Source organism: Lucilia cuprina, chromosome 3 (assembly GCF_022045245.1).
Source record: "Lucilia cuprina isolate Lc7/37 chromosome 3, ASM2204524v1, whole genome shotgun sequence".
Lineage (NCBI taxonomy): Eukaryota > Metazoa > Arthropoda > Insecta > Diptera > Calliphoridae > Lucilia > Lucilia cuprina.
The window spans coordinates 58,186,301-58,296,158 of record NC_060951.1 but is presented as its reverse complement, the minus strand read 5'-3'; the positions used below and the strand labels follow the sequence as shown (position 1 = coordinate 58,296,158).

General features: G+C 28.7%; 8 protein-coding genes across 31 annotated transcripts; 6 read left to right on the top strand and 2 right to left on the bottom strand.

Moving 5' to 3' along the window:
- Positions 1-15,731: 15,731 nt before the first annotated feature.
- LOC111677379 lies at positions 15,732-17,866 on the top strand. Its single transcript, XM_046946979.1, has 3 exons — positions 15,732-17,118; positions 17,264-17,455; positions 17,527-17,866. The coding sequence occupies exons 1-3, from the start codon at positions 15,864-15,866 to the stop codon at positions 17,715-17,717; spliced, it is 1,638 nt and encodes a 545-aa protein (XP_046802935.1). The 5' UTR covers positions 15,732-15,863; the 3' UTR covers positions 17,718-17,866.
- A 2,574-nt stretch (positions 17,867-20,440) lies between these two features.
- LOC111677403 (monocarboxylate transporter 7) lies at positions 20,441-23,583 on the top strand. The gene is made up of 5 exons (XM_023438512.2): positions 20,441-20,951; positions 21,018-22,046; positions 22,105-22,249; positions 23,063-23,183; positions 23,266-23,583. The coding sequence occupies exons 1-5, from the start codon at positions 20,739-20,741 to the stop codon at positions 23,483-23,485; spliced, it is 1,728 nt and encodes a 575-aa protein (XP_023294280.2). The 5' UTR covers positions 20,441-20,738; the 3' UTR covers positions 23,486-23,583.
- Positions 23,584-25,718: 2,135 nt separating this feature from the next.
- LOC111677405 lies at positions 25,719-26,898 on the top strand. The gene is made up of 4 exons (XM_023438515.2): positions 25,719-25,981; positions 26,041-26,172; positions 26,243-26,356; positions 26,414-26,898. The coding sequence occupies exons 1-4, from the start codon at positions 25,817-25,819 to the stop codon at positions 26,603-26,605; spliced, it is 603 nt and encodes a 200-aa protein (XP_023294283.2). The 5' UTR covers positions 25,719-25,816; the 3' UTR covers positions 26,606-26,898.
- An 816-nt stretch (positions 26,899-27,714) lies between these two features.
- Positions 27,715-30,877, top strand: LOC111677378. Its single transcript, XM_023438479.2, has one exon. It carries the CDS (start codon positions 28,894-28,896, stop codon positions 29,983-29,985), a length of 1,092 nt encoding a protein of 363 aa, XP_023294247.2. The 5' UTR covers positions 27,715-28,893; the 3' UTR covers positions 29,986-30,877.
- A 476-nt stretch (positions 30,878-31,353) lies between these two features.
- LOC111677382 (plastin-3) lies at positions 31,354-68,621 on the bottom strand. Of its 2 annotated transcripts, none has more exons than XM_046946215.1 (5): positions 68,101-68,621; positions 35,411-36,521; positions 35,065-35,343; positions 34,742-34,995; positions 31,354-31,798 (listed from the first exon to the last, which is right to left on the bottom strand). In XM_046946215.1, exons 1-5 carry the CDS (start codon positions 68,170-68,172, stop codon positions 31,604-31,606), a joined length of 1,911 nt encoding a protein of 636 aa, XP_046802171.1. In that variant the 5' UTR covers positions 68,173-68,621; the 3' UTR covers positions 31,354-31,603. The 2 variants fall into 2 exon arrangements, with proteins under 2 accessions (XP_046802171.1, XP_023294253.1); XM_023438485.2 differs by lacking the exon at positions 68,101-68,621 and adding an exon at positions 41,277-41,523.
- Positions 68,622-69,537: 916 nt separating this feature from the next.
- Positions 69,538-71,223, top strand: LOC111678105 (exosome complex component RRP45). Of its 3 annotated transcripts, none has more exons than XM_046946218.1 (4): positions 69,538-69,696; positions 69,761-70,754; positions 70,816-71,028; positions 71,104-71,223. In XM_046946218.1, the coding sequence occupies exons 1-4, from the start codon at positions 69,631-69,633 to the stop codon at positions 71,148-71,150; spliced, it is 1,320 nt and encodes a 439-aa protein (XP_046802174.1). In that variant the 5' UTR covers positions 69,538-69,630; the 3' UTR covers positions 71,151-71,223. The 3 variants fall into 3 exon arrangements, with proteins under 3 accessions (XP_046802174.1, XP_046802173.1, XP_046802172.1); XM_046946217.1 differs by having other exon boundaries at positions 70,813-71,028; positions 71,107-71,223; XM_046946216.1 differs by having other exon boundaries at positions 70,813-71,028.
- Positions 71,224-71,476: 253 nt separating this feature from the next.
- LOC111678111 (histone deacetylase complex subunit SAP30 homolog) lies at positions 71,477-73,679 on the bottom strand. Its single transcript, XM_023439366.2, has 2 exons — positions 72,896-73,679; positions 71,477-72,103 (listed from the first exon to the last, which is right to left on the bottom strand). Exons 1-2 carry the CDS (start codon positions 73,289-73,291, stop codon positions 71,975-71,977), a joined length of 525 nt encoding a protein of 174 aa, XP_023295134.1. The 5' UTR covers positions 73,292-73,679; the 3' UTR covers positions 71,477-71,974.
- Positions 73,680-88,350: 14,671 nt separating this feature from the next.
- On the top strand, positions 88,351-102,936 carry LOC111678109 (troponin T, skeletal muscle). 21 transcript variants are annotated; one of them, XM_023439352.2, is made up of 9 exons: positions 88,351-88,494; positions 93,037-93,084; positions 94,008-94,055; positions 95,340-95,363; positions 98,582-98,951; positions 99,394-99,612; positions 99,683-99,856; positions 100,868-100,946; positions 101,193-102,936. In XM_023439352.2, exons 2-9 carry the CDS (start codon positions 93,062-93,064, stop codon positions 101,453-101,455), a joined length of 1,200 nt encoding a protein of 399 aa, XP_023295120.1. In that variant the 5' UTR covers positions 88,351-88,494; positions 93,037-93,061; the 3' UTR covers positions 101,456-102,936. The 21 variants fall into 21 exon arrangements, with proteins under 21 accessions (XP_023295120.1, XP_023295115.1, XP_023295118.1 ...); XM_023439347.2 differs by having other exon boundaries at positions 94,005-94,055; XM_023439350.2 differs by lacking the exon at positions 100,868-100,946 and adding an exon at positions 100,013-100,091 and having other exon boundaries at positions 94,005-94,055.
- The last annotated feature ends 6,922 nt before the right edge of the window (positions 102,937-109,858 follow it).

Genomic DNA, 109,858 nt, shown 5'->3' with positions numbered 1-109,858 from the left:
TCTAGTTTAGTTCTAGTTTAGTTCTAGTTTAGTTCTAGTTTAGTTCTAGTTTAGTTCTAGTTTAGTTCTAGTTTAGTTCTAGTTCAGTTCTAGTTTAGTTCTAGTTTAGTTCTAGTTCAGTTTTAGTTCAGTTCTAGTTTAGTTCTAGTTTTGTTCTAGTTCAATTCTAGTTCAGTTCATGTTCAGTTCCTGGAACCTTTGAGAACTAATTTAAAATGTCTGTATGATTAGATAATTTACACGTTGTATTCCCTGCTTCTTTTTGTGACTGAGCGCATTTGTGACATCATTAAAAACTGTATTTTGTTAATCTTAGTTAAGTCAATATTTAAAGTTTTGTTTGTGTTTGTTTTTTGTTTTCGTTGTAAAATTAAATAAACAATATTTGGGTGATATTTTGTCATTAAAGCAAAATTTTGAATAAGTTCAAAATAAATACAAATAACAATGTTGAATTGTGGAATCAGGTTACTCATGGAGAATGATTAATTTACCTGTAAATAGCACTTGAAAAACTGTGCAAAAACGCCCAAGATTTCGTAAATCCCAACAGAAGTGTGATTTGAATTGAATAAATATATTAACAATTTCTCTTGAATTAAATAAAATTCTTTAGAAAATAAACAATAAATAATTCCCTTAAATACGAATGAACTTTGAAAATTTTAATTTTATATATAATTTTTTAAATGATTTTTTTTTTTCATTAATCTTATTAAATAATTAATTAAATTAATTTAGATAAATATTGAACACCGAAAATATTCCCAAAGCTTTTAATTAAAACGTTAATATAATAGTCAGGTTTCACTTTTTTAATCATAATAATAATTTATAATAGTAAAGTGTATAATTATAAAACAATTGTTATTTTAATGTACATATACATATCTCCTCTATATCCATATGGAGGAAAATTTAATTATAGTTTGTTATTTTTTATTACTGTTATTGTTATTTAATTTTGCTATATTTTTATCTGCACAATTGAATTTCTATTAAACAAAGCAAGCAACAATGATGCGTCACGTGATTTGTTTAAAACAATATAAATATATTTTTTTTATTTTAATTGTTAAGAATAAAATACAAAACGAGCGGCAGCAAATAAAATTATAAAAATTTATTTAAAAGAAAAAGTAATAATAACAAAAATGTACTGATAAGAAAGCGATATGTGCAAATATATTTATTTATTTTTTTATTTTCAGTTTCGTAATAACAGTTTCATTATAATTGAGTTTATTGTTATTTTCAGATTTGTTTTATTTGTTTTCTGTTCCAATAAATATAATCACTGGAGGAACAATAATAATAGTAAAACAAATTATTAGACATTTGAAAAAATAATCACTGCAAGGTGATTTAAATAAAACAAATGCCGGACATGATAGTAATATTTTTTTTATATAAATTAAAAAATATATATTTATATATAAACTTTAGACAACAAATAAAATATAAAAAAACACGTGCATCAGTTGATATTTATTGTTTGTTTAATTAAAGATTTTTTTCTTTCAATTGTCATTCAAGGAATATCTATCTGTTTTTGCTCATTGAGATTTGTCGGCATTTTATATAAAAAATTTATATTTTACAATTGAATTGTTTAATAAATACTTGATTTGTCGTCAATTGGTAAAAGATAATTTTCCCAGAACTTTAAGCCGATAATATAATTATTTGGGATTTGCGTAATTGATATAATTGATAAAAGATGGATGTCAAAATATATTAATTATTTCCGCAGTTTTATTTTATATAATCTGTGGTACCATGTGGTATCTCACAGGGCAGAGTTTCGAATTATGTCCTGTCCCGGTTATTATAGATATCCCTTCGGGGTGTGGTTGAATTTCAAACTCATTGTAAGAAAATGTACGTTATACTTATTATAGGTACTTTGTTATTAAGTTAAGTTACATATTCACCCCTATTGCCAATCTTCATTTCACGTGAAATATTTCACTTTTTTCGTTCACTAAATTTTTTGTCGTGAAAAAAAATCACCACTTGTGAAATTTGTTGCTGGAATTTCGAAAACATTGAACAGCTGTTCTATACAAAATCAACTATTGTGAATGAATTGTTTGCAACAAGTTCAGGATAGCAGTTTTCTCTTCAAGGGAAATGCAAATTTCAAGCGAACTAAATATTCACTTCTATTGGCGATAGGGGCGATTGTTGCCGAAAAATTGATAATTTTAAATGTAGCTTCGGTCTTTTCTTAGAATTATTTGTGCTGTAGTCGAACCAGAGAGGCACGATAGCAATTTTCTCTTCGAGGGAAATGCAATTTGGCGACAGGGGCGATTGTTGCCGAAAAATTTATAAATTTAACTGTAGCTTGGGTCTTTTCTTAGAATGATTTGAGCTGTGGTCGAACCAGAGAGGCATATGATCTAATATGTCGGAAATCGATGGCCTACAGGACATAATTTCGAACATTGTTTTGTACCGGGTTTTAGAAAGGTCCAATCGGGGTACATGATAATAGTATAGACTCTCATATTCCTAGAGTAAATGTGTCGGATGTTTTTCTTTATGAATTTGTCGTATAAATGAAAAGTTTTCGTGATTGAATGGTGATGGATGTAAGTTCATAATAGACTTATTACAGTTTGTTTTCTATGAATGAGACTGTGTCTTGGACTACCAATGAAATCTGTAGATGATGTTGCCGCTTATACAGAGACCATCCAATCTGTATGGTTGTAAACGGAATGACAGATTTTCCATCTCTGAAGTTAAGTAACGGGCCAGCAATGGTCAGAGATTATATAGCTCGAGTTCCATGATAATATATAATGGTTGTAAAAGTATCACAGTGAAATAAGGTCATAATGATAGGTAAACGAATGTTTAACCTGAAACCCAAAATATACATTTGTAAAAGATTGAGCTACTCTGAATTCTATTGAAGAAACACATTTCACGCCATATTCGTGACGTTAGTACAGAGTGACATCAGTATTATTTATTATAGTTTACGGTTCTATCTATCGGTTTCACAAACCTGTATTATATCTCTTCGTAAATCTGCTTAAATCAATGACTTTGAAAAGTATGCTTCAGTTTAGATTTAAATTTTTAGTTATTTAAAATTTTAAGTCAAGATATCAAATAAGGAAAGATATATAGCAGACGTTAAACCTTTATTTTAATGTCGACAGATAGGTCTTTCAAATGTCATAACAAATTTTATAAATATAGTTGTTACAACCTTTTAAACATTGCTAAAAACTGAGCTTTTCACAGTTGAATAAGTACTAAGTCTTGAATCAGAATTGCTTAATCCTTTAGAAAATTATATTTTGATCTGTGGGTTTCTTTTGTTGGCCTGTGTTACTATTGTTTTAAAATCAAAATAAGACTTTAAAAAGATAACAAATATGTTACTGCAGTTTTTGAAAATAAAATGAACCAATATTTTTAATATCCACTTTGCCATCCCTGTTTTGTAACTTTTGGTCTTAAGCCTAAAAAGCCTATTGTATATAATGGTTTTTCATTAGGAAATGATTCATTTAACATACTTTTTTTGAAATGCGATTAAAATTTTATAAATCACTAAAACTTCATAATTTAAAAAAAATAGTTTGTTTATTATTCTTATGACGACTTAAGAACTAAAAATCTGTAAATTTTTCAACATAATAAACATATAAATAATTCATTAATATTTTTTGAATAATTATACAGAAAAAAACGTTATAACTTCACATGTAAACATATTTATTTATATTTTTTTGTTTTTGGCAATTTAAAGCTTTAAATGTCATAAATATAAAATAAACCTCAATATTAACAAAATTAAAATTCAGGTTTCGTTTTTGGCAAAGTTGTTTTGATTATTATTTTTTACCAATATCTCTTTTCTTCACCTTAAAAAAAACAACGTGCAAATTATAAACAATATATATTGACAAAAAAAGCGGTTACTTTTGTTTAAAATTTGGTTTTCTTTGCTTCAATAACAAAGTGAACTTCAAAATTGTATACATTTGAATTTTATTTGAATGTCATGAAATTTAATAGTTTCAAGTTAAGTACTTGTAGAGAAATCATAAAAATTCGAATTGAATTAAATTTTAATAAATTATTCCCAAGTCTGGCTTAAAACAATCGTAACGTTTTAATTCCCACCAACTGTTGTTGTTTGAGGAAAAAATATACAAAAAGATTATTTCATTTCAAACATCAAATGTTTCAATGTGAATGTATGTTTGTATATATTGAACATGTGACAAACGCGTGCTCACTTTTTTGAGGAAAGGCTTTAAAGATACGCTCGTTAAAAAAATGTTGGTAAAAAACATATTAATTAATTTTTAAATTTGCTTTTAAAACATGATTGTTTATGTATTGTCTGACATATTTTGTTAAAATACCGTTAAAATTTATTGTTTTACATATACGGAAATAATGTTTTGTAATAAATTTTATCAATTATTTTTATACCCTACATCACTTTAGTTGGGTTGTGCTGATGTTTGTAACGCACAATTATATTGGTCGTATACCCACCTTAAAGTATATCAATCGGCTCAGAATCATTTTCGGAGTCGATTTAGCTATTTCCGTCCGTCCATGTAAACCTTTTAATCAAACTACAGGTCGCAATTTTTAAGACTTTTTTCGACTATTTTCGACTTTTTCTGATTTTTTTCGACTTCTTTCAACTTTTTCCGACTTTTCGACTTTTTTTGACTTTTTCCGACTTTTCGACTTTTCGACTTTTCGACTATTTTCGACTTTTTCCGACTTTCGACTATATTCGACTTTTTCCGACTTTTCGACTTTTTTCGACTTATTCCGATTTTTTTCGACTTCTTTCGATTTTTTCCGACTTTGGTCGACTTTTTCCGACTTTTCGACTTTTTCCCAATTTTCGACTATTTCCGACTTTTCGACTTTTTTGATTTTTCGACTTTTTTCGACTCTTTCCGACTTTTTTCGACATTTCGACTTTTATTTACAAAGTCGACTTTTCGACTTTTTTCATAGACGATAGTCGAGTTATCGACTTTTTTAGAACAAAATAGTCGACTTCGACTTTTTTCGACAAAAAGTTTCGACAAATGTTCGATTATTCGAAAGTCGATATATAGAACCCTACTTATTTGGTTCACTTTACCAAAGTGTAGTACTATACATCTCTGTTATTTCAAACAACAGTGTGTGGTTGGTTTACATTATGATTGAAAAAGCCAATGTAACGTTCATGCTTACAAGTTTTGTTAATTGTTTTTGTTGTTACTTTGCTGTGTACTTGTTATAATGTTATTTTGCACACATTTCTTATTAAACTGGTTTTTTATCTTTTGCTGTTTGGGTTTTTGTTTTTTTTTTTTTCTCTCTTCATATACTTGTAATCAATGTGGCTTTTATTTTCATTTCTGTTGACATTTTAAAGTTCAAGAACCGACTAAAGCAAACTACAACAATCGGGTCTGTTGCTGTGCAGTTTTGTTGTCGGCGGATAACAAAAAAAAAATAAATGTGCTTTTTCCAATACATGTTGTTTGTATTTGTTGTTAGATTATGTTGACTAACTGACTGAATGACTTACTAAAACTTAGGAGTTTGAGTTTAACTCAACTAGTTGATCTTCTATGAATACCCAGCAAAAAATAGATGACGAAGAAGTTTGTTTCACTTAAACGAACTTCTGTGAATTGATTTAAGTGATTAATCAATATGTATTGCTGTACCCTTCACCTCCCTCCCGGGGCATGTTTCCTTGATCCCATCTTGGTGTATTGCAATCGGGGAGTATAGAGATACTACCAGTATCTTTAGCCTGCTGGGACTATAAACTGATGATGTCACTTCACTCCTCGGTTTGTCCTTGGTATGGTTTGACATGGAGTCTAACCAGAGAACCACACACGTAGAACTATGTCCTGGCTGGTCAGTGGGTTGAGGTTCCTTCAGGATCCACATAGTGGCTGTGGCTTAAACCCAAATTCGTGTAAAAGTACCACCGTTAAATAGGGCTACGCGTCAGGTACACACGTAAAGCACTTCGACTTCATGTACCCTTTACCTCCCCCGACCCCTTACAGATAGAGGAGTCGATTTAGCCATGTACGTCTATCTGTTCTATAAAATATGAATTGGGATTGATTTTTATGTTTACATATATATGTATGTATATACAAGTCATTCCCAGCAGTTCGACAAAGAGTCAATGAAAAAGACAGTAATTTTCACTAATAGTTAACCACCTGGATGATCGTAATACGTATGCTCTGGGTCATTCGTCGCGAATGTACCCTTTGTAATCGAGAATGAAGACAGTCGTCACTTTAGTGTCCTCTTTGCAAGCGGGAGCGGAGACAGTCGTCTCTTTACTGTCCTCAAGTAACCTAGAGATTATACTCTTGAAAGTAGTTTTTTTAGTATTTCCGAAAGTAGGTATTTTACATCTTTTGGAGAAATGATTATTACTTTCTACTAATATGACACCATCTGATTTACTCAAATTTATATCTTTCGGGTCAATCGTCACATTATTGTCCCATAGTATTCTAGAGAGTAGACACTTGAAACTTTTAAATTTTAGTTACATTAATATCTTACCACCTGACTGACTCCAATTCGTATGTTATTGGTCTTTCGTCACAAATAAACTCTTTGTAAACTAGAATAAAGACAGTCATCACTTTTGTGTCCCCTTTGTAAGCGAGAGCGGAGGCAATTATCTCTTTACTGTCTCTTTGTAGGGTGTAGAGTGACGATTGACTTCCTCGTACGACAAGCCCATGTTAAAGGTGGCTAGGAGCCACCACAAGTGGTAGGTTAAGTGGTCAGTTCGGGACTGTCCCGTCGAACTGCTGCTATTTTGCTTATTATGAATCGGTCCATTAATTGCTTACTATTAAGCTTACAAAATTATAAATGTAAATTTTACTTCTAGTTCCTATCATATAGTCAAACGTTATCATCCTGACTTTTTTAATGGTTCAAAAATAACAAATCATAAACTTTAATTTATTAACTACAAATTTATTTGACATTTCAAATTTTATTTTATTGCGAATTCATAATAATATCATTAACTATAAACTATTAGCACATAATTTTGCTGGGTAATTGTGGTTTTAGAAGACAAGTAAAACTTTAATCACGTGATGAAAACAAAATAAATTTTATGCAACAAATACTTACAACAATGTGGCAATAATTTTATAGAATATAAATGATAAAGTATATTTATTTAAAATCAGTCCAACCTAATAAAATGAAGATTGAATCATTATAAGATCTAGCGTCCATATTATAAACTTCTTTCAAATTGTGACTAAGTCACATTTTCCATTGCTTATTATTTAAAGTATTTTCTTTTAGATCAATTTATTGTATTTATGACTGCATGATTAAATGTTTTTCTTTATTTATACTTCAGATAAATCACATGATGATCACGCGCTTGCAAACTGTTGGCTTCAATTGACACGATTCGAATATTGAACTTTGAGTTTTATAGTCTGTCCGTTTTTCTTCTCATCGGCTTGAAACGAATGAAAAAAAAATGCACAACATCATAAAATAAATATTTATATTAGAATACATTTTAATCGAAATTAATTAAAAAATGTCACAATTTTTTAACTTGATGATAAACAAACCATTGAGCCTACACTTACATTGTTGTAAAAAAACTACATGCGATCTTTTGTGATCGGGTACTATTCGAGGGGTCCTGTTATATGGGGCTATGTAAAATATAAATAATTCACACGTAACAGTTCACTGTTACGTGTGAACGTAACAAATATTTCACTATAAAGGTGTTATAAAGCGATATCTTTAAAGATGTGTTATGTTGGTGGAAATAAATATATATCTAAAGGAAACCCAAAGTCTACTTTTTCGAAAAATATTTAATAGTTGTGAATGTAACAAAAATCCATAAAACTATTTTACTTAGTATTTTTAAAAAACCTTTTCTCTAATCAAATTATAAAAAATCGATTGAATCAGTTTTTTCTTTCATTCACTTTAAATAAATATTTACAATATGTTTAGTTTAGTTTTGAGAATATTTGTTTTATCTATTAATACTTAGTAGTTTTGTCATTTTTTATAATAAATATTTTATTTCCTTTTACTGTCTAGACTTTATTGTGTAAATATGGGATTTAATTAGTTAACACAAATGCAGATAGATATTTGGTTTATATTCTATCGAAAAGAAATATTAGTTGACAACTGTCAAATTTTTCGGTATTAGGAAAATTACTCAATATTGACAGTTATGATGTTAATACAACTTTAACTAAACACCTTAAATGTCTCCGTTTTTTTTTTTAATGAACTGTGCTATCAGTTTTTAAAATTCCCACAACTAATAGATTTAATTTCCTTTTTCGGCATTTTTTTATCATAAAAGAAATTGATTTTTTTCCGAGCTTTAGCAAAGTACTAAATAGGTGCTACTATTTATAGTATTAAATTTAAATTTTGCAATTGTATTCATATGAAACTATTTACATACATTTGCTTTCAATTTATTTTTTATTAAACAAATAAATAAATTCATATAAATTATTAAGTAAATAAATCATATTAGTGTTAATTTAAATAAATACCCCAAACGTTGTATACCTTTTTGGTTATGTAGGTTGGTAAAGAATAAATTTAGCAAATTATATTAGCATGACTTTTGGGTTTTCTTTAGCTAATATTGTAAGTGTGATATTGTTGAGATTTAAGACACGTTTAGGAAAATGGTTATATGGGCAATTCCACTTAAAATCTTTCATTTTGCTAAACCGAAACAAAAAGACATGTGCATTCTAATTCTAGATAGATAGATAGATAGATAGATAGATAGATAGATAGATAGATAGATAGATAGATAGATAGATAGATAGATAGATAGATAGATAGATAGATAGATAGATAGATAGATAGATAGATAGATAGATAGATAGATAGATAGATAGATAGATAGATAGATAGATAGATAGATAGATAGATAGATAGATAGATAGATAGATAGATAGATAGATAGATAGATAGATAGATAGATAGATAGATAGATAGATAGATAGATAGATAGATAGATAGATAGATAGATAGATAGATAGATAGATAGATAGATAGATAGATAGATAGATAGATAGATAGATAGATAGATAGATAGATAGATAGATAGATAGATAGATAGATAGATAGATAGATAGATAAATAAATAGATAGATAGATAGATAGATAGATAGATAGATAGATAGATAGATAGATAGATAGATAGATAGATAGATAGATAGATAGATAGATAGATAGATAGATAGATAGATAGATAGATAGATAGATAGATAGATAGATAGATAGATAGATAGATAGATAGATAGATAGATAGATAGATAGATAGATAGATAGATAGATAGATAGATAGATAGATAGATAGATAGATAGATAGATAGATAGATAGATAGATAGATAGATAGATAGATAGATAGATAGATAGATAGATAGATAGATAGATAGATAGATAGATAGATAGATAGATAGATAGATAGATAGATAGATAGATAGATAGATAGATAGATAGATAGATAGATAGATAGATAGATAGATAGATAGATAGATAGATAGATAGATAGATAGATAGATAGATAGATAGATAGATAGATAGATAGATAGATAGATAGATAGATAGATAGATAGATAGATAGATAGATAGATAGATAGATAGATAGATAGATAGATAGATAGATAGATAAATAGATAGATAAATAGATAGATAGATAGATAGATAGATAGATAGATAGATAGATAGATAGATAGATAGATAGATAGATAGATAGATAGATAGATAGATAGATAGATAGATAGATAGATAGATAGATAGATAGATAGATAGATAGAGATAGATAGATAGATAGATAGATAGATAGATAGATAGATAGATAGATAGATAGATAGATAGATAGATAGATAGATAGATAGATAGATAGATAGATAGATAGATAGATAGATAGATATATAGATAGATAGATATAGATAGATAGATAGATAGATAGATAGATAGATAGATAGATAGATAGATAGATAGATAGATAAATAGATAATAGATAAATAGATAAATAGATAAATAGATAAATAGATAATAGATAAATAGATAAATAGATAGATAAATAGATAGATAGATAGATAGATAGATAGATAGATAGATAGATAGATAGATAGATAGATAGATAGATAGATAGATAGATAGATAGATAGATAGATTGATAGATAGATAGATAGATAGATAGATAGATAGATAGATAGATAGATAGATAGATAGATAGATAGATAGATAGATAGATAGATAGATAGATAGATAGATAGATAGATAGATAGATAGATAGATAGATAGATAGATAGATAGATAGATAGATAGATAGATAGATAGATAGATAGATAGATAGATAGATAGATAGATAGATAGATAGATAGATAGATAGATAGATAGATAGATAGATAGATAGATAGATAGATAGATAGATAGATAGATAGATAGATAGATAGATAGATAGATAGATAGATAGATAGATAGATAGATAGATAGATAGATAGATAGATAGATAGATAGATAGATAGATAGATAGATAGATAGATAGATAGATAGATAGATAGATTGATTGATTGATTATCAGTTAGTTGGTTGGTTCGTTGGTTACTTAGTTAGTTTGTTAGGTAATCACTTAGTTAGTTAGTTAGTTAGTTAGTTAGTTAGTTAGTTAGTTAGTTGGTTAGTTATTAGTTAGTTAGTTAGTTAGTTCGTTTGTTAGTTAGTTAGTTAGTTAGTTAGTTAGTTAGTTAGTTAGTTAGTTAGTTAGTTAGTTAGTTAGTTAGTTAGTTAGTTAGTTGGTTAGTTAGTTAGTTAGTTAGTTAGTTAGTTAGTTAGTTAGTTAGTTAGTTAGTTAGTTAGTTAGTTAGTTAGTTAGTAAGTTAGTTAGTTAGTTAGTTAGTTAGTTAGTTAGTTAGTTAGTTTGTTTATTTGTTTGTTATTTTGTTAGTTCATTATTTTATTTTTTTATTTTCATTTTCTACGTTTAATGGGTTAATAATAAAAACCCATAAATCAAATTGTTTACAAATTGACAGCTTTACACGTGTTATATTTAATTTGAAAATAAATACAAATTTATATTTCGCACTTCTTTGTTATCAACTAATAATACCATGACATTAAATTTTAATCAATTACTAAGTCAAATAGTTATCGAATAATTATTAATATCTAATATTATTTATAGAATTTAAGTAAAAACTGTTTACAGTATTTTGCAAAATTTAGAAATTTTTAAAAATATTTTTTGAATGTATTTACATTATCTACTTTATTAGTTAGGCAGTTCGCTCTTAAGTTTTGTTTGGAAGGATTTATTTAAACTAGAGATAAAGTAATAAATTAAATAATGATTTGACTATATTTAAAAAAATAATAATAAAAATTTTCTTTTTTAAGAGATAAAGAGTTATAAAATATGCGAATAATTTATTTGTTTGCAATTATGTTGCTATCAGGTTTTAAAATTGATACTTTTTATTTTAACTTCCCATTATAATTATTGAGAAATATTTCGTTAAACTCATTTCTTATCTAAACACAAAACACTTTATTAACCTTTAAATCGATTATAAAAAAAATAAAATTTTAAACAATACAAAAATCTACCTTTTAAGGTGATAATCAAAGTTTCAATTAACATCAATAAAAATTTTTAACAATTTAGTTGATTTATTGACTAAAAAAGATAATTATAATTGTTATGAACTAAAATCAACTAAAAATCATTGTCAAAAGCATATAATTTATCAACAAAACGCTTTACAATTTTTAACATTTTATATGATTTTAGCAATAAACATTTTGTGTGTTTTTTTTTTTTTTTTTCTTTAATAATAAATATTTTTGCCATATCAAACAATTTTGTTTATTTTGTGTATACTAAAGTATACATAGTACCTAAATGGCAGCAAATCTGATAATAGTAAATAAATAAAACATTATTTAAACATGATACATATTGTGATAAATAAACAAAAATATAAAAAAAAACCTCAAGAAAACAGATTTACTAGAAAACAACCTGGTAACAGTTAAATTGTTAAAAATTGTGTTAAAATTTCAAAACAAATATTGTGCATTGTTAGTTGGGTTGTTATTTTTACACTCGAAAAAATAATATTGACTTTTGCCAGCAAAATCATGTTGTTATGATCCTCTTAATTTCTTAAACAAATAAATAATATTTTTGTTTTCAAAATTCGAAACGTTATGTCAATAGTTTTCAATAAAAATTAGCAAAATATACACGAAAAAAAGAAGGCAAAGAAAAATACATATGTACATATAGAAATAATATTTATATTTACTGTCATAATTGACAATATTGATTTTTGTCTAACATTGTATGATTTTTTTGTTAAATAAGTTATACAAATCCCTCATGTTAATTAGGCAAGTTTAGATTTCAATACAAAAATTTTTTGAAATTGCTAAAATATGCATAATTTTTCACAACTATTTTCATTATATTTTTTAAGGTGTATTGTTTGTCCTAATAGACTAGGAGTAAAAATAAATATGGTTCTCAGTAATTAGCGATTAGTTAAGAATTATTTAAAATCTTTTCTTTCTTATATTTAAGTGAAAATAAATAAACAAATTCTATTAACTTTCAATTAATCAGTTGAGATTTTAGCACAATTTGGTGTTAAATTACTGTCACGCGATGTTTTCACAATGATTTAGAATATTTTTAAATTAAAATTAAATAATAATAATAAACTTTGTTTGTACAGTGTAGTGTAAAAGTAAATTCATTGTTTAGGTTTTCATTGAAATTATCAACTTTAAAAAAAAGAACAATCATTTCTTAAAATCAATCAATCATAATTCACTATTTATATATCTAGTCAAAGTTCCTATATAGATCGGCTCAGAGGAATCTGTATTACCATATACTAACACAATTCAAAATATGTTTACCTCTGAGACATGGTGAGAATAAAATACACCAAACATCTACTTAATTTGATAAACTATTTCAAAAGCCTTTATTCCTATTCTCAATAAAATAAAAATCACTTAGCAAATTATTAAACTCTCAAAATTGTGTAATTATTTTTTCTTTGTCAATATAATAATCAATCAATTTAAAATGTCAACAATTGTGCAGTCAGTCAATCAAGTCAGTCGATTGGTTTCAAATTCGAACTCAGTCATAAAATTTAGCACGTAATCCACAAAAATTAAACAAAAAACAAAAATTTCTTACCTTATTATTTACTAATACTCCCTCATTTGCACACTTAATATTTCGTACAAAAGTGTTGTTGATAAGAATTGTCAACTTCACGTACTTACGACTATGATATATACTATACATATGTATTACTACATACATACATATGCTTATACCCGAAAAAATAGGGAAAATATTGTTGATTACTTTTTGTCAAAACAAATTTGTTGTATTTATCAGTATTTAAAAACATGAATGAAAGTAAGAATTTCGATGTTTCTTTCTAGCTTCCCACATTTGTTTGTGTTAAACAAATTTGTAAACCTCATAACAATATATCATGTACTGCTACATACGTAGCTGGAAATACGTCATTGATCTTTTGAAAACAGTGGTTCCCAACTTTTTTTCTTGTAATCTTTAACCTTAGGATGTTGTCTCTATACTATAGAATCTATATTTCAAACCGGAAGTGTTGGCTTCGATTTCCATCAGACAAAGAAGCAAACAACCATATTTATAGTGGGCTAACTATCTATCTATCCATCTATCTATCTATCTATCTATCTATCTATCTATCTATCTATCTATCTATCTATCTATCTATCTATCCATCTATCTATCTATCTATCTATCTATCTATCTATCTATCTATCTATCTATCTATCTATCTATCTATCTATCTATCTATCTATCTATCTATCTATCTATCTATCTATCTATCTATCTATCTATCTATCTATCTATCTATCTATCTATCTATCTATCTATCTATCTATCTATCTATCTATCTATCTATTTATCTATCTATCTATCTATCTATCTATTTCTATCTATCTATCTATCTATCTATCTATCTATCTATCTATCTATCTATCTATCTATCTATCTATCTATCTATCTATCTATCTATCTATCTATCTATCTATCTATCTATCTATCTATCTATCTATCTATCTATCTATCTATCTATCTATCTATCTATCTATCTATCTATCTATCTATCTATCTATCTATCCATCTATATACTATCTATATATCTATCTATCTATCTATCTATCTATCTATTTATCTATCTATCTATCTATCTATCTATCTATCTATCTATCTATCTATCTATCTATCTATCTATCTATCTATCTATCTATCTATCTATCTATCTATCTATCTATCTATCTATCTATCTATCTATCTATCTATCTATCTATCTATCTATCTATCTATCATCTATCTATCTATCTATCTATCTATCTATCTATCTATCTATCTATCTATCTATCTATCTATCCATCCATCTATATACCTATCAATATATCCATCCATCTATCTATCTATCCATCTATCTATTTATTTATCTATCTATCTATCTATCTATCTATCTATCTATCTATCTATCTATCTATCTATCTATCTATCTATCTATCTATCTATCTATCTATTTATCTATCTATCTATCTATCTATCTATCTATCTATCTATCTATCTATCTATCGGTATAATTCAGAATCTATTAGTTCCCGTGTAAACATTTGTTGTGAGACGCTGCTTTAGACGATGGACAATATAATTTCACTTCAATTCGACAATAAAGCAAATAAATAATTTATTAAAATTTTTAAAAATGCGGGCATACAATATGATAAATTATGATAAATTTGTATACGTACAAACATTTTTTAATTGTTAATAATTTACAGTCATACACTTAAAGAAATTACAGTATAATAAAACATTATTATTTTCATTACTCGTACTTATCAGATCAATTTCTCGGAGTTCGTTTTTTACAGTTTTGTTAAGGACAGAAAAATGAAAACACAATATTTTTATCGTTTCAACGATAATTCATAGATGCAACTAATTTTTATTTTAGTTTTTTTTTTAATTTTAACTAAAATTTTTTACTGTTCTAAAAAATTTTGATAAGTGTAGTAAGAACAGACTTTGAAAATGGTTCAAAGAAATCATTAATTTTAACTTAAAAATGGCAGTTTATTGACATAATCGATAATAGGTATTTAATTGATCAGTTTTATATAGAAACAAACCAGTTATTTAAACACAGAGAAATATTGAATTCGTTCAGACAGACTTTAAAATAATATAATTTTTTTTTTTTTTTTTTTTGTATTTTACTTTTTTATTAATTTTTGATTAAGTTGGAATACGATATATACGAATTTTATCACTACCAATCACGGTTTATCATTTATTATCAATAGTTATTAAAATTTTACAGATTATAATAATATTTTATAATCGGTGACTATATGTACATTCATTAAAATCAAACACATATAAGAACCTTTATAATGTTGACCATAAATTTAATAAAAATTTTACAATTTTAAATAATATTTTCTAATCTGGGGTTATATATCGATACTGTACTACCACTAAAATCTATTACACATAAAAAACTTTATAAAGTTAACTATTAATATTATTAAAATTTATCCAAACCCACTAACAAATATTTTATTTATTTTTTTTCAGTTGGCCACACGTTCAATAGAACCTTCGTTTGGTCTGTTGTTCGGTGATTTATTACGTGATCTCAATGTGGGTACCACTGGTGCGGCTGTGATTATTAGTACCTTAGATGTATGTATGAATTTTTCGGGCCTTTTTGTGGGGCCCTTACTAAAGGAGTTCTCCTATCGCAAAGTAGCCATTGCCGGTTCACTGCTCTGCGCTTTGGGTTTGGCGTGTACAAGCCCGGCGGCGAGTATGGCCCATATAATAGGAACATATGGTGTTTTAAATGGCATTGGCGTGGGTTTAGCAACTTCTGCGGCGTTTGTGGCATTAAATCATTATTTCAAATATAAACGTGGTCAGGCTGTGGGATTATCGATGGCCGGTACCGCGTTGGGTATGTTGATTATGCCCCAGCTGGTAAGAGTTCTATTGGAAGCTTTTGGTTTTCGTGGAGCTGTTTTATTATTAGCTGGCGTGGCCTTAAATGCCACCGTCGGTTCAGTATTACTACAACCGGCCAAGTGGCATATGAAAGATGAAAAAATCGATGAAGAAATGATAGTCATCGCAGCTACAGCCCCACCAGAATTTAAGGTTATCCAAGAGGACGGCACCGAAGAAGATGCTCTACCCGAAATGAATACTTTGCTCTTCCACAAACACAATCATCAGCAGCAGCAAATGCGAAAGAATTTCTCCGAAATGAATATGAACACTATGGTGGGCTCCAGATTGGGTCTGCCCAAGAGACCAACATTTCCCCGCATTATGTCTTTGGCTGGTGTACAAACGGCTGCTAATGGTTATCCCTCAAATAGTGATGTTAATATGACTTTAAGAAATCGCAAACAATCGGTTACTTCCAATTTGTCTTATATGGATTTTACTGGTTCCATTTTACAAGTACACATGAATGTCGGCGATGATGAGTTCGAAGAAAATGATCGTGAACTGAAGAGAGTTAGCACAGCGACGGGTGCGTTTGGTAATGCCCACCGTGATTCTTTTATTAAAATGAAACCCACCGAATTGGAAAAAGCTACCGAAATTGCTGCTGCTGAAAAACAGGCTGAAAAGAAACCTGGTTTTTGGACAAGATTTGCTGATATTATGGATGTGGATTTGCTAAAAGATAAAATGTTCCTAAATATACTTTTCGGCTTATCGATATTTTATGTAGCCGAAATGAATTTTAAAATGGTGACACCTTTCTTTTTTGCCAATTTGGGTTATAATAAAGCCGATGTAGCCTATTGTTTGTCCATTACCGCTATTACTGATATTGCTGCTCGTATTGTTTTACCGCCTATATTCGATCGTACGAATATTAAAAAACGTACCGTTTTCTTGGTATCCATTATATTTGTAGCCATTACCAGATCAAGTAAGTTATTTGTGGAATATTAACAAACATAAAGTCTTAAAGTTTTCAAAAACCCTTTAGTTTTTTTAATAATGTAAAGATTTTTGGACTCTATGTTTTAAATAATGCATTTCCTGTGTTTTAATGAATTTTTTATTCTTTCAAGTTATGGCCGAACAAACAGAATGGAGTCAACTAATGATTTGGCTGTCAATTTGTGGTTTCTTCAGAGGTTCAGCACTCAGTAATTTCACGCTAACAGTTTCTGAGTACTGTTCTCTGGAGAAACTACCTTCAGCCTTTGGTTGGCATTTAGTAGGTAAAGCTGTATTTGTTATATGTTTTGGTCCCCTCATCGGTAAGTAGTCATCTCATAAGTCTCCATTTAATAAAACAACTTATTTGTTATTTTCTGTTATAATCTATTAGGACTCATACGTGATATTACCAATAGTTATCCCATTTGTATTCATGCTCAAAGTGTTTGTATTCTCTTGTGTGGTGTGGCCTGGACCATTGAATATTTCATTGAATACATGCAACTGCGAAAGTCGAAAAAAGCAGCAGCAGCTGAAGCTGCAACAGATAATAATGCTCCCGATATAAGTTATAAACAATAGTTGCTTTCGTTATCAAATGAAAACCTTATATTTTTTTTGATAAATAATAAAGTATATTAGACCAATTTCTAATTTTTATACAAATATTTATAACTATATACATATGTACATTTAAATACAATAATACATTTACAATACATACATGTAATTTATATATACATATACATAATGTATCTATAATATGTAACAAAAAAAATATATTGAAACAAATGACAAATACTTAAATTTTTAAAAGGCATATATATTTATTTTCGATATCTTTAAAATTAAATTACATTATATACACTTGTATTTGTATTTATGTTTTGTACTTTTATGTTAAATAAGAAAATATCATAAGTATATATAGTTAGTTACTAAAAAATTTACAAAAAAAAGAAAACAAATTAAAACGAACTTGTATGTGATAGTTCAAAATTTTAATTAAATTTAAGTTTAGTGAATATAAATATTTATACAACATTTACAACAAAAAACACCCAACTTTATATAAATGTATATTTAAAATAACTGTAAAATGTTTTTATTATGATATTAGGTAAAATTAAAATGTTTACTTATTATTAACATAAATGTCACTAGAAAACTGTGACCAGCCTAAATACATATTTATGTTAATGTTACTTTAACATTCACATATAATAACGATAGAAATACTAAATTTTTCGATATTTTATTATTTTCTTTATATTAATTAATTATTATTTAATTTAATTTAAAAAAAACATTTGCCAGTACTTGTACTTATATAAAAAAACTTACTTTAGTATTTTGGAACTATATCCTTATATTTAGTTTTTGACTTAACATTATAAGCTAGAATTTAATATTTTTTTTAAGGACTTACTAGGCTAAAACTTAATAAATGTAAAAAAAAATAAAATGAAATTATGGCCGGTTTATTTTAATATAAAACTAATACCATTTATTGAAAATTTTGCAAATTTTACGACAATACTTGTTATTACAAAAGGCCTTAAATCGACAAATATATTAAACATATAAAAAAGTGTCTTACATAATTTCAATGTACAATTGTTACTACAACTATTAGTTTTAACTAAAAGTAGAGTATAATTTAACAAAACTAAAAATGTAAAAAAAAAATAAATACAAAAAACAATTATAAACAATCTTATGCATAATTTAAAATAGGGAAATATGTTTAAAAATATCCAACACAAACTTTAATTTTGAAGTCCCAATGTGAGAACAATTTATCATTAAATAATAGCCTAAAGGGTATTTTTGTCGATAATCAAGCGCACTTCTCTCACTAAATTCTTATAATACTACTTCCCTATTAGTCTGGCAATGCAAGAAGAATCTGTCAAGCCTGGGTCACCTGTCTGATATTTCCCTTGTTTGGGTCCCTGTGCAAAGGGACTATTATGGAAATGAACAGGCAGATGATCTTGCCAGAACGGGATTTGCTCCGCCGTTTCAGTAGCAACTCCGCTAGGTTTTATCAAGACCAGTATCTACAGAATCTTCAGAAGTCTGAAATAGTTAGAATTATTATGGCCCTGTTTCAATGAAAAACGTACAAGACACCTTATTAACCGGAGCAGACTGGATATTTCGAGTTTGACAGCTGTTATAACAGGACAATGGGTGCTTGAAGTGAATACTGTTGCAAAGATAGAGAAAATTATAAAACGGTCTTCCATCTGCTCTACGAATGCCCTGGTTTAGCTGTTTTGAGAAAACGCTTTCTTCGCAGATACTTTATATCTAACCATGGTGAGATATCATGTTTCAAGCTTAATGAGATCCTGAGATTTCTCACGGCTATTAGACTGGATCTTATATAAAATAATGTATGTGGTACCTGTAGAATGTGTTTAGTTAGTTGGTTAGGTAGTTAGTTAGTCAGTTAGGTAATAAGTGAGTTAGTTAGCTAGTCAGTTTATTAGTTATTTATTTATTTAGTTAGTTATTTAGTTAGTTAGTTAGTTAGTTAGTTAGTTAGTTAGTTAGTTAGTTAGTTAGTTAGTTAGTTAGTTAGTTAGTTAGTTAGTAAGTTAGTTAGTTAGTTAGTTAGTTAGTTATTTAATTAGTTCAATATAATGAAGATTTATAGCAACATTGATTATTCGGAAAAATCGTGACAATCGGTCAATTACTGGACTGTGACCTATAGTTCCTAGTATCGGGCAGGTTCAATATCTTTTAAAAATTGAGTGTGGGATTCTTTTTTCATAAGTTACATAGTTATAAAAAAACTATATATACCCCCTACAGTAACAATACAAGCCTCCACAGATAAACAGCAACACAAATACTATATGCTTATCTAACACAAATAATAACATTTGTTATTCAAAACAGCTAAAGCCCGATATTATTTTAATTACATCCTTTACTTAAAATTATAATAAGTTAAAAAATATAAATATGTATGTATATTATATACACCTTTAAATATACCCAGCAGTCCTGAACTGACCACTTAATCTACCACTTGTGGTGGCCCCTAGCCACCTGACTATCCAGGTGATCGACCATTTTAACATGGGCTTGTTCTACGAGGAAGTCAATCGTCACTCTACACCCTACAAAGAGGCAGTAAAGAGACGATTGCCTCCGCTCTAGCTTACAAATGGGACACTAAAGTGACGACTGTCTTCATTTTCGATTACAAAGGGTACATTCGTGACGAATGACCCAAAACATACGATCATCCTGGTGGTTAAGTATTTGTGGAAATTACTGTCTTTTTCGTATGCATTGACTCTTTGTCATCACAATATTACATGAAATAAGTTTTTTCCATAAAGTAAGACTAGATTTGCACCAGTCGTAGTAAATTAGTTGAAACTAGTATTTTTTAATCACTCCTAATAGATAATAAAACAAACTAATTTGACTAACATCTCACAATTTCCTGCGACTGATTAAACTGACGATATCAAATCAGTTGTACTACAATAAATGTGTCTACATGTAGATCAGTCTATATCAGGTGTAATATAACCCTTATCTTTGTTATCTTTTGGCACCCAGTTAACAAATAATAAGATGCTGCTACCACCTAACACTATCATCTATTTAAAACTAAAATTGGTCCAATTAAAAAGAAACATTAAAATCTTCAACATCATTTGCTATTTGAAAGTTGTTGGAGAAACATTGCATTTAAAATTAAAGAAAGAAATGAAAACAAAAACTCGTTTGGAACCACCGGATGGAGGCTGGGGTATTTTGGTGTGCATAGGCATGGCCATGCCATTTGTATGTACATATTTAAATTTTATAAATTTCGAAAATAGTGTTCATTTTTTTAATATTAATTTACAGATTAGCGGTTTAGCGGCTTTGCCTTCATTCGGTTTAGTTTTTGGAGATTTTCTGAAAAGTATCGGAGCCGAGACAAGTGCAATTGGTTTTATAACTAGTGCTTTCTTTTGTGCATTTAGTTTTGCCGGTCTGTTTTCGGGATCATTATTTAATCGTTTTGGTTTACGGACGGTGGGTTTATTAGGTGGCACCCTGTATTTTGTAGGCTCTCTACTGCAGATATTCGTGACTTCTACTATAACCCTGCTATTAGCTTTCAGTCTTATACAAGGCACAGGCTTTGGACTAATGGTACCCACTTCTTATACCACTTTTAATAATTATTTTGTTAAGAAACGTATTATGTGGATGAGTTTTGCTCAATCGTTGATTGGTGTTGGTTCCATGTTTTATCCGGTATTAATGCAAAAACTTTTAGAAGCCTATGGTTTTAGAGGTTGTCTAATGGTTTTGGCTGCCATTAATTCGCATGCGGTTTTGGGTATGTTGTTAATGCAACCAGTGGAATGGCATATGCGTAAAGTGCTGGTGGAAGATGAAGAAATTCAAGAAATTGATAATACTTTAGAGCTGACAAGAGTTACTCCAAAAGAAGATGTAGAACAAACATCGAATACTGATAACTGTCCTGAAGAAGATTCAAATCATCTTTCACCACTCATGTACAATCGTAAAAGTTCTCAAAAATTATCACGTGAAATGTTGGAGAAAATTTCTAGCCGTTGTTCGAGTATAACAAGTTTAGGCAACTGGACTGGTCCCATAGTGGTCTCGGATGCTTCACCAGAAATGTCAAATATTTTGGGCTCACGCAGACCTTCCACCATAGTTTCTGCTGTTGCCTCTCAATCGTGTGTTAATGAAGAGAAACGCTCAATATGCCAAATTATAGTAGACTTTTTAGATTTGACCCTTTTAAAGAAACCCATTTATGTTAATATAGTTTTGGGTATATCTTTTGCTTTATATTCAGATATAGCATTCTTTACTTTGCAACCTTTGTATATGTTCGAATTGGGTTTTAATAAGGTGAGTGTAATATCTTCAATTGTTTGGATAACTTGAAGACTTGTTTATTTTTTTCTAGCCCGATACTGCCAGTGTTATAGCAATTGGTGCTGCAGCCGATTTAGGTTCTCGTATATTTTTAGCCTTTTTAGCGGTCTTTGTGCAAATGCCTTCCAGATACATTTATTTGGCTGGTTCATTTTTTACTGTTATATCCAGATTCGGTAAGTTTTTATGAAATTAATTAAAATCTTAATTTGTTTAATTAACAAATAAAAAAAAAATTATCAAAAATTAAATTATTTATCTCATTGTCCACAGTCCGTCCGTCCATGTAAACCTTGTAATCAAACTACAGGTCGCAAATTTTGAAGATAATTCAATGATTCAATCTCTTATTGTCCAAGGAATGAAACCTTTTGAAAATGGTTAAGATCGGTTTATTATTGTGCTTGTAAACCTTGTAATCAAACTACAGGTCGCAATTTTGGAGAAAATTCAATGAAATTTGACACATGATCTTTTATGGTATCGAAGCCTATTGAAAATAGTTAACATCGGTCCATTATTTCATATAGACCCCATACAATTTAACCTGGCGAATAGTTTTAAGTTTATAATTATGTTTAATGTACTCGTATACTAGCCTTGATGACCCTCATGAACTCTTTAATTATGGAGCCTCATTTGACCTTAGCCGCCCTTTAAAAAGATCCCATTTTTTAAGAAAATCTATAAAACTGAAATTTTAAACCTTGAATTGTTTTACAATTAAACTAGTAAAAATATTTTCAAATATTTTGTAATTCTGATATCTAAATAACACCATCATAAAAACTAATCGTTGCTATAAAAACAATTCTAAGAGATTTTAGTCATTCATCTCATTATCTACTAAATTAAAAATGTAAGTTTATTTCTTTCAGTTCAAACAAATATACATATAAATCATAACAAATATTCCTTTTAAATCATTACTAACTACTACTGTGTTGTTTTTGGACTTAATACATTATTTTGCAAAAAATTTTTTCTAGTTTTTCTAAATGCTTTCGATTTCAAAAGTATGTCAATTATAACGGCCGTTATGGGATTTTTACGTACTTGGATACATGTACCGTTACCTCTCATTTTTGCTGAATATTTGCCAAAAGAAAGGTAAATAAATAAATGTTTCTAAACTATTTTCGTGAACGGTAAAGTATTCTTTAATATTAATTTATATTTTGTTTCATTTTAGATTTGCCAGTGGCTATGGTCTTTTTATGTTTCTACAGGGTAATATTATGTTTGCCATTGGTCCTGTGGTAGGTTATTTACGTGATAAAACCCAGGATTATATATTAACATTTCATTGTCTGAACTTTTTTATGGGCTTGTGTGCATTTCCCTGGATTTTAGAAATTATTTATGTTAAATTTCGCAGACGTACTAAAATTAATGCCAACAATTTAAATTAAGAAAGAAAAATACTTAATAATAAATAAATATTTTTGTAATAAACTTTTTAATAAATGGTTACCTAGTACTCGTTTAAAGCAAGTAAAAGACCAACCCTAATAGAGTGTAATAATATAGTTGGTCATGTGAGTATATGGAATACACATTTTATTATACCCTACACCACTATAGTGTGGAGGGTATTATGCATTTGTGCAGAAGTTTGTAACCCCCAAAAATATTAAAGTATACCAATCCGCTCAGAATCACTGAGTCGATTTAGCTATGTCCGTCTGTCCGTCCGTCTGTCTGTGTGTCCATGTAAACCTTGTGCGCACGCTACAGGTCGCAATTTTCAAGATAATTTGATGAAATTTGGCACATACTCATTTTTTGATTCAAGGACGAACGCTATTGAAAATGGTTGAAATCGGTCCATTATTTCTCCTAGCCCCCATAAAACCGTACCCCCCGAATCGGGCCTTTAGGCCCACAATTACGTTATATGTTTTATAATGTCAACAGAAATCAGCAAAAATTAGTTTTATAGAACAATAAATGACAATACTAATTTTTGTAGTGATCGGGCCTCATTTGGCCCTAGCCCCCCCCCCATACAAACTCCCCTTCAGAAAATGACTTGAAGGTCAAAATTATCTTATAATTACTAATAAAACGATCAAAATCTGCATAAATGACTTTGATGTAGACGTAAATTCATATACCAAAATTTATAAGGATAGGCCCATATTTACGCCTTCTCCCCTATGAGCCCTTTTGTAGAAAAGCTCTCTTTTTGTCAACAATAAGTAAAAAATTTCACAATAAAACAAATTATATGCTTTATATAAAAAAAATTCACAATTTTAATATACTGACTGGTGTAGGGTATCATATGGTCGGCAATGTCCGACTATAAATTCATACTTGTTTGAGAAATTTGAGTTTGTTTTAAATTTATTTATACAGAATTTCAAGTGAATTCTTGACCTTTAAAGCATTTCCTGAACGGGTCGAATGGGGTCATTACGAAAGTCTGCAGTATCTTTTGAACTTATATAAAACTAAGTCGTGCCAATTTTAGTAAAGATACAATAATATTTAACATAGTTATAAACCCCTATTATTGTTGTTGTAACAGGTTGGCTGTAACTGGATATTCTTTACTGAGGAGAAAACTTCCGGTTGATACAGCTGTTGCTGAGTTGACAATCTTTGGCCGATTGAGAATCGACTCGTTCTCGAGCGGAGATTCAATTGTCGTGGGAACATGAACCCCTATTCGGATGGTTCGGTTGTATAGGGGTTCTGAGAATAATGAACCATTTCCAATAACTCCTATGTCAAGCTGTGTAGTTGTTGTTGCGAAGGTCCTCCCAGTCAAGGAACATAATGTCATGCTGACTAAACAGTTCCTCCTGGGATATCACCGGAGGAGTCATCCCAACTTTAACATCACATAGTTGGATGCTCCCCCGAGGTATGTCAGGAAGGACCTTCGTGTATACGAAGAGAGCATACGAAGTTATGTTCAGGATCCCTTAGATCGGACTTCGTATACAGCAGCTTTGAACGACATTCATAGAGACGCCATCAATACCACGGTTTCAGGTTACCGCATGAATGTCGTTCTTGGAGGTCGCCCAAAACTGAGATCGGGATGGAGCAACTGGCTCAACGCCTACTGGTCTCGCATAGACCATGCCGTCCCCAATATATGCCCAGCTTGTGGACAGGGTCCCCAAGATACCCACCACAGATACAACTGTCCAGCCCATCCTACTTCACTTAGCCCAATTTATGGACTAAACCTATTGAAGTAGCCCAATTTCTTGGCTTGGACCTAAACACAGAACCCCCGGATTAACGGAGGAACAACAGCTCCTATGTCAAAGGAAGACTCAATCTGTAAATTCGTTAAGCGTACTGTCGTTTTATTTTATAGGTGAAAAGCATTGCCGAATATAGCACTCTAACTTCTTTTATATACGCTTTGAAGCGAATTTCCAGATGAGATATATCAACTAAATATGCTCGTAAGTAATATATGTACATAGAATTGTGCAACGAACATAACAAAATTTGTTGGGTTCAGTAAAATTCAATTTAAATTCAAAGCAGCAAAGACAATTTGAAAAGGTAGTATATATAATAGTTAACTTTTATATACTTACTACCTTTTTATACTACTCTGATTTGTTTTCATTTTTCACCGCAACTGTTATACACAAATAAAAAAAAAACGTTTTGACAGCTAAACGAAAAATTATACAAATGTCAACAAATCAATTTTTTATTGCTGAAAATTAGTGAAAATATTAGCCGTTTTAATTTAATTCCACAAAAACTAAATGGTTTTTCAACAAATAAAAGTGCTCATATTGAGCATAGTTGGTTTGTTGCGTCGAGCATTGTGTTGTTTTTCTCGCAAACGTAAGCCAAGTTATTCGGAACCCATGACCAATGTTGTAGTACAATCGAATTTGTCGTCGTCGCCAAGAATCACAAAATCAATGGTAAGAATATAAAGGAAATATAATAATGTATGCACATATTTAAATATATTTATAATTAGGCCACTGAAAGAGACTGGAATTCTTGGGATGATAGTCCACGAACAGTTGAAGAACATATTGAACAATATCGTCAGCAAATTGCCAAACCTCCTACACCGCAAACTGAGGAACAAGAACCAGATTTTTTCAAAGTATGTTATTGCCATTATGGACTAATTTTCTGTAGATGAAACTAAATTGTTGTTATTTATTAAAATCTAGGAATTAACCCCCGTTATAAAACCTCAACTAAAGTATTACTTGGGGGATGATACCCAAACAAATACAAATTTCTCTCGTCTGGAGGCCAAAACCGATGTACCCATTACGCTAAATGTAATTTATATAAATGTTATATTTTGTTAAATATTTTAAGAAACTTTTCCATTATAGGCTGAATTAGAGGACTGGGATGATGAGAATTCCGGTGATTGGGAGGAAATGGATACGGAACAGGCCAAACAGTTAATACGTGAAAAACGTCGTGAAATGCGTAATATGCGCCAAAAAGCTTCTAGCAAATCACCTCAAATGACAAATCATTTACAGACCAGTGGTTTTTATAATAACGAAGTTACCTCCTAGTATTGGTATAATTTTTAAGTTAAGTCTTATTGTTTTTTTATATATGCATTTTTTGCTTATTTTTTATTATTATTATAATATTACATATTATATTTGTTTTGCGGCAATGTGCTAAAGTTTATAAAGTACGTTTGTATGTATTTTGATTTCTTTTCTTTATACAATTTTATAATTTTGTTATTTTATGTACAGAAAATTAAGGAATTTAATTAATTTAATTATTAGCAAAATGTGGATTTGATGTAAGTTCCAAAATAAATTATGTATTATAAACAACCTTTCAACCTTATAAACAACCTTTACATGTAATTTGTGAGAAAGGGCGTGGCAGTAATTGTATTCGTTTTATTGATGATCTTCTAAGCCAAAGACTAGTTTCCAATCTGGCCTTAGAATTTCTCTATCACATCAGTTTTTCAAAACTAAAAATCAAAATACTTCTTTTTGACTTTATTCGAATTGATATAACAGCGAGAATACGCTATTTAATAAATAAGTTATAACATCTAAGAGCCAGTCTTTAGGTGGAGGATTAGGGATTAAATTAAAATTAATCTTCGAAAGTTGTTTTTGAATAGTATATGTTTTGAATTTTTTAATGTAAACAGTATCGTTACGTTATTGGCCAATTAAACTTAAGTTATAAGTAAGAAAACATAATTAACAAAAACAATAAAACAATGATTTCAGATGAACAAAAACTTAATACCTTAAGGGCGGGTTTCTTACTCCTCAGTTAAACTAGGCTTAACTTGCTGTTAGATTAAACTCGAAACAAATTTAGGCGGACTTTAACCGATGATTGTGTTTTTCAGTTTTAGATTTAAGCTCAGTTATCTTTGTTAGTATTGCCAACTTTCCACTCAAAAACATAAACAATGAACAGCTGTTTTTTGCAAACAAAACTTTTGTAAAATGGAAAATTTTGGAAAAATGTTAAATAAACATTTAAAACAATAATAAATAAAACAAAACAAATCAGAAAATTGCAATTTACTTAAAATATTAAGTTTATGTTCTTCCGAAATAATTGTTTTATTGTTTTTGTAAATTGTGTTTTCTCAGTTATAACTTTAGTTTAATTGGCCAATTACACTCAGTTAAACTAAGATAATATGTAACTTTACTGATAACTGTAAAACACGAAACATATATTAAACCAGGTTTAACCAAAGAATGAAGATTATTTTTATCAGAAAAACTCGCCCTAAGTAAATTGCAAAAGCAGCTGTTCGGTTAAAGTCCGCCTAAATTTGTCCCGCGTTTAAACTAACAGCAAATTAAATCTAGTTTAACTGAGTAGTAAGAAACCCTCCCTCAATCAGCTAATTTTGTTTGCTAGTTTAAGCGCCCGATTGAGGTGGTTGCAATTATTGCAAAAGTGTAAACAGCTGATGCAAAAAAAATTAATACAATTTTATTAAAATAAACATAAAAATGTTTGATTTATCGATTAGTATATATTATGGGGACTTCACAAAAACTCGCTCCAAAAGTCCAATCGATGGACTTTAAAACAACGGTTTTATCTCTGTTAATATATTCCAAAATATGTATTTTTATATAATTTAAAACTGATTTAAACTTTTAGGTTAAGATATATGAAGAAGGAACAAAGGTTTAAAACATATTTAAGTCGACGACACATTGGACACATACCTATGTCATCTGAAATGTGACAAATTTGTACATATATAGAGATCACAAGGCTGATGTAACGTTTCAAATATTACTAAAAGCAGGTTTTCACAGTTTTTATGAATCGATATCACATAAAATCTATTGTGATAAATAAATTCTGAGTTCAGATTCCACTTTGTTGTAGTTCCACTTTTCCAAACTTTGTTAGACTGTGTACCAAAATCAACTTACGTACTTAATCTTTAAAGAGCACAGAATTCTTTCGTAACTTTGAAACGAACTTGGCAAATTGTTTATTTCTTGCAGCTTCTAAAGATCTCCAAATATTAGCTTTTAAGGAAATTGTTACATTATATTAAAATAACTTTTTTCTAGTTTATTTGTTTACATAAAATATTGGTCACTAATGTTAATGACCAAATCAATCATCATTCACTTTACATTATGTTTAAAATTTAAATTTCCGCTTACAATATAATTTTTACCTATTATCTATTCATAACTGCTAATACGAAATCTGTGGTTAAACAAAATTATAACAATGACAAATTTTAATGCTTCACTTAACAGTGGAATAAGTTGTTAACGCTATAAATGCATTGGAATCTTTGAATGAGTTTAGTAGTTAAGAAATACATTTAACAACGATGACAACAAAAGGATTTATATTATTAACAGTGCTTTGTTATATAAATTTATCTTATGCAAGGCCACAACAACAAGAGCAAACGTTGAAAAGTTTTTGGAATACAGCTAGACCAGGAGAGCTCTTAAGATCCTTGGATACTATAACTTCAGCCACACAATATTTTACACAACCTGTGGAGGTAAAACGTGAAATAAATGAAGACCAAGCTGAAAAACCACAAAAAGTGCAATTGTTAAGAAAAAGTGATGAGTTAGCGGATAATTTAAAGGATATCGAAGAGAATATAAAACTTAACTCCAATAAAGCAGTATTACAAAGAAGAATTGGCGACGGATCAGAAGAGAGCTTAGAGGAGAAATCTCCCTATGATTACGATAAAGCTTATGAGGAATTTGTAAAGAAATATTTTGATGATTCTGTAACAGATGCCCTCTCAGCTAGTGATAGTACGGAAAATTCTCATAACGAACAACATGATGCTGAGGCCTATAGTGGTGAAGAGGAGCTAGAATCTAGTGAGGCCCTCGAACCTGTTATTGAAGCCAGTAGGAAATCATCTAAAACAGAAAAATGTAAAAAAATTGTACGTGGCCAAGAAAATTGTTTAATTTGTAAAAATCTACGCAATGGAGAGAATTCCGAAAGCTGTTCGTACAATAAAGAAACTAAACCGCTAAGTTATGGTTTTGAGAAACAAAAAAATTTTCGCAAATATAGAGCCACACCAAAAAGTAGTGAAAAGGAAGAGTTAAATTCTAATGAAAAGATTGCAAGAACAGATAACAACAATGCCAATGTAACATCCTCCTGTAGTATAAACAAAATTAAAAATAAAATATGTTACCATTGTGAAACAGTTAAAGGTAAAAAAACAACAAAATGTTATGTAGAAGAGACACCCATTGAACGTACTAGAGATAATAAGAAAAATATACAAAAATCTCAACAAAGAATCTTTAAAAGAACACTTTCCTATAGCTATGAAAATACTCCTTACACAAAGGGTATGAAAAATAATACACAAATTTTGGATAAACCTTTAATACAGAAACATTTTCTACTTAAAAATTTAAATAAAAATGAAAGATAAATTCCCCCTTGTTTTTTGCCTCGAAAATGTTTTATGCATTTTTTTATTAATCATAATGTTTTATATATTTTATACACAATTAAATTTGTTTTAAACTTATTCAAAAAAAAAAAAAAATAAAATAAAATAATCATTAAAACTTAAATTAGTTTTACACAATCTAAAAAAAATTGTTAAATCCTCAACTTTTTTTTTCTCTGTCACGGCTAAGCTTAAAAGTATGATTATAAAAATAAAATTCGTTAATGATATTTAAAGGTATTTTTATTATTTATTTTCCTTCTGGTATTTATTTTTTTTTAGTTTTTAATTATTATTGCACATTACACTTTTTGCGTATTTCTTTAAAACGCTTACATTTCCTATTAACGCTTTTATCATAATATAAAAAATAAAAACAATTTCAATGGCACTATGGCTTTTTAGCAGAAGTATTAAGTTTTAAGTGGAAATCATTTTGTCTATTCAACAAAATGAAGCTTGAATAAAATTAGAAAATCTTTATTTAAGCAAATTATAGAATTTTTTTTGCTTTATTTTAAAAACGAAAATTGTAAAATTTTTTAAGAATAATTGTAGTGTTGTTTGTTTAACTAGTAATGTGCGTAAAAAATAATACAAAAAATTTTTTAATTTGTTAATGATTTGTGCTAATTTTTTCCTTTTTTTCTCCCTTTCAGCAACTCTCACTCTATAGTGCAAACTTTTTCTCATTTACTCACTCGTTTTAATATGAATTCTCAAAAAGTGGAGAAGGAACTGTTCCCATATGTATTTAATCATACCCTATTATAAAACTTTCTTTTTAATGCCAATTTTCTTTTATGTTATTTTGTTTATTATTTTGTTTTTAATTTTAATTAAATGTATGTTTGTATGTATGTAAGTAAAATGTTTATTTTTTAATAAAAATATATATTTTTTTATATTTTCATTTTATGTAAATGCAGTTAACTTTATACTTTTTGTTTTCATCATCAATTATCAAACATTTTTCATAATTATAGTATAGTACATATGTTTTAAAATTTAATGTTTCCATAAGCTTAACCTTTATTTATAAAATAAGGTTCTTTTTTTGTTTTTCTTTTCTCTTTTACGTTTGTGTATTTTCTTTATAAAAAAAGCATAAAATTACAATTCAACAAAATAGTTACTTTAAAATATATTAAAAAATTAAATTAAATTAAAAAAAATCAAGTCAATTAAAAAAAAACATGATTACAAAGTTACGTTAAATTATCACCTTAAAGCTTTAATTTAACATTATTAAAACATTTGTATAAATTACAAGCTTCTAAAAAAAATAAAAATTATATAAATACATAATTACTTAATTGGCGTTGTTTGTTTTTGTTGTTGTTACAATATATATGTATATTTATTTGTAAGCAAATAAACCATTGATTTGTTTTAATAAAAAAATAAGAATAAACAATCTTTATTACTTCATGCCGTTTTATTTTTTCCGGGAATTTTTGTTTTTTGCTTATCAATTCATTTCCATTCAATCATATTTTTATGACTGTTTATCTTTTCTTTTTTCTTCTTTTGTAGTAGTGGTGGTAGTTATTAAGATTATTTGTCGTTGTTGTTATTGTTTTTTATATTTGGCATATTAGTTGCTGTTGTTAATATTATTTTGATTTTCTACACTATCCATATTGGGTATGTAATCCAAGGCCATCATACAGGCGAATACAGTCATGACCATCTTGGGTTTCACTTCTGTAATATCCTCGGGTAAAGCATAAACACGTGCACCAATCTTACGGGCCATGGAAATGGCATATTTAGCATTTGCCAAATTGTCCTAGAAAGAAATATTGAAAGTTTTGTTATTACTTATCATGTTACAACCGTGAGAGTTGGGGGTTATTCCTAAAAATACGAATTTTAATGATTTTTTGAAAGGTCGATATCTAGACAAACTCATTGCACAGAATATAGAATTGTGTTAATTTTTAAATAGAAGAAGTCATGTAGAATATAAAGGGGAAACATTGCTGTCAAGGATATAAGTCTGTTGTTAAAAACTTAAGTTATCTGAATGTAGAAGTAAATAGAGTTCTATAAATCGACTTTCGAACAATCGACTTTTTGTCGAAAAAAGTCGAAAAGTCGAAGTCGACTATTTTGTTCCAAAAAAGTCGATAACTCGACTATCGTCTGTGAAAAAAGTCGAAAACTCGACTTTGTTAATAAAAGTCGTAAAAAGTCAAAGAAGTCGGAAATTGTCGAAAAAAGTCGAAAATAGTCGAAAAAAAGTCAAAAAAAAGTTGAAAAGTCAAAAAAAGTCGAAAAATCGGAAAAAGTTAAAAAAAAATCGATAAGTCGGAAAAAGTCGAAAAAAATCGAAAAAGGTCGGAAAAAGTCAAAAAAGGTAAAAAAATCAAAAAGAAATTGGAAAAAGTCGAAAGTCGACTATTTTTAAAATACATATAGTCGAAAAGTCGGAAAAAGTCGAAAATAGTCGAAAAGTCGGAGGAAGTCGAAAATAGTCAGAAAAAGTCGAAAATAGTCGAAAAGTCAAAAAAAAGTTGAAAAGTCGAAAAATCGGAAAATGTCGAAAAATTCAAAAAGTCGAGAAAATTCGGAAAAAATCGAAAAAGGTCGGAAAAAATCAAAAAAAAAAAAGTCGGAAAAATCGATTATTTTTAAAATACATATAGTCGAAAAGTCGAAAAATCGACTCTTCATATAATGCAAAAAGTCGAAAAGTCGACTTTTAACTAAATGCAAAAAGTCGGAAAGTCACTTTTAACTAAATGCAAAAAGTCGAAAAGTCACTTTTAACTAAATGCAAAAAGTCGAAAAGTCGACAAATACAAAAATTTCAACTATAGAACCCTAGTAGTAAATTAATTTATAGAAGTATGAGTATATTTCCCCATAGATGAAATAACCCGACAAACTCAAAACTTATGATTTAGCATATTTCTTCGCTTTACGTGAACCCCCGTTAGTGTCAGGGATTATTCCCAAAAATACGATTTTTAATTGTTTTGTTGAAAGGTCGATATCTAGACAAACTTATTGCACAGGTCACTTCGAGATGCACTGAGGTCGAAGTGCTTTATTCGAAAAATTGGTGAATTTGCCTTATTTCACAACCCACAGGTTGCACCTGCATTTTCCGTCTCCATATAGAGGCATCAGTAGACCAAAATATGAATCCTTTAAATTAATTAAACTCATTGTTCTTACTTATAGAGAACGTCACTCCTCCACAGGGTATATGATGACTCGTCCGTTCGTTACTTATGCCGAATAATTGACTTTATCATGATTCAGACTTTTAACCAACATTCCCTTCACGTGCAGTCGGAAAACTCAATTGTCGTTAGCCTGCAAACACAGAGGGTTCACATAAAGTCGAGAAACATGGTAAATCATAAGTTTTGAGTTTCTTGGGTTCTTTCATTTATGGGGAATACACTAATACTTCAATAAGTTAATTTACTACTACATTTAGACGACTTAGGTTTTTGACAACAGACTTAGGTCCATGACAGCAAAGTTTTCGCTCTATAAACTCTACGATTTCTACTACTTAGGGCGAGTTTTTCTAATAAAGATAATCTTCATTCTTTGGTTAAACCTTGTTTAATATATGTTTCGTGTTTTTCAGTTATCAGTAAAGTTACTTATTATCTTAGTTTAACTTAGTGTAATTGGCCAATTAAACTCAAGTTATAAGTGAGAAAATACAATTAACAAAAACAATAAAATAATAATTTCGGAAGAACAAAAACATAATATTTTAGGTAAATTGCAATTTTCTGACTTGTTTTGTTGCATTAATTATTGTTTTAAATGTTTATTTAATATTTTTCCAAAAATTCTCCATTTTAAAAAACTATTGTTTGCAAAAAACAGCTGTTCATTGTTTATGTTTTTGAGTGAAAACTTGGCAATACTAACAAAGTTAACTGAGCTTAAATCTAAAACTGAAAAACACAATTATCGGTTAAAGTCCGCTTAAATTTGTTCCGAGTTTAATCTAACAGCAAGTTAAGACTAGTTTAACTAATGAGTAAGAAACCCGGCCTTAGGGGGGTTTCTTACTACTCAGTTAAACTAGGTTTAATTTGCTGTTAGGTTAAACTCGGAACAAATTTAGGCGGACTTTAACCGATGATTGTGTTTTTCAGTTATGGATCTAGGATCGATTAACTTAGTTAGTATTGCCAACTTTTCAATCAAAAACATAAACAATGAACAGCTGTTTTTTGCAAATATAACTTTTGTAAAATGTAAAATTTTAGAAAAAATATAAATAAACATTTAAAACAGTAATAATTTTGATAAAAGAAATCAGAGAATTACTATTTACATGAAATATTAAGTTTTTCTTCTTCTGAATTCATTATTTTATTGTTTTTTTTGATTGTGTGTTCTCACTTATAACCACTTTTAATCGAAACTCTACACCACTATAGTGGGGAGGTTACTATGCGTTTGAGCAGACCAAAAAATAATGGCCCCAACACCTTAAAGTATACAGATCAGGTCAGAATCACTTTCTAAGTAGATTTAGATATGTCTGTTCACCTCTTTCTATGTAAACTATATGCGAATGCTACATGCCACAAAGAAAAATATAATGTATAATAAATATACATGTAAGAAAACTAAATACCCTAGACTTTAAATGTTTTGAATAGATATTCATACAAACTTTTTCCTATATAATTCATAATTGCATGAGTTATCGCTTCCATTTTAATTTTCAAATTAAAAACAAAAACCTTACCTCCTCAGTGCCACTTGTTCTCACTAATTCATAATTAATGCTGCCAGCCTTAAGAGCATCCACTAAATCAATAACAATTTTAGCATCAGCAATAGCAGGATCATTGAAATTCTTCAAAGTTGATTGTTTGCCAGCTTCGGATAATTTATTGTTAACCCATTGTACAATTTCCTTTTCGACTATGGGATTGCCAGAATTGGCCAAACGTGAGAGAATGGACAAAGTATAGGCACGCATCAATTGCCAAATTAAAGCTAAAAACAAACAGACAAAAAACAACAAAAATTATAAACCAATATAAAAACCATAAACAAACAACTTACCCAAAGTTAAAGTAGCATTGCCATCATTTAAATCTTGACCAGCAATACCCACCAAAGAGAATTTCAATTGTTTACCCAATTCTACAGCATAATTACAATTTTCCAATTTTTCCATAAATTTACGCAAGGGAGTAAAACGTTTGTGTACACGATTCCAATTAACAATGCCCGGTCTAATGATATCGAATAATTGGAAAATAACTAAACCATCAGCTAAATCGGAATACAACCAATTTACATGGGGGCTAACACCCATAGAGTTCATCCAGTTGCGGTAAGCTAAAGAAATGCAAATCCATTAATAAACTACTTTTAATAGAAATAACACAAGTTTAAGAACACTTACTTTTCTCTTCACGTGTCTCCTCGATGGCCTCTAGACCTTCTACTTGTTCGGGTTTATCCAAACCGGGATGATTGTTGAACAGATTAGCAACAAAGGCCAAATTTAACTTGTAGACTCCATTGACTACGTCCTGTGGTGTCAAGAAGCTGCGACAGTTCAATTTGGCTGCTTGTTGCAACATAATTTCGGCTCTAGATGTTAAATCGGTCTCACGTAAGGCGTCCAAATTAACATCCGCATCATTGCCAGCAATTTGTTTCAACAAATGTGAATAGATTTCCGAATCCACAATATCGGATTGGAAATTGGTGCAGCGACGTTGAATGCCAGCACGTTCCAAATGATGATTAACCCAACGCAACAATATGGCTTCAGGAGACAATTTCATCAAATCCTCTAGACGTTCGTCATCGAACAAGAGACCAGCCAAACCAGGACAACTATCCAAGGTAATGTGACTGAAGAGACCAATACGAATGATTTGCCACAACAAACCCAATACTAAATGTGGTTTGCCTTTAGCCAAATCGTGAGCATCAATATTAACAATGTTACAGCCAATAGCTTGTGATGAAACTAAAGCCAAAGTCAAATTTTCAAATTCACGATAAACCGTAAGATTCTTTTTATTGATGGCTCTTTCGTCAATTGTATCGGGGCAGGAATGATTAATGATTTTACACAATAAAATACCATCCTTAATGGATTGATACAGGCGTTTGCCCTCATTATCAATGGGCAGCAAATGTTTTAAATCTTGATCATGACCCAAATTGGAATTAATCCAATCGGAAAAGGCCAATTGTTCTTCGAGACGCACGGAATGTGTGGTACCCTCCGAAGAGATGCTAGACATACCGCCCAACGTTTCGAGATTTTCTTTTTTAGACACCACTGTTTTAAAGGTACTGGCCACATCTTTTGATTTCAGGTCTAAGCAAAGATTTTCAAATTCCTCCAAATTCAATTTACCCTGATGAGAGGTACGTTGTTTGTTTTGGAATTCATCGATCATCTCACGCACCTGATAGCCGGGCAATTTAAAGCCGACCTGATCAAGAGCTTCTTTAAGTTCACTAAGGTCAATGAAACCATCTTTGTTGGCATCAATCTGTAAATATAAAAGAAGAGAAGAAATTAACAAACAAAAGTCGTATTGTAACGGATTTTTTTGTTTTAAATTTATACAACTATTATTCATAACATTCATTTTTATATAGGAATAAATTAAATATTGATCAATTTAGCTGACTAAATTACAAAAAATCCCAACAACAAAATTTAGTTGAGTGACTCATAAGTACTTCATGTTCATTCATACTTATTTGTAAACAAAACAGATAAAATATTTAAAGTGCTGAGGAATATTTGCAAGTATATTTTAAAATATTTTAAATGTTTAATCAGGGTTTTGAAAGAATTATTTTTTTTTTTTTTGGAAATTATAAGACACACAAAAACTTTTCATTTACTTTCTGCTTTATAAACCAAAAAATATGTTTTTTTATGAAACTGTTTGTGTTTTTAAGCGGGTGACAGGCAATAGTTTCTACAGTTAATCATCATTATAGTAAAAATATATTTAAACCTGTTTTCAATATTTGTTTGCAAATAAAAACAACCTACATATTGTCTAAGCAATTTTAGTGTTTAGTCATTAAACCAAACACATTTGCGGTGTTAAAATAGTAAACAGTCATTGGAAATGTATAAAATAGAGCCGATATTGTTTTTTTTTTGGTCAAAAGATCTCAACAAATACACAGCTGTGTGTAAAATATAAGTGTTTTCTTTTTCATTTCTTAAAATAATTATAGAATTAAGCGCCAATATTTACTTTAGTAAATTGACTTTAAATAAAAGGTTTTTATTTTTTGGTTTTATTGTTAACAAAACACTTGCTTAATTTATTAAAATATATCTGCTTTAATTGCTTTATTTTATCTTTATACCCTTTACCTTCGTGAGAAGAGTATATATATGTTTGTCATTCCGTTTGTAATTTCTATAATATAATTTTCCGACCCTATAAAGTATATATATTCTGGATCCTTATAGATAGCGGAGTCGATTAAGCCATGTCCGTCTGTCTGTCTGTTGAAATCAGTTTTTAGAGGTCCCCAAATATCGGCGAGATCCGAATCTTCAATAATTCAGTTAGACATGCTTTCGAGAAGATCGCTATTTAAAATCAGCAAAATCGGTCTATAAATAACGGAGATATGGGCAAAATCCGAGACAACCTCTGAAAATTTTATCAAAAAAGCCACATTTTTTTCATGCTTTGTTAAAAAAGCAACAACAACACTGTGAATTGGATAAAGATGTACATGTGCGTGTGGAGATGTATTTGGTTTAATTCAGCTGTGTATTTTTTGTATGTTTGCATGCTGTTCTGTTCTCACGAAGGTAAGTGGGTATGACAAGTACAAGGAGATAAAGCAGTAATATGTTGGTAATACAGCTCATATTTGTTTGAGGGTGGTAATACAGTTTGACGGTGGTATTACAGTACAACGGTTAATATTTCTTTCTGCTACAATTTATATTTGTTTGTGTGTATGTTATGTGTGACATGTGTGCAGAGATACAAAATAAATAAAAACTGTTTTTTAAAACATACTTGGTGAAGGGTATATAAGATTCGTCACAGCCGAATATAGAAATATTACTTGTTTTTAATAAAATAAGGAAGCAATTTTTTGTTGAGAAAACAGTTTTAATAGACTTATATAGATCTTTATAATAATTAATAAGTGTCTTTTAAGTTTTTGAAACAAATGTAAATATTTACAAAAAAATCTTATAGCAAGTAAATAAAAACTTACTGTCATATGTAGCAGATACAAAGATTGTTTTGCGTATTTATTTAGATAATTAAAATATTCCTATTAATGCTTTTGTCTATATTTGTTTAAATAATTAAAAAAAATACAAATGATAAATGGCAAAGTATTTCGGTTATAAGAAATAGCTTTTATGTAGATTTTAATTTATGTTATTTGACATTGAAATTAGAAAAAAGTATGAATTCAAAAATGTAAGATTTATAAATTGTAAGTTTTACATTTGAAGAGATTTCGATAGAATTTTTAAATCACTAGGGTTTATTCCGAAACTCGTTTCTAAAAAAGTTTTTAAAGAAGAAATTAACAAGCAAAATTTTAATATTTTTTATTTTGGATCTTGTTCTATTTTAAATTGTTTGCATTCCTGGTCTCATCTTCTATGTTTCATTTTATTTCAGTTTTTAACGTTACATTTTAGCACGGTATACTTAACAGGGTACCAGCACTTGAGAGCAACCGCACGATTGTGAAATATTTTTTATATGGAGTTTGACAAACGTGCGGTTTAAGCCTGTATACAAGTCTATCTATGTATAAAAATTTGTAAACAATGATCAGCTGGGCTAGTGATGTCACCTTATATTTAGTACACCATGCATATTAGCTAAGAGCACTTCACACGATCACACTTTACGTACGTAAAGTCTAATGAAAAGCGACCTGTTTGTTTTTTTTTTTAATAATTTCAAAAAATAAAGAGAGCGACTGTCAAATTTTCTATCCGTTTTCTCTCTTAATGTGTGATGATTTCCTTACATATTACGTTTAGACGATCCTATCCGTACTCTTCTACACAAAATTTTGACAGATCATATTACTTGTGTGATCGCGTAAAGCCGCCTTAAGTTTGTATGAGTTACAACTCAATGTTGAACTGGATTCCGAAGTATGAATAATCTACAATTTAAGATCACTTTACACGATCACAGTTTACGTACGTAAAGTCTAAATAAATCCCTGATCTAATGTGACCTGCTCGTTTTTTGAATCATTTAAAAAAAAACGAAGGGAGCCATATAACTGTCAAATTTTCCATCCGTATTCTCTCTCAATGTGTGATCGTTTAGACGATCCCATCCGTACTCTTCTACGCAAAATTTTGACAGATCATATTACTTGTGTGATCGTATAAAGCCGGCTTTAGCATTTATATATACATTCGTTCTATCTATGTTTAACTTCTTCCTCTCTAAACTCACCCAAAACTCCAGAAGTTGTCGAACCATTACGTCGATGAGCGGAATCGTTGATAAGCTATGTGATCGAGTAAATTGTAATCCCGGAAAAAGTCACAATTCCTTAACTGAACGTAACCTGAAACTACTTCGTCATACGTAACGAACTATGCGATAGGTTTATTCTATTTCTTACACAGACGAACGAAGAATTAATTGGGGAAAATTGTTTTAAGACCAATTCCAGTTGCCCGAATTTTCTGAAATTTGGCGGTTATGAGTACAGCTAACAATATTATACAGCAATACAATATTATGTTCGAATATTCGAAATTATATTCGAAAATTCGAAGTTATGTTCGAAAATTTTTTATGCTCCTTAAATAATCTCTGGGTCACAAAAACTAAAAATAAAATTTTCGAAAATTCGAACTTAAGTTCGAAAAATTTTTAAAGCTATTAAAACCAGTTCTAGTTGCCCGAATTGCCTGAAATTTGGCAATTTGGAGTACACTTGATGACACTACAATGCTATGTTGAAATATTTAAAATTAAGTTCGAAAATTCGAAGTAATGTTCGAAAAAATTTTGAAGCCGTTAAAAAATCTTAAAATTGAGGATATTCACAAAAATATAATTTTAGTTCTTTTCGAGGCCAATTTCTTACATTTTCTAATTTCGAAATAATGTTCGAATAAATTTTAAAGCTGTTAAAATTATCTGAAAATCGTTGAGATTCATAAAAATATAATTTTTGTTCCTTTTTCTTACTTTTTCAAATTTCGAACAAATTTTAAAACGAATTCGCACTACAAATAATTTTATTGTGTTCCATTCGACGAATTTACGCAACGAATTGTTGTCGACTAGTTCGTCGTTCGTTCCAATTGTGCGTATACCATCAATCTAAAATTTTTAGAATAATGGAAGGGTGTAAATTTTTATACATAAAAATAAAAATCAAATATTATTAAAAAAAAAAATTGTGTTTAAGGTATAAATTTCATAACAATAAACTTATATATTTTCAAAATATGTCGCCCATAAAAATAATCTATTATTTTGTTAAAGTCTGTATTAAATAGTAGCAATTCACTGGGAAAAGCAAGTTTTTATAGATGAGGTAAATACAACCTCATAGGCCTATTTATTGCTAGTTTTTTAGTTGAAAATATACAATCGACAAAATTTTAATTTGGCACACACTTTTAATATACATAATAATATTTTATAAAACCTATTTCATTAAAAAAAAATCTGTCTTGTATAATTTCCAATCATTTCATATCAATAATAATGTTTAAGTTTTAAAATATTTCTTGTCACAATTCTTTATTTTAAGATAAGATAACAATTGTGAATATTTCAAATAAATCATGACTTCAAAAAATTTCATATTTTTTGAAAGAACATGAACATTTACATACATACTAAAAGAAAAAATTCGCACTAAAAATTTTTGCCAAAAAGTACTACATGCAATATTAGAAAACTTTTTGAAATTATCATTTTTAGTTATTTACACTAAAAGTTTTAATTAAATATGGGTTTGGTTAAAGTTACTGTTTGAAATTCGAAAATATTAAAAAAGTCATGAGAAATACTTGTTGTTCTAAATTATATTATTACTCCAACAAACATGGGTTGGGTTTTAATGAAATATTCATATTTAATAAAAAAATATTATTTCATTCTCATATATAAATTGTAATCTTAAAATATTTTATATACATTTAAAAATACCCATATCTAATCAATTATTAAAATAAAAATAATAAACAGATAAAGAAACTGGAAAGAATATCACTTTTATATGAATATAAAATATATTTCAACACCTACAACTGGTATTAATTCATCTAGAGTTTGCTTATACTCTTCCATATATTTATGATGTTCCAAATCCATAATATCAGCCATTTTTTATAATAAAATAAATTTATTTATGCAAAAATAAAAAACGTTTTGAAAGAATATTTAAAATGACGTCACTAAGTTTAGGCACTTGTAAGTAACACTGTTATAGAATGTTCTAACTAACTAACCCACGAAATTTAAATAGCCGGTTAACGGTACTAAAGGCAAAACTCGACTGATCGACCCTTGGAATACAATACATTGGAAAGGTATATAGAAAATGTATGGTGAATTCTGTCAGATATGTTTTATCAAAACCAAGTGAACGATATGGAATTTCTTATCTACCAATACCAATACTATTCAACGAAATACATCAATACTTCAAATGTGATTCAAACAAAACTATAAAAAAATAGTAATACCAATTGCTATTTACTAATTATTACTCATCATAAGAAGAAAAAATTATTTTAATTTTTTCTATTACACAAATGATAATAATCCAAGGAATTATTAACTGTTTATGTTTTCAGATTTGAAACATTAATAACAAATTGTTTATTTTTTTCTTATTAGAATATGTGTAAAGGGGAAAAACATACATAATGAGTATGGTATACAAAAAATCAATCTTATTAATATTTTTGAGCCCTACGATTTATTATAAATTTTGTATAATAAATGTTTGCCAAAGCATTTGTAACAATTATACATAATTAATTGATTAATTTAAAACTTACTTATAATAAATCTCAATGTCTTATCAAAATAAACTAGAACTGAACTTGGTATGAACAAAACTTAAACTGAGCTAAAACTAAACTAGAACTGAACTAGAACTGAACTAGAACTGAACTAGAACTGAACTAGAACTGAACCAGAACTGAACTAGAACTGAACTAGAACTGAACTAGAACTGAACTAGAACTGAACTAGAACTGAACTAGAACTGAACTAGAACTGAACTAGAACTGAACTAGAACTGAACTAGAACTGAACTAGAACTGAACTAGAAGTGAACTAGAACTGAACTAGAACTGAACAAGAACTGAACTAGAACTAAACTAGAACTGAACTAGACATAAATATTTTTTTAAAGTGTATCACTTTATGTCTAACACTACTTTTATCACAATATAATTATAGTCATAAGACATATTGTAGTACTAGCAAACCAATACAAAACCACAATTAGTTATATTTTTGATAAGACATAAAGTCTAGCGCCTATTTTTTCCAATGACATCAAAAATAACAATAAAAAAACGCTGTGATCGACTCTAATAGTTGTGTAGTGGTAGAATAATAACTTTAGTCGAAATAAATTGACGTTCGCCTTAAATTGTTCTTAATGTCGTTTTAACTCGTTGCCTACCAATTGGATTATATCTAACAATACCATATTAATTTGTTTTAACTTTTGTGGTGTGTTCAACAAGTAATTTGCAATATACAAATGAACATACAAACATATACATTTAACAAAACACAAAATGTTTTATGGAATGTTGATGTCGATCCATGTTTAATATCTATGAATTTATGTATGTGGGTAAATATTTAAAAGAATGAATGAATGAATTACTAAAGAAAGAAGCCTTTTAACAATAATGTACAAACAACTGTCTAACAATAACACACATATTAATATTAAGTTAAAGTTACCACAAAGCGAGTAAAGTTTTCATAATGATCAATATACGAACATCATTATGAATATTACTAATATAATCAAAATTTTAACTCTATTGTAGAAAAAAATTTACATAAGTCACCGACCACCACTAGTTTAAGAAAAACGGTTTTCTAGTTTCTATTTTAAGAGTGCTTAAGTTAAACAACAAAAAAATATTGGTCATTTTTGGATTTTGCTGAATTTTATTATTGTTTAAGATAAACATATACGGAAACTCTTTAATAATAATAACAACAACAACAGCAACAACATTAAAAACCAACTGTAAAACATGATGGAACGAATACTCTACGAATCCACCAACAATAATATGCAAAGCAATAAATACCAACTAAAATAATCAAACAAATTGTTGTTAGAAAGTTGACGAAATAATTTTCTTTTGCATATACACACATTGTCTATTGTCGTTTCTGGGGTGGAAGTAATGTTTAAACGACATTATTACCAAAGAGTTGTTAACAAAAAAAAAGCTTTATTAATATTTTTAACAAATTGTTTAATTGATATTTATTGGTCAGGGACTTATAGCTATAAAAGACCGACTATTATTACATATATTGTTTGATTTTGCCCCGGATAGGTGTTAAAAAATAACGTTATAAATGCATGTTATTGTTTATATCAGTTCATTTACTTTTCAAAATAGAAATTGCAGTCAAATGACATAAGTTTTATTGTATGTATATTTTATATTTAAACGCAACTTATTTATATCCTACACCACTTTTGTGGGGAGGTTTTATTGGGTATGTGCTGATGTTTGTAACGCGCAATAATATTGGTCTTACAACCACCTTAAAGTATAAAAATCGGCCCAGAATCATTTTCTGAGCGAATTAGCTATGTCCGTCCGACCGTCCATGTAAACCTTGTAAGACCTGGTTCACACTAGCAAACTTTTTTTAGGAAACTTTTGATTTTTGCATGTGAGAGAAAGAGAAAGAAATATTAACCATATCTTTCTCTCACACACAAAATCAAAAGTTTCTGAACAAAAGTTTCCCAGTGTGAAACAGGTCTAATTAAACTACAGGTCGCAATTTTGAAGACAATTCAATGAAATTTGGTATATGATCTTCTATTGTCCCAGGGAAGAAGCCTATTGTTAACATCGGTCCATTATTTTACCTAGCCCTCATATAACTGAAACCCCGAATAGGGCTTGTAAAGTTTTGAATCAAACTACAGGTCGCAACTTTGAAGATAATTCTATGAAATTTGGCACATGCTCTTCTCCTAGCCCCAACTGATATAATTAAATGAAATTTGACACATAATCTTCTATGATACCGTAGACGAAGCCTGTTGACATTGGTTTACATAGGCCCATTATTTGACCTAGCCCTCATACAACTGAATCCGCCAAATAGGGCTTTTAAGTTCATAATTATACTCGTAACTCGACAAACTTAGTTTTATAAGTTCTGTACTAGACTTGACGACCCTCACGAATTCTATTATAATAGGTCCTCATATGACCCCAACGCCTATGAAAAGCCCCCATCAAAATTTCACTTAAATGTATGCATAAATGTTTTATTATGACAACTAAATCATATTTTATTTTTGTAAATTATTTTGAATTTTGCCTATATCTCCACTATTTATGAACCGATTTCACTGATTTTCAATAGAACATTTCTCGAAAGCATGTATAACTTTTATACATATACACTAGTGAAGGGTATAAACATAACTTAAATACATATATTCCTTATATATGTACTTTATTTCTATACATTACTGTATTTTTGATAAGATATTGCATATACACAGAAACATTTTAATTATCATCTACTTGACGCCAGCAACAGCAGGAGAGGGAAGTAAACCAAGTTAACATATTGCCAATAAAAAAAGATTATACAAACAAAAATAGAAATAACAATAATAATAAAATGTTGTCATCATTATGATCAAATTGATGACTATTTTTCTTTTTTCTCATACTTTTTCTAGTGTTTTGCTAGTAGATCATTTATGAAGTTGAAGTTACTTTCACAGCAAAAGTAGAAAAAGGTAATAAGAAAACAAACGAAAAAAATAAATACTGAACGATAATCATAAATTATAAAGAAAAGAAATCGTTTATGAACTTCCTCAAAACCACAATAATTTAAACGCTTTTCATTGAAAAATCTTAAGAAAACAAAATAAATTTAAACCAGAAATGCTGCCAACAGTGACAATTTTGCAATTGCCACGAATGACAAAAACAAAAAGAAAAGAGAAGATGAAAATAAAACTATATACAGGGCCATGAATCTATCTCATGGTTTCGAAAAGAAAGTAAAAGTCAAAAACCATAACAACAATGTTTTTTTTTATTTTTTTACTATTATTTGCTTTTTTATTCAGTTTTACAATTAAATAAAAAAAATCCAAATAATAAAAAATATAATGATGATGATCTTACTCATCAAGAGTTTGTGTGTGTATATATTTTTTTAATTATTCATATTGATATGTTTTATTTACTCTGTGACCTTTAACTAGAAACTATTTTATGCTAATTGAAAAATAAAAAAAAAAATTGTAAATATCTTTGATATTAACAAGATTTTATGAAAAATAAATATTTTATTTAATTTTCTCATAATATAACGGTGTACTGTAAAACATTGTACATTAATCATATGATTTTTTTAGATTATTGTAATTAAAAAACGTTAATATTGCATTTTGTTGTAATAAATATTGTATTAAGTGGTTAATACTCATTTAAAAGATGTAAATGCGTATTCATACTAGCAAAAACTTTGATTGAAAACTAATTTCATTTGTCATTAGCTATTTTAATCATTACATAATACTCTCGCTTACAAATAACTACTTAAATAAGTACTTACAAATGGAGAGTTCAAGTTTTTTTATTTTAGGCTTAAAAACCTCACACAGAATATGAACCGAGGCCTTTTGTTTGTAACTCACAACACCACTGCTTAGTAATTTCATTGAGCATCAAGAACTTATGTCTTTTCGTGTGAGTAAAAAGAGAGTTGCTAGCACATATACATATTAGCAAATAAGAGGAAGTTTTTGAATTAGCGATCAAATGCCAATTGAAATTTAGATTAGTTAGGGCGGGTTTCTTACTTCTCAGTTAAACTAAGCTTAACTTGCTGTTAGATTAAACTCGGAACAAATTTAGGCCGACTTTAACTGATGACTGTGTTTTTCAGGTTTAAGTTCAGTTAACTTTGTTAGTATTGCCAACTTTTTACTCAAAAACATAAACAGCAGTGGCAATTTTGGAAAATTTTTAAATAAACTTTTAAAACAATAATAAATAAAACAAAACAAATCAGAAAATTGTAATTTACTTAAAATATTAAGTTCATTGTTTTATTATTTTTGTTAATTGTGTTTTCTCACTTATAGCTTGAGTTTAATTGGCCAATTACACTCAGTTAAACTAAGATAATAAGTAACTTTACTGATAACTGAAAAACACGAAACATATATTAAACCAGATTTAACCAAAGAATGAAGATTATCTTTATTAGAAAAACTCGCCCCTAATCTACAAATAAATGAATCTGATGTTAATCACCTTATTTTTGAAAACAAGATTAAACTTCGCAGAGTTGCCATACAAAACAACACAAAACGTCACTGTTTGTTATCAAAACAATGCATGTTTTATACAAAAGAAGAAGACTATTGCAAATGTATTATGAAAATTAAAGAAAAAAAAAGAAAAATATGAAATCTATATTAATGTTTTTGCATCAGTTGTTTGCATTTTCGTCTTAAATTTAAACCACCAACTGAGTACTCAAAAACAACATTCGAGAATTAATTTTAATTTAATTGCAAATCTTACACCTAAAGATTGGACCTAAAACGTTAAAACTCAAAATTAAGTACTTATGAATCTGATTATATGTATGTCATTATAAAAGCACCTGAAAAGTAAGTATTTTTGTTAGTACATGTTATTACCAAGATTTTGCTTGGATTGAATAATAGTTTTTGCTATGGTTGAGTAATAGAAGAGAATAAAAAATTTATTTAATTTTATCTTAGAATTGTCTGGCATTTTGTTGATTGACATATACATACATAGAAACATATGTATGTATATAGTATATAAGTAAGTACCCATCTAAGATTTTTTGAAATTTTTGATCACATTCGAGTCTTTTATGACTCTTTTGCACGATTAAAATGCTCATATATGCATTATTTTCTGATCATAAATGATGCATTCGTCGGGAGAAAATGGTACGCTACTCGCGACTCCTCTAAACGAGTGGTTTATGAGCCCCACTTTTGATCAGTTCTGACTCATTTTTTGATTCAATAATGAGTCAAATTACTGGTCGTTTTAGAGTTATTTTCGAATCATATTATAGTCTTTTTTGAGTCTTTACTGAGTGATTTTTATGTTTGTTACAACAGAACTGCTTTTTTAATCAGATTCGACTAAATTTTTAATTGTTTTCGTGTAATTTTTAGGTGAAAGTGTTGCTGGTTAATTATAAACAAAAACATTTATATGAGAATCCATTTTTGATCTTCCAACTGCTTAAAATATGATCACAAAATAAGTTTTTAAAACTATCATATATTAAACACCAGTATGATCATTTTGTTATTGTTTTTTTGAATAATTAGTTTTCAATCATATATCGGGATCAAATTATTAATCACTTTTAGGTCATCAAAAGCAGTCGAAAATTACTCAGTTTACTAAATAATCATCCGACAATCTACCAAATGCTAGCTAGGTAGACGTGTTGATGTACATTTAAATTACAACTAATCGGAGTAGATGTTCCAATCGCGTATTGAAATTGGTTTAATTTTTTGTTCTAATAAAACTCTTTCAAAATTTATTAACTTGAATTCGATCAAAATCTTAATAACATATTGGAGATCAAATTTTCAAATTCTTAAATTTTAGCAAGGGTGTTGTTTTGGAATAACTCTAGTGTAATGCATAGTTGGATTATCGGGTCCTCGTCTAGCACATCACAAAAAAGAGTATGTTTTTTTGGATTTGGACTCGTTTTAGTCTAGTTAAAACCTTTGAGGTAAACTTTTTGCACACGTTTGCAGTGTTTTTTTCTCGATACTATAATGATCATTTTGTGAATTCAAGTAAAAGTTCAAAGTTCAATAATTCGTTCAAAATTCGAAAATTTCTAATATATTTTAAATCAAAGAGAAAAAATATCTTCATATGGCTTTAATTACCATATTAATGTGTACAGAAGAAAATATTCTTCTTTTTCGCCAAAAGAAATCATACAACAGTTGATTACGTTTTCAATTGAAAACATATGCATGCAATGGTACACTCAACGTCGTTGAACAATTTCAAAACGCAAACAACAACAGCAACAAAAAAATTATATAATGCAATTTAATTGATAATTCAAAACACATACAACACACTATACTACCTGAGCCAAATGATACGCAACTAAAATAGTTTGTTTTTTTTCATTTACTAGTATGATTCGTTTGTTTTGTTGTACTCTATTTCAACCAAATGATTGTGCCATAATAATGAACTGAGAAGACTACCAAGTAGTTTATAGACGTTTAACAAAGTATGTCTGGGTTAATAAATGCGAAAACGAACAAAAAAAACAACTTGCAAAACAAACCACTATGAAATGAAAATGAAATCTTACAAAAAACAAGGATTTAGAAAAAAAGAGTACAATTTAAAATTGCAAACGTTGAAAAAAACCCAACCTACACACTAAATTTACATACCAACATTCATATGTATGTACATACATACATATATATGTACATATGTACGCAGTGTTAAATATTAGTTTATTAGTGATTTCTTTTTATTATTGTAACATTGCAATTTAGGTTTTCTTTTAAAATTTTGAATCATATATTGCAACAAGCATTTGTAAAAGAGGCATTTGAAGCATGACACATAGTTTTAATTTGTAGTTTTTTTTTTTTTTTTAATTTTTTAAAGTTGACATAATATCCCAAAGAAGATATGACTAGTTTATGTAAATGTATAATTTACAATTAGTGATAATACAAAAATTGTTTCAATTTATGACTCAGCCAATGGTCAAGATATAAGTTAAAAGGAAATGTAAATCCCTATAATACAAATATGAAGAATTAAAAAAAGAAAACAAATAGTGTGACATTAATATTTTTATACCCTACACAACTTTTGTGGGGAGGTTTTATTTGGTATGTGCTAATGTTTGTTACATACAAAAATATTCGTCCTATACCAATATTAAAGTATATCAATCGGCTTAGAATCGTTCTTTGAGTCGATTAAGTTATGTCCGTCTGTCTGGCTTGCTGGCTCTCCATGTAAACCTTGTGCGCAAGGTACATGACTGTCGAGAGTTTTTAACGTGAGCACCTGCCTTGACGGCCTTATCTCACGGTGGTCTTTTTCATCCACTGGGTAGACTTGAGAATGGTCTACCATCGCCCCTTTGTTCTTCAATGAAGAACTCAGGTGGCAATTTTTGTACATTGGCTTTGACCGGTCCATGCACAAGTAATTTGTTGGAGTACTCGAGCTATCTAATCTCTGACCATTGGATGGCCTCTATTGATTCAGCAACAAAACCTAGAGACGTAACCGGTGGACCGAAGTACGATCCATCAATAAGCCGTAGACATTATTCTTACTCACAGGGACACACTTTGGTAATTCTAATATGAACAGAGTATACTGTGAACATGTCTGGACAAGGAAGGAAAATTCAATGGTATCATATTTATATGATACTTTTCATCATCATTCAACATTCAACCCAGCACACATCTCATTTATAAGAGAAAAACATACGACACATTCATTAGGTAGACGGGTGGGGTAAGGCCCGCCGAACTTCACATTCATCCCGTACCATATACAACTATTACCAACTCATTTCCAACGCTTAGTCACTCCTCTGTGGGGTATCTGTTGTTTTCGGCAACATCACCGAACTTATCCCGAAATATTGACTTTATCATGCATCAGTCTTTTAACCGCCACTTACTCTTTGGGTTTAAATCACAGCCACTACGTGGACTGTAACCAATTTTCAGTTCCGGCCAGACTGGAGGTATTGGTTACCTCTATATACCTCGTAATTGCAATAACACCAAAACGGAGATCTCGCCAAGGTAACATTCCCCGGGGTATGCGCAAGGTACAGGCCGCAATTTTCAAGATAATTGGATGAAATTTGGCATAAACTCTTTTTTTGGCCAAGGACGAAGCTTAATGAAATGATTAGAGCTTTTGCGCTCAAAAATAAATTAAATGTTTCATTATGTCAACAAAAGTCGGCGAAACTTTGAATTTTTAATGACATTACCGATTTTTGTAATGATCGGGCCTCATTTGACCCTAGCCCCCATACAAACTCCCTTCAGAAAATGACTTAAAAGTCAAAATTCTCTTATAAACAATAATAATACTTTTAAATTCTACATAAATAACTTTAAAGTAAAAAAAGTTAAATCCTCTACCAACTTTTACCAACATATTTCCGTCTGCTCCCCTTTGAGCCCTCTTATAAAAAATCTGTTTTTTTTGCCAAAAATAAGTAAAAATATTCCGGAATAAAGTTAAAAAACAAATGAAATGCTTTTTATTTTTTAGATAATCCCCATTTTTAACATATTGACTGATGTAGGGTATCATATGGTTCGCTATGCCTGGCCATATGATACTTGTTTGTTACTTTGTTTGTTTTCTTTCGACTTTCCATTAGAGCTTTAAACTATGCTGACCCCAGGTGGACGTACGTACATATAGCATAGCGTTAATGTGCGAAAAGGTGTGTCACGCTTGAATAAGGTAATGTTGTAGTACAAGTTTGTAATTTAGTATAGGAATTAAGAGAACAAACTTTAATCAGTAAAACATAGTAAAAAAGACAAATAAAAAGTTTGTTATAGAAAATAGTAACGTTATATTGTTTTAAATCTATCTGAATAATAAATTTTATACAGTAATTTTAGAAAAATTACAAAAAAACAATTGAAAGTAATTAACTCAAATCGACTTTGATTTTTTTTCTATTGCAGAATTGTCTTTGAATTACAGCGATTTATAGAACTTACTCTTTAATTAGTTTCAAAAGTTAAAAACTTTCAAAAACCATTATTTTAATTTAAATTCAAAATGAATTACAATAATAATACTCTTCTATAACATTTAATAACTTAAAATACTTATGAAATTTTTTTATAATTATAAAACATTTTATTCATAATTTTCTCTTAATTAAAGTAACAAGAAATTAAAAGTTTTCTCATTAATTAAGGAAATTTAAACTAAATTATCATCCCTTTCTCATTCACTCATTAAAAAAACTTTAACTGCTAAATACTTCAAAATAAAGGTGTTTTTCAAAGTTTTTATGCTACCTGTGGCCATAGTAAGTAATAAAAAAAGTATGTACGAATGGTGTACGGCACGCGACCACACAAACGGGTTCCCTTAATTGTTCCAAAAAACATGAAGGAAGTAAGGTTCACTTTTGTCTGTAGTATGTTAAATATTATTATAAACGTTAAGTAATACTAAACAAAAAACTAGACCTTATGCACACACAACAAACAACTAAAAACAATTAAAATAATGTTAGCAACATTTAATGGGAATTAAATTGTACTTAGATCTTTTGTTTTATTATTATTAAAAAAAAACCTTAAATGTTATAATTTTAGTTTTATTTTCATTACTAAGTATACTGATGAAATAACAAAAAACTAAAACATTCAAGAGCTAAATACAAATTTCAAGTTAATTCATTTATTTACTATTTGTTTACATTAACATTAATAAAGAAAAAAACTAAAAAAAAAACAGATGATTCATAGTATAAGTTGCATGACTATTAAGTGATAAGAAGATTTTCTAGGAATCTATTGGCTACTGAATCAATGAACACCTGCGTTAGAAAAAAAATATAAAGAAAGAAACTATTGTTGATCAAGCTTTATAATACATAAAGTAGTTTTTTGTAGTTGAACAAGTTTAATCATCTCACAAATCCTGATTTGTGCTAAATTCCGATTCCTATAAGGACATCTATAATTGATTAAGGGCCGATTTTTCAGATAAAGATAATCTTCATTCTTTAGTTATACCTAGTTTAACATATGTTTTGTGTGTTTTCAGTAAACAGTAACGTTACTTATTATCTTAGTTTAACTGATTGTAAATCAATTTTCTGATTTGTTTTGTTTTATTTATTATTGTTTTAAATGTTAATTTAACATTTTTCCAAAATATTCCATTTTACAAATGTAATGTTTGCAAAAAACAGCTGTTCATTGTTTATGTTTTTGAGTGAAAAGTTGACAATACTAACAAAGTTAACTGAGCTTAAATCTCAATCATCGGTTAAAGTCCGCCTAAATTTGTTTCGAGTTTAATCTAACAGCAAATTAAGCCTAGTTTAACTGAGGAGTAAGAAACCCGACCTTAAATGGCTTAAATTGTTGTTCATGGAAAATTTTACCACTATTCTAGAAAATTTTTTTTAAATTTAAAAAAATTTCAAAAGTTTAAGGCCACGGGGTCAATTATAACAAATTTTGGAAAAAGTTATAGTAATTAAGTCAATCAACTTTAGTAAGATGGCTTTCTATGAAGGCCACGCACACAATGCACCCATTCTTGGCTGTTTAAATACAAATTTTATTTTGTAAATATCAAGTTTGAATAAAATTTATGAAGAAATATTAGATTTATGTAGTACCAATATTTTCCGCATATAATACTATAGGAAATTGTATATGTATGATCTATTTGAGAAGAAAAAGTTATTTAACAAATCAACATCACATAAATGTCAGTTTTTTTTTTTTTAAATTCCTAAGTATTATTACAATTTATTATAATTTTTGCAAATTTTATTATGTTGTTCTCATTGTTTGCATAAAGACATTATGACATCACTTTGATCAGATGCATTCAATCAAGACAGCGGCAACGGCAGCATCAATAAAAAAAGCAACATTCATTGCATTCGTTTAATCATAAAGCAGTGTCAAGTTAATTATAATAAAAAAAAGATCACTTTATAAATATCATTTTATATTCATAACAATGAGTGCGCAAATTCATTTGCGTAAATTTACAATGGACAAAAAAACTTTTAAACAAAATACTGTTAAAAACGTTTAAGAATGTTTTTAAATTTAAATCAGTTTAATATTTTTCCTTTAGAAGAATAATTAACTAATATGTTCTAGATTTTTCATAAAATAGGTTTTCACTTAGAGTACAAGGACTATTAATATTAAAACTTAAAACATTAACCATTTTTAGGACAGGTTTTTCTGATAAAGATAATCTTCTTTCTTTGGTTAAACCTGGTTTAATATATGTTTCGTGATTTTCAGTATTCGGTAAAGTTACTTATTATCTTAGTTTATCTTAGTGCGATTGGCCAATTAAACTTAAATTATAAGTGAGAACACACAATCAACAAAAAACAATAAAATAATGAATTCGAAAGAAGAAAAACTTAATATTTTAAGTAAATAGTCATTTTCTGATTTATTTTATCAATATTATTACTGTTTTAAATGTTTATTTATATTTTTTCTAAAATTTTACATCTTACAAATGTGATATTTGCAAAAAACAGCTGTTCACTGTTTATATTTTTGACTGCCAGTCGTAATTCAGGTCTGAGTTGGGGAACAACTCTCGCGTCATCGCGATTATTTCTTAAACGCGTTCAGGCTTGTGTTTGTTGCCTGGCTTTCGACAGTTTTGCGTCTCGCTCGCACTGGTGTAATGTATTACTTCATATAACTGTTCAAAGTTATATGTTGTCTACATTAACCTCGTGCTTTCGTTTTACCTCAAGAGAGGTTATGTTGTATTGGTGGAGACCATAAAATACTCAAACGTTTATACCCTGGTGGAGACCATTAAAACTCAACTGTTTAAACCCTGGTGGAGACCATTAAACCTCAATTGTTTATACCCTGGTGGAGACCATTAAAACTCTTGAAACTTACTGGTTGAGTACCATTCACAACTCAAATTTAACTTAAGTGTTTAAAGGTTTCCAGCTTCTTATATGAAGATATAGGTCGACTTGGAGGATTTCCTTTAAACCGACGTGGGATACCCTGGCATTTTGCTTATGAGCTCGGCCAACAATTCAAATAATCCAAAAAAAAAAAAAAATATTTTTGACTGAAAAGTTGGTAATACTATTTAGATTAACTGATCTTAGATCAATAACTGAAAAACACAATCATTGGTTATAGTCCGCCTAAATTTGTTCCGAGTTTAATGTAACAGCAAGTTAAACCTAGCTTAACTGAGTAGTAAGAAACCCTCCCTTAGAAATGCAATTTTTTTGCAAATTTAAAAGAACACTTTAAGCGAAAAAGACTATAAATGTATAAAAATTATGTTAAACAATAATTTCTTTCAATATATAACACATATTTATTTAAGAAAGTTTTTTTTTATTGTAAAACACATACAACAAGATGCACTACAAGCAATTATGATGAAGTTATAGAAAAAATATAAATAAATGTCTTTCAAGTGGTAAATGAGCACTCTTATGGACAATTGTATACTTCATTCAGAAGCCAAACAATCTGATAAAGAACATTGGAATGTTTATGTGTGTGTGTGTGTAGGGATTGTAGGCATGTTTCTTATCTTTACATTCTCTTTTTGACATTAAGACAAAAACAGCATGTATTCTTTAATATTATTAATTCTATAAATACATGCATTTCTTTAATAAATTGATAATATTTGGGGTATTACTGAAACACCCTATATTAAGTTAAATTATGCTTTATTGTTGATATTAATTAGTACAATTTTTATACATTCATAAATGAGTCATTTGTAGTTAATTGATTATACCTATTATTTATACAGAATTTGTTCTTTGGACGAGTTAATAATATAATACAGATTTTGTATAATTATTATAATCTTGTATCAAAAACCTATATTGTACACTTTTCTAGTCTTTCAAATTTTCTTAAAAAAGTTAAACAAATTGAGATTTTTTTTATAAATACGAATTTTGCCGCATTAATTACAAACTTAAAAAAAATTAAATAAACAATGAAAAATCGTCTAATATAAAAATCCCAATTGAAAAAATTATGTACATAAATAATAAAAGAAATAACCCCCGCTAACACTACGAGCACACACAATATTTAAAATGTTTCAAGTCTTCATTAAACACAATTTTTCCACAAATCATCAACACAATATAAAAAACAAGTAGGAAAGTATAGTCGGGCATGGCCGACCATATAATACCCTACACCATGAGTATATTTTTAAAATGTTTTCTTTTAATAAAAGGTTTATTTTTAATAAAGAAAGTTTTATGTTGAATATTACCAATAATTCCAAAATATTTAAGCAATTTATTGATAAAAAACTAAAATTTCTAAATGAGGCTTTATATAGGTCAAATATGGACCGATCCTCGGTTAATTTGGGAAAAGGATACATTTCTAAATAACAGTTAGTTTTGTTGAGTTTCATTGCGATACAAATGGTTACAAGTCAATTTTAGACTTTTAAGTCATTTTTTGAAGGGGGTTTGTATGGGGGCTAGGGTCAAATATAGGCCGATCCTTACGAAAATCTGCAGTGTCATTTATACTTATATAAAACTTATTTATAGGTGTGAAGTTAAATTTCAAATTTAAACCCTAGACACAAACCTGTTAGTTAACAGAGCTATGTTAAGTTAACAGAACTCTGTTAACCCTAGACACAAACCATTTCTGTTAACTTAACAGAGTTCTGTTCTGTAAGTTTACAGAACTGGCTTTAAATGTTAATAATGTCATGTTAATGTTATTTTAACATAATTTTATTTAACAGGGTTATGTTTAAACTTAACAGAATGTTTGCTAACGCTGGAAATGGCTAAAATTACTACCAGTAATACATGTACTCGGGATTGGACGGAAAAAAATTAATAGAATTTACTCGCAGCCAGATCCGAAGGAATACTTAATGGTCAATAGTGTTAACAGTGGGCCTTTTATGTTATTTTTGTTCAATTTTCAAAAATTTACTTACAAAAGGATACAAGTCCTTTTAGGACTTAAAATTGGGAGTGGGCGAAAAAACACTATAAGATATCCTTCCTAGTAGAAACTGAAGGAACGCCTAATGGTCAAAAGTGTTAACAGTGGGCCTTTTATGTTATTTTTCTTCAATTTTCAAAAATTTACTTAAAAAAGGATTTAAGTCCTTTTAGGACTTAAAATTGGGAGTGGGCGAAAAAACAATATTGGATATCATTCCTAGTAGAAACTGAAGGAACGCCTAATGGTCAAAAGTGTTAACAGTGGGCCTTTTATGTAATTTTTGTTATATTTTCAAAAATTTACTTAAAAAAGGATTTAAGTCCTTTTAGGACTTAAAATTGGGAGTGGGCGAAAAAACAATATTGGATATCATTCCTAGTAGAAACTGAAGGAACGCCTAATGGTCAAAAGTGTTAACAGTGGGCCTTTTATGTTATTTTTCTTCAATTTTCAAAAATTTATTAAAAAAAGGATTTAAGTCCTTTTAGGACTTAAAATTGGGAGTGGGCGAAAAAACAATATTGGATATCATTCCTAGTGGGAACTGAAGGAACACCTAATGGTCAAAAGTGTTAACAGTGGGCCTTTTATGTTATTTTTCTTCAATTTTCAAAAATTTACTTAAAAAAGGATTTAAGTCCTTTTAAGACTTAAAATTGGGAGTGGGCGGAAAAACAATATTGGATATCATTCCTAGTAGGAACTGAAGGAACACCTAATGGCCAAAAGTGTTAACAGTGGGCCTTTTATGTAATTTTTTTTATATTTTCAAAAATTTACTTAAAAAAGGATTTAAGTCCTTTTAGGACTTAAAATTGGGAGTGGGCGGAAAAAACAATATTGGATATCATTCCTAGTGGAAACTGAAGGAACACCTAATGGTCAAAAGTGTTAACAGTGGGCCTTTTATGTAATTTTTGTTATATTTTCAAAAATTTACTTAAAAAAGGATTTAAGTCCTTTTAGGACTTAAAATTGGGAGTGGGCGGAAAAACAATATTGGATATCATTCCTAGTAGGAACTGAAGGAACACCAAATGGTCAAAAGTGTTAACAGTGGGCCTTTTATGTTATTTTTCTTCAATTTTCAAAAATTTACTTTAAAAAGGATTTAAGTCCTTTTTGGACTTAAAATTGGGAGTGGGCGAAAAAACACTATAAGATATCCTTCCTAGTAGAAATTGAAGGGACGCCTAATGGTCAAAAGTGTTAACAGTGGGCCTTTTATGTTATTTTTCTTCAATTTTCAAAAATTTACTTAAAAAAGGATTTAAGTCCTTTTAGGACTTAAAATTGGGAGTGGGCGAAAAAACAATATTTGATATCATTCCTAGTAGGAACTGAAGGAACACCTAATGTTCAAAAGTGTTAACAGTGGGCCTTTTATGTTATTTTTCTTCAATTTTCAAAAATTTACTTAAAAAAGAATTTAAGTCCTTAAAATTGGGAGTGGGCGGAAAAACAATATTGGATATCATTCCTAGTAGGAACTGAAGGAACACCAAATGGTCAAAAGTGTTAACAGTGGGCCTTTTATGTTATTTTTCTTCAATTTTCAAAAATTTACTTTAAAAAGGATTTAAGTCCTTTTTGGACTTAAAATTGGGAGTGGGCGAAAAAACACTATAAGATATCCTTCCTAGTAGAAATTGAAGGGACGCCTAATGGTCAAAAGTGTTAACAGTGGGCCTTTTATGTTATTTTTCTTCAATTTTCAAAAATTTACTTAAAAAAGGATTTAAGTCCTTTTAGGACTTAAAATTGGGAGTGGGCGAAAAAACAATATTGATATCATTCCTAGTAGGAACTGAAGGAACACCTAATGTTCAAAAGTGTTAACAGTGGGCCTTTTATGTTATTTTTCTTCAATTTTCAAAAATTTACTTAAAAAAGGATTTAAGTCCTTTTAGGACTTAAAATTGGGAGTGGGCGAAAAAACAATACTGGATATCATTCCTATTAGGAACTGAAGGAACACCTAATGTTTAAACATGTTAACAGTGGGCCTTTTATGTTATTTTTCTTCAATTTTCAAAATTTTACTTAAAAAAGGATTTAAGTCCTTTTAGGACTTAAAATTGGGAGTGGGCGAAAAAACTATATTGGATATCATTCCTAGTAGGAACTGAAGGAACTCCTAATGGTCAAAAGTGTTAACAGTGGGCCTTTTATGTAATTTTTCATCAATTTTCAAAAATTTACTTAAAAAAGGATTTAAGTCCTTTTAGGACTTAAAATTGGGAGTGGGCAAAAAAACAATACTGGATATTATTCCTATTAGGAACTGAAGGAACACCTAATGTTTAAAAGTGTTAACAGTTGGCCTTTTATGTTATTTTTCTTCAATTTTCAAAAATTTACTTAAAAAAGGATTTAAGTCCTTTTAGGACTTAAAATTGGGAGTGGGCGAAAAAACACTATAAGATATCCTTCCTAGTAGAAATTGAAGGGACGCCTAATGGTCAAAAGTGTTAACAGTGGGCCTTTTATGTTATTTTTCTTCAATTTTCAAAAATTTATTAAAAAAAGGATTTAAGTCCTTTTAGGACTTAAAATTGGGAGTGGGCGAAAAAACAATATTGGATATCATTCCTAGTGGGAACTGAAGGAACACCTAATGGTCAAAAGTGTTAACATTGGGCCTTTTATGTTATTTTTCTTCAATTTTCAAAAATTTATTAAAAAAAGGATTTAAGTCCTTTTAGGACTTAAAATTGGGAGTGGGCGAAAAAACAATATTGGATATCATTCCTAGTGGGAACTGAAGGAACACCTAATGGTCAAAAGTGTTAACAGTGGGCCTTTTATGTTATTTTTCTTCAATTTTCAAAAATTTACTTAAAAAAGGATTTAAGTCCTTTTAGGACTTAAAATTGGGAGTGGGCGAAAAAACACTATAAGATATCCTTCCTAGTAGAAACTGAAGGAACTCCTAATGGTCAAAAGTGTTAACAGTGGGCCTTTTATGTAATTTTTGTTCAATTTTCAAAAATTTACTGAAAAAAGGATTTAAGTCCTTTTTGGACTTAAAATTGGGAGTGGGCGAAAAAACACTATTAGATATCCTTCCTAGTAGAAACTGAAGGAACACCTAATGGTCAAAAGTGTTAACAGTGGGCCTTTTATGTAATTTTTCTTCAATTTTCAAAAATTTACTTAAAAAAGGATTTAAGTCCTTTTAGGACTTAAAATTGGGAGTGGGCGAAAAAACAATATTGGATATCATTCCTAGTAGGAACTGAAGGAACACCTAATGTTCAAAAGTGTTAACAGTGGGCCTTTTATGTTATTTTTCTTCAATTTTCAAAAATTTACTTAAAAAAGGATTTAAGTCCTTTTAGGACTTAAAATTGGGAGTGGGCGAAAAAACAATACTGGATAATATTCCTATTGGGAACTGAAGGAACACCTAATGTTTAAAAGTGTTAACAGTTGGCCTTTTATGTTATTTTTCTTCAATTTTCAAAAATTTACTTAAAAAAGGATTTAAGTCCTTTTAGGACTTAAAATTGGGAGTGGGCGAAAAAACAATACTGGATATCATTCCTAGTAGGAACTGAAGGAACACCTAATGTTCAAAAGTGTTAACAGTGGGCCTTTTATGTTATTTTTCTTCAATTTTCAAAAATTTTACTTAAAAAAGGATTTAAGTCCTTTTAGGACTTAAAATTGGGAGTGGGCGAAAAAACAATATTGGATATCATTCCTAGTAGGAACTGAAGGAACTCCTAATGGTCAAAAGTGTTAACAGTGGGCCTTTTATGTAATTTTTCTTCAATTTTCAAAAATTTACTTAAAAAAGGATTTAAGTCCTTTTAGGACTTAAAATTGGGAGTGGGCGAAAAAGCAATATTGGATATCATTCCTAGTAGAAACTGAAGGAACGCCTAATGGTCAAGAGTGTTAACAGTGGGCCTTTTATGTAATTTTTGTTATATTTTCAAAAATTTACTTAAAAAAGGATTTAAGTCCTTTTAGGACTTAAAATTGGGAGTGGGCGGAAAAACAATATTGGATATCATTCCTAGTAGGAACTGAAGGAACACCTAATGGTCAAAAGTGTTAACAGTGGGCCTTTTATGTTATTTTTCTTCAATTTTCAAAAATTTACTTAAAAAAGGATTTAAGTCCTTTTAGGACTTAAAATTGGGAGTGGGCGAAAAAACACTATAAGATATCCATCCTAGTAGAAACTGAAGGAACTCCTAATGGTCAAAAGTGTTAACAGTGGGCCTTTTATGTAATTTTTGTTCAATTTTCAAAAATTTACTGAAAAAAGGATTTAAGTCCTTTTTGGACTTAAAATTGGGAGTGGGCGAAAAAACACTAATGGTCAAAAGTGTTAACAGTGGGTCTTTTATGTTATTTTTCTTCAATTTTCAAAAATTTACTTAAAAAAGGATTTAAGTCCTTTTAGGACTTAAAATTGGGAGTGGGCGGAAAAACAATATTGGATATCATTCCTAGTAGGAACTGAAGGAACACCTAATGGTCAAAAGTGTTAACAGTAGGCCTTTTATGTAATTTTTGTTATATTTTCAAAAATTTACTTAAAAAAGGATTTAAGTCCTTTTAGGACTTAAAATTGGGAGTGGGCGAAAAAACAATATTGGATATCATTCCTAGTAGAAACTGAAGGAACGCCTAATGGTCAAAAGTGTTAACAGTGGGCCATTTATGTAATTTTTGTTATATTTTCAAAAATTTATTAAAAAAAGGATTTAAGTCCTTTTAGGACTTAAAATTGGGAGTGGGCGAAAAAACAATATCGGATATCATTCCTAGTGGGAACTGAAGGAACACCTAATGGTCAAAAGTGTTAACAGTGGGCCTTTTATGTTATTTTTCTTCAATTTTCAAAAATTTACTTAAAAAAGGATTTAAGTCCTTTTAGGACTTAAAATTGGGAGTGGGCGGAAAAACACTATTGGATATCATTGTTAATATGAACGGAAGGAACACCTAATGGTCAAAAGTGTTAACAGTGGGCCTTTTATGTTATTTTTGTTCAATTTTCAAAAATTTATTAAAAAAAGGATTTAAGTCCTTTTAGGACTTAAAATTGGGAGTGGGCGGAAAAACAATATTGGATATCATTCCTAGTAGGAACTGAAGGAATACAACCACTTTTAGGTTCAAAAAAGACTTGAATCCTTTTTTTGTAAATAGTATACGAATGTCCATAATACGAATGGCAAAATTGTTGCATTGTCTTCTCTATAGTACGAATAAAGTCACAATTTTTCTGTTGGATAGTACGAATAACGCATTTTTATGGGAATTTTGGTTTTATTTACGTATGGCAAGTTTATTCGACTTCTTTCATCAAATCCCTGTTCAAATTCTGTTCAATTACAATATTTATAAACAGTTAAAAAAAAATGTCAAACAAAATTAAAAAATAATAAATAAATTATTTTAACAAAAAATTTTACAAAATATGTTTAAAATGTGAACATCCAAGTCCATAAATTCAAAAGTGAACAATAGCGGACGGATTTATTAAATGCACAATGTGTTTTCGCAAGTTTGCCAGTCTAAATAGTAGCTCAAACTTATAAGGGTGTGCAAATCAATTTCCATACAAGTCAACTGCTAGAATGGAAACATGCACAGGTTGCACAGTTTACGAGGGTATTGAACGTTTAAATGAAAACCCTTATTATGTTGTTATTTTATGATTTCGGTATAATTCACCTTTAGCTCAGTAATTTTGAAGTTTTTTTGCATTTATTACAAATGTTTTGTGTTTTTAAAAGTCCTATACACACAATTTACTGCATGTAAATTTACAAATCAACAATTATTTAGAGTAATTAATTTATTTTCTTGTAATTTCGATGACCAAAGAGAAGATATTAAATTTAATGATAACGTCAATGAGAGCAAAATTGAAGCCTCAAAAGCGCTGTTATTGAAAAGGTCGTAGGAATCATTTTACAAAGTAATAAACACCAATGTTATATTAAGGATTTTCTAATAAGTAAAATGTTCTTTATATTTATGAACTGTCAATTTTGAAAGTAGTATGACTCCACATTCCAATAGGATTAAGCATTACTATATAAATTAGAGAATTGTTTTTGAAAGTATATTCCATTCAAGTTTTTAATTAAAGTTTTATGTAATCAGAACATGTTTTGTACATTTTAGAACAGATATGTACATGCAAATTGTCTTTGGCACACATATTTTTAAAAACATTAAAATTTAAAACCTTCTATATCTCATTTCAACCATTGGACTCACAATACTTTCATTAACAATTTATTTGAAATAATACACATTTATTATATTTTGTTTCGTTATGTAATTTTTCATGAAAAATAAAACAAAAATTAATAAAATAATATATTTTATGTGTATTATTTGAATTTTAACATACAAAATGTGTTGTTCAATAATACGAATTTTTCGGTACTACGAAAGGGCCTGACACTATATAATTCGTACTAGTGGACGTCCACTGTACATATATAGTTTTGTTCTACACAAATTTTGTTGAACACAAATTGATATTGCGCTTTAAATACAGTTAAAGCCTAGTGTGGGAGATATGACCAATTATAGACCGATCGTAAAAAATTCTTTAAGTTAAATTTTTGTACATAAAACCTATAGTTCAGTCAAATTTTGTATATATATCGCAATTTAGTAATAAGTAATGTGCATTTAAGTGATTTTCTGAGGGGAACCTTGTATGGGACCAACCGCACCCATGTTATAAACCGATTGTGAAAAAACTTGAAATATAAATTTTTGTATACAAAACTAATATTTGTGCAAAGTTTTAAGGGATTTTCGTAAAAGGACTTTGTATGGGAGCTATGACCAATTATGTATATAAAGACAAAATTTAAAAATTATGCATCTATGTGTATCATTATTAAGTAATGAATATTGTAAATCATTTTCTGGAAGGGTCCTAGTATGAGAGCTATGACCAAATATGGACCGATCATAAAACCATTATATATTGTAATTTATGTATATAAAAGCAATATTTGTGCTAAATGAATGGATATCAATATTTGGTAATAAGTTACGTGCGTTTAAGTTAAGTTATTTTCGGGAGAAAACCTTGTATCTGAGCTATGACCAAGAATGGACTGATCGTTAAAAAAAATTTTAAATAACATTTATGTGTAGAAAGATAGAATTTATGACAACTATATTATAGGTAAATTTAAAAAAAAAAATAAATAAACGACATAAAAGGCCCACTGTTAACACTTTTAACTATTGAGTATTGCTCTGGACCCGAGTCGGAAATATTTTTAACAGTCTTTTTCCGCTCACTCCCGAATATAAGTGAAAAGGACATTAATCCTTTCTAATGTTATTTATTGGAAATATAACAAAAATTACAGAAAGGGCCACTGTTAACACTTTTGGCCATTAGGAGTTCCTTCAGTTTCTACTAGGAAGGATGTCTAATAGTGTTTTTTCGCCCACTCCCAATTTTAAGTCCAAATAGGACTTAAATCCTTTTTTCAGTAAATTTTTGAAAATTGAACAAAAATTACATAAAAGGCCCACTGTTAACACTTTTGACCATTAGGAGTTCCTTCAGTTTCTACTAGGATGGATATCTTATAGTGTTTTTTCGCCCACTCCCAATTTTAAGTCCTAAAAGGACTTAAATCCTTTTTTAAGTAAATTTTTGAAAATTGATGAAAAATAACATAAAAGGCCCACTGTTAACACTTTTGACCATTAGGTGTTCCTTCAGTTCCTACTAGGAATGATATCCAATATTGTTTTTCCGCCCACTCCCAATTTTAAGTCGTAAAAGGACTTAAATCCTTTTATAAGTAAATTTTTGAAAATATAACAAAAATTACGTAAAAGGCCCACTGTTAACACTTTTGACCATTAGGCGTTCCTGCAGTTTCTACTAGGAATGATATCCAATATTGTTTTTTCGCCCACTCCCAATTTTAAGTCCTAAAAGGACTTAAATCCTTTTTTAAGTAAATTTTTGAAAATTGAACAAAAATAACATAAAAGGCCCACTGTTAACACTTTTGACCATTATGTGTTCCTTCAGTTCCCACCAGGAATGATATCCAATATTGTTTTTTCGCCCACTCCCAATTTTAAGTCCTAAAAGGACTTAAATCCTTTTTTAAGTAAATTTTTGAAAATTGAAGAAAAATAACATAAAAGGCCAACTGTTAACACTTTTAAACATTAGATGTTCCTTCAGTTCCCAATAGGAATATTATCCAGTATTGTTTTTTCGCCCACTCCCAATTTTAAGTCCTAAAAGGACTTAAATCCTTTTTTAAGTAAATTTTTGAAAATTGAAGAAAAATAACTTAAAAGGCCCACTGTTAACACTTTTGACCATTAGGTGTTCCTTCAGTTCCTACTAGGAATGATATCCAATATTGTTTTTCCGCCCACTCCCAATTTTAAGTCCTAAAAGGACTTAAATCCTTTTTTAAGTAAATTTTTGAAAATTGAAGAAAAATAACATAAAAGGCCCACTGTTAACACTTTTGACCATTAGGTGTTCCTTCAGTTCCCACTAGGAATGATATCCAATATTGTTTTTTCGCCCACTCCCAATTTTAAGTCCTAAAAGGACTTAAATCCTTTTTTTAATAAATTTTTGAAAATTGAAGAAAAATAACATAAAAGGCCCACTGTTAACACTTTTGACCATTAGGTGTTCCTTCAGTTCCTACTAGGAATGATATCCAATATTGTTTTTTCGCCCACTCCCAATTTTAAGTCCTAAAAGGACTTAAATCCTTTTTTAAGTAAATTTTTGAAAATTGAAGAAAAATAACATAAAAAGCCCACTGTTAACACTTTTGACCATTAGGTGTTCCTTCAGTTTCTACTAGGAAGGATATCTAATAGTATTTTTTCGCCCACTTTCAATTTTAAGTCCAAAAAGGACTTAAATCCTTTTTTCAGTAAATTTTTGAAAATTGAACAAAAATTACATAAAAGGCCCACTGTTAACACTTTTGACCATTAGGAGTTCCTTCAGTTTCTACTAGGAAGGATATCTTATAGTGTTTTTTCGCCCACTCCCAATTTTAAGTCCTAAAAGGACTTAAATCCTTTTTTCAGTAAATATTTGAAAATTGAACAAAAATTACATAAAAGGCCCACTGTTAACACTTTTGACCATTAGGAGTTCCTTCAGTTTCTACTAGGAAGGATATCTTATAGTGTTTTTTCGCCCACTCCCAATTTTAAGTCCTAAAAGGACTTAAATCCTTTTTTAAGTAAATTTTTGAAAATTGAAGAAAAATAACATAAAAGGCCCACTGTTAACACTTTTGACCATTAGGTGTTCCTTCAGTTCCTACTAGGAATGATATCCAATATTGTTTTTCCGCCCACTCCCAATTTTAAGTCATAAAAGGACTTAAATCCTTTTATAAGTAAATTTTTGAAAATATAACAAAATTACGTAAAAGGCCCACTGTTAACACTTTTGACCATTAGGTGTTCCTTCAGTTCCTACTAGGAATGATATCCAATATTGTTTTTCCGCCCACTCCCAATTTTAAGTCCTAAAAGGACTTAAATCCTTTTTTAAGTAAATTTTTGAAAATTGAAGAAAAATAACATAAAAGACCCACTGTTAACACTTTTGACCATTAGGTGTTCCTTCAGTTCACACTAGGAATGATATCCAATATTGTTTTTTCGCCCTCTCCCAATTTTAAGTCCTAAAAGGACTTAAATCCTTTTTTTAATAAATTTTTGAAAATTGAAGAAAAATAACATAAAAGGCCCACTGTTAACACTTTTGACCATTAGGCGTTCCTTCAGTTCCTACTAGGAATGATATCCAATATTGTTTTTCCACCCACTCCCAATTTTAAGTCCTAAAAGGACTTAAATCCTTTTTTAAATAAATTTTTGAAAATATAACAAAAATTACATAAAAGGCCCACTGTTAACACTTTTGACCATTAGGCGTTCCTTCAGTTTCTACTAGGAATGATATCCAATATTGTTTTTTCGCCCACTCCCAATTTTAAGTCCTAAAAGGACTTAAATCCCTTTTTAAGTAAATTTTTGAAAATTGAAGAAAAATAACATAAAAGGCCCACTGTTAACACTTTTGACCATTAGGTGTTCCTTCCGATCCTGCTGGGAATAATATCCAATATTGATTTGCCGCCCACTCCCAATATTAAGTCCAAAAAAGACTTAAATCCTTTTTGAAAATTGAACAAAAATGACATAAAAGGACCACTGTTGACACTTTTGATTATTAAGTGTCCCATCGGAACTGGCTATTTATTTATTGTATGTTGATCGTGATGTTCTGGTTTTAACAAAAGTTCTGTTAAGTTTTTAACATATCACAATTATTATAAATTTATGTTGCTCGAGTTTACAGATTTTCTTAAAGCTGTAATATAATATCTGTTAATTTAACATGACTGTCTAAAGTGACTTTACTAATTTTAAAGGTTTGTGTCTGGGATTCAAATTTCAAATTTATCTTCACACAGTTAACTTATTTGTGCCAATTTTTAAAGAGATAGCAGAATATTTGACGTAATTATGGCATAAAAAGTTCAAATCGGGAGGTACGGTTGTATGGGGGCTAGGTGAAATAATGGACCGATTTCAACCATTTTCAATAGGCTTCGTCCCTGTACCAAAAAACATGCTTGGTCCAAATTTAATCAAATTATCTTGAAAATTGCGGCCTGTACCTAGCGCACAAGGTTTACATGGACAGCCAGCCAGCCGGACAGACGGACGGACGTGTCTTAATCGACTCAAAAAATGATTCTGAATCTTTCGGTATACTTTAAGGTGGGTATTGGTCCAATATTTTTGTATGTTACAAACATCAGCACAAACGTATAATACCCTCCCCACTATAGTGGTGTACGCTTAAGACGCTTAACAATATAATTAGTGGATCAAATATGGGCCAATCGTTAAAAAAAATCTTGCAATATGCTAGATTATAAAACTAAGATGATTTTAGATTTCTGCAAAAATCTCATCTCAGTTGTTTATATTATTTATATTTATCACTTCTAGATTTAAAAGGTTTTATCCTTATTAAAGCATAAGTTAGTATTTAATCTTGGATTACAATATTAACAGAAACGAAAATACTAGAAAAATCTACTAATAATATGATTCTAATCTTTGCTATTGCAAATTACCCACTATTGTGATGTAGGGTGTATAGAAATGAATGAGTTACAATTGTTGTAATTTGTTGATAGATGTGATTTACTTGTTTATGGATACTGATGCTAGTGCTGCCTGCGCCTGTCTTAAAAAAAACAAGAGTAAAAACAGCAAAAGTGCACAGAGATGATGATTGTAAGCCGGCAACACCCATGTGGCCATATAACGTTTAAAAAAATTGCATTTCTACTTTTGCTGAGTTGTAGAGACATTTGTAAGTTTTGTTTACCCCTCCAACTCATCCCCCCGCCAGGAATTAAAAACACTGTCGTAGACATATTTAAATATACAAACACGCACACACACCCTTTGTGCAACAACGACAATAATAAAAGAGAAACAATAAACACAGAGAAAACATGCAAAAGAAACAAGCAGCAGGGAGGAATAAAAACATGTGTAGCCTTGAAAAATAAACCAACTAAACGACGACGAGGATGTTGTTGAACAAAGAAATCCTCAATATTACACATATTTTTGGGGTTGATTGTTATAAACATTATAAAATAAAAAACGTACTAAATAATCAAGATGAAAAAGTAATAAGTAAAAATTACACTCCCTAGAATTGAGCTTTCTTTTTGTCTTGCAAAAACAACAACAGTAATAAGAAGAAAAAAAAAAGCAACCAAACAACCTTTCCCCTCCAACCACTAATGAATGACACGGTACTGTTTGTTTTTGCTTATTTATTGTTGTTGTTGGGTGGCTTAAAATGACTCATCTAAATGGTATTAAAGCGAATTATTTCCTGCTTTTCTTAACGAGATGATCAATTATTATTAATAAATAAAAATATAATTACTGCAATTGCAAAAATATGTTTTTATATACATACATATATTTTTTATAAATTACCTCTATGAATTTCTCTTGTATTTCAGCTTTCTCGTCTGCTGATAAGCCTTTCGTGAATTTGTTGACTGACATTGTTTAAGATTTGTTTGTTTCTTATTAGATTTGTTTAAACAACAAAATTATCTTATAATTGCACTTTTTGCAATTTTTTTTTAATTAACAATTTTTATATAATTTTAACACACATACACAGTAATAAATTCTTTTTTGGCTTATATTCTTCCGCCAACTCTTTACTTGCTTTTTTTATTTTTTCCCTAAATACGTTTTTATTCTCACTTTTGTGGTGTTACACACTTTCGCTGGCTTTGTGACTGATGTTCGTATTATCTTTTTATTAAAATATATCTTTATTTCTTTTAATTGATTGCGTTTTCGTGCAATATTTTAAAATTTTTTTTGTTAAAATTATTTTAAAAAATATTAAGTTACGTTAAAAAATATGAAAAAACTATTTGCAGTTGTTTTACACAATTAAAAAACCAACTTATTACAATGATGTGCGAAGAAGAAATGCGACTCACAGCGTTTGAGCCGAAAAAAGTTGTCGGCGGCGCTGCTCGTTTAATTTAAATCGGCGGCAGTTTAAAATCAACTGTAAGCCGGCTAGGTATCAAATATGCTTAATTTACAAATTTCCAAAGACTTTATATAAAAACGGAAAAAAAAGTTGGATTTTGTATATTATTTAAAACAATAAAATAAAGCAGGCACAAAAGTTGTGTGAAAAATTATGAAGGGATGATGAAAATAATAAAATCTTAGTTCTCTATAAAAAATACAAAAACTCTTTAAAGCTTATCGTTGTTCATTTAAAAAATAATTAGCGGACAAGTGTCTAAGCATGTAGAGGCCGGAGGAATGGGGGAACATATAAAAGGGAACTTTTTGGTACTTTTCCTTCTTCAAAAGGTACTTTTATAATATTAAACCTATAAACATGATATTAAGCATGTAGAGCCTGGAGTAAGTGAGAATATATAAAAGGAGGCTTTTTAGTACTTTTTCGTTCTTAATTTTTGTGTTTTTTTATAATATTGATCCTAGAAATATGAATTAAGCTGCACAAGCCCGAATGTAATAAGAATCTAGAAAAGGGGATTTTTTAGTACTTTTTCGTTCACTAAAAGTTTTACTTATTCAATGCTCTACATGCTAAATTTTATGTTTCTAGGTGCATTATCATAGAGAATCCAAAGGACTTGTTAAACAACGAAAAAGTACCAAAAAATCCCATTTTATAAGTAAAGAAGAAAAATGTACCAAAAATATTAGCAAGAAACAATCAGCTGCTCTGTTAACACTACCTTATAATTAATATACCTTGCACTGGTTAGTTTTGTCATCTATTACAATTATTGGCGCTGCCAACTTTTATAAGAAATATGCTATCACATTCAAGTGAGTTAATCAAAAAATAAGAACAAGATATTTATAATCAAAACATTCAATTTAACCTCAAATATTTATTTGACGCAAAACTGGTGGCGTATATTTAGTTTAAATTGTTTAAATAAAATTAAAATAAATATGAAAGAAACACCTTTATCAACATGCGAAAGAAACTTTATACTACAAGCTGTTAAACAGAATCAGGTAATTATAAAAAATACTTAAATTTACTTTAACTAAACAACAAAAATGAATATATCTTTAACAGCGATTGGATGGCCGCAAAAATGATGAATTCCGTCCCATAAAAATAAATTATGGAGCCGATTGGGGTAGTGTTTTAGTGGCGATGGGAGAAACCAAAGTTCTAGCTCAAGTGTCGAGCGAATTGGGTGTACCAAAGGCTGTTAGGCCGAATGAAGGTATGATGCATATAAACGTTGAGCTAGGACCCATGGCTGCTCCACATTTTGAAGTTGGTCGTAATTCCGAACTCACCGTACAATTGAACAGAGTATTGGAAAGAACATTTAGAGAATCACGATGCTTAGACTTGGAGTCATTATGTATACAGTCCGAAGAACGTGTATGGATATTACGAGTCGATTTAAATGTGCTCAACCATGAGGGTAATCTTTTCGACTGTTGTTCCGTGGCCACATTGTGTGCTTTAATGCATTTTAGAAGACCCGAAGTTAGTATAGTTGATGATGATGTAATTATACATACAGCGGCTGAAAAAGACCCTCTACCCATGGTCATGCACCATTATCCGGTTTGTGTTAGTTATTGTACCTTCGATGATGGTCGCATAGCGGTAGCAGATCCCACCATAATGGAGGAAAGAACTAGTGAATCACAAATGATATTTGGCATAAATTCATTTAGAGAATTGTGCTGCCTTAATTTGGGCGGCTCTTCTTTAACAAGTTCCACCTTATTATTACAATCATCTAAGAGAGCATCTAATCAGGCAAAGAAAGTGGTAGATATAGTTAAGCAAACATTAGAAAATGATTTAGCGGCAAGAGAAAATCGTTCCAATGTTGGCTTTACCGAATGTTTGAGACAGAATACTATAACTAGTTTAGCAGAAGATCGTTTAGTCTTAAAACTAAGACACTTTACCTTTAATGAGGTTGAGGAAACAGACGAACAAAGACGTAAAAATGAGTTCTTTAAAAACTTGGCTGATAAAGCGCATGATGATGACGATGATAATGACGACAGTGAGGGTGAAGTTACACTTGAAAGTATGAATGGTAAGTTTGAATGAAATAAAGTTAATTAGTTAATTGAATTGAATATTTTAAATTATAGCTGCAAAACCTAACTCTGGTGATGTGAAAAAATCTACAAATGATTCTAAATGGATGCCAGAGGATGTTAATGATGCTAATATGGAAACTGATACTAGTAGCGAAGAAGAAGTTTTGGAGCATTCTGCCAAGGTTATAGAACAGCCCAAAGCTAGCAATAATAAATCTAGTAAAAATAAACTGAAAGCAAAAAAGGCAAAAGCTCAAAGAACTACTAGTAAGTTTATTAAGTTTTTAAACTTTTTGTCTGAGATTCGTATTTTAAATAATATACTTTTTTTACTTTTAACAGCAGACTCAACATCAGATTCTGAAGAGGAGGAACAAGTTGTTTTATAGGTTAAGTAAAGTAGTTTGTAAAAATATTGTAGGATTTAAATAAATGTTGAAAAAAATATTTTTTAAACTTAAATGAAATGTTCTTTTTTTACAACAACTATTACCATAACTACTATAATTAGTTAGAGAGATGGATTAAATGATTTTATCTATCTATAGAACGTTCTAATTATCAATTTCTACTGACGGATCTAACTACTTAATGAGATGACCAAGTTTAAACTTACATGTGGCTAAATTATCTCACGACATCATTAAAAACTTTTAAACACGTGTTTGCTGTTTGGGAATACATAATTTGATAATAAATTAAAACTACAAGATAATTATTTATTTGAACATGTTTATTGCCTCAATTATTTTGCTCGCTTTTATTTTTCTTTATGTATAATACCTTTTTATTCTTTTCAAAATGTTATTTTTCTATACAAAATTGCATTTACCACTGCATATATTGCTAGAGGGTTTGAAACAACAACAAAAAAGTATTAACTAGATAAAACTTAAAATACCGAAAGCTAATTATGAAAACATGATTACATTTACTTTAATTTACAGCTGTAAATTTTCTTTTAAAAGCCGTAGAGTTGTTAGCTTAGTTATAAGAGTTTAGGTAAAAAATAAAAAAAAAACATTTTCTTTTTTTTTAAATATATAAAATATTACACAGAAATGATTGAGTGACTTAAACATAACAATTGCTTAAATTTAAAGATTTTATTTAAAAATTTACCGTATGATTAATTAAAAAATAATATGTATAGTAGGTAATATATTATATTCACTAGGTTCATCAACTGTAGTTGCTGATAAAATCATACAATTTAAGTTGTGTCATTACTCATGCCATTTTTAAGATCCAATTTATTGGAATTCGATTTAACCATATAAACGAAATAGGTGATAATTTCCTTTTCCTTAATGGGTATCGTTTTGAAATGTTTCATTATGGTCTGAAATGGGAAATAAAAAGGAAAAAATTTAAATTTTTTGTATTTTCGATATAAAATTTTTGGTTTTAGAAAATAGAGATAAAATACCTAGTTCACTATTTTTTGCTTTTCAATACCATTCTTTATAACAATGAGAGTCTTACTATAACGCAGACCATACAATTTTTAACCCAAAGTATTATTTTGTTAAACTTTATAAAATCCTATGATTTCTCACTGCTATAGGCTGAATCTAATGCTACACAATACTACATTTGACGGGTGGAATGGTCCTGTCAAAATGGAGTACCTTAAACTCTACTTGATTGGCACTAAACTACCACATTAACCAAACAATCTACCAATTCTTTTGTAAAGCATTGAGCTGCCCTGAAATTGCATCAAACCTTAGAATAACTCAATCGATTAGTTCTTTAGAAAAGTATACAATGGCTTCTCTGTTTACATGTTTTTAAATTTCTTGGTCTATGTAATCTATCGGCTACTGAAGAAGTTAAAAAAGTGATAGAAAAAGATTGATAAAAATCTATTAAGTTTTCATAAAATATGTGCCTACAACACTCAAAATGTTTTTGATTAGTTAGCCCGTTCTATGTTGTGTAATATGTATATATTTTACAAAAAACTAATTACATAAACTTTAGTTTATTACACAAAAATTGTTTAAAGAAATATTTTCCGCAGACGCTCAGCTTATTATCTTACATTAACACTTTTTCATCCAAGACGCATTGTGCAAATAAAAACATTATAGGTATTGTGTACAGCATTTTATTTTTCTTCGATACTTACGTCAGCAAGTTGGGCTCTTTTCATGCCGGGTCGCGTTTGCAATTTATAATGGCGTTTATAGCGTCTCAGCGTATTTACTTGCAGTTGATACAAATCGGGCACCTCGGGCAGGTCAATATCGGTATCATTACTATCATCTTCGGATTCCTTGCGCCGCCGCTTCGAACGTGCCGACTGTATGCGTTCTTTGTGATAATCGCAGATGTAAATGTGTTGTGAAGTGGGATCGCTGCTTAATTTTAAACGTTTGTCCTTCACCGTTTTCTGTATACGCTTACTGTAGCTGGCATTACCAGCTGGTCTATTGCATCTTTCATTTTCGTCAATTAGACAACATGTTTGATCTGTATGCCCTCCCCTTGAGTCTTCCTCACCCGTACTGAAGCCGTTGTTCATGGTCGTTTTCTATTTTCAACACAATTAGCTTTCGTTTTTTGACATTTAATTACAGAACCTTTGAAAAGTATTAAAGTTTCTATTCCACTTCAGCACCAAAAAAAAGTATACAGTTTTTATTCCTCTTTTATCACTGACAATATTTTCCAAAAATGGCTTTTGATTCTAATTACGTTTTTCTTTTACATCTACAAGTTTTTTTTTGCCTTTTTGGCCAATAAATATTGTTTATAGCAGCTTTTTTATTGAAAACTTCTTAAATTTTTTTCTCATATTAATTTAGCACACCGGCTGTATATTTATGTTTTATTTCTTAGTTGAATAATATGTCAAGGAAAATTTAGAAATTTTGTAAAAATTTTCTTTTTCTTTTGTTAAAAGTTCTTCAAAGTTTAAGTTTAAAATCACTTCTACTTTTTTCAATTATTTGTTACACTTGTGAAAATTGGAGCCGAAATGCACACACAACGAAATGAATAAATGACGGACGAACAGAGAAAAGCAAAATAAGGCAAAGAATTACAACAAAAATAAAAAAGCAGCGATTATTGAAAGGGCTGCCAGATGATTTTTCGAAAAATCGTCCATATCCGGAAAAATGTTAGAGAAATCGTCATTTTGATTGTAAACAAATCTAAGAACGTAATTGACACTAAAATTTTATTAAAAAATTTCGCTAAATAGTATTTTTTTTATTTATTTTAGAATAAAAATTTATCAAAATTAATTTTACACATAATTATTCTGGAGAATTTGATTTCGAATCTCGAATCAATATTAAAATAACTCTGATATTAAGATAACTTTGATTTTTATATTATATATATTATTTTTATTGTAATTTTCTAAATAGTAAACATACATACATTAACAGTTAAAAGCTAGTTTACGTTATACCACAAGAAATATGTTTTGTCAACATTGTGTTTAGAAAAGAACGGCGAATATTCGACTTGAACTTACAACTTACTTTTCAATGACTACTACATAATGTCAGCATAATAGTAGAAGTATAGTATGACTTACAAATAGCCAATAAGTTTGAATTTTCGAAGATAATCTTTTTTGGAAAATAAAACCGCTGTTTAATATTAATCGTATTAAAATTTGAAAGTTTCTCAAAAAAAAAATGCGACGCCATTGTAAATTTAAAAATAGCGACGTAGATTTTTGCTTATTTAGTTAAAATGAAAAATTGGTCAAAATTTCAAAAGTAATATTTTAAATTGTTTAATTTAAAGAAATTTATGAATTTTTTTCACAATTACATATGAGTAAAATTAAACTGCATATGTACATAAGTTACAACATTTCCAACGGCGTTAACCTTTAAGTAATGGTGGAATAACATAAACAACAGAGTTGTTAAAATACGTATTGTGTTGAAAGTGCTACCAAGTTTCATCTTGTATATTCCGTTAATTTTAATACATGCAGATTTATTTATAAAATTTAAAGTATTATTTATTGATTAATATTAATAATTAATATGCGTTTTAAAATATAAAAGTTTTAAAAAATAATAAGTTTCGTAACACATAAGGAATTGTTGTTATTATAAAAATATATTTTTTAATATACAATTTTCTTTTTAGGATATATAAAAAAATGGGAATTAGTATTTAGCATGGGCCGCTCCTGAAATAATTTGGTTGTGGGATTTATGTTTGTGTAAAATTTTTAATGTATAATTTTAACACAATACTAGTGTTTATAAATGAATTGCTGACTTTTAAGTAATTTTTATTTTTTGCAAATCACTTTGTAGGGAAACAAAACTTTAGTTGTTCGTCCTATTTTAAGAAATACTTGCTCGAGGTCGTTGTTGATATTAAAATTCTTATCTTAGAACCTTCTTCATCATAAACAACATCTTATTTTATAAACGGTTTATAAAACATAATTTTCATACGAAAAAAGGATATTCTCTAGCGGCATTTTGAGTAGGCAATCAAATGCCAATTAATAATCAGATTAGTTGATCCAAAAATAAATTGATTCTGATGTTAGTGCTCTTTGATGTTTTTGAGTATAAGATAGGTTTCTATAAATCGACTTTCGAATAATCGAACAATCGACTTTTTGTCGAAAAAAGTCTAAAAGTCGAAGTCGACTATTTTGTTCCAAAAAAGTCAATAACTCGACTATCGTCTGTGAAAAAAGTCGAAAAGTCGACTTTGTTAATAAAAGTCGAAAAGTCTGAAAGTCGAAAAAGGTCGATAAGTCGAATAAAGTCGAAAAAAGTCGCAAAAAGTCGAAAACTCGAAAATTGTAGAAACAAGTCAAAAATAGTCGAACATTAAAAAAAGTGGAAAAAAGTAAAAAAACTCTAAAATTGTCGGAAAAACTCAAAAAAGTCAAAAAATAGTCGGAAGAAGTCGAAAAATATCGAAAAGTCGGAAGAAGTCGAAAAAAGTCGGAAAAAGTCGAAAAGTCGACTATTTATAAAATACTTATAGTCTATAAGTCGACATTTAATTAAATATATAAAAAAAAATCGAAAGTCGACTTTTAACTAAATGAAAAAAGTCGACTTTTCGTTTCAACTATAGAAACTTTGTATAAGATTAAACTTCGCAGTGTTGCCATACAAAACAACAGAAAGCGTCACTGTTTGTTATCAAAACATTACATGTTTTATAAAAAAGAAGAATACAATTGAAAATGTAATATGAAACTTAATGAAAACTTAAATTTAAAACAAAAATATATGTTGTGAAATCCCCATAATTTATACTAATCGAAAAAATCAAACATAATAATGTTTATTTTATTATTTTTTTTTTTTGCATCAGCTGTTTACACTTTTGCATTTATTGCTCAAGTTTAAACCACCTCCATTGGGCGCTTAAACTAGCAAACAAAATTATCTGATAGAGTATTCAAAAACAACTTTCGAAAATTAATTTTAATTTAATCCTTAATCCTTCACCTTAAGATTGGCCCTACGTGTAGTGTGAAAATTACCGAAAACTTTAATTAAAAAATATATTTTGTGTTTTAAAGTGTCTATAATTTGTACTAATCAGGAATTTTAAATATTTTACTGTTTTTTTATATAAAAATTATATTAATTTATTGCATCAGCTGTTTACATATTTTTCTTGCTTAAGTTTAAAACACCTCTATTGGGCGCTTAAGCTAGCAAACAATGTTAACAAAGTACTCAAAAACAAGCGTTCATCTAAAGATTGGCCGTGAAACATTCATTGTGTAAAAAGAAATTTTCATATAAGGTAGTTTTCAGTGTTTAGTTGTATAATTCTGAAATGACTTATTTATTCTAAATTCCGAAAATTACTAAAAAAATTTTTTTCTTTTGAAAATTTGATAAAAAACTAATAACTTTTTGGTTAAAGCAACGATGATGTATACTTGCTCAGCAAAAATTAATGCCATGTTCACACGATTCATATTTTGATTTTTTTGGAATATTTGTGTGTGTGTATGATCCAAAAATACGTTTGCTACATTATTTTGTAAATTAAGTTATATATTTTATATTTATTTGCATTTTTTGTAATAATATTTTTTATTTGTCTCCAATGCATAAAAACAAACAGCTGATTTTGATAAATACTCGATAAAAATTAGAGATGACAGTCATTCGTTCGTAATTCATGAGGTAATTAAAATTGAATTACGTACATCTTGTGTAATTTGCAGCTGAAAATTTTGTATGGCGAATCGTGTAAATACATGTACGTAATCGGGGTTTGAATGATGAATCAGAGCGTGAATTACGAATAATTGTATCATGTGAACGTGGTATTAAATTGAAATGTAAGGAGTTAAAATAGAAGTACTTACTACAAGGATACGTCCACTGCATCTAATTTTACTTTCGATATTAAAAAAAACAACATTCTAAGAAAACTTTTATAGTTATCGGTAAGTTATTACTTGACTCCTTATAAGTAAAGCACGTATGTAGTTGAAAAGTATGTTCATAAGTAATTATAGGTTATTAACATGTTTTTGCTGGGTATATATTTGAAATTTTAATTTTATTTAATAAATATTTTTTATTATTCAGTAATTTTGTAGATGACCACGAATACAATTTCAATTGAATAATCAATTTTAATTTGCCTAATTGTCTGGTGTTCAAAAATTTTGAGAAACACAAATTGAAGGTATTAAATAGTTTATAATTTTCGATTTTAAACCAAAAAGATTGTGTTTTTTTAGCAAGTTAATAAGAAATCTTTTATTAAAGAAAACTTTTAACCATCTCCTATTGTTAAAAACAAATAAACAAAATCGAAGAAAGAGTAAATGTGCAAGTTAATAGGCAGAAATACAAAACCAACAACAATTCCAGCATTTAATGAAAGAACAAAAACAATCACTGAAAATACTGAGAATATTTATATAAAATTTATACATATCGAATTTAATTGACCTCCCACCCACTATATTGTACGTACTTGTTTGTATACTTTGCTTTAAACTTTTTTTTAATTTTATTTTTATTCCATCATAGACTACGATGGACTGGCATCATCATCATCAGCAGCAGCAGTAGCAGAAAAATACACTCAATTTGGGAAAATTCACATGCACATTGAAAAAAAAAAAATAATAAGATAAAAAATACAATGGATTGTACCATTTGCATAAGAGAAATGGTGAAGGATTGTGTATGGGAGGATAAATAACTTTTAAACAATTTTGATGTTTATAAAAAAAAATAAATGAAATCTTTTAAATTCCAGTTTCTCTTATAGTTCCTTATGTATTTGAAATACATTCATATGTATATACTTATACAAATGTTTGTACGTATTACATGTTTATTTACATTAGCATGTACATATGTATGTTATATTTATACAGAAAATATGTATTCATATATATTATATATATGTAAGTATATTCGATTACTTCATCAATTTATCTCTTTTTCCGTTACTCCTACACAAAAATTATCTACGCCTCATCTCTTAGAGAATTATATTTTCTACCAAATTCTAATACGAAATCATGCTATCTTTACACCATTTACATCTATAATATAACAAATATTTTATACTAAACTTATTATCAGAATGGAACAGGTGGAAAACGAAAAAGTACCATGAAGTCCACATTCCATTCAATCAGGAGGTCTATAGTTCTAGGTTTAATATTGAAACAAATTCAAAATGTAGCAAACATTCTGACTTTCATCTGGATCCCATGATTTATATTTCTAGATTTAATATTTCATAAAAATAAGTATGAATGTATAGACGAGCATTGCCCTATGAGCCATATGGTACCCTACATCAGTCAGTATGTTAAAAATATGGATTATTTTTAAATAATAAAGCATTTAATTTGTTTTTTGAAATACATTCAAAATACATTCATATATAAGTGTGTTATTCCGTTTGTAATTTCTATAATATAATTTTTCGACCCTATAAAGTATATATATTTTGGATCCTTATAGATAGCGGAGTCGATTAAGCCATGTCCGTCTGTCTGTTGAAATCAGTTTTTAGAGGAAGATCGCTATTTAAAATCAGCAAAATCGGTCGCTAAATAACGGAGATATGAGCAAAAAACCGAGACAACCTCTGAAAATTTCATCAAAAAATTTCATATTTTTTTCATGCTTTGTTAAATAAGCAACAACAAAACTGTATATTAGAAAAAAATGTACACGTGTGTGTAGATGTATTTGGTTTTTCAGTTGTGTATTTCGTTTTGTATGTTTGGATACTGTTGGCGTCATTGAGTTGTGTATTTTATTTTTGTTTTTTTTTGTGAATTCTGTTCGTATATTTGTATGTTGGTTGGTTTTATTGCGTTGTTTATTTTGTTTTTCTGTGTTTTTTGTTACGTATGTTTAGATGTCTGTTGGTTTAGATGCCTTGTGTAGTTCCTTAATGTAAACCTTGTGCGCACTATACAGGTCGCTATTTCAAAGATAATTTGATGAAATTTTGCACATACACTTACCCTCCTGATTCGGGGAGTTAAGGTTGTATGGTGTGCTAGACGAAATAATGAACCGATTTCAAACATTTTCAAAAGCGTTCGTCCTTGAACCAAAACAAGACCAATTTTATCAAATTATCTTGAAAGTTGACATAAGGTATTATTTCTACAAGAAGGGAAAGGTTATGCGAATGGAACCAAACCAGGGTAATGTCATACATGCAACCCAACAGGAAAATATCCTTCTTGCATTGTCTGACTAATAGGGAAGTGGTAAGTGGTAGTAAGATAAGTTTCACATGACCATAAAAAAACGAATATTAAGATCATGAAGTACCCTACAGGCTGACATCATCACAAATAATTTACCTTTAAAAACACTACAGTTGCTATAAAGTCTTCACTAGAACTGACACCACAATTCATGTAACAACTATCTGTAAAGATTCTGGTGTTATATTAGGTTACCCTTACACCACTTGCTCCTGGAAGGAACTCTGAATTTGAAAACTCTAACAAAGTCCTTGAGTGGGGTTATATAATCAATTGGTTGGTTCAAGATTGAAGATAATAGGCTTAAAATCTTAGCGTGTGTATATGTTCTTGATCTCCAAATTTTGGATGAGTTAAGCCTCGCTGCACTGCACGCAGATATGTAGGATATGCAGATCTATAAGTATATATATATATTATTTAGAGATGATTTTTGAAATTTGTAAAGTTGATCTACAACAAACATCTTCTTAGTTGTTTTTTCTTCGATCAGCACTCAGGGATGACCCCTACTCATGCAGTGCGTTGTGCTGGAACTAGGAAAATAGGTTGTGGGAGTAGTGTTTGTGGACATTTGATTTAAACCTTTTCACATCGAAAGTGGCGGAGAATACTTCTGCAGGATGTTTGTTTCCCTGTAATGTGTTGTGCCGTCCACTGGCCAATCGATCACAAATGGATGTGTTCTTGAAGACAGTCGTGTAAAGTCGTAAAAATATACGGGTATCGGGAACGAGTTCCTTAATTTAAGAGGAGCACATTCCACTATAGTATCGATAGAGCAGTGAAATACACCCTACGTTGCGATGGTGCTCCAGTGAATCAATAGAGTTGGATACTCTACTTGTCACCGACAAGTACTTTCGCCCTCTCATGTACGCGGTCGAGTAGCTCCAAAATAGACTTCTAAAACCCGGCCTACACATGGGAGTTGTAATCCATTTTCGGTCAGATATAAGAAGAAGAATAAGAAGATCAGATAGAGTGAAGTATGTCTTACACTGTTTCAAAAAACCGAGACACTTGAATGCTTCTTTCGACAGTTGGAAAAGGTGTTTAGTCCATCGGACATTGAACTGTATTTTCATGCCCAGAACATCAAGAGTTTCTGATTTCTTAATATTTACATCACCCATAAATATAGATGGACTAACATTATCTGCCATACGTTTAAACAACAATGAGTCTTGCGTGCGTTAAAATCGACTCTTTTTACACGACCCTATTCAGAGATTTCTATCAAGTCGTGATTAAGCGATTCATTCATAGGCTTGGCCTTTGTTTGAACGTCAAATATTGCTGTCATCGGCAAAAGAGAAGAACAAACATATGGATATGGTGTAGTTGTTTTTCTTTTAAGAAAACCATTCTGTGGCAGTCAGTGGTAGAATTCTAAACAAATATTTTCAGTTCTTTTTTATATTTCTCGATCTGTGCCTACATGATTCCAAAAATAGTTTATATGCTAAAATAAAAAGCATTTTGTTTTGTTGGCTTTTAATAAAAATTGAATATATTCCACACAAAAATATATTTTTATATATAACTATATAAAAAAAATGTTCATATGTGTATTTATAAATTTTGTGTTTCTTAGCAGAAATAAGAATTTGAAAATATTTTTTAACATAAAGTTCAATGCAGTCGATTTTGCATAAAGTTTTGTAGAGTATGTATGTATAATGTGTGAACATTTTAATTTTCCAATTTATGGCATTTTTATTTAAAAATATACATATGTATGTGTGTATTATTCTTTTTTAATATTTATGCATATTTGTAGAATACAACACATACATATGTATGTACATTTACTGTGAACAGTTTATATTTTATAGAAATTGTTTATTTTAGTATCAGTTGCAGTCATAATGGCCATAGTGGAAAATTACTTGTTTAGTTTTTGTATTAAAATTTATATTTAATGAGGTGCAGTTAAGTCTTTTTAAGTTATTTATTTATTCGCATATTTAGGGAATTATTTAAAAATAAAATTATTAAATAATATTTAGTGAATACATTTACAGGATGGGTGTTTAATATTAATTTAAAATTCTAAACATAGTTTTGCATATATAAACTGTAATTCTATTTTAAATACATATGCATTTAATTTATTGAATTTTTAATACAAATTAAATAGGATTTTAATATTTAAACTTGAATTTATTAATTCAGCGATTTGTTCATAATTGTTGTTTATTACTTGTCGTATAGATTATCGTTTTAAGTTGGAAACAAGTTAGTTACTTGTAAATATATACACATATAGTTCTTTGTCAAAATAAAAATTTAATAGATACCCAGTAAAAACTAAATAATGACTTTAAATTTTAATTACTTAAGTAATAACATACATATAAATTGTCTGGATTACATAGAAGTGTTCTATAAGGACTTACTAATAATGTGTTGTATAAATACTTTCTATATTATAGTCCTCTTGACTGTGTAGATATAGAAGCTGCATATGTTTTCTCATGGGATGTTAAACAACTATTTTTTCTAATTACATAGCATTAAATACTATTGTGCAAATAAATTTTAGCATTTTAACGACTTACTTAGTAATTAAAGTTTTTGCTGGGTAATAAAAATATATACTCCCAAAATAGCGCCTTATAGCGATGAGTTTATAATAGTTTTAACGTTTAACAACGCCTTCTTCTTTTCGATTGACAACTTTTTTTTAAATTGATGTTAGATTCCGCGATTTATTATACTCAATCGCGGAATCTAACACATATCTAAAGATTTTTACCCACAGTCCTGTTTATAAATAATTACACAAATCGGTCAAGCTTAATTCAAACCATTTGATTCTAAGACCAGCCTTCAGATAAGACTTACTCCTACAACTGTCATTTTGCATTCTCAAAACTCTTTTGAAATAGCCTTGTCTGTATGTATGTATCTATGTATGTATGTATGTATGTATGTATGTATGTATGTATGTATGTATGTATGTATGTATGTATGTATGTATGTATGTATGTATGTATGTATGTATGTATGTGGAAATCAGATTTTAGAAGTCCTTACTTAGTAAGGTTCCATATATCAACCTTCGAATAATCGACTTTTTGTCGAAAAAAGTCGAAGTCGACTATTTTGTTCCAAAAAAGTAACTCGACTATCGTCTAGAAAAAAGTCGAAAAGTCCACTTTGTAAATAAAAGTCGAAAAAAGTCGAAAAAAATCAAAAAGTTAAAAAAAACTTCGGAAAAAGTAAAAACTTAAAAATAGTAGAAAAAAGTAAAAAAATAGTAGAAAAATTTAAAAAAGTTTAAAAAAACTTCAAAAAATTTTAAATAGTCGGAAAAACTCGAAAAAAAAGTAAAAAAAAAATAGTCGAAAAAAGTCGAAAAGTCGACTATTTATAAAATACTAAAAGTCTAAAAGTCGACTTTTAACTAAATGAAAAAGTTGAAAAATCAACTTTGCATACAATACAAGAAAAAAAAAACAAAAAGTCGATTTTTGGTTTCAACTATAGAATCCTATTACTTAGATATATGTGAGATCTAAATAAAATTCTATAACACATGCTTTCGATCTGTTTCTTTTCTTTGATCCAGTGATTAACAAGGTTGAAAATTATTAGAATTGGTGCGAAATTTTTATGTAAATGAAATGCATGCCATACAAATTTATACCCTCAGTATTATTACAAAATTTTGCAAATATAAATTGTACTTAATCGGTATATACTATATAGTTGACCATAATGTCCATTTGTAAAAATCAACAAAACTTACATAGTTTTTTAACAAATTGGGTCCATAATTGGCCATAGCTTCCACACAATCGTAAATAATTATATCGTGATAAAATTTGACTCGAACTGTATTTGACTCGAATGGAATATTTTCGAAAAAGTGTTGGTTTACGTTCACTACGCGGAAACTCTCAAGTAGAATTGAAAAAACTTCGTTTTGACGAAAGTCGAAAAAGTGTACTTTTACACAAAATGGTGGCAAATGGTACTCTTTTTTATTAGAACTTTCCACAAACATAGAACTCATTCCACTATTTCATCATTCTAATTGTATTTTTCAAATGATTCTTTTTGCATATAGAGACTAGAAACTAAACATACACAGTACTTATATGAATAATATTCTATGACATTTTAGTACTTTTTGATTGGGTATCAAAGCACCCAGGATTTTTCTACTTACTACATAAAGCTATCTTCTGAAAACTACTAATGACATTCATCCCTATTCTGCATTTCGATTACGTTTACTCAATTCTATACGAATGTGTGTGTTCTGCGTTACGACCGTACCTACGTTTTCGTAAATTGTTGTTTATGTGGCGGAAATAATTTAAGACAAATATTTTTAATATTTATAAAAAACATTCTGAGAAAGTTTTCCCAAATCGGGTCATAATTGATCATTACATCCATGTACTTCACTTGATCGTAACTAACTTATGAATAAAGATACAATTCTGTATATGATATTTCATTGCCTGAATAGATCTATATTCCAACATTTAATGCCAGTACATCAATACGTAATCATACCTTATTCTTAACAATGAGTGTAACTGGTTTTACAGGGTTATACATAGTACAAAGAATCCAAAGGGAAAAAATATTTTTAGAACAATATTTGAACTTTGACCTTGTAATATTTTAATATTATATTTATTAAGATACCGGCAAAATTATGTTAAATTTTTGCTCTTGAAAAACCTTGCACATTGATTGAGTAACAGCATTAAAATTAGAAAAATAAACCTATTTATAAATATACATATTTTGTATTTAATAATTTTAGGCATTTATTCTTGTTTTATTTAATTTTTAAACATTAAACAAAACGAAAAAGTGGGTCACTTAAAGAAATTTTAATTTAAAAACACAACAATATTTTAGGACAATTTCAAAAAAATTTAAGGTCCCATTAAAATTGATGTCAAGAAACTATAAAAAGAATAAAAAAGAAACATATTTTAATGTTCATTAATTACTATAAGTTTTGTACTGAAAGTAATTACAAACCTAAAACTTTACTTTAATTACATTTTATGGTGAGATGTGTATGTGTAAGAAGAATTCTTCATAAAAAACAATTTCAAAAATGAAATCATAGTTATACTTTTTAAAAAGTATGTGAAAGAAAATAAAATGTTTTGTAAATAGGTTAATCTTTAATTGTAATTTTTGCTTGTTTTTTAACAAGAAAAAAACAAAAAGATAAATATAATTTTTTAAAGTAATGACGTTAAAGCTTTTAAAAAAATGTATCAATAAGAAAATTAAAAATATATATATTTACAAATAATTTTAAAATAAATGACATAAATTTGTTTGTTTAAATTAAAAAAAAAACTATTTTAAATACCATTGATGTTTTTACATTTAATTAAATTTTTGAAAATAAAATATTTCCCTTAACAAAGAAAGAATTTAGGTTCTTTTTTCATATAAAAACTTTATACATATCTAAAGATTATTGTTTACATAAAGAAAAATTAAAGAAAAACATTTATGTATATAATATATGTACAAATGTCTGTAGGTGTATACGTATGTATATAAAATTTATATATGTGTGTTTGTAAACAATGAAAACTTAAAAATTAACTACATAGATACATACAAATACATGTATGTATGTAAAGCATATGTATAAATGTTTGTATATTATTTACCATTTAATAGATAATATGTGTTAATACACACATATGTTTATCTTTGTATGCCAAGATATTTTTATTAAAAAAAATAAAATCAACAAAAGAAAAAAATAAAAATAAATCCAGTTGAACAAATTTTTACTAATATTAAACGATAAATATTGGTTTATAAAAAAATCATTAAGTTAAAGTTAAATTTTAATAAAATCAAATAGAGTAAATTAAAACGTCTTTAAATATCTATGCGATTGTAAGATTTAAAATATGAAATAATAAAAAAATAAAATATTATCAATATCCATATACTGACTGTTTTATTGGTATACGTATGTACGTATGATAAATATTAGTTATTAGCATTGTTGCTTATACGTTAGTATAACATATGTATAGCATATGAATAAAATTAGAAAAAATTTTATAGAAGGACGAAATGTGTATTTGAGCTTAAACCGAAAATAAACCAAAAAATAATTGATGTCAAACTTTGCAAACGACATCTTAATCACATCTAAAAATACGATTGTATATTTTTCGCTTTTATAAACCAAATATTTCCTTACAAATGAAAATCCAATTAAAAGTGAGGAAAGAGATGTAGAAAAGTTACTACAAATAACATATTCGAAGTACATTAAACTTTAGTGAAAAACCGATGAAATTAACATAAGCATGTCATTGAACGAATTCGGTTTATTTTTGACATCCGGATATCGGATTTTTATTGCATCTATGAATAAGATTCGATACAGTTCATAGTTGTCAACTATGAACAACATCCCTCCAATGACACGTTAATATAAAATTCATAAGTTTCTCACCAAAATTGGAAGTACTTTAAGCAAATTCTACTTTTTTCCTTTATAAGATCTCTCTGATCCAAAAAATACTTAAGTCTAGTCTATAGTCTAGTCTATAGTCTAGTCTATAGTCTAGTCCATAGTCTAGTCTATAGTCTAGTCTATAGTCTAGTCTATAGTCTAGTCTATAGTCTAGTCTATAGTCTAGTCTATAGTCTAGTCTATAGTCTAGTCTATAGTCTAGTCTATAGTCTAGTCTATATTCTAGTCTAGTCTATAGACTAGACTATGGTGAAATCTATAGCCTAGTCTATGGTGAAATTTATGGTCTAGACTATTGTTTAATATATAGTCTAATCTTTAGTCTGTGTATAGCTAGTAGATCACATTGTAGTTTATTTTAATTTTTAGTCCAGTCAAAGTCTAGTTTATAGTCTAGTCCATAGTCAAGTCTATGTTATACTATACAGTCTGGTCTATAGTTTGTTCTGTAGTCTAGCCTAAAGTTTAGTCTATAGTTTGTAGTTAAGTCTATGTTTAGGGCTTGACCGCAAAAATTTTAACTGTGATGATTTTAAATTAAATTAAACAAATTTTGATTTTTCAGAACATTGTTCTTATGTCTTTTTCTCTTAATGAATTCAACAATCAAAGACAGGAATTTGGGCCAAATGATATTTACTACAAATATATATTTTTATTGTTTTATTAAAAATATCTTAACAAAGACAGAACTTGCCAAGAAAGATACTAAATAGAATTTTTAAAATATTATTTAATATTAAAAACAATACATACTAAAGTATGAGATATTGTGAAAAAATTATAGAACAAACATTTAAGAAAAAAAGAAGTAGACTGGATTGATCGACAGGCAGACAAAATAAATTGAGTCAGAATAGAAAACAAATTAAATAATAATTAATTTAATTAATAGATAGATTATAGAAAAAGGTGATAATATAATAAGTATTTTTATATGATGAAGAGCGACAAAATAGTATACGAGTGCAGCGGTAGGATAAATGGTATGGTTGGTTGATATAAATGCGAATAAAAATATATATGTACATAAGTGCATCAGCATTTCACTTGCATTGAGGTACTTGGCCTATTGCCCATATAGAAACATACACACACTTTTTGTTGTTGGCTTTTAGTTTTTTTTTTTGTGTAAAGTTTTTGGCTTATGTTTGATCACAAATGATGAGACATTTATTAAAAGTGGTTGCAAAATACACGAACAGGAAACCCTTGTCATTTAACCTTCTTAAACATTTGTACTTATGCAGATATGCAACATGAAAAATTTTAGCAGAAGGCAGAAATTTTTTAATAAACATTTTGTTAAGAAAAATTATTTCAAATTAATTATTTAAACAAATGGAATGCAATTGCAATTTGTGTATTTTCAATTTATATGTGTCAAAACAACAATGAATTGTTTCTTTAATTTAATAAAATAAATTTTAAATTTCTATATGAAATTATTTAAAAAAAATCTTTTTTTTCTTGATTAAATTAAATACAAGTGATGCAAAACAAAAAAGCTTTTTTGGTTTGATAAACGATACGTTTCCATATTTAAAAACTAAAGAATAAATATTGAAAACAATAACAAATGCACGATGAACGATTAAATAGAATCCAGATCTTTACATGTATTTAAACAAATCGTCATCAGGCATAGATGTATATTATTTGTTGAATGTGAAAAATCTATAGAAGTAAAGCAAACAAAATCAACAACCACCACCCGCGCAAACACCCACGATCATATTAAAAATTTTCTCTCCCAATTTGCTTGAAGGAAAACAACATTCATGTATCTATATAGAAATTAGATTCTGAACGATACGGGGCAATATAGCAAATGATGTTTTTGTTGTTGTTCTTGTATAAATCTATATACTATAGAAATATGTATAAGTTTATTATATGAATGTATATGAAGAAGAAAAAAAAAAAAAAAACAGAACAAAAAAGTTTCTATTTCAAAATTATGCTGTGAGCCTTTAAATTTTGTTATTTCTTTTTCAATATGAAATGTTTATGATAGATGAAAAAGCAACTACAACAATAACAACAACAAATGCTAAAATGAAGGCAAATAGCAACAAAATAAACGGAACCACAGCAACCCCTCAACACCCCACCTGTGTAGGTGCAAAAGAGCTTAATACACACATAATATTGCCCTCTCTCTCTAATGCACACAAAAGCTTTATAAGACCATCTTTATTCCACACATAACGGCATTTACTCTCCTTTAGAGATCGAAGAGTAAACAACAATTATACATATACACAAACACCCATACAGAGACAATTGCATGGTGCAAGAGCATGCAGTATTTTGCTGTGTGAAATGTGTGAAACTGAATGTGTGGTGGTGGGGAAAATAGGAAAATTTGCTTTTCCGAAAAATCTTTAACATAGCGTGGTGTTTCTTGATAGATCGTCAGTCTGTTTAGTCGAACCGCAGCATTCGCTCCAACTACGTCAGCTGCTCGGACAACTAGTAGAGAGTTTAATTTGTTTCTTTTCCCGAAGTAAGTTCTGATCACAAAAAAATCATATATATCAGACTTTTAATAAAAAAAATTAAATTAAAAAAAATACTACAAATTAAATAAAACACTAGAAAAGTGTTACAAAAAAAAAATCCTTCAATTGATTGTAATTTACAAGAATAAAACATTTTATATGGATAATAACAACAAACAACAATTATACCCTGCCCATGGACTTATAAAATATGGATAAATTTATTAAAACTTTATAAAACAAAATGTTATATAATATTATAGAAAATTTAAAAAGCAACAATTTTAAACAAATATTGAAAAGATGAATTTTAAAAAGACTTTAAAAAATATTTTAAAAACTGTGCAAAAAATAAGACAATTGTGTTAAAAAAAATTAGATTTTTATTTTTTTTTATAAAAAAAATATATATCTAACTAAAAATAGAAAAATTCCTTTTAGATTTAGCAATCGACCTCAAAGTGTTACATGATATATTTTTATCATACAGCTAAAACACATTATTTTTTTTGGTATTTTTTTCTATTTTACGAATAAAAACGAGACAATAATTCAAATAAATTAAAAAAAAAATTGTAAAGAAAATACTACTAAATAAAAGAAGAAGAAGAACAAGAATAAGAAAAACATTTTCAATTTTTTGAGAAAAAAGCAAGAAATAAATTAAAAATAAATTTCTTGATCTCGTTGGCCATCATTTTGCAGCAAAACTGTGCAATGCTTTTTCCCTGGCAAAAACCCAGTGTTTTATGCAAAGAAAACAACAACAACAACAACTGAAAACAGAAATTTCAAATAAAATTTTAAAATAATTTCAACATAGAAAAAATAAAAATTGCGTAAAAAAGTGAAGATCGTCCGTCGATCGTTGAAATAAAAAAATCATTGACAAGTACGAGAAAAATACTAAACTGTTTATGAGTGTATGAGTGTGTGTGTGTGTGGAAATGTGTGAAAATTGAGATATTATATATGTATGTGAGTGTGTATTATTTAAAAAGGTAAAAAAGCACAAAGAGAGCGCAGAAAACTGAGAGAGAAAAATTATTACTTTATGATGAAGAAACAAAAAAAAGCTTTCTGGATACATACTAAATACAAAATTTTGAATATTTCTGATTTTGGAATTATGAAATATTTTTAGAATATTAAATATTCTACTAAATACACACTACACCAATTTACACACACATACTTTTACACTTTTTACACAGTTTTTTTCTTATATATTTATTTAAAATTTTCACCTTTAAGGGTTTCTTGCATTAGATAAGTTTCTTTTTTTATTGAATTTGTTTTAAATTTGTTGACTTCAAAGCATTTATTGATGAGTAACCATCTGTCGTTATGTACTTTAAACGAGATCAGTAGGTCAATTGTATATTTTCTCCTCAAAATGATTGTTAAAGCTTAAAAATTTAAACATTTCCTGTTTAATTTAACTTTCTACTAAAAGTTTTCTCAAAAGTTTTCATAAACATTAAGAGCAGGTTAAGATCATTAAACTGAAAAGCTTTTAACTTTAAAGTTTAACCGCCTTATGTAAAAACGTTAATTATGTTTTCTCAAAAGTTTTCATAAACATTAAGAGCAGGTTAAGATCATTAAACTGAAAAGCTTTTAACTTTAAAGTTTAACGTTAAAAACGTTAATTAAGTTAACCATAGTTAGTAAAACTTGTTTTTATATGGAAAAGCCATTGTTAACGTTAAAAATGGTTTTTGTATAAGGCAGCTTGACTTTAACTCAATTCTAAGCAAAAGCTTAAGATTAAACTTTATTTTTATAACAGAAATATGACACAATTATTTAAATTTGTTATCATTAAAGTTTTCTTTAAGGTCATAAATTTGTTTTTAGCAACCACCCCCACCCACTAGAATTTTTGTTAAAATTTCAAAATTTTAAAATTTCAATATTAAATTTTTGTTAAATCATATTTTTATGCTTAATAAGTTTGTTTTAGTATTAGTGCCAAGGTAAAAAAGCTTTATTATATTCTAAAACAACTAAATTTTTGCTCTCTTATATATTTTTTTAAATAAACAAATGGCAAAAAAAAAAAACGTTTCTCTTGGAAATTCAATACGATCTATTTTTAAATTGAAAAAATACACAAACACCAAGAAAATTAAAGAAAAATCTATAAAATATTGTTGTTGTTACTAAGAAATAAATTTCTAATTACTCTCTTATCTTACTCTCACTCTCTTGAAATACATATATTTATATAGCAGCTATGTAGTGGTACAAACACCCAAAAAAAAAAGCCCCCTCAAATTGTTCTATTTTTTTTAGATCTTTTCACCAAATAAAGAGAACAATTATGACATTATACATATATACACATACATAGATATATGAAAAAAATTATTTTTGATTTAAAAAAAAAAAATATTTATTATATACATAGCTATTTGTATATGTATATTATATATATTTCAAAACTATATATTTCAGATATTTTTTTTTTCAAAATTGTAGGAGACCACCTCCATATTTATTTTAACCACCTCAGTTTATTTATATATGCATATATGTTCTTTATATGTATATAATTTATAAGGTGTATGTGTTAGTTATATATACCCTACAAATACTTTAACATATTTATATAGATTTTTGTTTTTTATTTTTAAATTTTTTGTATTTTTTTCAACATTTTTTAATTCAATTTTGATGCGTAATGTTTAAAATATGTTTTAGATATTTTTTTCGTTTGTTTACTTGATTTTTTGTTTAAATTAAATTTTGAATAAAATTTATTTACTTGTTAAAAGATAAAATGCAGTTACGGGTGATTTTCATTTTGTACATTTAGAGTAAATAGATATTTTTCTTCGATTTTTTTAAAAATTTTTTAAAATTTTGAAATTTTAGAGATTTTAAGCAAAGTTTTGCAAATATTAAGAGAACTTCAATTCATTTTGCAATAAATGGTTCTCAAATAATTTTTTAGAATATTTTATTAAAATTTAATCTTTTAAACAACAATTTCAAAACTATTTATCAAAAAATGTTTGCTTAATTTGAAGTAAATTTCAAATTAGTTCAAAATTTCAAAAATATTTTTTTAAACAAAATAAAGGTTTTGCCTTAAGCTAGGCATCAACAAAGAACTAGTTACTAAACTGGTTCTATCAGGATAGTTATTGGAGCTTTATTTGACAATTTACATAAAGAGAACTTTGTTTTAACCAAGTTGTTCTCTTTAAAGTGTTAGATGAAGATCGGTAATCTGCTTCCAAAGTTGCAAATACGAAACTAGTTTCGCCCACTCGAAATACCAGCAAGTCCTTATTCCATCTGGAATATATAACTCCTTATAATCAATATAGAATCAATTTCGAAATTGGTCTAGTCTAGCTAGTTCTAGGCAAGAAAATTTAGAGTATTTTTCTAAGATTCACAAAAGTTTGTAGTCGGTGTTCTAGGACAGAATATACGGAGTATTCTTCTAATGCAACAAACATCTTGCAGCCCAGATAGCAGAAATTGGGGACATTTTTAGAAAACTGTATGTTTATTAAAGGTTCAGCTTCACTAACACCTATGTTTAGTATTTTCGTTTTGTCGGTATTAATTTTAAGATCCGTACATTTCATAGTTTCCTTATGATCCACTTTAGATCAGTAGAGCTCAAATAATTCAGGTATTGACAGTTGATTTTCCACTGTATTCAAAGGTAAAAAGCGTTTAAGATTACACACGCCTGGTACGAAATTGATACCAAAGTGTGTATAACTTTTCAATAACATGTTGTGTTGATAAATTATGTACGGATAGTACTCACATCAACAATAGCAATATTAAAAATACACAACGTTATTAAATGATCAAAAAAATTATAATGTGTTACCAAAGTAATAACGTTATGTTGTCAAACAGAACGTCGTCGATGTCACATGTCGATACATTGCCGAAATGACACACAAAGTAATCGAAATGACAACATTGAGATGTTGCTTTAGAAACGATGTGTTGTTAAAATTACAACGGTGGTTTTTAAAATTATAACTGGGTGTTATTTAAATATCCATTGTCTAAATGTTAACTAAAATGTTTAGTTCACTTTTGAAAACTTATTGTATTAATTTCGATACTTTTCTACCATTTTTAACTCTCTGTGTAGAAATGTTTTTTTCTTGGGATTTTCATGTTGTGTTTGTGTGAAATTTTGATTCATGTTCGTGCTCTAAGCCTATCTAACATTCTCTTTGTTTAGGAGTTGTACTCAGCTCACTGCTACTAACTTCACTACTACTAATGAAGTTAGTATAGAATAACTGTAACATCTGATAGGTTACTGTTCTAGTTTTGTAGGCCGAAAAGTCAGACTCTTCGAGGTAAAGGAAAAAGGTCTAAATGTTAGACATTAGGGATAGCAAATGGATCTTTTATAAATGCCAGAATTTGGGATCTTGTTTTTGCCGTAAAATTGTTGTTGTTGTTATCCACAATTATTTTTATTAAAAATATTCAATATTTTTCATTCTTTTGAAATAATCTTACAACTCATATTAATAATTAAATATTTTTATTTACAGGTTTTTTTAATCCCAAACCATAACCATGTCCGACGATGAGGAGTACACGTAAGTATTTTAAACAAATTGACAAAAAAAAATTTACAAAAACAAAAAAAAAAATTCCTAAAGGAATAACAAAATACACACAGACTTTGCAGACATGACATTATATTTATATAAATATATTTAAAAAAATACGTAACAACTATTAATACTCAAACCAAACAAGTTTAACTATCACATTTTATAACATTTTTTTTCTTTTTTAAAATATCTATATATATTTTTTTAAATACACAAACATTTTAGTTTTTATGATTTTACAAAAATATCTATTGTTTAGCACTTTACACAAATATTTCTCTAGTTTTTTTTCTCATTGTAAATATTTGTTAATTTATGTATGGTTTTTTTATAAATATAAATTTAAATATGTTTTTTTTCTGTTGCGAATTTGTCAAAATATAAATAAATCGCTTTTTTTTTTAAAAAACCTGGAGTTTATTTGTTTATATTTTTTTTTACTTTTGATAAAAATTTATATAAAATTTAAATATTTGTTTCTAGCAAAATCTTGTTTGGATTTTATTTAGGAAAATAAAATGGACGGTATTTTTTAATTGTTTTTTTTTTTGTTAATTAAAGAAATTTAAAATAATGAAAAGAAAAAAATTTTAAATTTCTTAAATTGTTTTAGTTAAATGTACAATATTTTAAAGTTATTACGTTTTCTTTTTCATATGCGTTTTCCCCCACCTCCAACCAATAACCATATACACCCACTACAACCTGTTATTACTATCAAACTGAAACATACCTTTAAAACCACCTGTATCTATGTACCTTTTTTTACTTTGTATGATGTAACAAACGATCAATACACAAACAAAATGTTAAATATTTTAATGTGATTGTGTGTGTGTATGCGTGTGTCATATGATGTGAAAATGTATGTCCTGCTATGAAAACATTTAAATACCTTAAAGCAGTTCCGAAGAGGAGGAGGAGGTTGTCGAAGAGGTCGAGGAAGTTCACCAGTAAGTATTTTTCTTCTAAATTTTTGTTGTTGTTACATTTCTTAACTATTTATAACTATATATTGTTAAAAGAAAATTTCCAAGCTATTTTCTTTAACCAAAAAATGCGTAACTGGAACCAATGATTTCTATTAACCAAAAATTTTTTTCTCAAAAAAAAAGAAAAATAACAGAAATCCTTAAAATTCTTTTATATCCTTAACTTCTTGTTTAACAAATCCTTTAACTTAAAATTGGCATATAATTTTTACCAAAACAAAATTCTTGTATAATTAAACTATTGTACAAAAAACTTTTCCAAACCACTCCCCCCCCACTTTTTATCAAACTTTACTTCCTAGCTTTTGAAATTTGGTGTTGTATATATTTCTAAAATTCTATTTTTAGAATAATTGTACCTTATTAGAACCTCAATTGTTATTGTTGTTGTTTATATTTCATTTGTTTGTTTTTCTTTTTCCTTTTTCTATTTTCTAATTTCAGGAAGTAAGTTATAGAAGTTCTGAAGTTTATTACGCAATCTTTTGGTTAAAATTATCAAGAAAATTCTAAAGAAAAAACAAAAATAGCTAAAAATATCAAATCACATCTAAGCAAAAATTTTATATTTTCAAAAAAATTTAGCTTAGGGTCTTGAGTTTTTAAAATCTTAAGATGTTTTCAAATGTTAAAGGTTTCAAAATTTTTAAAACATCTTAAGATTTTCTATTTTTTTTGTATTATAAATTAGGTGATTTTTCAAAAAAATTTAGGTTTTCATTTCCCACAATTTAAATGCACTTGTAAAAATTTCATAGTTAAATAAATTTTTTTTTAAATGCTTTGAAATTTTTTGCTTAGATTTGTTATGTTACACTCGAACATTTTTTTCACCATTTTTTAACAAATGTTTTTTTCTTCTTTTTCTTTCTTTTTTTATATACAAACAAAAAAACCAAAAAAACAAATTTTTTTGGTTAAAATGTTTTGCGTGTTTTGTTTGAAACGAAAAAATTTTAAAAATATTATAAAATTTTCAAAATTTAAAAAATTTTATTTTTTTTGTTTATCACAAAAAAAACTTATTTGAAATCATATTTATTTTGGGGCCTTCATTACAAAACGTTTTTTATTCTTTTTGGTTGTTTTCTCCTTAATTTTATTTTTGTTTTGGAAAACGTTACACAAACAAAAACACTTGAAAACAAATTTATAAATTATATATTCAAAATTCACCACTACTACCACCACCACCACCTACTCTACCTCATCATTTCAAATAATTGTTGTTACGAATCTGTGTAGAAAACCACCTCAAACACCAGCCGAGTAAGTGAAATGTTTTTGTTTTTTTCTCTAAACAAAACATTTAAATTTAAACAAAAATCCAAAAAAAAATTTAATAAAATGTTTCTGTTCTTTTTTTAATGTTGTAACGTAATTATGTTGTAAACATGATATAAAAAAAATAACTAATTGCGAGCATAATAAGTAAATAACTTGGTGTTATATTTCAAAAACAAAACTCACACCTATCCATTCCCCCACCCCACTATGCTATCAAAATACTCAACATTCCTCTAAACAAAATTTATTTAATTCAAAATTCCAAACAAACATTAAAACAAAAAGGATTTTTTTTCTTTTAACAACAACAATTTAAATAATTGTTTAAATTGTCAGTTTAATAAGAAAAATCCTTTGAAAATTGTATATTTCGGCTCTTTTTCTCTACCACAAAAACCTTACTCCCCCCACAAAAAAAAAAAAAAAACTAATAACAACAAAGCAATTAAAAAGCTTTTATGTGTATAAATAATACCAAATATGTGTAATCATTGTTTATTCCAAATTATTATTAAACACAAATTTAGTTAAAATAAAACATCATTTGAAACGGCCTAAAGCCAAAACAAGATAAGTCACAAAATTTCCAACATCACTTGTTTAAGCTTTTTGTCTAAATAAAAAATCTAAAATTTTTCATAATTTTGTAAGTAATTTTTTGCAAAATTTTTATTCTGTGACTTATTTAGTTTTGCTAAAAAGCTCTTCATTTGTATAAAAAAATTTCTCATTTACACTTTTTGTTTATGCTTTTCCTCTTGCGTGATCATAATATATACTTTATCGATGTATATAAATAAACAAAAAATTATGTATTCATGTTATATGTTTTAACTTGCCAACAACTCAACACCATTGCAAATATAAACACAAAAAAAAAATTAACAAAATTTTATCAAAATTTTTGTACAGAAACATAAAAAAACAAACACTTAAGTTTAACACATACAAAAAAACACACACTTTCACACTTAAACATAATACATAACGACAGCTTTAAGCTTTTGAAATCACAAAAAGAAACAAGTCAATTTCATACACGCACCAATAATTGTTGCTCACATTTACACGCACTATGACCCCAACCCAGCAAACGTTAAAGTTTTCATGTCATAATGCGAAAGAGATTTGACAAACTTTTTCAAATAAAGAAATTAAAAAAAACTTTGAAGCTTTAGTTTTCAAGAAGTTTGAAAAAGCTTAGTGAAAATGTTATGTATGACTTTATTCCATTATTCTAAATTAAACTTAAAGTTTTTTTATAATGTAAATTTAAAAACAGCTTTTAAGCTTTAAGTTTAAAAAAGGCTCTCTGTGTCTTTGTTCCCTAATTCTACAATACAACTTAAAAGCTTTTCCTTTAATATACATTTGATAAAGCTTTTATGTCGGTCTTTATTCCACGTTTCTACAATCGAACTTAAAAGCTTTTCTTATAATAAAAATTTAAACAAATGTCTTAAGTTTAAGTTTTAAAAAGATCTCTCTCTCTCTTTCTAACTTTTTCCTCGAATCGACAATTGAACTTAATATAAATTTAGAAAAGCTTTTAGAGTTTTAAGTTAAAAAAGCTCTCTCTCTCACATTAGGTCTTTTTCCAATTCCTTTTACATTCGTTTCTTTTTTCAACAACAATGTTGTTAAAAGTTTGTTTTAATATTTAATATACTTGCTGGGTTTAACACACTCACACTGACACACAAAAACATTCAAAAAAGCTACTTCCATTAGTCAATGAAATAAAGTTTTTTTAAATCGTTTTGTATATAAAAAAATACTTTTTGTTATAAAAACCCTTTATTTTGTGTGTATGCGTGTGTGTGCTTTAGATGTAATAAAGATTTCTTTGCGAACTCGTTTAAGTGTTTAGAGTTGTAACAGTGTTTGGTGTTTGTTAAAGTAAGTGTATCGTTTCATGTGTCATGTAAACAAAATAAATTACATTATGGGTATTCACATCACAGCGATCTAGATCTAAATATAAAATTAATTAAAGGAAACATTAAGCAGTGATCGTAACATGTAGCCAGCATAGGCTGCAAGCGAAAGCTCTTTGACTTTGCCTTAAAAGTTTAATGCTAACGATCTAACTATAACAACATTTGTACAACATTGATCGTTAATCATAGTCAGCAAAGGCTGCAAGCTAAAGCTTTTTGACTTTAACTTCATAGTTGTATGCTAACGATCTAACTATCACGACCACTTTTATAAAGCTTTTTTTGTACAACAGTGATCGTTACTTATAGTCAGCAAAGACTACAAGCGAAAGCTTTTTGACTTTACCTTAAAAGTTTAATGCTAACGATTTAACTATTACGATCACTTTTATTATAATATCAGTTAAAACAGACAATCATTCAAAAGCTTTTTTCGAAAAGCTTTTTCAAACAAAACAGATATCCTAAGATTTATTTGAGATTTATTAACTTTTATAAAAAAATATCAAATTTTTCTTTTACATACGATTTCCATTATTATGAAAAATAAATTTCTATAGAAAATCTATGAAGCTTTCCCTTATATTGCTGTTAAATCAAGCATTATATAGTTTGAATATTTTCATGATTACACTGTAGACTTTTTGCAATATTTTACTTGCTGCAATAAATGTTACTTTAAGTTAAAAATTTTACTTTTAACTAAAAGTTTGTTCATCTTAAAAAGGGATCAATAAACAGAACTTAAACGAAAAAGCGTTACCTACTTTAGCAACAACATTCGTTACATTTAGTCATTTGTATATAGAAAACGTCAGCGCTAACGCTTTAATTCTGTTTACAAGTCCAATGTTTCTTTATTTCTTCAAACATGTAATTTTATTTTTGTTTACATCCTTTTTTGATTCATAAATGTTTTTTTCTTAAGTAAATGTTTTTGTACATTTTTGTAAAGCTTTTAATTTTTCTTTTGTGTATTTTTGTGTTAGAAAAAAAAAAAAAAAACACTTAATTTAGTTTGCACAACATCATGGCAAAAACAAAAATATTAAAACATAATAATAATATTTAAACATTTCAAAATAAATCACCACAATCACAACTTTTTCAAACATGCAATTAAATTGTAACTAGAAAACTTAAACTAGAAAAGGACACTAATCCTATAATACAACAATACCACAATCTAATTAAAATTAAAAAAAAAATAATGATACAAAAAAACACTAATCAATTAATTTTTATTTTTCGCTTGTGCAGAGGTGAGGGTGATCCAGAGTTCATCAAACGTCAGGATCAAAAGCGCTCTGACCTCGATGATCAGTTGAAAGAATACATCAACGAATGGCGCAAACAAAGAGCCAAGGAAGAGGATGAGTTGAAAAAACTCAAGGAGAAGCAAGCTAAGCGCAAGGTCACCCGTGCTGAAGAAGAACAAAAGATGGCTCAACGCAAGAAGGAGGAGGAAGAACGCCGCGTTCGCGAAGTTGAAGAAAAGAAACAACGCGAAATCGAAGAGAAGCGTCAACGTCTCGAAGAGGCCGAAAAGAAACGTCAAGCCATGCTCCAAGCCATGAAGGACAAGGACAAGAAGGGCCCCAACTTCACCATCGCCAAGAAGGATCAAGGCGTGGTAATTATTTCAAAATATCGCATTGCAAATTTACTTATCGAGATTCCCTTTTTTTGTTTTCTTCTTTGATTATAATTTTTCTCCTACGTACCTACTAATAATATATCTTCCATTATTCTTTCCGTTACTAATATCCCATGAATTCATGCTTTATTTTATGAATTCATCTTTAAACTCTTCCAACCAACCTATCAAACTATCCAAAAAAATATATATATTTTGAAATTTAAATTTAAACACAAACAACGCTTAAAATTTTGCCTACTTCAAAACAACAACAACAACAAAAAACACATTTTAAACACGTGATTTTTCTCTTTATCTCTCTCTTTTTTTAATTGTGGCATAATTTTGGTTGTCTCTTGTCTATCTTAAATTGTCTTTATGTGTCTGTGTGTATCTGTCTATGTTTGTTGTAAATTGCCTAAACAAAATATAGTTGGGTCTCTCCTCCGCCGCCATGGAACGTAACAAGACTAAGGAACAACTCGAAGAAGAAAAGAAGATCTCTTTGTCGTTCCGTATTAAGCCCCTTGCCATTGAAGGTTTGGGAGAATCCGCCTTGCGCGATAAGGCCCAAGAATTGTGGGAACTTATTGTCAAATTGGAAACTGAAAAGTATGACTTGGAAGAAAGGCAGAAACGTCAGGATTACGATGTAAGTTTAACTAGATTAGTTTCTAGACAGTGTAAAGGAACTAATTTACAAAATATTATTACGCTTGTAGTTGAAAGAATTGAAGGAAAGACAGAAACAACAGCTCAGGCACAAAGCCTTGAAGAAGGGTCTTGACCCCGAAGCTTTGACTGGCAAATACCCGCCCAAGATTCAAGTCGCCTCCAAATACGAAAGACGTGTAGATACCCGCTCTTACGACGACAAGAAGAAACTCTTCGAAGGTGTAAGTATTTGTTGATATTTAAAAATGAAAACTTTAAAAATTTCCTAATTTTTTTATTATATTTATATAATGGGGATAATAATTTGTTTTGTTGAAAGTATCATTTAAAAAAAATAATTTCATTAAAATCTTTTCTTAAACAAATAAATTCTTAAGGGTTACGATACGCTCTATAAGGAAACTAGAGAAAAAATCTGGCAAGAAAGACAAGAGAGATTTATGCAACGGTCAAAATGTAAGCTTTCCTTTACACACAAACTCTCTGTCTCTCTTTGTTATAAGCAGTATTATGTATTTGTCTATTTCTCTCGATATGTCTCACTGTGTGTGTGTGACAATATTTTGTGATTGTTGTAATCCTTTAATGTTTTATGGTCTATGTATTGATGTTTTGTTATTGTAAGCAAAACACGACTTGCATTAACATGATAAATGTTGATTTTATTATACTTTTACAGTTAAATTAACCCAAAAAAATTGATCATAATTTAAGGATTTTTCGAATTTCGTTGTTCGGCTTCTAAATAATACAAAAAACAAATAATACAGTTTTGTTGTCCAACTACCATTACCACATAACTCTCTCCTTAACATATTTAAATCTAAAAAAAAAGAAAAATTTCAAAACAAAAGAGAAATTCTGTCACTTTCTCACTCTAACGCTCCTGATACAATACACAACATGGGTTAATTGAAAATTACCGTTATTCAGTAAATTATTACCGGAAGTAGGAAATCAAAAAGACACAAAACAAATAAAACAATTATTATAGGCGTGGGTGGGGTTTTTTTGCTTTTACAAAATACACAAACATTTTTAATAACACACTTATAAACGAATACACTCTCTTTCTTTCTCTCTCTCTCTTTCTTTGGTTTTTTTAATGTTGGTCTAATTATTTATGATGGCGTTTAATTATAATCGTTCGTTACATGTTAAATGTTACGTAAATATGTCTGTGTGCATCTTGTTGCCTCTATCTCTCTCATACATGTTATAAAACCCATTAGGGCTGGGAAGAAATCGGCAAAGAGGTCAATGAAAAGATCTGGAACGAAAAGAAGGATCAATACTCCGGCCGCCAAAAATGTATGTATAACTTGACTAATAACACTCACAAATCATATGTTAAACTAAATATTGTTTTTTTTTTAATTAATTTTTGAACTGTCTACTCGTTTTTTTTTTAATTTTTGAATTTTGTTTAAAAATGCATTGAAAAAAGTTTTTGTTTTTTCTAATTTTGTGTGAAACGAGAGAATTATTTTTTTTCAAAGAATTTAAGCAGATTTTTTAAAATGTGATTTTAATAAATTTATTTGTGTTTCCCTTTAGCCAAATTGCCCAAGTGGTTCGGCGAAAGACCCGGCAAAAAGGCTGGTGAACCCGAAACACCCGAGGGTGAAGAAGATGCCAAGGCTGACGATGATGTCGTCGAGGATGAAGATGAAGTCGAAGAGGAGGTCGTCGAAGAAGAGGAGGAAGAAGGCGAGGAAGAAGAAGAAGAGGAGGAGGAAGAAGAAGAGGAAGAAGAAGAAGAGGAGGAAGAAGAAGAAGAGGAAGAAGAAGAAGAGGAGGAAGAAGAAGAGGAAGAATAAATTAATTTAACTACATTTAATAAAATTAAAAAAAAAAAAACAACAAAAAAAACAATATAGTTATTATTAGCTTATTCTTACCACTACTACAAAACCAAACCAAAAAAAAGGAAAAATTTATTATTATTTTCAAAAAATATTAAGAAAGGATTTTACACATTTCTCCAAATAAAATATGAAAACAAAATTTGTATGAAAAATAAACAAAAAAATAACCAAACAACAGCAACTTATTTTCATCATGAAACGTTTTCCATAAATATGTAAGGCTTTATCTAACGCTCTCTCTCTCTTTCTCTCTTTTTAAAATCCAAAAAAAAAAAACAAAAAAAAAGGAAACTAAAAACATCTGCCTACTATATATTTTACATTATTAAACTCTCTCGTGTTATTTGAAAAGAATATATAAATGTAAACTATTTTTAATTTTTAATAAAATTTTTACTACAAACACCTACAAAAGAAAAAAAAAAAAAAAAACAAAAAAAAAAGAGATCTTAAATCTTAAAAAAATTCTTACAAATAACGGACAAATTTATAAGAAAAACACAAGGCGACATTGTTAGAAACAGGTGATAAATAGCCACTACTATACACACACTTATTAGAAAGCTTTATTTATAGTTTCTATTTCCTACACACACACACATTGATTGCCACACACCTTGACAACCTTTTAGATAGCTTTATTTATAGTTTCTGTTCCCCACACATACATAGATCCTCACAAACCTAGACAACCTATTAGAGAGCTTTATTTATAGATTCTGTTTCCGCAATACACATTTATTTCCTTTTCCGTTTTAGAAGACATTTTTTTTCTTACATAAATTTTAAATAAATATAACTTAAAAAAAACCTTTAAAACTCATTATTATGAAGTAATTTAGCCAACAAAACAACAAACAAATTTAAAAAGAAAATGCTAATAACATTATTAACCATTATAATACAAACAGCAAAAAAAAAGGACACACATTTAAACTCGAAAATAAAAACAAAACACTTTGATAATATTTGCAAACGAGCCACAACGAATGACTAAAAGAAACAAACAATTTTTTCCATAATATTTTAAATTTATTTTTTTTTTCATTTTATTATGTTTATTGTTTGTTGTGTGTTTTTTGTCTAAAGAATGAAAAGAACAAGAAAATAATGAAATAAATGTGATTTCCTACATCCTTTATTGTGCACAAAATAAAATACGTAATAAAAGAAAGGACATTGTAAAACAAACACTTTATTTTTACGATGAAAACAACAGCAACAACAATATTGAACAGAGTTTTTTTTATGAATTTTTAAATGAGGACGTGGACATAAATCAACCGGACCGGATATTTAAGTTTGTTACAATATGAAAAAAGAAAAGAGAAAACTATTGAATTTAAAATAAAAGAAGAGTAAATTTTTAGGTTTATTAAAATAATATATACATATAAATATTTATGGTTAAATAAATAACATTTTGGAATTGATGAAGAATTGGGAGAGCATCTTACTTACTTAGTTGTCACATTAAAGAAATTTAGAATCTAATTACCGATTGTGGAATAACATTTGAAATAGTGCAATAACTTAATATTTAATATAGTAGTTTATACACTTGCCAACAAAACTAGACAATATACTTGTCTATAGACTAATTTTAAGAATAGACATTGAAGTGATTTACACAAACACCTGTCTTATTTCTAATAATACTTTTTCAACCCCAGGGTAAACTTATTAGGACACTTACTACCCTCTTGCCCTTGTTTGTAGTTCTATCGGTCCATGTTCAAAAACTTTACTCAAGTACTCGAGCTATATAATCTCTGACCATTGCAGTCCCTTTGCTTAACTTCCAAGATGTAAAAACATCACTTTCGTTTAGAACAACGCAGATGGGATGGCTTCTGTTGAGGCAGCAGTATAAATAAGAGACGTATTCGGTAGATCGATACACGAATTCATTAAATTAGCTGAGGATCTTACCCACAGAGAATACACTGTACTAAATCTGGTAGGAACAGAGAGAGAACACTTAATGTAACAGGACAAAAAAGAAAAATTGCATGATATTACTTGTATAAGTCACTTTTCCCCTAACAACATCCGACACATTCAGTATCGATGTTCAAGTGGGTAAGCTCCTTATACCTTATATACACTTACTCTTTTTGCCTCAGCCACACAGTATCTAACTTATCTTGAATTTTGGTTTAAATCAAAGCCACCACGTTTACTCCAAATGGACATCTCCAATAAGCGAAACAAGACAAAATACAAAACTTTGCGCTGTAGCCTATGGTTTCGTGGTACCAGATTTTCTGGTTCTATCACATAACAAATCATTTCAAGGAAAGGCCGAGGAAATATTTGATCCTCACCAGTTTATAGTGCCGATCGACTAGAGAAACTATTAGCACCCCTTTTATCCGTGATTAAAAAAACACCATCAAGGTAACATGCCTCCTAGGGTGAACTTTTTAGGCAACTCAATGGGCCAGGTCAGTTCGGTGAACTCTACAATAGATTAGACAATAAACTAGTTCATAGGCTAACAAACTGACTACGTCATTGATTACCATCGGATCAAAACATGGAATAGTACATGCATTAGTATTGAACAGACAAATACGTAGTCTAGTTTACAGAACGCCCATTGACTACACACTAAGTCCATTATCTCGATAACATGGTTGAGTGCGTTGGAGTTTACTCTAAAACATGGTCAACTTATTACAGGGGGTCTTTGTGACCACTGAAATAAAGTCTTGTCATTTAATATGATCCGTATTTCGGACTACCAATTACGTCCCTCTAGGTGCTCATGACATCTGTCTTTTCCCAACGAGACTACTATGGCAAGGGATTAGATAGCTCGAGCACTTGAACAAGGTGCTTGTACATGAACCAGACCTTCCATGTACAAAAATTGCGACCTGCGTGTAAAATACACAAGGGAGCAGTGGTGAATTGTTTATTATACTCACCCAGTGGTTGTAAAAGTACCACCGTGAGGTAGGGCTCCGCTCCAGGTACTCACGACTAAAGCACTTCGACTTCATGTCATTAAGTGACTTGATTTCATTAACATTATGTTGTTGTGATTCACAGTGCCATCGTATGTTAATGTTAAGGAGGTAGAAATAGTTTAACATGACACGACATGTTTAGTGTGACAATTGTCGTCATGTTAAGCAGTGCAACATGTGCTGGCCTTTAATGTGGAGCTATGGGTTTATTATATGTGCAGAAATATACGAATCATTATTTACGATTAAGTGGTTTTCGAGAGTGGACTTTATTCATATGGAAATTGTGACCAAAGATGTACATATGTAATTTATTCACCAAAGTTGCTGTAACTATAGATGCTCTAAACAACTAAATAGCAATTTTTTTAAATATAGTTTCTTTGTTTAACTATTTATGGTCATATTGACTTAACAAATTCTAATTGTTTGAAATATAACGCTTATACTCAGTTCTTTTAAAGATAAATTTATTATATTTATTTAAATCTTAACCCTGTTGCTCTAGGACAAAAAAAAAAACAAGTTTGAATGACTCTACAATGTTTTTGTGTGATTTATATAAGTCTTGATAAATCTGTCTATATTAATAAATTCAATGAAATTTATGATATGGTATATGGTTTCTTAAAAGATAAAATATCTAAAATACATACATATGTATGTACATACATATATTTAAACAAATAAAACTACATAGATAGAATCATAGAATTGAGATAAATACAAACTGATATATGTATGTATGTCCCCATAGAATTTATTATTAGTATTATACTTTCATATCAAGAATTCTAATGTTTATATTTAATACTTTTTATTTGTTATACATATATATTTTACTGTCTTTTAAGTACCCACACATACATGCATACATATGTACGTAATATTGCATTATTTTATTTTAACTTTACTTATATCAGTCTAAGAACAAAAAAAAAAAAACGAAAAAGAAAAATTGTATTGACTTAACTCAAAGTTGGTGTTCAAGGGAGTATATGCATGAACAGTGAATTGTTGTGAAAAGGACTTAAATTATTACATTATGCTTTCTAATAAAAGAAACACTTTAATAAGAAAGATTTAAAATGAAATATCTATAGATTTTTGATAAAGTAACTTCTATAAACACGTTGTTGTTGTTTAACTTTATTTTGCAAATTTCTTTTCAACCACAAAGTATTTTCTTTAGACTTGTTGAGATTAATATTTAAATAATATACAAATTATTAAAATTATCCACTCTATTGAAAAACTTGTTGACAAAACTGAATTTTTCTTAGTGCACTTCAATAATAATGTCCTTTTATCAATATAGTAACTGTATTAAAACTAATCTACTATAGATATGAAGAATAGACCCAGCAAATACATGGCAATGAATTGTACTTACTCAACATATAACGTTTCAATAACTACTACATACTACTTAGAGGGAGTTTAGTTACGACTTACAAATAATATATGATACAAGTACTTACTTGTTAGCTTTGACATGTTATTTTTTGAAAACTAATAATAGACGCATAGCAACTCAGCTGGTATTCGGAATAATGTTGGATAGTTAATCAATACATTGAGACTTTTTTGATGACTGAAAAATGCTCATAAAATACTGTTTTAGAAGAGTTGGTTTAAATAGTTGTAATTAATGATTAACATTCGATTTATTTGAAAAACAATATCAAAATGTACATCAATCATTAATAGATCATCCAGATGTTCGAAATATGATTATTTATATATTTTCTTCGTAATTGTATTTCGCTCAGTCGGAAGAACGAAAACTGCTTTCTGTTTAATTGAATTTGTTTGTAATAAAAGTAAAATGTCTCAGAAATGGCTAAAAAGCGACTAAAATATAATTCAAAAAACTGTAAAAACAACCAGTATTTAAACTAACAAACGATTCGAAATAGATACAAAATTGAGTCGGAATTGTTCAAAAGTGGGGCTCGTAAAAACTGTTTTAGAAGTGTGCGTATAGTATTAATAAATATGTGTGTAGTATTTATGATCACAAAAAAGATCGCATATATGATCTTTTTATTCGTGCAGAAAAGTCGTAAATGATACGAATGTGTTCAAAATTTTCAAAAATTTTTAGTTGGGTAAGTACTTACCTAACTTGATCGTTGTAGATACTTTCCTTCTTTCATCCCCGTGTTAAAATAATGATTTAAATTTCTTTTTTTTAAGTAAATTACTTTTTAAATGTAGTTTTTGCTGGGGATGAACTCACACCAACTACTTAGTTGAAGGTTGGCACTAAGAACTAACAAGGACCGATTATGAATACCTAATAAACTTATTCTTTTTTGATGAATCCATACAATTAAATTTTCTTCTTTAAAATATATTTACAAATTTAGCAGGTTTTCTCCTTTAACCAACCACTGCTGCCTCACAGATGGGTGTATTTCCTTCATCATTTATTCTAAATCTTTTGTACTTAAGTTTTTTGTTGTTGTTTTTTTTGTAACATCCTTCCAGTAATTGAAGTGAAAACATATTTATGAGGTCAAGTCACTTCTGATGCATCTCACAACTAAATTATAGAGAAACCTAGAAAAAGACAAAGACAAAACATATACCCACACACATGACCAATTTACTTGCACACCCTGCAGTGGCTATGATGAACAACCAACAGTGCGGCAGGACAGTGCCTCACTACCTAGTTAACCTACCACTTAGTGCTACCGACTGACCAAAAGACTAGCAATTCTAAAATGTACTTGTCCTAAGAGAGACAAGTGGCGATTATCTTCACCCTCGTTTACATAGAGTATATCTGGGACAAAAGACGAATTAGAGCCAACAAGTGATTTAAGTGAAATTTCTTACATCTCCGGATGCTTTGACTCTTTATGGAACTATTGGGTAACTATGAATCAGTTCTGATCAGAGCTATTTTTGTGCATGTCGAGTTGCACAATGCGGGTAATTTCGAAAATGATCTTATATTGTGGATGAGGTCAATTATGGAGCGATCGTCATATAACATGGTACGCGGTCTTTAAAACTTGTTTATGTCCGTAGTAAGCGTGAAAAAATTATATGAAACTATTGGTGTTGGAGCGATGAAGAAATTTTCTCAAGTGGAGCTTATAGCAGGTTAGGGTCAAATATTAACCTATTCTCGTATAATTTGGTGGAGTGATACATTTTATTACGATTGTTGTATAATTAAGTAATTTATAACATTTGCATTTTGTTTGGATGGTGGGTATAAAAAGGATACTTAATGTATCCTTTACAAAACTGCTGGAAACATTAAAGAAAGTTCTAAAGTAAAAGAAAGGGCGCGCTTTTAAATTTTAATTTTGTAAGCTAAATCATATATGATGGTTTGGGTAAATATGTATGTATGTACATAGAGCCACATATGCCTTATTCAAAAATATATTATAATTTTACAAACGGTTTATAATGTTCAATTTTGCACGTGTTCCACGAATCCCCTAAAATAGTTTCACAAAATCATATAATTCTATACCAACCACATACTGTGCCACACTTCTAGAAATTACTCAAAAAATGTTTTGTCTTCTAACTGTCATGTTGTATAGTACGCGTATTAAATGTCTTTAGTAAACTTTATATCTAATCTATTTCTAATTATGCAGCCACAACTGTATATTCTATGACAAAAGATTTCCATCAAATTCTAAAATAAGCACATTCAAGTCCACATACCAAAAAACGCACACACAAACATTGATATGTAATAATAGGACCTGTTGTTCGGGGTGACTGTTTCGAATAAGTAATGTTACATACACATAATCTATGAGAATTTTTTCTTTCGACTATTTATACTTTGGATACGATTGACTTTCTCAAAGTTGTAAATTTTAGTAAATTCGAGAAAAATTTTGACTAATTAACTTTTTTAAACCTACCGGATTCGAATGAGTTTTACTGTTTCTTAGAAAATTTACTTTATGTTTATATATTGTCGTCTAAGTTGTTACTATGTAATAGGAGAGTGAAGGATGTATTGTATACAATTGCAATTGGGTGAATGAGTGAGTGAGTATGTGTAGAATGTCTACAATGTTACAGTCAGGACTCTTCACATACTGCTAAAACTCTAGGACTGCGAATGAATTTTTGTAAGATGTTTAGCTGAAATATGTCAGTTTGGATGTTTATGTTTGTATTATGCTGCAAGTGTAGTAGTAGTAGTCAAACCTCAACAAAAATAATTTATTTGTTGTTGTTAAGTTTACTTGTTTACATGCACTACATAAAGTAGACTTTTGGCTTAAGTGGTGAGAACATGTCAAGAAAATTGTTATACGTGCCATATATACTGCGTAAATGTTGTGGGAGTTTGGATTGAAAAGTGATTTTGAAATCTAATATGTATTTATGTGAAAACAACTTACTAACTTACTAAATTACTAACTTACTAACTTACTAAATTACTAACTTACTAACTTACTAACTTACTAACTTACTAACTTACTAACTTACTAACTTACTAACTTACTAACTTACTAACTTACTAACTTACTAACTTACTAACTTACTAACTTACTAACTTACTAACTTACTAACTTACTAACTTACTAACTTACTAACTTACTAACTTACTAACTTACTAACTTACTAACTTACTAACTTACTAACTTACTAACTTACTAACTTACTAACTTACTATCTTACTAACTTACTAACTTACTAACTTACTAACTTACTAACTTACTAACTTACTAACTTACTAACTTACTAACTTACTACAATCAGTTTTTCTTAATTTTCACTTTTCGACAATCCCTCGCAATAAATGATGATATACGTGTATATGTGTATAACAATAAAACAACAACAAAACCGTCACACACATACACCAACAAGTTTACATTCTGGTTTCTCTTGATCCAAAACATTTATAACCTGGTTATTTCCGTTTAGCATTTGTTATAAAATACGTGTATGGGAGAGTTGAAAAGACAGAGAGTATGTAAGTTTGAAAACAAGTATATACTAGGTACTACATACATATACCCATATATTTTTATATATTTTCATGCATATTTGTTTATGTGTTTTAAGTACGTTCATACAGACATACATATGTAGTGTGAAAGTGCTAAATTATGTACGTAAGCAAGTCGCCAAGATTTTAATTTGAGATTGTATGACACATATAAAATAATAACAACAGCAACTAGCAAAAGGGAACGAAAACAGTTACAGCTACAGCAACACAAACAACAACATTAATAATACTGGCCGTAAAGCAAAGGACCATCATTATGGCCTTACGCAATAACAACTACACCCAAATACACACACATACACACAAATACATACATATGTATTTTACCATCCTTTGTGCTTATGTTGTTTTGCCTTAAAGGCTTTTTTG

Bases quoted from the DNA above. Each gene is read 5' to 3' on its own strand.
- LOC111677379 (XM_046946979.1), top strand. From the start codon at position 15,864: ATGAATTTTTCGGGCCTTTTTGTGGGGCCCTTACTAAAGGAGTTCTCC. The intron at 17,119-17,263 runs GTAAGTTATTTG...TATTCTTTCAAG, and splicing joins TGTAGCCATTACCAGATCAA to TTATGGCCGAACAAACAGAA. The intron at 17,456-17,526 runs GTAAGTAGTCAT...ATAATCTATTAG, and splicing joins ATGTTTTGGTCCCCTCATCG to GACTCATACGTGATATTACC.
- LOC111677403 (XM_023438512.2), top strand. From the start codon at position 20,739: ATGCTGCTACCACCTAACACTATCATCTATTTAAAACTAAAATTGGTC. The intron at 20,952-21,017 runs GTATGTACATAT...ATTAATTTACAG, and splicing joins TAGGCATGGCCATGCCATTT to ATTAGCGGTTTAGCGGCTTT. The intron at 22,047-22,104 runs GTGAGTGTAATA...ATTTTTTTCTAG, and splicing joins TCGAATTGGGTTTTAATAAG to CCCGATACTGCCAGTGTTAT.
- LOC111677405 (XM_023438515.2), top strand. From the start codon at position 25,817: ATGGTTTTTCAACAAATAAAAGTGCTCATATTGAGCATAGTTGGTTTG. The intron at 25,982-26,040 runs GTAAGAATATAA...ATTTATAATTAG, and splicing joins CAAGAATCACAAAATCAATG to GCCACTGAAAGAGACTGGAA. The intron at 26,357-26,413 runs GTAATTTATATA...TTTCCATTATAG, and splicing joins ATGTACCCATTACGCTAAAT to GCTGAATTAGAGGACTGGGA.
- LOC111677378 (XM_023438479.2), top strand. From the start codon at position 28,894: ATGACAACAAAAGGATTTATATTATTAACAGTGCTTTGTTATATAAAT.
- LOC111677382 (XM_023438485.2), bottom strand. From the start codon at position 41,354: ATGGCTGATATTATGGATTTGGAACATCATAAATATATGGAAGAGTAT. The intron at 34,996-35,064 runs GTAAGTTGTTTG...GTTTGTTTTTAG, and splicing joins CAATGCTACTTTAACTTTGG to CTTTAATTTGGCAATTGATG. The intron at 31,799-34,741 runs GTAAGGTTTTTG...ATTTCTTTCTAG, and splicing joins GAACAAGTGGCACTGAGGAG to GACAATTTGGCAAATGCTAA.
- LOC111678105 (XM_046946216.1), top strand. From the start codon at position 69,631: ATGAAAGAAACACCTTTATCAACATGCGAAAGAAACTTTATACTACAA. The intron at 70,755-70,812 runs GTAAGTTTGAAT...TTTAAATTATAG, and splicing joins TACACTTGAAAGTATGAATG to CTGCAAAACCTAACTCTGGT. The intron at 71,029-71,103 runs GTAAGTTTATTA...TACTTTTAACAG, and splicing joins AAAAGCTCAAAGAACTACTA to CAGACTCAACATCAGATTCT.
- LOC111678111 (XM_023439366.2), bottom strand. From the start codon at position 73,291: ATGAACAACGGCTTCAGTACGGGTGAGGAAGACTCAAGGGGAGGGCAT. The intron at 72,104-72,895 runs GTAAGTATCGAA...TTCCCATTTCAG, and splicing joins AAAGAGCCCAACTTGCTGAC to ACCATAATGAAACATTTCAA.
- LOC111678109 (XM_023439344.2), top strand. From the start codon at position 93,062: ATGTCCGACGATGAGGAGTACAC. The intron at 94,056-95,339 runs GTAAGTATTTTT...GAATCTGTGTAG, and splicing joins GAGGTCGAGGAAGTTCACCA to AAAACCACCTCAAACACCAG. The intron at 99,857-100,867 runs GTAAGTATTTGT...AAAACCCATTAG, and splicing joins AGAAGAAACTCTTCGAAGGT to GGCTGGGAAGAAATCGGCAA.